At 45.6% G+C, this 140791-nt stretch overlaps 5 protein-coding genes and 2 long non-coding RNA genes across 12 annotated transcripts; 2 read left to right on the top strand and 5 right to left on the bottom strand.

Annotated features, from left to right (window-relative positions):
* Positions 1 to 10817: 10817 nt before the first annotated feature.
* Positions 10818 to 19868, top strand: Ngdn (neuroguidin). Of its 3 annotated transcripts, none has more exons than XM_005338754.4 (11): positions 10818 to 10901; positions 11454 to 11513; positions 12248 to 12319; positions 16324 to 16461; positions 16821 to 16905; positions 16988 to 17040; positions 17281 to 17404; positions 17500 to 17668; positions 18773 to 18929; positions 19069 to 19126; positions 19704 to 19868. In XM_005338754.4, the coding sequence occupies exons 1-11, from the start codon at positions 10842 to 10844 to the stop codon at positions 19721 to 19723; spliced, it is 996 nt and encodes a 331-aa protein (XP_005338811.2). In that variant the 5' UTR covers positions 10818 to 10841; the 3' UTR covers positions 19724 to 19868. The 3 variants fall into 3 exon arrangements, with proteins under 3 accessions (XP_005338811.2, XP_040130613.1, XP_021591254.1); XM_040274679.2 differs by having other exon boundaries at positions 10875 to 10910; XM_021735579.3 differs by lacking the exon at positions 10818 to 10901 and adding an exon at positions 10988 to 11147.
* A 2587-nt stretch (positions 19869 to 22455) lies between these two features.
* LOC144377859 (uncharacterized) lies at positions 22456 to 28594 on the bottom strand. Its single transcript, XR_013439075.1, has 2 exons — positions 27535 to 28594; positions 22456 to 27127 (listed from the first exon to the last, which is right to left on the bottom strand). It is a non-coding gene; the product is annotated as an uncharacterized LOC144377859 (long non-coding RNA).
* Positions 28595 to 45735: 17141 nt separating this feature from the next.
* On the bottom strand, positions 45736 to 48033 carry LOC120886676 (uncharacterized). Its single transcript, XR_005729755.2, has 2 exons — positions 47759 to 48033; positions 45736 to 46241 (listed from the first exon to the last, which is right to left on the bottom strand). It is a non-coding gene; the product is annotated as an uncharacterized LOC120886676 (long non-coding RNA).
* A 486-nt stretch (positions 48034 to 48519) lies between these two features.
* Thtpa (thiamine triphosphatase) lies at positions 48520 to 95713 on the top strand. Of its 3 annotated transcripts, XM_040275853.2 has the most exons (5): positions 48520 to 48892; positions 49068 to 50678; positions 88632 to 88726; positions 88981 to 90105; positions 91671 to 95713. In XM_040275853.2, the coding sequence occupies exons 4-5, from the start codon at positions 89541 to 89543 to the stop codon at positions 91778 to 91780; spliced, it is 675 nt and encodes a 224-aa protein (XP_040131787.1). In that variant the 5' UTR covers positions 48520 to 48892; positions 49068 to 50678; positions 88632 to 88726; positions 88981 to 89540; the 3' UTR covers positions 91781 to 95713. The 3 variants fall into 3 exon arrangements, with proteins under 3 accessions (XP_040131787.1, XP_077906450.1, XP_040131788.1); XM_078050324.1 differs by lacking the exons at positions 48520 to 48892; positions 49068 to 50678 and having other exon boundaries at positions 88981 to 89177; positions 89554 to 90105; XM_040275854.2 differs by lacking the exons at positions 48520 to 48892; positions 49068 to 50678; positions 88632 to 88726 and having other exon boundaries at positions 88788 to 90105.
* On the bottom strand, positions 54654 to 86664 carry Zfhx2 (zinc finger homeobox 2). Of its 2 annotated transcripts, none has more exons than XM_005338753.4 (10): positions 86317 to 86664; positions 67563 to 69643; positions 66851 to 67368; positions 66085 to 66325; positions 64759 to 64833; positions 64307 to 64365; positions 62607 to 62807; positions 61959 to 62085; positions 58316 to 61786; positions 54654 to 58057 (listed from the first exon to the last, which is right to left on the bottom strand). In XM_005338753.4, the coding sequence occupies exons 2-10, from the start codon at positions 69592 to 69594 to the stop codon at positions 57078 to 57080; spliced, it is 7704 nt and encodes a 2567-aa protein (XP_005338810.1). In that variant the 5' UTR covers positions 69595 to 69643; positions 86317 to 86664; the 3' UTR covers positions 54654 to 57077. The 2 variants fall into 2 exon arrangements, with proteins under 2 accessions (XP_005338810.1, XP_077906449.1); XM_078050323.1 differs by lacking the exon at positions 86317 to 86664 and adding an exon at positions 85936 to 86029.
* On the bottom strand, positions 92493 to 100734 carry Ap1g2 (adaptor related protein complex 1 subunit gamma 2). The gene is given in 22 exon segments (XM_040275856.2): positions 92493 to 92780; positions 92869 to 92967; positions 93176 to 93339; positions 93984 to 94146; positions 94203 to 94329; positions 94645 to 94749; positions 94996 to 95123; positions 95214 to 95303; positions 96005 to 96127; positions 96207 to 96261; positions 96348 to 96488; positions 96669 to 96782; positions 96934 to 96989; positions 97158 to 97256; positions 97569 to 97649; positions 98056 to 98151; positions 98275 to 98351; positions 98498 to 98594; positions 98753 to 98894; positions 99034 to 99158; positions 99603 to 99807; positions 100382 to 100734. Coding segments are annotated over 22 exon segments (2742 nt in total). The 3' UTR covers positions 92493 to 92678.
* A 527-nt stretch (positions 100735 to 101261) lies between these two features.
* Jph4 (junctophilin 4) lies at positions 101262 to 110859 on the bottom strand. Its single transcript, XM_005338804.5, has 6 exons — positions 110154 to 110859; positions 109082 to 109631; positions 107596 to 108367; positions 104192 to 104310; positions 103339 to 103871; positions 101262 to 102165 (listed from the first exon to the last, which is right to left on the bottom strand). The coding sequence occupies exons 2-6, from the start codon at positions 109458 to 109460 to the stop codon at positions 102082 to 102084; spliced, it is 1887 nt and encodes a 628-aa protein (XP_005338861.2). The 5' UTR covers positions 109461 to 109631; positions 110154 to 110859; the 3' UTR covers positions 101262 to 102081.
* Between the last annotated feature and the right edge of the window lie 29932 nt (positions 110860 to 140791).

The following is a 140791-nucleotide window of genomic DNA, read 5'->3' as shown; positions in this document are numbered from 1 at the left end:
ATCGCATGGTAATGGAAGGTGATCCTCAGGGTTATACAAAATTACATATAAGAGGAAAGGAGGGGTAAGACAAGATAATACAAGTGGAAGAAATGATTTACAGTAGAGGGGGTAGAGAGAGAAAAGGGGAGGGGAGGGGAGGGGAGGGGAGGGGGATAGTAGAGAATAGGATAGACAGCAGAATACATCAGACACTAGAATGGCAATATGTAAATCAATGGAAGGGTAACTGATGTGATACAGCAATCTGTATACGGGGTAAAATTGGGAGTTCATAACCCACTTGAATCAAACTGTGAAATATGATATATTAAGAACTATGTAATGTTTTGAACGACCAACAATTAAAAAAAAAGAAAAAAAGAAAATTTAACAGGAAAAAAAAAAGAGGGAGAAGTGACATTAACTGATTTTATATGATATGTGCTAAAAACAGTCATTTTTTGAAAAAATAGCATTTAGTTTTATAATACATTTGCATAAGGGATTCTAGATTTGTGGTCACAGGTAAATGAAGAAACCTACCTGCTTAGAGAAATTGGGCATTAGAGAAGAGATGGGGAAAAGGCCCATGGAGAAAGGCATTTCTCATGGTTTCTACTCTACTGTAGATCCACCTTTAAAATATTTTTGTGTTCCTTTCTTTTCCACTCCTAAAAACACTATGCAAGGTCCCCTTTAATGCTTGCATAATTGCAATGGCAACTTAACTTAGTTCTTAACTTAGTCTTCCAACTGCTCATTTTATCAAATGGCCAGCAGACTTAATTTCTTTAAGTGCCTCTTCTTACATATGTCATTCATATGGCTCACTGGGCTCCCAGTTGTCTCCAAGACAAATCCTGGACTCCTATCTGGTGTTTAAAGCCACTTCATGACCTGGCTGATTGCCCCATCTTATTCTGTCACCATCTTCCTCCTCCAAATCTCATTGATCTACAACAGCACCTTCACCCCAGCTTGGGCTTTTCCATTCCTTGACTTTGGTGGGGCTTCTCCTGCCTGCCTCTCCAGGTACAACTCAGTGTCTCTTCCATGAAAGCTGATCTGATACAGAATAAAAACAGACAAAACTTTGTTGAAACTCTATAAGTGCAAAGATGACACCCAAGGCGAGTTCTCCTACACAATCTCTCACTATTCTCATTTCACCCATTCTTTCCAAGGTGTGTGTGAGTGGAATCATATATCCTTCTTTTAATGGCTGATATTTTTAAATTTTTATGTACATAATCTTATATCTTATCAATCCAAATTCTATATTTTTAGAACTTCACAATTTTTATAACTTTAGATATTGCACTAATATATATAAAATGGGGGATAATAAGAAGGGGGTATTGTATGATTTTTGATCAGGATACAGAAAAAAAGCAGAGATTGGGAGACTCTAAACCCTGCTATATGTTATCTACAAGAAACCTATTTTAAATATAGAAAGACAGAGACATTAAAAGTAAAAAGATGCAGAAAGATAAACCATGCTAACACTGATCAAAAGAAAGTTGCAATAACTACATTAATTTTAGACAAGACCTCAGAGAAGCAAAATTATTAGGGACGAAGAGGGGCATTGTGTAATGACAAAGGGGTCAATTCTCCAAGAAGATTTGACAATCCTTAGTGTATAGGCACCTAATAAGAGAGGTCAAAATACATAAGGCAAAGACTGAAAGGAGACGAGAAATAGATAAATCCACTATCATAGTTGAAGACTTCAACATGGCTCTATCAGTAAATGACAGATCTAGCAGGTAGAAAATCAGTGAAGACATAGTTGACCTGAACAGCCATCAATCAATTGGATCTAATGTATAAAATACTTCATCCAGTGACAGCAGAAGAAACATTTTACTCATGCTCACATGAAACATTACTCAAGAGAGTCCACATTCTGGGTCATAAACACACCTGAACAGGGCTGGGGTTGTGGCTCAGTGGTAGAGCACTCACCTGGTTTGTGCGAGGCCCTGGGTTCGATCCTCAGCACCACATAAAAATAAATAAATAAAATAAAGATATTATGCCCAACTACAACTGAAAAAAAATATTTAAAAAAACACACCTGAAAAAATTTAGAATATGTATCATAGAAAGTGTGATCTTGGATCACAGTGGAATTAAACTAGCAATCAATAGCAGAAAAGAGAATGTAAAATTTCAAAAATATTTGTAGATTAAACAACGTACTTCTAAATAACATATAGGTTAAAGAGTAACTCTCAAAGACAAATTAAAAACTATTTTATAATAAATCAAAACAAAAATACAACTTATCAAAATTTGTGAATTCAGTGGAGATTCAGAAGTTAGTATCACCACAGAAATAGTAAAGAAAAAAATAGTAAAGAAAAAGTTTGTTGTTTCACTTTGAGTAACAATAGCCATTTGCTATTTGTTGTGTGACAAAATTTTAAGAAAGTAAAATATCTTAGTAAGACATTTTTAATACATGGTGATCTTGATAACAAGTTTCCACTCAACAGTAAAAAAGAATTGATGGAATTAGTTTTGAAATAAAAATTAAATGTCCAAATTTATGGAAAAAATATGTTTAAACAGAATCTGAGCTTGTAATTTTGTCCAGCGATAAAATGGCTTAGATTATTGAGCTGGGGATATAGGTCACTTAGCAAGCATGGGCCCTGGGGTCAATCCCCAGCACAGCAAAACAAAACAAAACAAAAATCCAAACAAATTCATTTTCTGGATGGTATAAGTAAAATAAACTATTATTTCAGATATGAAAATTTTGTCAGAAAATCATGAGGAAAATGCTAAAAAAGACATACTTTTAAGATGAAATGTTTTAAATTTGAGCTATTAAACTATTGCCCATAGAACACAGGACATTTCTCACAATATAAAGTTCACTTGGTTGGAAATTTCAAAAATTACAAGTGCCCTTTCTTTCTTTTCTCTTTCTTTAGCTTTTGATACTGGGGATTGAACCAAGGGGCTTGTATCCACTGAATCTCATCCCCAGTTCTTTTTAGTTTTTATTTTGAGACCCTGTCTTGCTAAGTTGCTGAGGCTGGCCTGAAATTTGCCATCCTTCTGCCTCACCCTCCAGAGTCACTGGGATTACAGTCTAGCGTTACCACACCCAGCTCTTTCTTTTTTGGTATTGGGGACTGAACCCAGGGGAGCTTTACCATTAAGCTACATTCCCAGGCCTCTTTTGTATTTTTTAAAAAATTTTGAAACGGAATCTTGCTAAGTTGCTGAGGTTGGCCTTGAACTTTCAATCCTCCTGCCTCAGACTCCTTAGACTTTAGCTTTAGATGAGTCCTGCAATTTAAGAGACACTGCCCAATTAATAGATTGCTGTTTCTTTTTTGTGTCAAAGGACTTCTAAATTTATAAAGAAATGCTGTCAGGATGTGAGGGTGAGCTGGCTGCAACATCTGTCATCCATTGATCATCAGGGTTGATTTGGCTGATCTGACTGGCTAGGGGAGTGTCCCCTTCCTCCCTCACTGCTCCATGTGTGTCCCTCCTGAAGACCTGCACTGGGTTGAAGAGGAGGACCTTCCTGTTTAAGGGTATAAAGTAGCTGCACTCCCTTGCTAGAACCTCCAAACAAGTTCTCAAGAAGTGCTCTCAGTTTGTGACTTCCTCCCACTAAAATCAAACTCATGGCATTAAAAAAAATGTAACATAAAAAATTTAGTTTCTATCAAAATGGATGGTGCTCTAGTCATGTTGTAATGGAAAGCTTGATCCCTGTCCTTGAAGCCAATCCAATAATGAAGACAAGGTCTTGATGTTGCCGAAAGCTTGGTTCCTGCTCCAGATGCCACTCCAATAACAAGGACATGATTTTGAGAAAAAGAAAAAAGAAAGTTTATTGCTTTGCTAGTAAAGGAGAAGCACAGGAGACTCCTATCCCCAAGGCTGTGATTCTGCCCATCAGCAGGAATAGGGGGCTTTTATAGAGATGAGAGAAAATGAGATTAGGGAGGCGAGATCAGGAAGGAGAAGATTCGAGAAAAGATCTAGGAGGAGAAATTTAGGGAAAAGAAGATCAGGAAGAGTTTAGGGAGAAGATAAAGAAAAAACAAACAAACAGGGGGCTGGGATATAGCTAAGTTGGTAGAGTCTTGCCTTGCATACACAAGGCCCTGGGTTCAATCCCCAGCACCACCACTTAGGAAAAAAAAAAAAAGATATATTAAAAAAGAAAAAGAAAAAAATGTGTAAATTTCAAAGCCACAAGGGATATAGTCAAAGCATCAAGTGAAACCCTGTTACATTGAGAAAAAGGAGAGAGGTTTATTGCTTTGCTAGCAAAGGAGAAAAGTGGGGGACTCCTGTCCTAAAGACTGTGATTCTGACTATCAGCAGGAACAGAGTTATACAGATGAGTCAGAGAAAAAGAGGTTAGGGAGGGGGAGATAAGAAAGGAGAAGTTTTCCCTAAAAGAAGATTGGGAAAAAGAAAAAAAAAAAAAGTACCTTTCAAAGCTACAAGGGATATAGTCAAACATCAAGTGAACCCCTGCTACAATAGTAGGTTAAAAGTATAAATTTACTGGAATTTTAAAACAAGAAACTGGCTGGGTCTGGTGGCACATGCCTGTAATTCCAGTAATCCCAGAGGCTGAAGCAGGAAAATTGCAAGTTCAAAGCCAGCCTCAGTAAGGTCCTGAGTAAGTAAATGAGAACCTGTCTCTAAATAAAAAAATTGAAAAAGGGCTGGGGATGTGGCTCAGTGGTTTAGTCCCTAATACCAAAAACAACAATAACAAAACAAAGGCAGAGCTGCATGTGGTGATACATGCCCATATTCCCAGAAACTTGAGTGGCTAAGGCAGGAGGAGGATCACATGTTTAAGGCCAGCCTCAGGCAATTTAGAAAGACCTTCTCTCAAAATAAAAAAAATAAAAAGGGCTGGGGGTATAGCTCAGTGGTATAATACCTCTGGATTCAATTCCCAGTAACACAGAAAAACAAAATAACAACAAAAAACACCAGAGGCAGAGATTTGTCAACGCAGAGGAGAAGGCAGTGTTGTTGCCAAAAGCTCGTCCCCTGTTCCTGATGCCAATCCAATAACAAGGACACAGTTTGGAGAAAAAGGAAAAAGACAGTTTATGGCTTTGCAAAGGAGAAACACAGGGGACTCCTGTCCCAAAGGTTGTGATTCTGGCCATCCCCCAGGAACAAGGGGCTTAAAAATAATTAATTTGTTCTAAAACAGGGCGCTTTTAGGGGCTGGGGATGTGGCTCAAGCGGTAGCGCGCTCGCCTGGCATGCGTGCCGCCCGGGTTCGATCCTCAGCACCACATACAAAAAAAAAAAAAAAAACGAAGATGTTATGTCCGCCGAGAACTAAGAAAAAATAAATAAATGTTAAAATTCTCTCTCTCTCTCTGTCCCCCCCTCTCTCTCACTCTCTCTTAAAAAAAAAAAAAAAAAAAAAACAGGGCTCTTTTAAAGAGGTGATTCAAAGGCTACATTCCATGTGTTCTCTGTCTGAGTTGTAATTCACTTGCTAATTTGGGAGAGTCATTTCTGAGATCATCTGGTACCATCTCCAAAGTCTGGATTACTTTGACCCTATGGTGGATGTGTACTTAGGGACAGATAAATCTGCCTAGGATGGGGAAGAAAGGTAATCCTGTTTTCCCTGAGATTAGAGAGGGGGAGAGATTAAGGAGGAACAGGGAGAGAGGAAGAGAAAAAAATATGTCCATTTTAAAAATAAGTTGCAGTGGGCTGGGGATGTGGCTCAAGCGGTAGCGCGCCTAGTGTGTGTGCGGCCCAGGTTCGATCCTCAGCACCACATGCAAACAGGGATGTTGTGTCCACGGAGAACTAAGAAAAAATAAATAAATGTTAAAATTCTCTCTCTCTCTATCCCCCTCTCACTCTCTCTTTAAAAAAAAAAAAAAGAAGAAAGTTAATGATGACTTTAAATAAATAAATAAAAATAAATTTAAAAAAAAATAAGTTGCAGTGGCAGAACAGCAACTTATATTCAAAGTATAAAGTGGACAATTGTTACACTATTTATTTATTTACATATTGGTTGATCTATTTATTTATTTTTTTTGGTACTGGGACTTGAACCCAGGGATGCTCTACTGCTGAACTACATCCACAGCCCTTTTACCTGATTTTTTTCATTTATGATTGTCTTTGTTTTTCATACTAAGGATTGAACCCAGATGTGATTTGCCACTGAGCTCCACCCCCATTCCTTTTTATTTTAATTTTTTATTTTGAGACAGAGTTTTGCTGAGTTGCTCAGGGCCTTGCTAAATTGCTGAGGCTGGCCTTGAACTTGTGATCCTCCTGCCTCAGTCTCCTGAGTCACTGGCATTACTGGTGTGCACCACTAGGCCCAGCTAGTTACAAAGGTACAGAAACTAAGATAGTGTGCTATTGGTATGAGGAAAGAAATATAGATCAATGAAATAGAATATAGAATCCAGATATAAATTTGTACATATACGATCACTTGAGTTTGCGGAGAGGTGCCAAGATAATTTCAACAGGGAAAGAATAGTCTATTTTTTTTTTTTTTAAGAGAGAGTGAGAGAGGAGAGAGAGAGAGAGAGAGAGAGAGAGAGAGAGAGAGAGAGAGAGAGAGAGAGAGAGAATTTTTAATATTTATTTTTTAGTTCTTGGCGGACACAACATCTTTGTTGGTATGTGGTGCTGAGGATCGAACCTGGGCCGCACGCATGCCAGGTGAGCGCGCTACCGCTTGAGCCACATCCCCAGCCCCAAGAATAGTCTATTCAACAACTGGGACAACTGGATATTAACATGCAAAGGAGTGAGGGTGAACTTCTACATCACAAGGTGCATAAAATTTATCTCAAAATGAATCAAATACTAAGTGTAAAACCTCAATTTTTAGAAGAAAACATAAGCACAAATTTTCATGAACTTGTAGTAGGTAACATTCTCTTAGATGTGACATTAAAGCACAAGCAACTCAAAAAATAATAATTTTTCACCAATATGAAAAATGAAAAACTTTTCTGTTTCAAATAACACCATTAAGTACAAAGACAACCCACAAGAAAAATATTTGCAGATCATTTGTTTATGAAGAGATTTGCATCCAGAACATATAAAAACAATGATAAAATAATAAAATTATAAATAACTCAATTAAAAATGGGAAAATGACCTGACTATACATTTTTTTCAAAGACATGCAAGAGGCCCATCAACACATGAAAATATGTTCAGCATTGTTTACCACTGGAGAAATACAAACCAAATCCACAGACTACTTCATACTCATCATGGTAGCTATGATTTAGAAGGCAGATTATAACAAGTATTGGCAAGGGCTAGGGACAGAGCTCAGTTGATAGAGTGCTTGCCTCACATGCACAATGCCCTGGGTTCAATCCCCAGGACCACACAACAAAAACAAGTGTTGGCAAGGAAAATTGGAGTCCATTTATTGCTGGTGAAAGTGTAAAATGGTGCAGTTCTGTTTTAGTCTGTCAGTTCTAAAATGGCTATAGAGTTACCATATGATTTAGCAACTCCACCCCTATTATTTATTTAGAATTTTTAATTTTTTAAAAAACTGTATTTTCTAAGTTATATATGATATTAGAATGTATTTTGACATATCATACATACTCTGAGTAAGTATAACTTCCCATTTTTATGGTTAGTACATGATGTGGAATTTCACTGGTTGTGTATTCATATAAGAACATAGAAAACTTACGTCCAATTCATCTACTCTTTCCTATTCCCATCCTCCCTCCCTTCCCTTCATTTCCCTTTGTCTAATCCAGTGAATTTCTATTTTTTCCTCTCACTCCACTCCTGTCCGCTTATTGTGATTCAGCATCAGCACATCAGAGAGAATATTCAGCCTTTGGTTTTTCTGGGATTTGCTTATTTCACTTAGTATGATAGTCTCCAGTTCCATCCATTTACCAGAAAAAGCCATAATTTCATTCTTCTATATGGCTAAGTCATATTCCATTGTGTATATGTAACACATTTTCTTTAACCATTCATCTGTTGAAGGTTGCCTAGGTTAGTTCATAGTTTAGCTATTGTGAATTGAGCTGCTATAAACACTGATATGGCTGTGTCACTGTAGTATGCTGATTTTAAGTCCTTTGAGTATATGCTGAGGTCTACTCCTATTTATATACTCAAAATATACTCAAAAGAAACATGTCCCTACAAAAACTTATATACAATTGCCATAGCAGAACTAGTCATGATAGTGAAAATATTCATATTCTTCTCTCCAGTACCATCTTGGAAGCAACCAAAATGTCCATCAAGTGATGAATGGATAATCAAATGTGGTATATCCATACAATGAAAAAGTATTCATTAATAAAAAAGGAATAACATTCTGATATGTGCTTCAATATGAGTGAACCTTGAAAATATGCTAAGTGAAAGTAGCCAGTCACAAAGACTTTATATTGCACAATTTCATGTTAAAGAAATATCCAGAAAAGGTAAGTCTATAGGAAAACCAAGTAGATTAGTGGTTGTTCAGAGCTGGCGTGGGAAGGGGTGGGGAAAAAGGAGGGGTGACTACTAGTGGGTACTGGTTTCTTCTGGAGTGGTAAAATACTCTATAATTGATTATGGTAATATCTGCACAACTCTGTGAATATAGGAAAAACCTCTTAACTGTATCCTTTAAATGGTAAATTTTGTGATGTGTGTGTTAAATCTCAAAAAAGCTATTAAACTTGCTCAGGCTGGGATGTGCCTATAGTCCTAGCAGTGGGAAAGTTGAGAGGAGGCTCACTTGAGCCTAAGAGTTTGAGGCCAGTCTGGGTAGTAGTGAGAACCCCATTTAAAAAAAAAAAAAAAAGTGTTTTTTTTTTTTTTTGTCCAGGATATTGATATATGTACTTGTAAATACTATGAATGATGGTCACTTTATGGAACTTTTGAAAGAAATCGAAGACAAATAAAATGATCTCGCATGCATTGCTTGTTGGTTTAATCTGCAGGAGTTTTGCTGAGATTTAGTTTATTCTTGAGAGCTTGTTTGGAGGTTCTAGCAGGGGAGCGCAGCTACTCATATACCCTTGACCAAAGACCGGTCCTCCTCTATCGGGGAAGGTCGTCCTCTTCGACCGAGCGCGCAGCTTCGGGAGGAACGCACATGGAGCGGTGAGGGAGGAAGGGGACACCCGCCTAGCCAGCCAGATCAGCCGAATCAACCCTGGCGATCAATGGGGTGACAGATGTCGCAGCCAGATCGCCCTCACATCCTTAGTTTATTCTTAACTCCAAGATTTTCTTAAAACATTAGGTATGGTTGATAAGCATTTGATAATAGAAAAACAAGGCAGTAGCTGGTGCGGTGGGGCATGCCTGTGCCTGTAATCCCAGCGGCTCAGGAGGCTGAGGCAGGAGGATCTGGAGTTCAAAGCCACCCTCAGCACAAAGCAAGGCGCGGGCTGGGGATGTACCTCAGTAGGTAGGTAGAGTGCTTGCTTCACATGCACAATGCCCTGGGTTCAATCTCCAGCACCCACACACAAAAGCGGGGTGCTAAGCAACTCAGTGAGACCTTGCCTCTAAATAAAATATTAAATGGGGCTGAGAATGTGGCTCTGGGGTGGACTGCCCCGGAGTTCAATCCTCCGTATGCCCCCACCCCAAACAAACAAGAAAACAAGGCAGTGAAATTCGTATTTCTCACTAACACTCATAATGCATGCATATAAACAAAATTTCAAGTTCTAAGGAGAGGAAAAGCTTATTTTTCATTTTGCTAGATGGGATTGAGGAATTGTGGAAATAGAAACTGTTCATAATACAAAAGCTGTTGGTTACTGACTACGCCGTTAGGGCACCCCAAGCTTCTGAGCTGGAGACACAGAGACTATTAACCCCACCATGGCCTTCCGGAGCCCAGCAAGCTCAGAAAACAGAACTTCCCCCACAGGGTTGCCTAGATAGGGGGCTCGTCCTTCCTCAATTCCATAAGACAGCTCCAAGTTAGATCTGATTCTATTGCTAGGTCGGCTACACTGTCGCTATGGGAAAAAACTCAGGGCCATCATCTGCTCTTTTAATGCTTTATTTCCCAATGCAGATGATGGGACTTCACGATCCCGCCAGAAGCGAGTGAGCTGGGAAATACTGAGAAAAGATGAGGGGCATAGGAAATATGCACAACCTAGGTTTGCAGAGAGTTCTGCGGCGTACCCGTAGGACAGGGGGAAATTACGTAGGTATGAACTGTTTCCTTGTTTGTGGAACGTATTCCTCCTCCTGTGGGCCCTGGCATCTTCCCTCTGCGCTCTCGGGCCCGCACGAGGGGAGCAGGCAAGTGTCCTTGCAGTCGGCTTCTCTGGTCCAACTCTCCTATTTACACATGAAAAAGACTCTTAGAGACCGAATGACCTTTCCATTATCACACAAGGACTGTCTCTAGGGAGTGCAGCAGGCAATGGCGGCTCCGCAACGTGAATTCCTCAGAGCAAAGCCGTGCCCCGCCACCTAGCAGCCAGTCCTGGCACTACAAGAAAAATGCCATGAAAAAGACTGGTACTGCGGCAGCGGCGAGCCAATACACTCTCAGTTCGCTCACTTGACTCCTTTATCCTATTGGGAGCTTTAAACTTTCAATCAATCACTAAGGCGGTCTTTATTGGTTTGGTTTCAATTATTCGCCACAATTTACCAATCACATTCTTCTTCCCAAGACCATCTTTACGTCGGTAGATTACCTCCCGAGTCTGACGAATTTAGTCAGTTCCTTTATTCCATTGGCTAGATCAGGCCCTGCCTCTCTCCCATCCTGTTCAGGACGGAAGTGAGAGAACGCCTATTCCTATTGGCTGCGGTTGTCCATCGGGTCTAGGAAGCCGATGTTAGCGCTCAGGAAATACGACGCCGGAAGGGGTGGGCTCTCAAAGATGGCGGCGCCGGTGAGTGTGGTGTGTTCTTTTACTCGAGCGGCTATTGCGGACTTCTCCTTTCTTTTCAATGGCTCAAAACAAACTGTTGGCACCAGGAAAGGGTAGTGATGAAAGTTGCTTCAGGGAAATGGCCTCTCTGGAGCACCTAAGTAATAGTTCGGAGATTTAGGGCCGGAGTTACTGCTCCTTTCCAGCAACATGAAGGATTTGCTTTCAGGCGAGGCTGCCGGTGCACCGGGTGAAAAGGCCCAAAGTGTGAGGTGTTCGAAGGAGAGGGGAAGTTTCTTACCCCAGATGTTCGTTAGTTTTTGTTTTTTTTTTTTTTGGTACCGGGATTGAACTCAGGGGCACACGCTACTGAACCCCAGCCCTAGTCCTATTTTGTATTTTATTTAGAGACAGGGGTCTCACTGAGTTGCTTAGCGCCTCGCCTTTGCTGAGGCTGGCTTTGAACTCGCGGTCCCCCTGTCTCAGCTTCCCAAGGCGCTGGGATTATAGGCGTGCGCCGGCGCCCTGCTTCCTTCCTCTTAAATAAACATGATTTTTTACTCTCTCCTCTAGGAGGTGCTGGAGTCAGACGTGCCAAGTGCCGTGACACTCCTGAAAAATCTCCAGGAACAGGTGAGCAGGTGTTGTCCCTTTGGAATAGATTAGTCACGAATTGGCTTTGGCATTGTGTGCCTCACCTCCAAACTTTGGTGTTTTGGGAGCAGATATTTGGATGCTCCCAAATACCCTAAAGGTAAAATAATTTAACAAAACCCTTTTCAGTCAAAGTAATCGATTTTTGCACCCAAAGAAAGAATGAAACTTCAAAAAGAAGCCATCACAGTCAGTTCCTTTTATTATTAAAGCTAAGAAAACTAGAATGTGACATGATTTGCACATTGGGTGCCCATCTAACATTCATTTATATAGTTCAGTGCTTTATAAGTTCAGTCAGGACATGTAAAGTCATACTACCTCCATTACCACTGTTCCAGTTCTCATCCCCTCCAGCATTGTTTGATAAGGATGCTCCCCCACCCCCCAATTTTAAGAAATATCTACCTGTTTGTTTTTTTAAATTTTTAGTTGTAGATGGACACAGTACCTTTATTTATTAATTTTTATGTGGTGGTGAGTATCGAACCCAGTGCCTTGCGTATTAGTTAGGCAAGCACCCATCCACTGAGCCACAACCCTAACCCTGTTTCTACTTTTGAAGAACTATCAGAATCATCTTTCCTGTTCTTTCCCAGAACTAGGGGAGAAGATAGTACTGTCGTTTAAACAGTGTTTCAGATAATTTTTAGGTGGTTGTTTAGACATAACTTGATGTAGCCTAGTCATCTGTTTTAATGGTATAATTTCAGGTGGTGGCTGTAACTGCACAAGTGCAAGCACTGACCAAAAAAGTTCGAGCTGGAGCTTATCCTACAGAGAAGGTAAGATGTGTTTAAAGAGTAAACATCCCCTGACTTAATGTTCTCAATCATTCATTCATCATACATTTATTGTTTGTTTTATATCCTGAGTGCTAGAGCTTCAAATATGGGTAAAATCCAGTTTCTGTGCTGGAATCTCATGGGGAAGATGAATTAAAGCAATAGATGTGAGAAGTAGCATTTATATTGCAATGTTATGAGAAGTGAGATGCCAGCCAAGGAGTGAGAACTTCCAGAAGAGCAGAGGGAGTCAATCAAGGAAGGCTTCTCAGAGGAGGTATCAGACTTTTGAGAAGTAAATAGGAGTCAAAGAAAACATATACAAAGGCACAGAGGTCTGAAAGCATGGTGATGTTCTGGGGGAGGAGGTAAGTAATTTTTGTGGATGAACATACATTTCATGTGTTGTATGTGTGATGGGGATAAGAAGTAAGCCTGGAAAAGTGGTCATTCTGAAGACCCTTATAGGCCAGTGAAGGGGTTACTGTTTGTTTCATCTGATCAAAGATACTATTAATTAGGGTCAACTGCTTAATTTTATATATGGTAGTCCCCTTGTCTGAATTTCACTCTGCAATTTTAGTTACCTAAGGTCAGTTGTGGTCTTGAAAATATTAAATGAAAAATTTCTGACATGGGGCTAGGGTTGTGACTCAGTGGTAGAGTGCTCACGTAGTGTGGGTAAGGCATTGGGTTTGATCCTCAGCACCACATAAAAATAAATAAAAATAAAGGCATTGTACCCATCCGCAACTAAAAAAATATTTTAAAAAATTTCTGACATAACTTAAACTTTTTAAGTAACTTTTATTATAGTGTGGTTATAATTGTTCCATCTTATTAATTGTTGTTAATTTCTGATCGTGCCAAAGTTATAAATTAAAATTTTTCATTGGTGTGTGTGCATAGGATGAAACCATGTATATAGGATTTAGTATTATCTTCCTCATTGGAGACATCCACTGGGGATTTTGGAATATATCACCTGTGGATAAGGGGAGATTATCTTCTTAAGAAAGAATATTAATCTGTAACAATGCTAAGATACTATTGACTGAAAGATGCATCCAAATTTTAGAGATGTTAAAATATGAAAATGGCGAATCTAAAAATTCAAGTATAATAGTTTTCAAATTAGAGTCTGGTAGAACCTATTTAGATTCTGGTATTAGGTCAGTGTGGGAGGACAACTCTGGAATTCTTGTTTTACATATTGAGCTTTTGACCTAAAATTATATTTAAGCAAAATATTTCATAGATAACTAAAAACATAAGTCATTGTAATAAGTCAGTAAGAATCATTGAAAAAATTTTGAGCATGAGAGTTACAGCAGACTTGTATTTTTAGGAAGATAAAGACTAAAAACAATTTTTCATTGCATATCTTTATTTTCTCTGTTGTGCTCATAACCCCAGTTTGAACTTGACAGTGCCAATGCCCAAGCATTGTCAAAAGAGCCTGTTTCTCAAATTTTACCCATTTATGTCCTGGGTACCTTACTTTGATAATTTTAGTGCTGGGCTGTCAGCATACCTCTTAGATTACTCAGTATTTGTTTATTCATTGAACAAATATTTATTTTCTTTTATGAGCAAAGAGTTTTACAAGGATCAAAGGTGCTTAATAGGGTTCAAATTGCTTTTCTGCTATTTGTGTCTTGTTATGATTATTTGGGCAGGAAATTAGATGAGAAGTCCGAGGTCACCAGGTTAAGTGATTTACCCAATATTTAATTACCAAATGCCTAATTCAGAATTTAAACTTAACTTGTCTTTAAATCCTTTACTCATGCTCCAGTACCATGTTGGGGCTAATAACAAGAATTAGTTGTGTTAATTTAAAGATACCCAAGACCCAGGTAAGTCAAACTGAGTTTGAATTTCACCTGTGATCCTATTTAAATATTTAAGCTGTCTAAAACAGGCTTGCTTTTTAAAAAAAATATACATATTTTTAGTTGTTGATAGACCTTTATTATTATTTATTTATTTATTTGTGATACTGAGAATCAAACCCCATGACTCACATATGCCAGGCAAGTATGCTACTGCTGAGCCCCAGCCCTAAAACAGGCTTTCTTAAGGCTATGGACTTTGTCAGTTTTCATTTTATGCAGTCACAAGACTCATTTGTCTTATTTAATAACCATAACTTAAGTCATGCTCACATATATTGCATTATTTTGTTTAAAGAATAAACATAGCATCTTCTGCCTATATACTTTATTTATTGTTGGTGGTATAGATCTAACCCTCATGTGTGCTGGCAAGCACTCTACCACTGAGCTATACCTCAACCCTATAATACAATTTTAATTTGGATAGTTTGGGAGATACATAAAACCATAAAGAAGAAAATGAAAAGTTAGTTTAATCATACTTTGAAATAACATTCTTTTGAGATTTTTTGTTTGTTTTAATTTTATTGTAAGGGTGATGTATGTACTGGGCATGGTTGTGTGCACCTGTAATCCCAGTGGCTTGGGAGCCTGAGGCAGTGGAATAATGAGTTCAAAGGCAGCCTCAGCTGGACTGGGGTTGTGGCTTAGTGGTAGAGCACTCGCCTAGCATGACACTGGGTTGTAGCCTCAGCACCACATAAAAATAAATAAAGGTATTGTATCCACCTACAACTAAAATATGTGTGTGTGTGTGTGTGTGTGTGTGTGTGTGTGTGTGTGTGTGTATGAAAAAAAAAAGCCAGCCTCAGCAGTTAGTGCAGCCCTAAGCAACTTAGTGAGACTCTGTCTCAAAAATAAAGAATGAAAACAGGCTGAGGATGTGGCTCAGTGATTGAACACCCCTGGATTTAATACTGGCACGGGAAAAAAAAAATCAGGACTTATTTTAATTAAGAATAAGTTAATTTAAAAATTGACAACACATTTGATTTTACAGTTGGCAACATTTTTGATTGTTACTACTTTGGGAAAGGGCATCAATGAGTTGAGGCCAAGGACAGTTTCTGGAAACCTGCAATAACAGCACAGCCTCCATAACAAAGAATTAACTGACTCCAAATATCAATAGCTCTGAGATGAGAAACTTTGTTACAGCCTTTTTAGAGGGATACTGTATTGATTTTCCTGCTTTTGTTCTAGTGGTTCTCTGAGCTTTGCTTCTTTTGTGTTAGCATAATTTTCTCTGTTGGCAATTTTAGGTATAGCTCCTTCTTCAACTATGGTAATCCCTCCATATCCTTCAGGATATGTTTTGAGAACTCCTGGCAGATACTCTAAACTTTGGATAGTACCAAGTCCTGTGTTACTTTTTTTTCCCCTATAGGCCTCACACTGTTGCCACATAGTTACAGAGTTAATCTGTCTTTCCACTTTTTGTGCCTGATGCCCCCTTTTCATCATTATTCTTTCTTTTTTTTTTTAAAGAAAGAGTGAGAGAGGAGAGAGAGAGAGAGAGAGAGAATTTTTAGTATTTATTTTTTAGTTCTCGGGCGGACACAACATCTTTGTTGGTATGTGGTGCTGAGGATCGAACCCAGCCGCACGCATGCCAGGCGAGCGTGCTACCGCTTGAGCCACATCCCCAGACCTCATCATTATTCTTGCATGTGGAGGTTGTAAGAAGGGTTACTTGAACAAAAGCTCTGTGATTATGGCAGTTGATCTGATAACTGAGGTCACTACCAAGTGACTAATAGGCAAGTAGCACAGACATTGTAAATACACTAGACCAAGGAATAACTCAACATCCCAGGTAGGAGGGAATAAGATGGCACAAGATTTCAGTATACTACACACAGTAGTGGACTATTTAAGACATAAATTTTAAAACATGAATTCTACCTTTTTGGAATTTCCACTTAATGTTTTTGGACTGTGATTGGTTGTGAGTAACTGAAACTGTAAAAAGCAAGACCACAGTTAAGGAGGGATTACTGTACTCCAGATACTTTATATGAACTGATGGAGGAAAAACTTGAACTTGGAAATCATTATCTTGCTTGCCCTAAGTGTTCCTCCTGATTCTCTTACTGTTCAACTCAGGGTCTCAGCTTCTTGGAAGTGAAAGATCAGCTGCTGCTCATGTACCTTATGGATTTGAGCCACCTCATCCTGGACAAAGCCTCAGGAGGATCTCTTCAGGGACATGCTGCAGTTTTGAGACTAGTAGAAATTCGCACGGTATGAGGCCTTTGCTTCTTGGAAATGTAGGTTTCTAAATCCTAAATTCTAAAGTTTAACATAGTATCTCTCATTTAAGTGGATGTTCTCTCTTTAAGTAAGGAAACCACATTTTTAAAAAATATATATTTATGGGGCTGGAGCTGGGACTCAGCAGTAGAGAGCTCACCTAGCACATGCGAGGTTCAATCCTCAGCTCCACATAAAAATAAATAAATAAAGATATTGTGTCCAACTACAACTAAAACAAAAATATTTTTTAAAAATAAATAAATAAAAGTATTTTTCTCCCAACACAAGGGATGTATGTGCTTGATTTGGAGAAAAGAATGTAATCCTTTTTAACTATTGCATTATAGGTATTGGAAAAGCTCCGTCCTTTGGACCAAAAACTGAAGTATCAAATTGACAAACTGGTTAAGACTGCAGTGACAGGCAGCCTCAGTAAGTGAGAGGACCAGCATAACATCGTGGAGATCATCATAAAATTCCAAATCTTTTAAATCTCTGGGGTTTTGTATTTCAGGTGAAAATGACCCACTTCGTTTTAAGCCTCATCCTAGCAATATGATAAGCAAGGTAAAGGGTTGCATTATCCTCCTAATTTTTCTGAAGGAGCTATATATACATGAACCTTGTGGTGATCACCTGTGACTTGATTTTCTGGTGTTTACCTTAGAATGTTTCAGTATGAAGTTCCTTTTCCCCCTTGTGTTTGTTGTCATCTCCTAAGGGTACTACTACAGCTTTAGGGGGGAGTGTTTCTTCTCACTTGTCTATGAATTCTTCCTAAATTAGCAGACATTGTTTCTTCTGTAGTTGAGCTCTGAAGATGAAGAGGAGGATGAAACAGAGGATGGCCAGTCTGAGGCTTCAGGAAAGAAATCTACAAAAGGAGTATCCAAGAAATATGTACCACCGCGCTTGGTTCCAGTTCATTATGGTATGAATTGTGACTGCTGCCTTCTTGGAATGAGTTGTGTTTCTCTTCTCCCTTTCTCTGTTCTGGGATAACACCTGTGGATTTTTATCAAATAGACGAAACAGAAGCTGAGCGGGAGAAAAAGCGTCTGGAACGAGCCAAGAGACGGGCATTGAGCAGTTCTGTCATTCGTGAACTTAAGGAGCAGTACTCAGATGCTCCAGAGGAAATCCGAGATGCTCGCCATCCTCATGTCACTCGCCAGAGTCAAGAGGACCAACATAGGTCTGAGCTCTTTAAATTAGAAGTTATTTCCACTGTAGAGACCTGTTCTCAAACTTAGGGTAAATTGTGGTTAATTCTGGTACCAAGACAACCAACATCATATAGAAAGTGGAGTGGAAAATTTGGGATGATAGAAGTTTGAAGTATGGGATAAGAAGTAGGAAATAATTTTTTTTTTTCTCCCCAATTCTGTTTAGGCTCAAGCAAATACTATATGGAGAGGAATAAATGTAGTTCCATGTAGGGCTTTAATAGCCTGTATTTCACTGTCAAAATTCTTACTTTTTCGATGAAGACAGTAAAAGCAGGTTTTTATAGTGGCATTAAGAATGCTATATAAATTCAGGGAAGAAAAGTAGAAAAGCAATTGTAACTTTAATACAGGCTCATCAACTTTGCTCATGTAAGACTCTACATTGAAAGATGTGCATGAAAAGGCCCATTCATGGAACGAATCCTACTTACAGAGCTAAAATAAAGGAATTTTCTTGATTTAGGAGGCTGAGGCAGGATTGCAAGTTTGAATCCAGCCTCAGCAATTTAGTGAAGGCCTCACCAACTTAATGAGACCCCCTTCTCAAAATTAATATTAAAAAAGGGCTGAGAGCTGGGGATTTGACTCAGCGATAGTACACTTGCCTGGCATGTGTGAAGCACTGGGTTCAGTTCTTAGCACTGCAAAAAAAAAAAAAAAAGGTCTGTCAACAACTAAAAAAAAGGGGGTGGGGGCTGAGGATGTAGCTCAGTGGTAAAGGGCCCTTAGGTTCAATCCCCAGTACCAAAATTCTATCAGACAACATTTCATTCGTAATGTATGACTAGTAAATACTGTGTTGATCTGCTATGAAATTTCCTCACTACTCTTAAGCTAGGATTGTTAAATGCTCAGGCCCAGGGTTTTGGTGTGGTTTTTTGGGTTTTTTTTGTTTTGTTTTTTTAAAAATATTTTTTAGTTGTAGTTGATAGAATACCTTTATTTTTATGTGGTGCATGTGCTAGGTGAGTGCTCATACAGCTAAACCACAACCCAGCCACTAGGCTCATAGAGCTTTCCACTACCATGGTTTGAGTCTGTAGGGATCAGTGTCTGATTTTCTGTGACAGGATTAACTACGAAGAAAGCATGATGGTGCGTTTAAGTGTCAGTAAGCGCGAGAGAGGACGGCGAAAACGAGCAAATGTCATGAGCTCCCAGCTTCATTCCCTCACGCACTTCAGTGACATCAGTGCATTGACAGGAGGAACTGCTCATCTTGATGAGGTGAGGTTGAGGTACAGTTGTAGGAGGCAGCTGTCATTCTTTCAGCCAATTATATTTGGAAATTATTACCATGAGGAACTTGGGGAGGGATTCTGGCACTTGGAAATACACTGCCTTTCCTTTGCTTCTCTGTCTGCAGGATCAGAATCCTGTTAAGAAGCGAAAGAAGATACCCAAGAAAGGTCGGAAGAAAAAAGGTCAGTGTAGTACTAGTACTTACGTGATCAAGTACAAGGTAGGGAATGGAAATTGGGATGCCACCCCTCAGGATTTGACATCCTGATCTCACCAACCCCCATAATGTCCCTTCCATAATCTCTTAGTGAGGCTTTTCTTTTTCTTCTTTCCCAAGCTGGAACTCCACATCATTCCAAAAGGGATCTCTGGATTCCATCTCTAAGGTCCCATAGTCCTATTCAATTTCCATACTATAGGGTCATTTGAGGGAACTGATATTGCATTTTAGTTTCATTCTTCTAGTCTTTCTAGTCTTTTGTCCTGGGAAGAAGATACAGAATACTAACCTAAGAACCCCCCACCCCTTTAAAATATTTATTTTTTAGTTGTAGTTGGACACAATACCTTTATTTATTTTTATATGGTGCTGAGGATTGAACCAGGGCCTCGCACATGTAGGCAAGTGTTCTACCTCTGAGCCACAACCCCAGCCCCAAGAACCCACCCCTTTTGAACCCTCTCTAAATGTTCTTTTGTTCCTGTCCTTCAGCTTTTCCAACTGTCCTTTACCTCATTCTTGGTTTCCCTTCCTTTTAGGTTTTCGGAGGCGGCGGTGATTATGGGTGTACATGTTTTATGTATTTTTTGTCATCCTGGGATACTTCTGTTTTCACTGTATGTAGGTCTTTTCCTTGGAATTCATTGTTTGCTTTGGACATGTGGAAAGATCTTTAATAAAATTGATTTTACACCGGAATTAAAGCCCCTTTTGCACATGTATTGAGTGATGGAATTGTTGGGTATGTGGAGTATTTTTGTTGAATGGGTGGTGGAAAGAGAAAGATGAAATTTTTCTTGGAATTTCAAGAAATTTGACTTTATTCATTTTCTTTGATTAGTATTTTTCCCAGAAACTGGAAATTGTCTATTGTTTTTTAAAATTGACAGTATAGAGTAGAATATCAACTGTTTCCAGCCCATGTATGTCTTGTACCGTGGGTACAATATCTGAAATATGTGGATCTTATATTTCTTTAATGTATCTAGCCTGGCCACCAGGTGGCATTAATAGTTCAGGAAACCATTGGTGCTTGACAATAATTGAAAACAAGATAGAACATTTCCACATCAGCAAGAGTTATTTTTGTTTCTGCTGCTCTGTTTCTGAAATAACATGAACATAGAGCTGATTTTTGATCAGTTACTGATAATTCTTAGAGAATAGTGGAGTGAATGAGTTGACTAGAGCAAAGAGTTATGTAATCTTGTTTTTCAGTCTCCTTAACCCACCCTCATCCAAGGCCTCAGTTACCAGAATCAGTAAAGACCAACTGTTTTACAGAGAACTGCCAAAGGGTACCAGAAAGCTGGCAGACAGAAAATTCTTAGCTTGACAGAGCAAAGAATGTAAGTTCCACAGAAATATTAGCCAAGCTCTAGTCAGGAGACCAATGGGTTACATATCTGAGATGTTCTGTTCTATTTGGAGAATACCTCTGTTTGTGAGAGAAAGTGAAAGAAGGGCAAAAAAGAGGAGTTGAGTCTACAGAATTAATTCATTCGATTTATTTTTAAAGGATTTATGTCTCATGAATATCTGGTTTTAGTGTCTGTTTCCCTGTGCAGTATTATGGACAGAAATATAGTTTGGGGCCATTATATCACTAAAACTTTTGTTTTATTCTAAATTCTGTGAATTTGGCTCATATATACTGGTTTGGCTGATTGAAGCAAGAGTTTGTTTTCAGTCAGACATGGCCTGTTAGAAATCAGAAAATGAATTTGCAGTCATCTTCTGCTGATTCTATGATCTTGGACAAATCACTTAACATCTCTGGCCTTTAATTTTCCTCAGCTGAGAATGAATACATTTGAATTTCTGGGATTCCTTCCAAATCAAGGAGCCTAGAGCATATATGGATGATGGCAAGATGAGCCTGCTTCTGTGAACTCTAACTTAGTCTGGTAGATCTGAGGGAATCTGACATGTCCTAGGCTCATACTTCTGTTTCTTCAAGTGAATTGAAACAAAGAGCCCAAGAATAGATTTAGAGATTCTTTTCCTTTCTGAATGAACTAATTGGACAAGTGGCTCAGCTAAAAAATGCTTTGATTAGAATCACCACATTCATTTCTTAGGACTACTGTTGTTTCTAATTTGTTAAGATTTTTTTTAATTTTAAATATTTTTTTAGATGTTGATGAATCTTCATTTATTTATATTTATTTATATGAGAATCAAGCCCAGATTGATTCTGGGCTTGCTTGGCAAGTGTTCCACCACTGAACCACACTCCAGCCCTTATTAAGATTTTTTGATTAGGGAATTTCTTTTTCTTTTTCTGAAAAGATTTAAGTTTTGTTACCTACTTACCTAAGTGCTTTACACTATCTTTACAAAATATATGACACCTCCATTTTGCTGTTGTGGAAACTGAAACCCTTAGGTTGAACAGTCTGTTGAAGATCTCTTGACTAGTAAATTGGAGAACCTGTTTCAGAGAAACATGGGAAATGGAGAACTTCAAGTGCCCTGCAGTTCTTGGAAGTCTTCAGTGTTTGTGTAGGTAATTTGTAATCTCCAACTCCTCCCCATCCCTATTTCTCCATTTCTGTTAGAGGACTGGCCTTCAAATAAACCACAAGTTCCAGACACTATACTGGCCTCTTGGTGGCATAGCAGGGAACAAAACAGATAAAATCCCTGCCTCTGTGAAGAACCTTATGTTAATTTAATTGAGTTTTTAATTCTAAGATATCTTGCTTGCCCTGACCTTTCAACAGGATTCACAATTACAACAGGATTAACAATTATTACAGTAATGGTTATAATTATTATTTCTGGGGAATATTGGCACCCAAATCATCAAACAATATTTAGAGTATATTATTTGATAGAATTTTATGTAGTTTCTTAGTATGTGAAACAGGAATGACTGAGGTTTACTTTGGTTGAAATAGGAATGAAAAGTCTTGGATCGGGCTGGGGATGTGGCTCAAGCGGTAGCGCGCTCGCCTGGCGTGCGTGCGGCCCGGGTTTGATCCTCAGCACCACATACAAACAAAGATGTTGTGTCCGCCAAAAACTGAAAGATAAATATTAAAAAAAAAAAAACCTCTCTATCTAAAAAAAAAAAAAAAAAAAGTCTTGGATCTCCAAGGAACCTTTAGAATTCTATAGAACACAGTTTGAGAACTACTGTTAGTATAGTAAAGCAAGAAAACTAAGAATTTTAGGGTTTAAGGCTCTTCTGTTGTTCACTCTTCTTTCTCTTACTTGGATTCTGTTCTCTGATACTTCAGAACACATGAATATAAAAAAATAACAGATTATTTCTAGTGTTCACTGTAATGTCATTAGTGCACATGAGCACCTGTTTATTGTTACCACATGATGGTGAGAGTCATGGCTTTGTTCTAAGCAAGTAATTTAGCATCTCTGTCTTGGTTTTTCCTCTTAGGCAGTGGGCAAAGAAGATTGACAAAGGCCTGTTTTTGCCTCAAAAACTTTGTTTTGTAGGATGTTATGAGGGCTGGGGGAATGTCTGTCAGAAGTTCACAAGAATCTTCATGAATACCTTGATGACCTGATTGCAGTTAATCAGTTTTTCAGCACCACGGAGAGTTCAATCTCACATCTCATTTCTTATCTTGGGTTTGTGGAAGACACATACTAAACATCCCAATAGAACTTCATGGTATAAATCTGTCCTTGGAACCTAGTTTCTTTCTCAGTCCTGATTGGTACAGATTGAGAATTGGCACAGTCTTCAGTGTCCCTCATCTTCCCTGCTATCAGCTAGCTCTGTAAATACCAGTGCAACCCAAGTATTTGGCCAACTTTTTGAAGGCATATTAATGAAATCTGCCTTCTACTGTTTTGGAAATGCTTCACTCATTGTGATGCACAAGATTTTTACCAGTGCTTGGGAAAAATTTTTATCCCCTTTTCTCTTTGCTTGCAGACCCTAGAGGAGGCATAAATTTCCTTTTTCATTGCTTGGGCCTCTTTTTCTGCCTTTGCAAAGAGAAAGGCATCATTGCTTTGGCTCTCTGCCCAGTCTTGCTTTTGTATTTCTTTGATCTCATTGTTCAGAGGGTCTCAGAGAAGCCCCAAGAGCCATGCCTTTGCATGTTTAAGCTATTGATGCTTTTGAAATAACAGAGCGTCACTGTGTAAGAAGTGTATTAAAGGTCTATCTTGAACAAATTTGGGTCAATAGGTGGCAGTAGTCACTGAGTCCTGAGGTCTTGACACCCCCTAAACACAAGCACATTTGATGGCCATTATATTTAAGGGTGTGAGAGAAGAGGTCACATTGAGATAAAAATGGGAAAGGGGGTCACTTTTAGTGGAATCCAGGAAATGCTGAGATGTGCTGGACTTCTGTGGAGGGTTTTATGTGGGGAGGTTGCCATTCATCTAGTGAAGGTCACTGATGGGAAAGAGTGAGGTCTTAGGAGTGGGGGTCAGACCTAATACAGGGCTTCTTCGAGCTAGGGTAAGGCTGTGTTAAGTGTGGACTACTGCTGATACAGATAGTGTTGGGGGAGTAGAGAGAGAAGTAGGGGAGGGAGGGGCAGAGCTGTGTGAAGGGACCATAGAAAGGGTGGGCTGTGAAGGGGAGGACTGCGGTTAGAGGGGGAGGGGAAGGCTGCTGTGATATTGAGCCTATCTAATGGGGGATGGGAGGGGGAGATATTAGTCTGCACTGCAGCTGCATTGGCTCCCCTCCCCCACCCTTCTCAAGGAGCCTGAGCAGTGCTAGCAAATCTGTCTTCATGTATTTATTATTATTAAAAATGTGACGGATTCTTCCTCCCTGGAAGCACAACAAATACTACTGATCACATTTCCCTCTCCCCCTTGGGCTGTTTGACTGGTGGTGGGGGGGACCCTTTCCTTCCTTTATTTCTCAAGCTTGTTGGCTCCCTGGGGCTTTCTAATGGTGGTTGGGAGTTTCAAGGCTATGCTGGGAGGAAGCAGCTGACTGAGGGGCATCCATTGCCCCAGGGAGGGAGCTGTACTCTCCAACATCGAGTGGGGAAAGGAAATCACTTGGAAATAAAGACAAAATCCTTTCTCCAGCAAATGAAAGAAGAAGCAGACACATTCTTTTCAGTCCCTGGCATTTCTCCCTTTTCATGCCCTTCTCTTTTCTACTCCTGAATTCTGAGGGGGAAACCCCCTTAGAATGGAAAAAGCCAGGAGTCCTCTCTCCTCCCTCCCTTACCTTGTTAAGTCCCTCTCTTCCCAGGAGAGCCATATACAATTTATTCTAGCCTGCATGTTGTATTATTGAGAGGTTTGAAGGGCAGAAGCCATGGCTTCTCCTTCCTTACCTGCGTCCCAGACTCCCATGCCCAAACAGGGGCCTCTTTGTTGCTGTCTGTAACCCTTCACCATACCCATAGGTGGTGCTGATGTTGCTCTGCAGGCTAGGCCCTCCTCCCCAACATCATTCCTTCCCACCCTGTTGCCCTCCCCCTTTCTCCTGCCTGATTGTTATTCCACCAACGTCTCCTCTACTGTTCCCTTCCTCAAATTAATTTTGTGGCGTCCTCCCCTCACTTGCAATGCCATCTTCTTCCCCTCCCCCTGCTCCCACTCTTGCTTTCTCTATTTCTCTTTCTGCATGATCTCTATCCCACTCCTCTACCTAGAATTTATACTGTACCTTAGTACCCACCTCTCCCCTCACTTTTTTTTTTTTTAATCTTTTCCACCCTTGCCATTTTCCAGATGGCTCTCCTACTATAAGAGGGCTGTAGGTGAAAGTGGTTTAGAAGAGAATGGGGTGAGGAAAACTGAAGAGGCCAGTATTGAAGACTGGTTGGGAGAATCACGAGACTGTATGAAAATGGGTGGAAATGTGAAAGGATAGGTATTCTTTGCTATCCATTACCTATTCAGTTCTTGGATTTGGATAGTGAGAGTCTAGCTCACAGGGATTCTGTGTTATGTGAATCTATACAATTTGGTTCCACATACTGGGCAAATGAGAAGAGCAGTAATTCAGATATTAAGGGCATTTTTGAAACTTTTGATTTAGATTGCTAAGGATAGCTGTTCTTATGTTATCCTGTAATTTGAAGACTGGAGGAACACTATGCAATTAAAACCTGTTGGTCCCTTAGGAGATGTCCTATTATTGATCTTTTGAGTCCTCAAAAAGTCCTTGCTGGAGCAACTGTGACACCTGCATGGGCACCCTGGCTGATTGGTCATTGCTGAGAATGATTCTATCTTTAAGACCTTGGCTCACTCTTATAGTCTGCTTTCTCTTTTCTCTTTTTATATCTCTCCTTTGTCTCAGCTGAATTTACATGGTTTTCCCACTCAGCCTATAGTTCTCTTTATTATTTGGCCTTTCCAGAATATAGCCCATCAGATAATTACCTCAATTCTTACTTTACTGTACCTCATAACTTTATCTGGAGACTTCTCAAATTGTATGACCATTAGCCTAGACTCCTCAGCTAATTCAGCAATGTTGTTGATTATAAAGCTATCCAGTTTCTAAGATGGCTTATTCTCTTATCAAATTATTCTTTATAATTAATAGATCCCAGTAACTCCCTGAATAGTAGTGCTGAGTCTTTTCTTTGTGTATGTCCTGGGAATTGTCTATAATGTGGACAGTGTGGCTTCTTGTCTGCTGGTGGGAGGAGATTTTCCTTAACTTTAGTGGCAGTCCCAGAATGTATGACTTACATTGTTCTATCATGTGTGAGACAAAGCTGACTCTCGGACTAAGGAGAGAGTTAAGAGTTTGCCAGAACCCTGGAAAGAGCCAGAGTGAAGAGTATGCTTGAGCACCATGTGCTTTGCTTTACAAGCTGAGACTTGAAGGTGCCAGCGGAAATCTATCTCCTGTCTGCCTGCCTTTCTTGCATTCATAAGGAGTGTTCTTTGGTGGAGTCAGATGGGCCAGTGGTCGTTTCCTCAGCTGATTTTCTTGCTGCCCTTCTTACTCATCTCTCATGTCCTATTTAGGGTACTCTAGTTAGGGTCTTGTTTCTTGTGTAATATAGATCTCTGTTCTCAGTTAAGAACCCTCTCTTAAAGGCTAGGCTCAATAAATATTTGTTGCAATGAATGGTAGTGACGTTTTAGTTTTAGAATCCTTTGGAATAGTAATAAACTATTCTCTAGGTGCTGAATGCATTATAGCTAAAATGGGAAGATTTTTGTTTTCTTCCACTCACAGGTGCTATGGGGAGAAATGGTTTGTCTTAAGACCATACAAATAATTGTTATTGGAGTTGGCATTAGAATCTATGCCCTCTGACATCTATGTCTGACTTTTTCTTTATTACCTCTTGGAAACCAATGTTCCCATTTCATTCCTAGGGTCACAGACAGTCTTAAAGTCAGAAGCATGGTCAGGTTGACGATAGTGTGCAGGCCTGGCAGGCAAGAGGCCTGTCTCACCAGGAAGGGGCTAGAATTTCCTGGGCCTTCTACAACCCAGCCTATCAGAGGGACTTTGAGAGTGCTAAGGCAGGGGATGAATTCCCTTTTCAGATTGAATTTGACCTTCCAGCTGACTGATATGCCCCTTCTTTTAAGCCTTCTTCCCTAAATGCCTAAGAACTAGGTGGAACTTGTTGTGGATACTAGAACTCTGGAAACTCCATTCTCTTTTGTTGTTCATTTAGCAAATTCTTCAGTACCAGGGCCACTTAAATAATGTAAGATTATCTGAACTACCTCCTCCTTCCCACGAGCTAGCCTTAACTTGTAGAATTTCTCTCTTGTGTCAAACCATCATTGTGATTATATTAGTAAATGTTATCATTTTTTATTGTTAATTAAAACCTAGACTAGAAAACAGGCTTAGGAAGCATTTGTATTTTATACATTGAACCTATGGCAACTTACACTGAGAACTGCTTTGTTTCATCTACCAGTCTTGGGTTTAGCCCGACGGGTGGGCTCTGGAGAATATAGAGTCCTTGAGTTTCTACTTCCTCTCTCCCAATTTTGATGTACTTACTGCTGGCTCTTACAGGAAGCCCTAGGTGGTAAAGAGATCAAATCAGAATTCCTAGCCTAGAAAACCCTGTCTCTTAGCTACAGTGACCCTCCTCTGCCACTGCATTCAGCTCTATGGCAGTTAACACCAGAAAACCTTCATCTGGCTTTACACCCTCCTCAGTTTCTTTCAATCAAATCTTAAGTAATCTGTCTCTGATGGCAGGCCTTCTTGCCCTCTTTAGTTAGCCCCTCCCAAGGCTTTAAGCCCCAAAGCTTCCTAGATCTAGCCTCCTACTAGAGGGATACTTTCTAAAATAAAGCCTTTTTACTGTTTCTTATTCCTTAAATCCTCAAATCAGTCCCTTAAAGGATGTATTTCCCCTCAGAGCATCAGATGACACTCTTTAAAGAGCCAGCTGGGTGCTGCTAAAAAATCCCATTCCTCACCCATCTCCCTGCTGGAGCTCCTGGAATCCGATTCTGCAGCCTCCTGTCATTCTAGCCTCCTTTTGTGTTCATTTGGAAGCTTTTCTCCATTGCCTTTGATAAATTCCTGGTTTGGCAGAAATATCCAGTATTTAGGTAGGTCCTGCAGGATGAGTTCCCTGTCTCCCGTAGCTTGGTTGATCCACAGAAGGATCTGTTCCTGCCCTCTCTCTGTAGTTCTGCCCTTCCCACTATCTGGCCTTGACTGGGCGGGATCAATAGATGCAAGTCCTCTGCATGAACATCCCATCCTTCTTTATCCATCTTGGCAAACAAAAAAAGCATGCCTCTATCCCTGACTTTCTTCCTTCTCCTCCATTACTTATTTCTTCTTTGCCTTCCCTCTCTTCTCCCTTCTCATATGTACCCTTCATTCTTCTTCCTTTATATCTCCCTCTTGTCCATCTGCTCAGCATTGCCCATCTGTGCCCACTCCCTCTTCCTGACCTGTCTTTCATTTTAAATAGCTATCTTCCTTCTCGCCTGCTCATGCTGAGGAGACAGCTTGGTATGGGGAGAATGGCAGCAGAGGAACTCCCTGGTTGCCAGAGTGAGCTATCCCTTTTTCTCTAGAGGTTCAGTGGCTATGTTTTTCCATCTTGTCCTCAGTGGTCCTTGGGAGCCAGAGAACCCCATGCTGTCTCTTGGGATGAACAAGCTCTATTCTTGGCTTCTTCCAGAGTGAAGAAGGGAGGAATTACTCGGTTTGTCAGTTCGATGCCCTCTTCTTCAGCTCTTCCTGGGTGTGAGTCTGTCCGAGTCTGTCTCTCTCATTCTCTTGTTTTCTTCTTCTCTGTCTCTCCCAACACAAAGCAGCGGCAGGACTGAAGGAGCCTGTCTAGAGACTCTGCCAGCCTATGCCCCTCACTTTTGCCCCTCCCCTCACTGTGCGTGCAGGGGGAGTTGGGGGCGGTGGCATGGTGCCAGCCAACCCAGAACCATCTGCGATGCCTTCTGCACTGAAGCAGTCTCTGTGTCTCCCGCCCTCCTCCTCTCCCGCTCTTTCTCTCCCATTTTTAATTAGCTGCTGAATTAATTAAATCCTACATGCTAATTAACATTCCTACAGGGAAGAATGCCAGGTCAGAAAAACGGGGGTACTTAAAGCAAGACTCTGTCCATTCAGGCAAGGAGATTTTAGGAATGGGAAGATAGGGGAAGGGAAATAAGGGGCAGATGAGGAAAGAACAGTCAAAGAGTAGAAAGAAACCTGAGAGAAGAGACATGAAGAAGGGAAATTATGGAACCTATTCAAAAGGAAAATAATTAGAATTATTAACACTGGAGAAATGAATGTCTCTTGAAGCCTCGAAAGGGTAGGAGGTAGAGCTGTGAATCTCAAACACTAGCATGCATGAGTAACCTGAGAATTAATGATACAGAGAATGCTAATTTGCTACTTTCACTGTCTTCTAAAGAAATAAATTTTAATTTTAATAGGAGTGCTTTAGGTTAGAAATGAAGGAGAACTTCCTCCTTGCAAGGCAGTGGATGCTTTACTGAGAGAATTCTTTAGGGGATAGATTCTTATCTGTTAGAATTGGTTCAAGTTTGCTCAAAACTAGGGGAGGTGATGAATTTTGAAGGTTTTGTTCCCCTAGATAGAAAAAAATATTAATCCTGTAGTGTGTAGTGTGTCCTAGAGAAAAAAAAAAAATTCAGGGTAGGAAATTCAGGATCTGGATTTGATTCAGTTCTTTCTCTTCATTCTATCCAGGGTGAACTTAGAGTTTGCTCTGTAATTAAATTTTGAGGGATGAACCTTTTCTTCAAATCAGATTATTGCTTCCCTGGTAGGTTTAGAGTACTGGTTCCTAGCATAGAATTCAGAAAGATGACTTTTATGATTAGCATGGCTTCTGTCCTTGACTGAAGGATGGGGAGAAAGGAGAATGGCTGGAGTCCACATGGGGCAGGGAAAGGAAGAGGGGATATGGACTGACAGGGCTGTGGCAGGCACAGAGGACTCCACTATGGTCACTATTGTTGTTCAACCTGAAAAAAGTAGGTACAGCTTACTTGTCCTTGCTTTTCTCCTCTGAGAAGCAAAGAAAACTATATTCAGTACAGAGTTAAGTTTCTCCTCTGCCTGGCCTACCCTCCACCAAGAACTGAAATCTGGAGCCCAAGGCAGTGATGCTCACCTGTAATCCCAGCAGCTAGGGAGGGTGAGGCAAGAGGATCGAAAGTTCAAAGTCAGCCTCAGCAATTTAGCCAAATCTGTCTCAAGAAATAAAAAGGGCTGCAGATGTGGCTCAATGATTAAGTGCCCCTGGTACCAAAAACCAAAATAACTCCCCTCCCCTGAAATCTGGGAGGCCTCTAGCAGGTTAGCAGAGCCTCCCAATGGCTGCCACTCCAAACTGTTTCAGCCCAAAGAACACCAGGGGCAAACTACCTTAACTAATTCTCTAACCACCATTCACTTATACCCCCCCCTCCCATTATCCCTGCTATCATAATTTACTCAAATATTTGCATATTCACTACAGAGCCTAGAGTGTCTTGATTTATTAAGCACCTACTATCTATCATTAGGCATTAGGGTTAAATATAAAAACAAGGAATAAGAGAACTACATCTAATGGGTTTATATTCTAGTTCAAGTGGGGACAATGAAGTACTGAAGCAGGAGTTCACTCTGTATGTATACACATGCATGTGAACTTCCATAGCATTGGTTGCCTATATTTCTTTTGTGTCATCTTATGTTATTATTTATTCTTTCTTATATTCATAAAGTAGGGTGGCTCCTTGAGATCAGAAACCCAGGACTGGGCTTGCTTGGCATCTGTGAGGCAGTGGGTTTGATTTCAGCACACATAAAATAAGAAAATTAATTAGTAGATAGATAGATAAAATAAAGGTATGGTGTCTATCTTCAACTAAAAAATATACTAAGAAAAAAGAAGAAACCTGGGACTTTAGAATGAGGTCCAAGTAGCACTAACTAAAAATCATACGTACATTAGTAGCCATTCAGCAAATATGTTGATTAATATACAACCATGTATCAAGATGGAATCTTTGCTTTCAGGTCTATGGTATACCTACTTGTGGCAATTATTTGTCCTCTGAAGGGAGCTTTTCTCCCCCCACTCTCTAACCCAGGACCTTGTGCATGCGAAGCTGGCTCTCTGCCTCTAAGTTTTATTCTCCCCTAAACCTACCAGTTTTTTTGTGGTGCTCTTACTTTTTACAAATTGGCAAAAGGGGCATGCCTGAGGAGCAGCCATGTGAGAGGGTAGATAAAAGGATAGAAGTGCTGTCTATAGGTGCAGCATTTCCTTTTTGTTGAGATGGGGTCTTACAGTGTTGGCCAGGCTGGTCTACTGGATTTGCTTCAGCCTTCTAAGTAGCTGAGTCTACAAGTATTCCACACCTTGACCACCTTTCCTTTTCCCTTTTTTTTTTTTTTTTTGGTGAGTGAGTGTGTGTGTGTGTTACTGGGGATTGAACCCAGGGGTACTCTACCACTGAGCTACACTTCAATCCCTTTAATTTTTTTATTTTGAGACAGGGCCTTGCTTGTGATCCTCCTGCCTTAGCCTCCTGAGTCACTGAGATTGTAGGCATGTGCCACCACACCAAGTGTTAGGTGAACTTTTGAGAATCATTTTCCAGTGCTAAAATTTAATGACCAAAACTCACAGAATTGGTAATTTAAAAAAGAGAAATGACTAATATAAAGACTAAATAAAAAAAGACTAAATCATAATCCATTATATTGATGATTCTCTTTGAAATGATCTTAGGGATTTAATTTTAACACTGAAATTATTATTTTAACACAAATAGCAGCTATCATTTTTTGAATGCTTATCAATGGTGGGCTTTGCGGAAAGTACTTTGTATATTCTCACTTAAACCTCACAGTACCCCGTGAACCAGGTAGAAAGTTCTTAAATTAGGGTTTTGGAGAGATTAAATAGCGTGCGTATTCACTGGACCTGTGAGTGGCAGGTCGATATCTGAAGTCATGTCTCTTACTCCAAGCTGATACTTATCCATCCATTTCTCCTGCTTCCAACCATGAGGTTGATTATACTATACCTGGTATTGGTAATGTCTTGAACATCTTTCATTTCATATAGAAAGGTGGCCCTTATATTTTAGTTCATTTTAAACTTTGTGATTATTCACTGTACGTGAATACATTTTCTAAATGAATTTCAGATAATATAGGTAGGAGAAGACCGCCCCCCAACCTCACCCTTTGATCTTTATTTCCCTCATTTTTTTAAAACTATTGTTCTCTGATTAGACTATGTCCTGTCTAGACTGTTCAGTGAATTTATGTGTGTAAAGGACAATATGATTTTGTAAGGTGTTTGGTGTTTTAGTTTTACATAAATGGGAGCACCCTATAAATAGAGTTCTATAACTTGCTTTTTAAGAATAATATACATTGAAAATCTTTCTATTTCACTACCTAAAGTTCTTACTTTGTTTTTTAACTGGTATACATTGTCTATAGTTCATGTTTCTATTCCCTAGTGATGGGAATTATAAACATGTTATAATGAATGTTGAGCTGGGCACAGTGGTGCCATACGTATAATCCCTGCTAGCTGGGAGCTCAGTGGTAGACCACCCCTGGGTTCAATCCCCAGTACTACAATGAATAAATAAATATATTTTAAAAAATGTATTTAAAGAAGGCCTGGGGATGTAGCTCAGGGATAAAGCACCCTTTGGTTCAACCCCCAGTACCAAAATAAATAAATAAACAAGCAAATTAATTTTGTTTTTTCAAAATGAAATTTTTAAAAGTGCTGGGGATGTATGTAGTTTAATGTTCAAGTATTTGCCTAGCATATGTGAGTACTTAAAAAAAAAGAGAATGTTGAAGTATTTCTCTATACAATGCCTAGAATTAGAGTTGCTAGATAGAAATTTTAAATGTTAATAGAGATGGAAGTTGTTCTCCAAAAAGTCTAAACCAGTTTATATTTCTACTCGCAGCGTATGAGAGTACTATTTCCCTTGCCAGCATGGGACAAACTGCAGCTCTTACCTGAATTTGCTTTATGTTAATTGCTTCTACTGGATGTCTCTTACAGAAAAAGCCAAATATTGACAGATCTCCTTTGATTAAACTCTAGGGTAACTTTCCCCTATTATTTCTAACCTCTACCTGGACTGTTCTCTGAGTTACATAGTCTTTTTTTTTTTTTTTTTGAGTCTAAGTGTCCAAATCTGTGCTTTTTCTGGAACATCTTCATGCCTATCTGCAACTCCATTTGGATAACCTAGAATGGTTTAGACGTAGCTCTATAGAGTCAGGGCAACTTCTCTCAATAATCTATTTGGTATAGAGAAAGGCAAGTTGAAAAATTATAAAATGCTTTAACAATTTGCTTATTTTCTGTTTTAATACTTTGTTTGCTAACTATTATTTTGCCCCTTTAGAATGTTGAATCACACTACCTTGGAGATGAAGCCATTAAGGGTAGAATCAGTACATTGTGTGCTCATCAGTTTGGCAAAAAGCCTCTTGATTATAGGACAGCACTGGCTAGTGCACAGTGAAAATGGACCTGCTCTAGTGATGAGGGGCACAGATAACTTCAATCCCTGCTAACTTTTGGATTACACATATATGAATAAATAAATAATACTAAAAAGGCTTATATATGAGTTTGAGAAGCCTTCTATTCTCTAAAGTTGTCCTTGATTTATCTCCTGTGAGTAATGACAAGAGTAAATATGAGGAGTTAGAAGCCTCTTCTAGCCCCAGGGATCTAATGGACCCTTGAATGATTTTAAGTGCTTACTTCAGTGACCTAAAAAAGTGCAAGTTGAGCCTGACACTGTGGCACATGCCTGTAATCCCAGCTACTTGGGAAGATGGGGACTAAGAGGCCTGCTTTGGCAAGTTAATGAGAACTTGTCTCAAAAATAAAAAGGATTGGGGATATAGGTCAGTTGTAGAGTGCCCTGGGTTCAATCCCCAGTACTAAAAAAAGTACAATTTAGGCAATTGTGCTTCTAGAACTTGATGATGCTGTAAACAGATCAATGGAGAAAAATTGAAGTTGAGGGATCATTGAAGAAATTCCAGAGTATTCTATCTGAAAGGGAGTTTCTATTTATTTTTTTTGTGGGGAGGGGAGGGAGCTACTTGGGATTTCACCCAGTGAAACTCTACTACTGAGCTACATTTTAGCCCTGTTTATTGTCCACGTTTTTTTTTTTTTTTTTTTTTTTGGTGTTTGGGATTGAACCCAGGGCCTTATACCTGTGAGGCAAGCACTCTACCAACTGAGCTATATCCCCAGCCCCTTTATCTATTTTGAGACAGGAATTTATAAATTACTGAGGCTTACCTTGAACTCAGAATCATCCTGCCTTATCCTCCAGTGTTGCTGGGATTATATTCATGCTCTGCCCCGCTTTTAAAGGGAGTTTGGAGGTCATTTACAATGGCATATGGCTTTAATGGGTTTGGGATCTAAAAAAAAAAAATGACCTTGAAAGTCAGCTACTTAGTAGCTATACAGCTTTTGGCAAGCCATTTGTCATCTCTGAACCTTAGTTTCTTCATTTGCAAAATGAAGGTAGTAACTACTTCATTTGGCTAGGCTTGGTGGCACATACTTGTAATTCCAACTACTCCGGAGGCTGAGGCAGGAAAATCACAAATTCTAGACCAGCCTCAGCAATATGATGAGCCTCTGTCTCAAAACAAAAAATGTTGGGGTGTAGACAGGGTTGGGATGTAGCTCAATGACTCAGCAGTAGCACTTATCTAGCATGTGTTAGTCGCCCTGGCTTCAGTCCCCAATACCATTAAAACAAAACAACCAACCAAAAAGACTTCATAGGATTTTTATGAGTAATAGAAATAAATGTAAAAAGCTTTAACGTATTTCTCAAAGTACCTGGCATATGGAATACAGTGTGTGTGGTTATCATTACATTAGGGTGGGGAAACTGGCTTGAGGGAATGAAGTGGCCAGCCTGAGATCACAGAGCTTTATGAGTAGCTAAGCCAGGCCTGGGATCTATATTTCTTTTAGTCTAATTTCCTTTCTGCTACCCCATGAGGCAGTCTCCCTTTTTTTTTTTTTTTCCCACTCATTTTTTATTTAAAAGGAAAAATATTAAAAACATGCACACAGCACCACTACCCCTCCCACCCATACCCACCTTATCTTTCTTTGTGTATAGGTAAATAATTGGGGCAGGAACCCTTCAAAGGATAGAAGAAAGTATTCCTAGGGAAGACTTGGCTGACCAACTTATCAAAATCTGTTGTCAAGCTGACAGTAAACCAGAGATCCTGGATCCAACTCTGGCTATAAGCAGTGAAATCCCTCATCTGCTCCCCCTTATTTCTTACTGTCCGTACAGGTTCTGGTTGGCTAAGACTTTCAAATGGATAAGGCTGATTTGAATCAGTATCCTATTGACTTCTTCCTCTTCTTCTTTTTTTTTTTTTTTTTGTAGTTGTAGATGGACAGTTGTAGTTGTATTTTATTTGTTTCATTTTTGTGTGGTGCTAAGGATCGAACCTAGTGCCTCACACATGCTAGGCAAGTGCTCTGCCACTGAGCTACAGCATCAGCCCTTCCTATTGACGTCTAACAGGAGCTGCTGAGCGAGAATATAGCAGATTGACTTTGGGTTTTTTGTTTTTTTATTTTTCCCTGTAATCTGGAGGGAAGAAGGAAGAATAAAATAAACTGGAAGGTCCAAGACTGAGCGTCTAACCTCAGTAAAAAAAATGCAAGTGCATCTTGGATCCTTGGCTCCCTTATTGATGAATTCTGTGCACAATTTGTTCTGGATGGATTAAGTTGTCAACACTTAACCATTCTCCTTTCAGAGTCAACTTCAGGGACTGTCAGTCCTGTGCTATCCAGCATGGCTGCCAGATTCCTCTTCACTGTGGCACCTGGTGCATTGGACTTTTACCTCATATTTCTTGATCATATTTTATCTTTTCCCACTCCCATTCCCAAAGGGCTTTTTTTTTTTTTCTGTTCAGAGATGGTGAATAAATGACATCAGCTAATCATTGCTAATGAGTTTGATTGCTTATGGTGTCCTTCCCAGGTGATTTAATGCCTTAACCTAGGTAAGAGGAGCACATCTGTCCGCAGAAGTCCCTAAGGGAATGACTAGGCTGGTGATTTGTATAGCATGGTGTCTGCAACAGGTAGCATTTGCCAGGCATGCATTTTCTGAGAATACTTTTTGTATTAGGTACTATGCTAGTTGCTGAGATAAGGCATGGACCCCCCTCACAAAGGAATTACAATTTGGAAGGGAATTGGGTGTGTTTAAATAGTTATTATGATATAGGTTGTCCTGGGGTGGCCCATTTGTGGAAGGTAATATGTAATATCAACTGAACAGATTTGTTAGACATGTCAGATTTGAGGGTTTCAGTCCAGGCCTAGTGGTAGTGTTGGTGATCCTGGTGGTAGGGGCATACTTTAGCTGTCTGTTGACTCTTGGTACAGTGGTGGAGGAAGAACTCTTGAGGGGAGTTTATTGGAGCAGAAGCCTGCATAGCATTATTCAGTTGCACCTGAGGGTAAGGATACACTTCACATGCTTTTATCTAGTCTGATGTGCTAAATCAGCAGGAACCCTGCTGGGGAATAATAAAACCTAAGTTCAAGTCCCAGTTCTCTTACCTAGAACTGTACTAGTTAATATTGAGTATCTCCCATGTGCAAGAGAGGTATGAGAATCAAATAGAACTCCTTTTCTGACCTCAAGAACCCATGGTCAAAGTCCAGGATAAAGTTTATGGGGGTTAAAAAGGATGAAAGATAAGCAATTTAGTAATTATTAGTAGAAAAACAGTGGCAGGAATTGAGACACCTATAATTATGTCTGTGCATCCCCTACCCCCACCCCAGTAAGTACTTTATAGCTCCTTGCTTAGAACTAGGTACTTAACAAAATCCTTGATAATGTTTGTTGATTGACTAAGATTTGTCCCTGAGAGATAAGCCATTCTGAGGGCCTTGGTGAAATGATGTTGTATCATTAATGAGATAAAACTCCCTCAGCTCTTTTTTTTTTAATATTTATTTTTTAGTTGTAGTTGGACACAATACCTTTATTTATTTATTTTTATGTGGTGCTGAGGATCAAACCCAGGGCCTCATACATGTTGGGCGAGCGCACTACCACTGAGCCACAACCCCAGCCCCTCCCTCAGCTTTTATGTATAGTGTGTTAAAATTCTTGGAAGGAAATATTGAACTAAATGTGGAAATGCCATCATTAGTTTGGCCTATGCCAATGGGAAACCCATGTCCTGTTGTAAGATGTGAGCTGCTTAAGGATTTCGTGCAGGCCACGTAATGTAAAGTACCCCAGATAGTGAATCAGAAGACCTAGGTTTCCTCCTACTTCTGCTGCTTATTGACAGCGTTAAATATTGGGGAGTCGTTCTGTCTACATTCTTGTCTATGCGTGAATCATTCACCCTTCATTGATGTGCGGAAGAGGAAATTTTCAAGCACAGCTTAAAATCTAATGTACTCTCATCTAAACACGCCTTCCTCAAAGGCATTTGTTCCCCTGTCTTTGGGTAGGATCTAAAGTATCTCTACTTCATAGGTAAAGTAATTGAGGCTTACAAAGGCTAAAATGACTCAGACTATGTTTTGAGTTGAATTTGCCTTTATGTCAAGAAAGATCTTTACTTAGTGTTATCTTCTCTATGACCAATCTATTTTAAAATGTCCCTTGACCCTCCCTGTATATATGCCCCTACTCCCTTCCCTGCTTTATTTTTCTCTACAGCATTATATCTAACCTACTGCATATACTTATCTACTGAACACTGCCTTATGGTACATTTTCTGCTGGCAAGTGAGCTTTGGATATTATATGTCTTGTGCCTTGTTTTCTGGGAGAGAAGGAATTCTGCCAAGTTAAAAAATCTTGGAAGGCAACTCAGCTGGCTTTAGCTTCTAGGTCAAGGATAAAGCCAGTAGTAACTAATGTTTGGAGAAGAGATCTGGGAAAAAGGATCTTGAATTTCTATGTTGTGATGCTTGGTTACTGGTTCCATCATGTTGGGGGAGGTTAAGAGGGTTCTGAGGATTCATATTCCCTACAGTGAATCCTCTACAGATTGGTCCAGTTACTAATAAGGCCATTGTATTAAAAATTGAGGTTTATGCAAAATATGGTGATTAATGAAAGAGAGGTTATTTACATATAAAAGGGATTTGTGACATGTATGTGCTTTAAATGACAAAACCCTGCACTAAGATTTTTCAGCTTTGTGTTCCAATCTTGGTTGGTTTTGTAGCTGATTTTCTATGTGATTGTTGATAAGGCACTTAACTTCTCTGAAGCTGGATTTCCTCCATTTCTCTCTGGTTGTAATAATCACATGAGATCATTGGCTTAAAAAGAATGAACATATGTTAGCATTTATTGGGTGACCCGTGAGTGCCAAACATAATAGAAGATATTTTCATCAGCAAAATTAGCTCAGTTAGTCTTCACTTGGACTTTTTTCTTCTTCTTCTTCTTTAAGGTGCCAGGGATCTAACCCAGGGCCTTGTGGGCAAGCCCCCTACTGTTGTGACTCATGACTAAACCGGTCAGGGCCACTCCAAGTGAATTTTGGCCAACCAAAGAAGACACAGACACAGAAAGTACCTTTTTGGGTTCAGTGATTGCCCTCAGCCACAGCTCCCACAAGGGGGGGGGGGCAAAGCAGACAAGAAACCCGGGTTTTATTGGGGAGAAGCCATTCAAATGAGGCAGGTGTAGAGTTACAACAAACAAGTGGGTGTAATCCAATCCCATCAGCTCCTGGAGCTGTACCTTTTTATCTGAGTGGAAGTAAAGTCCAAATTATATTACAGGGTGCAATATCTGTTCAGTACCTCTTTACTCAGGACTTAAAGGCGTGTACGTATCTCCTGTCCAGAGCGGCTCCTGATACTCTACCACTGAGCTATACCCTCAGTCCCACTTGGATCATTTTGCAACTCCCTTACAGATGTGGGAACTGAAGTTTAAGGGATTTGTCTTCAGAAAGTGAATAATTTTTTCAGCATTTTGGGTTTGTTGCATGAACTCCTTCCTCAGTTGTGGGTCAGAAGACATTGCTCCAGTTGTCCTCTTGTGGTGTATTTGTGTGTTTGGCGGAAGTATTATGACATACACACTCTGTTTATCTTTGTATTTCTCTGTTCCTTCTTGGACTCTTTTGCTCAACTACCTTCTCTGTTCCTGGGTGATGTCATTCAAACCATAGTTTTAACAATATCAAGTTCTAATAATTTGTAAATCTGTCATCACCCCAGAATTCTTCCTCAAGCTCCTATATTTACCTGCTTGACAGCTACTTTAAGTATAACTTAAAGTTAACACTTTAACTTAACATTTCTAAAGCCAACTTCATCATTTTCCTGTTAAATTGGCTTTTAGTCACTTTCCCAGTAGGTGGATTTCATTATCTTTCTAATCCCCTGAGCATTTCTCTGGATTTTTTTTTTTTTAATTTTTTATTTAGAGACAGAGTCTCACTGAGTTGCTTAGGGCCTTGCCATTGCTGAAGCTGGCTTTGAACTCGTGATCCTCCTATCTCAGCCTCCTGAGCTGCTGGGATTATAGGTGTGTGTCACTGTGCCCGGCTAGATTTTTTTTTTCTACTTATCCCTATATACCATCAGTTAAGGAAGGCTGATAATAGTTCATGTTATCTATTACCATTGTTTTTGTTTACTTCAGAACTTCAGCTAGCTACAACCTCCTCTTATTTCTGCCTCTGATTTTGTCCCTATTCAAATCTTTTCTTCAAGTATCCACCAAAGTCATCTGTCTGCATAAATCTTACAGTACCGGACTGGAGATGCGGCTCAAGTGGTAGCGTGCCCGCCTGGCATGCGTGCGGCCCTGGTTCGATCCTCAGCACCACATACAAATAAAGATGTTATGTGCGCCGAAAACTAAAAAAATAAATAAATATTTAAAAATAAATAAATAAATAAATCTTACAGTACCATTACCCTCTTGCTCAAAATCTTTCACTTGCTTTCAGTAGCCTCTGAGTAACATTTAAGTATCTTAATGTGGCCTATGCATAAGGCCCATTCTGACTTGTCTTATATACCTTTGCATTGGATTTCCTACTGCATAGCAATGTCTGTTTCTAGTTCCTTGTGCTCACCATTACTCTTGCAGACCTAGCACAATCACTGGGATCAAGGTACTCATTAGTTGTATGTTGAATGAGAATGAAATGTACAAATGTGAGACTCACTGGATTACAAGTATTCCAGGTTCAGAGCTTTAAGCATAGGCTCTTAAGAGTACCACCTTACCTAGACAGCTTAATATTTCCCTGAGGGGGGGATGTGAACCCTAGTGGCTTTATCTATAAAGATCATTTTTGTTCTTGATTTGACGGTCTGGGACTCAAGTCTCAGCACTGTCCTGGAATTAGGAAGACTTAGAGCTAGTCTTGGATCTGTTACTTGGAGCAACTAAGATCCTATCTCTAGACTCAGAATCAGTTAAGTCTGAATGTACTTGATATAGTGGGCTTGAGCTCAAGTAGCCTGCTTAGAATCCCAGCAGTTTTTCTCACTAGTGAACTTCTTGCCTCAATTTTTCCATTTTTCAAGTGGGTGTAATAATAGCCCCTGTTTCACAGAGCTGTGAAATTAGATGGTTTAATGTAGCACATGATATAAAGGAAATGCTGTGATAAAGTTGCTCGTTCCTATGATTGTTATCATTGAAGGAAATAAAGCTGGTTTTTGGAGACTTCCAGGTGACAGACCGTTAGGAGCTTAAAGTAGTAGCATGAAAGAGAACCCAGGACTCCTTTTCAATCTCTAGCCCTGGGGTCTAATCTTGCTGTTTTACATCTGAGTGATTTAATCCCTGTCTGTGGAATGTGCAGGAATAATGCTTGCCTCTAATAAATTCCTGAAGAATGGAGGAGCTAAAGAATTAAGGAAAGACCTGACAAGGTGTTTCCATCCCTGTCTGCATCCTCCTTCTAGATGCTTTCCCCCTCTAGGTTCCCAGAGCCCTCATGCTGCACCTTGGACCCTAGGACAGCCATGATTACCCTCTTGCCTCTGGCTTGTTTTCATCCTCTTAAGCCTCTTAGAGAATCCAGGAGCCTCTGTTACTGTCTGATTGATGCTCATTGTATAACCCTTTAAGGACATCTGCTTCCTGGAAAGGAACAGTTGCTTTAAAGAATAGTGCCCTCTGGGCTGGGGATGTGGCTCAAACAGTAGCGGGCCCTGGCATGCGAGCGGCCTGGGTTCAATCCTCAGCACCACATACAAAAACAAAGATGTTGTGTCCGCTGAAAACTAAAAATAAATAAATAAATAAATATTTAAAAATTCTCTCTCTCTTTAAAAAAAAAAAAAAAAGAATAGTGCCCTTATTGTTGAGAATGTTGGGTCCTTTTCAGTTTGGTCCATTACAGCCTAATTGGGCAAGAGTCACTGTTGTCCCTGATACGTGGAGATACTCCAGCAGAGCACAGACCCAGGCCACTCCCCTGATTTATGCTGGATTTTTTCATATTAAATGGACAGAAGGAGCTAACTCCCATCGACCCAGACATGCTCATTTTATCTGCTTACTTTCCAAGATGATATATTTAGACTTAGTACCTAACTACTGAAAGAAGGCTGTGAAAAATATTTTATAGTATAGAGTTAAGATTCTTTAGCAACACATCCTCAATTGGCCTTGATTGGCATTTTTTTAAAAAAAAATTTGTTGTAGTTGGAGAGAATGCCTTTATTTATTTTTATGTGGTGCTAAGGATCAAACCCAGTGCCTCACACATGCCAGGCAAGCGCTCTGCCACTGAGCTACAGACTTAGCCCGATTGGCGTATTCTTGAGGCTGTGATGGAGACAGAAGCGGCTATGGGGTATTCACCAGCCATCTTGCCAGAAGATAAAGAACCCCAAAATGATGACACTTCACTTTGTGCCCCCACGCCCAAATGGTAAAATTAATCAGATGGATCTGACCAAAGCATGAACACATGAACATGCTTTGTTCATTTAGTGAATATTTATTGAGTACCTCCTCTGTATCGGGCACTGTGTTAGTGTTGGGATACATTATTGAACAAAAAGATCCTTGCCCTTGTGAAGCTATATAAACAATAAACACAATAAGTAAATTATATAGTATTTTAGAAGGTGATAAATAAATGCAACGTGAAAAAGCAAGAGTAGCTGGGGGTGGTGGAGCACTCCTGTAATCCCAGCGGCTTAGGAGGCTGAGGCAGCCAGCTTCAGCAATGGCAAGGCGCTAAGCAACTCAGTAAGACCCTGTCTCTAAATAAAATACAAAATAGGGCTGGGGATGTGGCTAAGTAGTTGAGTGCCCCTGAGTTCAATCCCTAGTACCCTCCCTCCCCCAAAAAAGCAAGAGTAGAGTAGGATAAAAGATATAGGTAGAGGGCAAATTGTATTAAATGGTGTGGTCAGGATAGGCTTCACTAAACAAAGAGCAGAGCAGGTAGCAGCTTTGCAGTTACCTGGGGCATTGCACTCTGAGTTCCAAAATAGCTAGTGCAAAAGCCCAAAGGTAAGGAGCACACCTGGGTCAAAGATCAAATTTGGCTAGTTCATCTGGGGAGACTGTAGAAATGGTGGGCCCTGAGTCCTTTTTACTTGTCTGCATAGCTTCCCCTCTCCCCTCAGGGCCATCACTAACCAGTCTTTCCCCTTATTTGCTGCTAATAGCAGGAAGCTTAGAGAGTGGCTGTCAGAAAGAGTGATGATTCCAGAAGACAATATACAGTTTATCAATATTGAATTTTGTAGTTTGCCTCTGCCACCAATGTTGTAGGGAGCTGGCCAGGCTTGCAATGTTATTTGATAATACAGTAATCATTATTTATATCGCAGCTCTATAGTGCCTCTACTACTGATAATGGCTCAGTGCCTAGGTGTTAGAGAGAGGAAACAGGCTCTAGAAGAGAAAGTGAACCATGTTGAAATGCATGACTCTGGCAAGTTGGATTTTGGCCTCTCTCTCTCTCTCACTGAAAGAGGACAGTTTAGCAAAGATGCCAATCAAGAATAAAAGTAGCTCTGAAATGCTTTCTTTAAAAATATCTTGGTTTTGTCTCTTGCTATTTCTGATTGGGAAATTGACTCTTCTTTGTCCCCTTTATCCTGTGGTCCTTCAGCTAAACAGTGATTAGCAGATGGACAGTGGGTCAAACTCTGAAGTTTGTCTGTCAGTCCAGTGCCAAGGGGAAAGAGGGAAGGAGGGAAGGAGACAGTGTCAGTGGTGCATTCCTAGACTTTTAGAGCTTGAAGGGACCTCATCACCTGGAAATGTGATGAAGATTTCTGGCAAATCAAATTGATTTAAAAGCTATTCTCTCTTTAAAATGGTGTGGTGATCCAGGTACTATGGTATAAATCTGTAATCCCAGCAACTTGGGAGACTGTGGCCTCAAGTTTGAGGCCAGCCTGGGCAACTTAGGTAGACCCTGTTTCATAATAAAAAAGGAAAAAGGCTGGGGATGTAGCTTAGTGATAAAATGCCCCTGGGTTCAATACCCAGTACCAAAATGATGATGATGATGATGATGATGATGAAGAAGAAGAAGAAGAATACCCAGTACCAAAATAATGATGATGATGATGATGATATAGTATGATGTATGTGATGATATCTTATGAAGAAATATATTCCCACTTGTTAAAGAATGTATGAAATAGAGCAGGCTCATACCATAGGATCCAAAAAGAAAAAGCAATTGGTTAAAAAGCAAATGAGTAGCGCCTTGTGTTTGCTAGCTCTTTTTAAAATTTTATTATGAGACAGGGTCTCACTAAGTTGCTAAGTCTTGAACTTGCTGCCTTTCTGCCCCATCCTCCTTAGTAACTTGGATTACAGGTACATGCAACCACACCCAGTGCAAAAATAATTTAATAATGTTCTGCAGCCTTTACAATGAGCCCAGTCTGTACCTATCACAAGTTTTCTCCAGCTCCACAAAGTGCCATGCAAGAAAAAATGGGCAGACGTTGTGGCAAGAAGGAAGGGTGATGTTCAAAAGTTCAGCAGCGCCTACTGGGGGTGTGGGGTTGGTCTCCTCATCCTAGTGAGTCAAGTGTCCCTGTGGGTTTAGGACAACCTATCTTCTTGAGGATTCTGAAGAAGTTAAATGACCTCAAGGACCCCAGATACCAAAGTAAGAATAAAAACGGGAAAAATTGGGGCTGGGGATGTGGCTCAAGTGGTAGCATGCTCACCTGGCATGCGTGGGGCGCTGGGTTTAATCCTCAGCACCACATAAAAATAAAATAAAGATGTTGTGTCCACCGAAAACTAAAAAATAAATATTAAAAAATTCTCTCTCTCTCTCTCTCTCTCTCTCTTAAAAAAACAAAGAAAGAAAGAAAAGGGGAAAATTGCTAGAAATATAGCAGATGTCCCAGGAGACATTTGGAGTTTCCAGACCAGAGTAGTATTTAGGTTGTGATGGAAGTAGAAGCTTTGGGTTGATGTCAGTGGTATATAATTGGGGGAATCCTAGAAGAGAGGACAGAGATGGCTTAGAACTGAAGTTCTGACTTGAGGCTATCAAGAACACTTGGGACAATTTTGTACAACATAGATTTCTAGGCTTCTGCCCTCACATTCCCCCGTCTCACAGGGATACAGAATAGTCTCTAGGGGCAGGTAGATGCTTCAGGGTTCCAAAGGCAGGGGTGAAGGTAAAGGGCAGGGGTGAAAAAAGACCAGGCCCAAGCCTCAGTAAATGAAAGAGCGGGGCTGGGGTTGTAACTCAGTGGTAGAGTGCTTGCCTAGCACATGTGAGGCACTGGGTTCAATCCGCAGCACCACATAAAAAACAAATATATCAAATAAAGGTATTGTGTCCATCTACAACTAAAAAAATATATATTTAAAAAAATAATAAAAGGAAAGGGGGGTTCTGTGTGAGATTTTTTAAGAACTATATACAACTGATAAATCCCATGCTGGCCTGTTTTTTTGTTTTTTGTTTTCCAATAAGAAATGGGGAAACAGTGCTAGGCTAGAGGTCAAGAGATCTTTCTCTTAATGTCAGTGCTGTTATTCAGTGGTTTTGTGACCTTGGACAAATCACTTTACCTTTCTGAATTTCAGTTGCTTCTACTTTAACACTAAGAAGTTAGAATTGATGATTGCTAAGGCCTTTTTCCAGCTCTGAAAATATGGGTCTGAGATTCAAAAGAGTGATTGGATTAATCCACCATGAGCTGTTTTGATACCTTCCTGCATTACATTTAGAAGACAGCCTTTCTACTGGCCTTTTATTTAGGGCTAATCCATTTCCAGCTTCCAGGTCAGCACCTCCCCTGCTTACTTGAGTGTGTTTTCCCTAGAGCAGAATACTTCCTCTGTGGGAGTAGAATTAAAAATTAAGGGCTGGTGTGCATTTCAGTGGTAGAGCACTTATCTCTTATGCATTAGGCCCTGCGTTCAATCTCTAGAATGGGGTGGGGGAATTCAATTAAAAAGTAGGGGTCCCATGATCAGATGATCTTGGGAATCAGTGGGTTAAATGCTGTCAAGTTTCTTTTTTTTTTTTCCTTTCCTTTTTTACAGACTTCTCAGAGCCTCTAACAGGGTGCAATGGTGAATCCCCTAGGGGAATATACAGTATTTCCCAAACAAAAAAAAAAAAAATTTTTTTTTTTTTTTTTTTTTTTTTTGGTTCTAGAGATCAAATTTGGCCTCACACTTGCACAGCAAGTATTTTCCACTGAGTTATATCCCAGACTCTCAAACTAATTTGATTGGGGGTCTGGACCTTTGCTTTTTTTGAGAGCATCTCATCAGATTAGTGCTTCATAGAGTAGCCCTAGAAAGAAGTTTCATTGTCTTTCTTTTTCTCTCTCCTTTTTTTTTTTTCAGTGTGGGGATTGAACCCAGGTCCTCACAAATGCTATGCAAACACTCTACCACTGAACTACATCCCCAGTCCTCTTTCTTTAAAAATAACAACTCAAGAGGCTGGAGATGTGGCTCAAGCGGTAGCGCACTCGCCTGGCATGCGTGTGGCCCGAGTTCGATCCTCAGCACCACATACAAACAAAGATGTTATGTCCGCCGAAAACTAAAAAAAAAAAATAAATATTAAAAAAAAAATTCAAAAAAATCCCACAACAACTCAAAGTCAGATGGCCTTTTATTTGTTTTTTTCCAAAATTCTTTTTTGATGTATTTGGCACTGGGGATTGAACCCGACAGCATTTCATCACATCCTCAGCACTTTTTAAACTTTTTTATTTTAAGACAGACTCTCACTAAGTTGTCCAGGCTGGCCTCCAACTTGCTATCTTCCTGCCACAGCCTCCCAAGTTGCTGTGTTCATTGTGCCTGGCTCTTTTCCCCAAATTCTTGACCTTCCAGATGGGTAGGGGTGACCACTTTTCCCCAAAGACAGGCTCTGTTTTGTCAGTCTTCCCAAGGCATCCTTGCAGAGAATCCTAGCCATTCTCTGCTAATTGCTGGGGAATTCCCATTGAATTGATACCCTTGACAGGTAGAAAAGAGCAAGTAAATGAGCCCATTTGAGCCCAGAATCTTCTCTTGGTGCCCAGAATCTTCTCTTGGTGACCTGGACTGGGGGTCAGTATTGACAGATATTATCTGTTGTCTCTCTGGTTTGTGTTGGTTTTCTGTAAAGTGAAAGAAAAGCTGTCATCAGAGTCTCTCAGAACTAGGCTAGGCTGGGACAAAGGTAAGCTTGCAGACAAGGAGTTGGTTGTGTCTTATTTGGATGAGAAAGGCTGGATTGTACTCACTTGGACCTCAAGGCAGTTTTTATACCCCATTTTCCATGTTCAGTCTCCTCCACCCCATGCGCTGGCCTGTCCATTGCCACTCTGCCTTCTTTCTCTTTTATCCCTCTTTTGGGTTCCTTCTATCTCCCTGTGTTCTGTCCTTCCTTCTTCCCTCCCTCCCAATCTCCACTTATCTTCTCATCCCCTCTGCCCCCAAGCCTGGCAGCCTGCCCTGTAGGAATGTTAATTAGCATTCACGATTTAATTAATTCAGTAGCTAATTAATGATTAGGGTCTGGGGTGGGGAGCTGGGGTACAGGGGGGTTGGGGGTTGAAGGTGGCAAGGAGAAATAGCGGAGGCTGCAGAAGGCATTGCAGATGGCTGTGCACTGGCTGGCACGGTGCCCACCGCCATGGATGCAAACACACTCGCATACATACACACGTACACACACAGAGACACACAAAAACCGGAAAGGGTGATCGAGGAATAAAATCAAAAGCATGGAGAGAAGGGCACAGGGGCCCTGGGAACTGGGGCTGTGGGACTGGGGGTGGGGAAGGCTCTAGATCTATTTGAATCTGCTCCGGAAGTAGAAGAGCAGGGGAAAAAAAGAACCACAGGCGCAGAGAAAAGAGAGCTCTCCCGGTACCCCACCCTACCCCCACCCCATCCCAGCCACCCCTCCTCCCTGGCATGGGATTCATGGGCACCAGCTGAGGACAGGGTCCCCTCCTTCTGCCTGTCATAAATACTGGCACCGAAGACCCAGACTCCAAAAGACAGGACATTCCAAAGAAAATAGTTTTTAAGTTGTTTTTTAAAAAATATATATGTATACTCCCTCTCTCTCTTTCTCTCTTACACACACACACACACATACACACACACGTATATTTTAAAATTGCACCCATTTTGGTGTGAGGGCGAAGGCGAGTGAAAGAAGGTGACCGAGCCAGGAGGAGAGCACAGATGGCTTGGTGGTGGTTTGGTATGGTGAGTTGTGGGGAGGAAGAGAGGGGGGTCTGCAGAGGTTGGGGGTGGATGGAATGAGGACCCTGTTTTCCTCTTTTCGTTTTGCTGTGGATGAAGGAGAGAGAGAGAAAGAGAGAAAGGGGGTGGGGAGAGAAGCGAGACAGATGGCAGAGTGGAGAGGCGGCAGCCAGTGCCGGCACTGCCCAGCCTGGGCGGACCCAGCCTCCCCCACCCCCCTGACTGCCAGCTCTCCAAATGCCACCCTTCCCCCATCCTCCCCTCTCCCCATCCCCCCAGCTTGGCACTGATCTCAGGGAGGGAGAGGGAGGGAGGCTGGGCAAAGAGCATCTGTTCCCTCCATTCTCCCAGCTCCATCGGCTGCCAACCTAGGGCCATCGTCTGCCTCCATCACCCCTCCGCCCGCCCGCCTACCCACCCAATCCCAAACGGGTGCTGGATCAGGTGCCGAATCCGGCTGCCTCCTCGGGTACCAGTCACTGTGCATTGCTGTGTGTCTGCCACCGCTGCCTGGCACTCATGGGGCCGTGTGTGTGTATGTGTGTGTGTGTGTGCGCGCGCGCATGTACATGTACTCATAAGTGTGTACTGTATGTGAGCCTCCTGGGCATGGGTGGGGGTGGCATTGCGGTTGCCAATCTAGTGTCCAACCAGAAGGACAGAGGGTTGGAGTAGAAGAAGGTGGGGAAGGGTGTAGGGCCTGGGAGGGGAGAAGAGGGTGCATGAGTTGTTTCATGCTGTCTGCTTACGGGCATTGGCACTGCAGCTGCCACCCTAGTGCCCACAGAGATGGGAGGAGGCGGATGGAGGGAGACAGCGGCAGGAGTCCCCATGCTCTGAGAGGAAGGCGCGGCACACAGGAGCTATTGGCATCACATCTGTCAGGCCGGTGCCCAGTGCTGGGGCAATAGGGAATGGGGGACCCAGAAGGCAGGGAGGAGGAATGGGAATGTGTTGCTCATGTTGCTGTCCTGCTAGATGCTCAGCTCTGAAAAATGGGTGGACTCTGAAGTGGTTGGTTATCTTCCAGCCTGGGGAAGTGAAGTGGTGGACAGAGTAGTCAGGGAAGTGCCATGAATGTGTTCAAGAGCCATGGAGAAGGGTTTGTGCCACCACTATGCAGGGAGAACAACTTTGGGATAGCAATATAACCTCTGGTCAGAGCAACCTAAGGGACTGGGGCATGAGATGGGGCAATGGGGATATTGTCACTGTCTATGGAGCCTGGCACAGGCTCTGACATTGTGTGCTATAGGGGAGGGTGATAGTTCCTCCTGCCAATCTGGTTTAGAGGGTTGTGCCAGGTGTGAGAAGGAAGGAGGTAGATGTGGAGGACTTTATTTGGGAAAACAGACTTTTTTTCTGCCAGGAACTCCTTCTATTCCCTCTTAGGCATAGGGAGTGGAACTACAGATGGAGAGCAGTGTGAGACACAAAGGAGGAAGCGCGCCATTCCTAAAACCCTAAGGAAGATGGGTGGAGAGAGGCTAGCAGTTCTGCCTGGCCTCCAGCCAGTTCCCGCTGAAGATGGTCATATCCTCTATCCTGGTCTGTATGTGTCACCATTGCAGACGTAGGAGGGGAGGGAAGGACTTGATTGCTGAGGCGGGCTCTGGGATGGGAAGGGCACGTTTCTGCAGATCCCAGTTTGACTCTCCACTCTAACAAGTGAGGTGTCTCATTTTTCTCTTTGGTGTTTTTCTTTTCTTCCCCTCCCTTTGCCTCAGCCCTCTTTCATCTTTCCATCACCACCTGGGTCCTACTGCTTGGCATCCAACCAACTAGATGTCGCCACGCTTGGCAGTGCTGTATTGGCATGTGTACAGTGTCTCAGATCCTGGCACTGCGGCAAACCCAAAGCCGCCAAATGTGCTCACGACGCCACTTGGCGGCAGTGAGAGAGAGAGAGGGGGCCATGCACAATGGAGTGCCAGGCATTGGGTGGAGCTCTGTGCTGGGAAGTTGCACAAGAGGATGCCCTTAACAACTTGGCTGAGCCAGCACTTCCTAGACAACTCCAACTCTGCTGTCTCCCAACTGGACACTCACCTAGCTCCTGCCCTCACTGCTCCCAAGAAAAGGATTTAGATGGTACTATACTCTGTTTGAATGGCTATGCAAAGTGAAACTAGAGCACAGAGGAGCAAGGATGCCAGGCCAGTGAACTTTCTGGGCAGCAAGGACAGAAAAAAATCCTAGGAGAGTGAAAAGAGAGCCTGGAGAAAAGCATGCCAGCTATATTGTCACCAAGATGGTACCAGAAGAGATTTGGAAGGATGAAATGCGACTCAGTGTAGAACACTTGCCCAGCGTGCATGAGACCGTCCCTGGGTTTGATCTCCAATACCACAAAAAAAAAAAAAAAAGAAAAGAAAATAAATACTCTTCAGGAGAGATTGGAGAGGACAAAGTAGGTAGGCCTTGCTGCTGTTGGGTAGTGGAGTGGGTTGCACCAATGTGTTGCCTAGTGCCGTATGATCAGTTGAGCTGTGGCTGAACCAAACCAGTTCTTTTTCCTTGGTTAAAATGTTCATATTTAAACTGGGTTTCGTGGCATATGCCTATAATCCTGGTGACTGGGGGGAGGGGTGGGCAAGGTAGGAGGATTGCAAGGTTGAAGCTAGCCTCAGCAAGTTCGCAAGCCCTGTACATCTTAGCAAGACCCTGTCTGGGGATGGAGCTGATTGGTTAAGCACCTCTGAGTTCAATCCCAGGAGCCTGCCCTACAAAAAAGTTCATATTCAATAACTCTCCTTAGAAGGATGGAGAGGTTCTTTAGACTTAGAGAGGAAGGCAGGTGTTCGGAAAACAAAGCCACCTGGGACTTGTTCTTCCAGAAGCATTGCAAGATTTTGTATTTAGGAATTTCTCAAAGGTACCCCAAATGGAATTGGATAAATTTTGTATCTTTGAAATGTACTCCTGAAAATCAACAATGAACCCTGGTAGAGGGTAAAGCCCCTGGAGAAGAACACCTAGCATCTCTGGTAACACATACCAGCCCCTACAAACCTTAATCTTGAGCCACCCTCTATAAGAATATCCAGTAGAAATGGCTTTCTTTGCTTCTTGGGTAACTGGAGGTCGGCTATAGGTCAGTGACTTGGAAGATGTATTAGAAAATTTGCTTCTGGGTGACTTCAAGGAGGAGGGTGGGTGGCTCTGGGAGATAAGATTGCCCAGAGGGAAATATAGTCATCTGTTACCCATGCATGCAGGCCTGGGCTGCTCAGGGCACGGGAGTTCTGATTTCAGCATCTCCAGAAGTGGATGAAAGCTTCATAAGAAGCAAGGTGATTTCCACAGAAGAGCAGAAAACAGGAGGCACTCAGCAAGGGGTGAGTGGACACTGTTTCTATCTTCTCCCCTGTTCAAGTGCAGTTATCATAAATAGAAAATACTATCAAACTTCTAGTCTATTGGAAGGTAAGAGGACGGGTGGGGGTTGATGTCAGGGTAATGTCAGACAGTTCTGAGGTAGGGGAAAAAAGGAGGGGGTGTATCTCAGTGGTAGAGTACTTGCCTAGCATGTGTGAGGTCATGGGTTTCATCCTTAGCACAGGGTGCTGCTAGCCCCCTGTGTGGGAGATTCTGGTGTAGCAGGAGTGGTGCTAGGTGCTAGGCACTGGGACAACAGATATATATTGAGCTGGACTCTAGTCCAGAGAACATAGATCACTTCAGCAGGAGTTTCTGGTTCAATCACCCAAGGTGTGGTCCAGGAATGTGCATTTTAAACACACACTCAGGTGATGATGATATAGATGGATGAACTTTGAAAAACACTGTATTAAGAGATGGCAGTCACTTTATAGGACAGTTGATCTAGTCTAGGTTCCCTTGCCTTTGTGTTTCTCTTCTTCCTCAGCCATATTTGTGTCTTTATGCTGTCATGGTCCATATATATATATACACATATATGTGTTGTAGGATGTATGAATGTATGTGTTGGGTGAGGGCAGTAGGCAGAAAAGGAGGGATTGTGAAGTTTAATCAGGGACATAACTTATTCAAACTTATTCATTGGCATTAGTATAGCAGAAGAATCCCTTTGAAAACACTTTCAAATTCACTCTTCTCTTTACCCCCAGATGCTGATTGACTGGCTTCCCAGGTGTTTCTGAAATCTTATCTCTGAGAACCACTAGTTTAAGAGCATTGCCACAAGATAGTTCATGGTTCAGTGAGATTTGTATGTGATTTGTATAGGTCCTATTCCCACATCTGGATCCTGGTTAGTAAAAGTAGGGTAGGCAGAGTACAGGGCCAAGCCTACTGCAAACACCTTTCAAATTGCAGATGCTGTTGCTGCTTGAGCATTTGGTGGAGATACCCAGACATGAGCATAATCTGGGCATTCTTAAATCCAATTGAGAAGACAAGGTAATATGGGAGAGGGGAGGATTGTAGATGTGGAACAGTGCTGAGCCCCTGCTAATTATTCATTTGAGAATTTTAGCCATTGTTTAGTCATTGTATAAGAATGTGATATAGCTGGGTCAGCCTGTGTTGCCTTTCCCCCTTTCCTTGGATAGGTTCAGTTTCTTTCTGGTTCACCTGTAAACACTCATCCTACTTCTACTAGCTTCTAGTCAGGAATTTCTCTGTGGCTGGGGAACTGCAAGAAATACCAGGCTCAAACTGCAAATAGGGAATGACATTTATTCCATGTCTGTGCTTTGTATGGAAGGCTGGCTGGGTCCTCTATGTCAGGGAGAGTCACTAGGTGGTCATGCAATTGAGTCATGTAGTTTTTTTGCCCGGTGTTACATTCTTTCTGTAGTCTCCCAGGCAGGGCTTTTCCTCAGTGCTACTTCCTACCTTTCCTCAAACTTTATAGACTGTGATCTAGGTCTTTTACAAATGTTCTCTCTTGAATTTTATTTTGTCTGATCTTTTCATGTTATATTCAAACTGTAATCCTGTGGACCTGGTGCTGGGTCTTCTGTTTTTCTTGTAGCAAGCACTTCTTATTGGAACATTTTTTCCTAATTCAGTCCTCTAGACATGACACCCGCATGCCTATAAATTTCTGACTAATTTTTGAGAGAAATGCCTCCCTATTATGGGGCTTTTTCAGTTTTCCCTCTTTCAGGATGATATAAATGTTTTCCCAAAACCTTCTTCCTACCTGGGTGTGGTGGTGTACACCTATAATCCCAGTGACTTGAAAGGCTAAGGCAGGATCACAAGTTGGAGGCTAGTTTGGGCAACTTAGTGAGACCCTGTCTCAAAATAAAGAATAAAAAGGTACCAGGGGTTTAGCAGAATGGTAGAGTGTCCCTGGCTTCAATCTCCAATACCACAAAACAAAAATAAAAACCCCAAAAGTTTACTTTTTTTTTTTTTCTGGTACCAGGGATTGAATTACTCAGGGGCAGTCAACCACTGAGCTATATCCCCAGCCCTTTTTGTATTTTACTTACAGACATGGTCTCACTGAGTTGCTTAGCGCCTCACTGTTGCTCACAATCTTCCTGCCTCAACTTCCTGAGCTGCTGGTATTACAGGTTGTGAGACACCGCACCTGGCTTAAAGTTTACTCTTGATTTTTCCCTTAGCTCTCCCTTCTCTAGAGTTCAGTTATTTAAGGTCCTTTCCCATGGGTTAAAGTTCAACATTTGGTCTTTCTTCTTGCTAATGGTTACATTTTCCTCTTTCTGTTCATAAGATTTCCCTACCTACTTTTGTGTGAGGAAAATTAGCATATATTGAAGAGTGTTTACACTTATAGGAGTGTGGTTATGATCTGGAGGCATGTTCCTTGTGCCTATGCATATTCCTAGGGTACGATCTTTCTTGCATTCGTGTGTATACCCATAGATATCTTGGCTGGGGTTTGCTTCTCTTTTGGAGGCTGGACTTTCTTGTTTTAGCAGTACCATTATATACAGAAAGATCTCTGTTTCAGATGTGTGAATATCTTGTGTGCATGTGTGTAGTACTGGGGATTGAACCCAGTAGTGTTCTGCCTCTAAGCTATATCCCCAGCCTTTTTTAAAAATTTTACTTTGAAACAGGGTTTCACTAAGTTGCCATGTTGGCCTCAAACTTGTGATCTCCTGCCTCCATAGTAGCTGGAACTAGAGGCATGTATCATCATGCCTGGCTCAGATGTGGAACTGTATAGGGATGAATGATTGGATGAGTGAACATCTTAAAATAGATGAGGGTGGTGGAGATTTGGGGAATCAATGATCTATTCTATACGCCTTGAAAGTGGATAAGGAATAAATAGAAGGGGGGTGTTATTACTCCAGGAAAAATTGGCTTTCTTGGTTTGTATATATGCTTCTGTAAGTACACTCCAGGGCTGGGGGGGTGGGTAAGAACAGTTTTCTTTTTGCAGTCCTGTTGTAGACACTGCCCCATTTGGCCACTTCATATGTTTTTTTATATTCTTTCAGAAAACTTTGGTTTTTGTTCCTAGTTGATAAGTGGGCACCTTAAGCCATCTTCATATAGATTCTGGTTTAGAGCAAGGACAGCCAAGATCATTTATAGGTCCTTTCACCTCCTGCCTCCTAGTAATGATCCTGGTAGTAAGAAAAAACCTGAATTTGGGTACTTCCTTAGGACCTGTGTATGTTAGAAACTCCAAGCTGTGGAAGACCAGTCTTGATCCATCCATTCAGGCTTAACTTTATGGATTGCTGGGGTGATGCTATAGAATAGATGTTGCTGTGTCAGATGTTTTGAGTTTGTCACTCCACAGGATCCTGGTGACTTAATGGTCACCTCTAGTATTCTGCATAGGACTTGGCCTTCTGTCTACCAGAATGGCCACCATTCATTTCTCTCTGGAGCAGAAGGGCTTCTACTAAGAATATCAGGTCTGAGACAGGGGTTAGGGAGGAATGCTTCCAGCCACTGGAAATGTCAAATATGTACCCTCAAGAAGCATGTTGATTGATGTGTCAGTAGAGTTAGCCAGGCTATTTTGCCCCATAAATTCCAGGGTTCCAGGTAAGTACAGCTGCTCAGTCAGTTTCTGTTATCACTGTGAAGGACCTGAATGTCTCCCAGCCTGGGGTTGGTTGGGTTTCAGGGGTGTTTGGTGTTGGAGGGCAAGAAGGGAAATTTATGGCTACATCAAGTCTTAGTGAAAACATTCATAGTTCAAACTAAAGCCAACCTTTCCCAGCCCTAAAATGCATGACACCATACCTTGAATTCCATGTCAGGTGTTTGCTAAGGTTTTCTTTTAAAATGTTTCATTTTCTCATTTTTTTGGTCATTGTTTTCAGATTTTATATACAAGTCACATTCCCAGAAAGCACAGAGTGAAAAAGCTTCTTTTCTCATACACATGCTGCTAAGAAAATAGTTTTATACACAGAATTTCAACAGGAGAAAAAGATAGGGAGAGAGGAGTGTGAGAGGGATGTTGAAAAGAAGGAAAGGAAGGGTTGAAGCAAGCGCTAGACTTCAGTGGGTTAGTTGTCTTCCCTTCTAGTGCCTACATTTATGACTGGCATTTTTGGTATCATCTGAATAACTAGTTCAGCCAATTGTAGCTTACCTGTAATTGGCTGAAGTTGGAGTTCTGGATTTTAAAACTGAATGGGACAGGATGTGAAATTCACAGAATACATGGGGACTAAGGACTAAGCTGGATTTTCTCTTTCTCACTCGCCTCCCATGTTTTCTGCACTGCTACTACTACTGCTTCAGTATAAACATGTTCAGAGAGCACAGTGTTTGAGAGACTGAAAAACTAAGTCCCAGAACTGGCTGACTTGTGAATATTAAATGGATAATGGTGGTGGAAGCAGTGTGAGGGAAGAGATCTTGGGGATAAGGGAGCAGGAGACATATCTGGAGGACATGGGAAATTTTGCAGGCTTTTCTTGCTAAAATAAAACATTTCATTTTCTACCCTGTGCCACTTTAGCTGGGTTTTGGGGTTGTCAGAATTACCCCCTGGTGGTTACAGAGGAAATGAGGTTGGGGTGAGGAAGCTTCTCCTAGGTCATTACTCTTCTGTTGTTTCTCCTGGTGATAGTATCCATCAACTAACATCAGCTCTAGATCTTGAGATCTAGATCACAGATCTTGATTTCTTTGGAATTGTCTCCAGCAGCTGCTGCTTAATGGAGGAGGTGTGCTCTTCTAGGTCAGATGGAGCAGGAGCAAGGGCAGAGGACAAAGGGGAGGAAGGAACATGGGGAGCAAAGAACCATGCAGAGGCAAAGGAGGTTCAAGAAATGTCTAAAAATATGATGGCACCACAAAAGGAAGGAAACTATGTTTATGGAAAAAAGGAAATGAGAGGAAATGGAGGTAAGTGAAAGGGATTCATACCTCGATTTCAGAAACCAAACTGCCCCATCTACCCCTATTTTCCTGGGACTGCCAGGATAACTTCTGGCAATATTGACTTTCTGACAGCTAAAAATGAGGATATTACCTGTTCTGATAAATACTCAGTTCAGGGCACAGGTACATGTCTCCTCAGGGTCCAGGCCCTTTCCCCGTTACCAGACCTCCCTCTGCACCTGGGCACTCACTTTAAGGGGAAGGCTGCACTGCTTCCAGTCCTGTGAGGATTGCCAGCCCCCAGAAAGGAATTAAAGCCATCTGGTCTTCCAGAGATGAGGTGGTCTAAAGAAACCCTTATGGGGGAGGGGGACACAAACAGGAAAAAAACACTTGTTTGATGGGAGAGTTTTCTTTTTTTTTTTTTTTTCTCTGTATTTTCCAAGTTTGTTTTTCTTTAGTTCATTCCACTGGTCTCTCCATCTCTCTTTTGTGCGCACGTGCACGCACCCTCGCTCTCATTTTTTGGTTGTGTGTGTTTCAGTTTTTAAAAGAACTTTGGATTTGCCGTTGGTGGGCAGCGCCGGTCCCTGGAGGCTGGACCACCCCATGGCAGGGCTAGGACAAGGGGCAGGTCCACGGCTGCTGAGAGGATCTCTGTGTTTAAAGCCTTTGAGAATAAGTTACTGCAGTTCCCAGGGTGTGGGGTGGGGGTTGGCAGAGGGGTTCCTGTCGGCGGCTTCCCCTAGAGTCCAGGCCGCAGTAGACCCCATCAGGTGAGGAGAGGGTTTTGAGGGATGGGTTTGGGGAGAGTGAACTGGAAGCACTTCTCCCCCTGCCAACCTCCAGTTTGGTTTAGAGTTTTGTGGGCTCCCTGCCCATCCCAGGCTCCAACTTTGGGAGCCAATTGGGTTTTTGGAAAGAGTTTGAGAACAGTATGTCGCTCTAGACAAGGAGGGTAGGAAGAAGGGGGAGTGGCAGTTTATTTTCCATCCCCCTTCTTTGTCTTGGGTTTTCTTTTTCCTTCTTTCTTCTTCTTCGTCTTTTTTTTTTTTTTTTCCTTTTTTGGTGTTTTCTCTGTTAGTGGAATATTATGGGATAGTGTGTTTATAGAAGTGGGAGGGGGGCTGGGAATTCATTGGGGAAATGGAAGGTGGAACCAAGAGAAGGTTTATGTATGATACACAGACAGGTATGAATAATCAAGATGCCAAGGGGTATGTGTGTGTCTGTCTATGAAAACATATGGGCAAGGGCTACATCTGCCAGGAGCTGAGGAAGAGGATCAAAGTGTGTCTGTGGGTGAGGGAGGAGGCAGGACTCTGCTGGAGGTGGGGTGTGTGAAGCCCACTGAGGGTGGGAATTGAAAGATCCCCATGAGGTGGGCAGAGCCAAAGGTTGGGGTGAGGGATTTGAGTTCCCACCAAACACCCTTTGGGGTAGAAGAGGGAGACCTCTCCCCATCTTGGTTAATCTGTTTATAAAGCTAGAAGTGTAGAGGTAGTAGTAGTTTTTGGGTTGGAGTCCGTGTGAGGTAATCTTGCTTCCTCTTTGGCAAAAGCCACAGCAGCTGGAGCAGCAGTGGCGGTGTTGGTGACTGTGATGGGTGGGCCCCCCGGGGGTGGGGCCGCCTTGCGCCTGTGGGCCGAGGAGCGCAGGTGGGAGGCCAGGGCTTCACGCCCACTCAGCAGCACCTCACACGCCAGGCAATGGTAGGTGCAGATGGGCACTCGCAGTGGGGGGGGCATGGGACCCCCAGAACCCCGTCCAAAGAAGCAGAAGGATCTCTGGTGGGCAGTAGCTGGGGCCTCCCCTTCAAATGCCATCTTGCATTGGCGGCACAGGTAGCGATGAGTCACATCCACAGTGGAGATGCCAGTACTGCCTGTCAGCAGCTCATCAGCCTCCCCAGCTTCCCCCTCCCCAGGAGCAGGCAATTCAGGAGGCTTTGGAGGTGCTGTGGCTGTGGGCTCAGGGGGCTGGGGTGGTGGCTGGAGGAGGGCATTGGGGAGCAGCCCAATGAGGGTCTGAGGTATCACAGGGTTCATAGGAAATAGCCCCTTCTTCATGCCATAGAGCTGTTGAAAGTAGGCCCCCTGTAACTGGGGGCCAAAGACGGCTGGCGGTGATGTCCCTGCTGTGGGGGGTAATGGGAAGGGCAGGAATTGGCCCCCCAACAGGGCTGGGACAGTGGCCTTCAATGCTTTGAGGTTCTTGAGGGCATCAGTGGAGGGGTTGGTAGGGGCCACAACTGGCTTTCGCTCACCAGAGACCTTGTCCCCGGAGGGCTCGGTAAGTGGGCCCGGGACAGAGTCCGTGGTGCTTGCTGTTGAGGTGTCAGTTTGGTCGGGCACAGATCTCTGAGGTAAGGGGCGTCCGGGGCCAGCAGTCTGGACCACTGTGGTAGCAGGCAGGACTGAAGTGGCAAGGCCAAGGAGGCCTGAGGAGGCTGCAGGGCCTAGGAAGATGAAAAGAGGGATGAAGGGTTCATCACCTCTGCCCCCATTGACCTCTCTTCTCTCAACCATGTCCTTCTTTACTCACATTCCCACCACCCAGCTTCCCGCCCCCCTTCCCTCCTTTCTCCTAATAGCTGGAAGCAAAGGGGGACCATAGGGAAAGACTGGACCTGGGAAAAGTAAAAAAGGCAATGAAGTGCATGGCATTAAAGGGAGATGTTCTCAGAAGTCCAACTCCTCCCAGCCTTCCCACTCACCTGAGCTGAAAGGAGCTAAGCTGCTGAGTGGTGGCTGGGCCAGAGCTGGGCTGGACAAGAGCACTGGGGCCAGGCGAGGCAGGGCTGGGGCAGCTCCAATGGGCACTGAAGCAGGTGTGGTGACAGATGGGGCCTTGGGAGTTGGGGGGACCTCAGGTGCTGGGGCCAAGTCGTAGCACTTGCTTTCATTCTTCAGCTGGGCTCGGACTGCCTCTTTAAGTTTGGCCAGGTGCTGACGGGAAAAAAGATGGCCTCGGCAGGAAACATAGAAATCATACTTGACATCACAGTAAGGGCAGTCAGTGCGCTGGGCTGCCAAGGGGCCCTCGCTGTTGCCCCCACTACTTCCCACAACCACCCCCTGCAATTTGGCCTTCTTTTCCTTGGCTCGAGCATTCTGGAACCAGACCTGAATGACTCTCTTGGGCAGCCCAATCTCTTCCCCTAGCACCTCACACTCCTGCATGGTTGGGGTGCGGTAGGCTTCATAGCAAGCTTTCATGATCTTCAGCTGCAGGCTGCTCATCTGGGTCCTGTAGCGCCGCTGCCCCATTCCATCTGGAATCCCACTCCCACCTCCCAGCCCCCCACTGGTCCCTCCACTGGGGGACTCTGGTTCAGCTAGGCTGGAAGCAGATGAATCACTTAGGTCTCCTGCAGATGGACTGCAAGCCTCACTTTCTGGAGAAGCTTTAGATGGTTCCTCTGGTATCTCATCTTCACTTGGTGGAGCGGGTAGTGGGAGAGGTAACGGTGTTTCTGTTGATGTGATGGCCTCTTTCCCAGGTGGCAGGAAAGGCAGAGGTCCTGCAGTAGGGGTGACTGTAGGATAGGGAAAAGCAGGTGCTTCCCTCTTTGAGGCTTCTCTCCCAGTCCCATCATCCATCTTGCCCAATAGGAGGTTAAATTTGGGGAAAGGTGCAGGGGTGGGTGTGACAGTGGGTTTGGCTGCTGGACTAGGCACCCCTCCAGGAGTGCTTCGAAACTGGCCTTTCCTCTCCCGGGCCCTGGTATTCTGGAACCAGACCTGTACCACTCTCTTTTTGAGCCCCACCTCTTCAGAGATGCAGTCAAGCATCTTGCGTGTTGGATTGGAGTCCTGCATGTACCACCGATACAGGATCTCCAGCTGCTCAGGCAGGATGGTAGTACGCAGGCGCTTGTCCCTGGGGGGCTCACCCTCCCCTCCACCCCCTACTTCACTGCCTGTGGGGGATAAGCTGCCCTCTTCATGCTTCCGTTTGAGGGGTGGGCCTGGCACTGGTGGGGTCCCTGCCACCAGAGGGTTTCGCTCCCCAAACACTAGCAAGGGTAGATCTAAGAGCTGAGGGGGAGCACTGGGTTGCACAGATGGCAGGATATGTAGTCGGCGGTGACTTGTCAGGAGGTCCTGGCTGGGGAAAGTGATGCCACATTGGTCACAGCTGTGAGCTGGGGAAGGTGAGGGAGGATCTTTCCCTTCTGGCTCTTTGCCTCCTGGCTTTGTTGCCTCTGCCTGGCTCAGCTCCTCCATTTCTAGAGGTTCCGGTGATGGACCCACAGGCCCTGCTGGGGGCTCCAGACTCTGCTCCTCTTCTACTTCTTCTTCTTCTAACTCTTCCTCCTCTTCCCCTCTCTCTGCCTCTTCTTCCTCCTCTTCAGGGGTCTGGTCGTCATAGCATTTCTTGAGGTGCCGCACCAACTCAAAAACACAGGAAAAAGTGGTGTGGCAGCGCCTGCAGCCAGAAGCTCCCCCTGTGCCTCCTCCCGTGGGCACAGGCCCACCCTCGCAGGCATTTTTGCGTGCTTTTTGACGGGCATTCTGGAACCACACTACCACCACACGGCTAGCTAGACCCAAGAGACTTGCGAGCCGCTCCACCTCTCCGTCCTTGGGGTAGGCACTGGTCTCAAAGAAAGACTGCAGGGCCTGGGTCTGGAACTCTGTGAACTTGGTTCTGGAAAAGCGGCGGCCTGGAGGAACTAGGGGAGGAAGATTCCCTCTGGAGCTTTCTTCCTCCTCTAGGGGCCAGCGTCCTCCTGGCCGGCTTCGTTCTTCAGGAGCACGGGACCCTCCTGCTTCAGGCTCTGGGACCAGGAAAGGTGGGCCCAGCTGGGGAGCAGGTGGCTCTAGAGACCCATCAGGAGGCTTGGGAGGCTCCACAGGGGGTGGGTAAAGGCTATCATAGCTCTTTCGAAACTGAGCTGCATACCGGCTCAGAGCCTCAAAAGGCAGAAAGCGGCGATGGACATGCTCCTCGTGTGTCTTGAGGATGAGCATATTGGAGAAGAGCTTTCCACAAGCTCCACAGGCCAGCTTGTCTCCACCTGCTAGGGCCTCTGGGGGAGGAGGCGTTGGGGGAGGGGGCACAGCCTGCTTTCCTTCATTGTACTGAATCACCAGCTCAAAGCCAAAGTTTTCTAGAAGGGCTTTGGCCGCAGTACGGGCAGCCTCATTGGGTGATGGGTGGGGTGGTGAGGAGGGCCCTGCCTCACTCCCCTCCTCTGCCAGGGGGCGCCGCTCCCATTCCTGCTCAGCTAGCTCAGCCTTGGGGGGTGGGGGTGGGGGAGGTGGAGTGGTAGCTGGCAGGGAAAGCATAGGTGCAGGCCCAGCCAGTGCCAGCTTGGGCCCCACCTTGAGGTCATGGAGGTAGAAGGGCAGGAGCAGCTGCTGCTGTTGGAGTTTAAGCAGTGATTCGGGCACTAGAGGGAAGTGGGGTAGGACTGGTGGAGTGAAGAGAGGGGCTGGAAATCGGTGCAGGTCCAAGGGAGGGGGAGGTGGGGTTAGGAAGGGCAGTCCAGATATGAAACCACTGGGGTCAGGCCCCTTCTTTTCAGTGCCCACCTCCCCCTCTGTCTCTCCTTCCTTGGGCTCTTCTTGACTACGCTCTGGCCCCTCAGTCTTGGCATCAGTCTTGGCCCCCCGTGAGCGAGTCTGATGCAGAACTGATCGCATGTGGATCTCCAGGGTGGAGCTCTGGTTGTAGGAAACTCGGCAGACTGTGCATTTAAAGGGCTTGTCTGTGGTGGCAGCAGTGGTGGGTGGGGCACCAGCTTCTCCCCGACTAGGGCCAGAGGGGTCAATGGCCGCCTTCTTCATCTTATGAAGATGGGAGACAGAATTATAGTGAACCAAGAGGATATTCTTCTGGGTAAAGGACTCTTTACACACAGTACACTTATAGGGCCGGGCAGGATCAAGAAACTTGTCAAGGGCAAAGTTGGTGGTCTTCCGATAGGTCAGAGGGTGGCGAGAGTCAGCTGGGGCTAGCTCTGCAGAGCGGGGCTCCCCCACAGTCCCCTCTTCCTCCTCAGCCATTGTGGATGGAGGAGCCACTTCTTCAGCTTGGGTATCAGGCCGAAGGACAGGAGATGGGGCTGAAGAAGAGGGATGATCAGGGCTCCCCGAGGGCTTGTCTGGGACCTCAACCTGAGTCTGGGGAGGCTCAGGAAGAGGATCTGGGCTGGCTTCTGGGGTCAAGTTAGGGCCTTCTACAAGAAAGAAAACAGGATACGGTGAAAAGGCTACTTTGGTCATCCCTCCATCCCACCTCCCAGATCCAGGGTGACAGACCTAGCCTCAGTCATCTAGGACCTTCCTGGTGCATGAAGACCAGGTCCCCTTTCCTGTCAATTGGAGATGTCCTGCTGTCCCCCTCCTTACCTGCTGCCTGATCTCTGCTGGGTGTGGGCTCTGGCCCAGGAGTGGGGGGTGCTGGGTCGTCCTCCAGAGGGCTTAGTATGGGCCCAGGCAGCACTTTGGTCATAAAGGTCATCTCTACAGTTGTGGCCTATAATGTGAGAAACCTGAGTAGCTTCATCACCATAACCTACCACCCCCTATACTACTCAAGAACCCTCTACGCTGTATCTATACCTGAACTGTGCCAAGCTCTTTCCCCAGAGATCCAACCTCATCTCTGCATAAAATGTCAACCTAATTGCTGCCTTTTCCACAGATGAGGATGTGGCCTCCTGCCTCTCTTCTCTGGTTATCTCCTTCCCCAGGCTGAAAATCATCTTTTCTTGAAGCCACTTGGCCCTTGCAAGTCAGTGCCTGCTGTCACATAACTGTTCTCAGGACTTAATGGAAGTGAGGGAAAAGCTGTTTTCTCATGCAGAAGCAGAGGCAGCTAGATAAGCTCAATGCTGAGCATCCCCCAACTCCAGAATCCCACTTAAAACCTATGAAATTCTACTTTCTTCAATGCCAACACAAAGGCTTGCCTGAATACGCCTGCCTCTTCCTCTCCTCCTGAACAGCCCTGATAGGCTCTACTATACCACCTTCACCCAGCCCATCCATACTCACCACAAGAAGCAGCTTTTCCACACACTCAGGCACCACATTGTGAAGGTGGCTGAGGTGGAAGTGCAAGGCAGGCCGGCCTACCAGCTGCTCCTGGCACAGTGGGCACCTGTATTTAGGCTGCACTGCATGCTGAGAGAGAGTATGAGCCTTGACCTGGTCAGACTCTGGGCTCAGGAAGCTGCAATATGGACAGCAGTATACCTGGAGAGCACAGATGGGCAGAAGAGGAGGTGTCAGGCAAGGGGGAATTCACCATGACACAGTGCTTCAGGTTTTTCAATGTAGCACTGCCCCCAACTCCTTACGTAGCCGGGTAGGAAGGCATAGCAGCCACCCAGCCTCTGCTGAAAGTCCTGAAAGCTGTCTCCTCCCTTGTCTCCCTGGGCCTAACCAAGGCTCCTATCTTGCCTTCCTTTTTTCTCTGGCCCTTTCCCACCATTCTGGCTTCTATCGTTATTTTAATGTTTTTTTTTTTAAATTTGTGTGTTTGTGTGTTTGTGTCTTTCCCTTACTCTGAAGCCCTATTACAATTCTCCAGCTTATAGATAACCCTGTACCTGCCTCTACCTTGGACTTAAGTTTTCTTTCACACATCCATCTTGTTTCTTCTCTGTGAGATGCCTCCATTTCTTCTGGGTACTTTCAGGACCCAGGGGTCCCTTGTTCCTTCCTGCTTTGCCTCTCCATATTCCCTGACTTTCTCCTGTAGAGGGGCCCTACCTGTCTGCTAGGAAGCAGCTTTCTCCCTCTTGCTCAGCAGGCCACCCACACAAGTACCTTTCTTAAGATAAACAAACACCACAGCTCCCCTAGTGGCCAAGGGAAATTCTGGCCTGGCCTTGTCAGCACAGTCTCACTCCACACCTCAGAGGGTGGAGCCCTGAGAGGCTGATGTCGCCTGACTGCCTGAACATCCTGCATTTTGCATGCCACCTCAGATCAGGCTTGTCTCTGGCTCACTTACTTTCCTGTCATCTGTCATTGGTCTAGGCCTGCGTGTCAGGAAGGGGTGGTTACAAAGGAAGGGGATCCATGTGCTCATCTAAGTGCACCTGCTAGCTCTGCAAGTGGGAACAAGAGTTGGGAAGAGGCAGAGCAGAGGACCCAGGCATCTGCATGCTTCCCTCCAATTTGGAAATGGCAGGGTGCAGGTTGGCTTCCTGAGACCAGAGGCTGGGAATCCCCTCAGAATCAACATTTACAGACCAAGAGCTCAGCTACTCCTCAGTCTTGCCTAAGCCCAAATCCTGGGAATTTATAGGTCTGTGGGACTTGCTATGAGGGTGAATCATTTGGCTGGTGCCTGTACCATCAAGGGAGTGCCAGGACAGTTCTGTCTGGGCTCAGGGATTCTTTTCTATGCAGCATGAATATCGATGTCTAGTTCCTTCTGCAGCAGGTCTTTTATTTTTGCCTCTCTCTTCCATCTACTTTCAATTTTTTCTACCCTCAATTTCATTCCTCTCTTCACTTTTCCCTCAAATTCCTGTTGTCCCTTCCTATCATCTCCTACCCTGTTTCATCCCTTGGGACCAGCTCTGCCTGGCATGTGCTGAACATATGAATTTCTGGCTGGAATTTCTCACATGTTGTATTCTGAATGAAATTAGTGATAAGCATGATAAAAGCCTTTAGAATATGAGCAGATCTCAGTAAAGGTAGACCCCTCCCCCACTTGTCCTAGTTACCCCAGTTCTGACCGTGGTCTGGTTGGCACTGTCTCTGGAAGGCCCAGTCCTATTCTCTGCCTCTTCAGAAGCTGAAGATGAAAAGAAAAGAGATTAAGCCCTTCCTCTTCCTTTCACAGATCCCCCCAGCCCTCAAGATGATTTATAGCAAAGAGCTTTCAGGGTAGGGAGTGGACTCTAGAGAAAGGGAGAAAGGGCAAGAGTAGCCAGTAGCCAGGTGAGGCCTTCTAGGAGCAATTCCAGATTAGCACAATGGTCAGTTTTGTGTCTTCAGAAAGGGTGGAAGCACCTACACCTCTATGGCTCAGTCTCCCTTCCCTCTGATGAGCACTTTCTTTGATCAGTTTTGCTCCTTAATGCAGGAGACCTTGCTGGATGCTTGAATTTCTATAAGGTCCCATGAGCTTCTCAGGATGTATGAGGATGGGGAAAGGGAAGGAAAGTGGATCACAGGAGTAACTCACCCAACTGCTCTGTCTTGTTCTGGGCATCTTTCTCAGGAGTGGGTGGCTCAGCTAAGGAGGTGACAGGAGCCTTCCCTGTGTAAGATAGGGAGAGTCAGCTTAAAGAAGTGAAGCATCAGGGAAGGGAGGGCAGAAGCAGGATAAGCAGCCACTCAAGGAAGAAGAAAAGGATGATGAATCTACCAAAAAGAAACACTCATACAGAGGGTCAAGGGAAAAATTACAGAGTCAGAACTAGTAGGGCCTAAGAAATCATCTTGTGTGAGTCCAGCCCACTGTGCTTTTATAGAAACAAGCCTAACAGTAGGCAACAGAAACTGGACTGAACTTGGCTCCACACCTTGACTGACCCTGGAAGCAGGGAGCCCCAAGACTGTAATGGGAGGGGAACTCAAAAAGGAAGCTGAGGTTGAATGGCAGCAGCGGCTATGGTGAGCCGGAGGCCGCAGGTCTAGCTGGGAGAGGAGATTACCACTCAAGTAAGAATTGACAGATGTGTAGGAATTTATTTTCGGTGGCAGCCTAATTAAAGTGTTAAAAGTTCCTTAACTCCATTCAGCCCTGCGCCAGGATCGTTAGCTATTGATCTGGGCCCCTCCAGCACTTAACTCCAGCCAGCATATTGGCAATTCAATTAGCACCAGTCAATGCTGCCTGTTCCTGGTTCCTTCTGCCCGTGCCCTCACCCTCGCCCACCACTGGCCTCTCCAAATCCCAGAAACGCATGCCCACCTCTGACAGCTCCTCCAGACTCGTCTCCTGTACCCTCTGGATCAATGGCACCTGGCTGGTTGTTACCAGCCTCTGCTGGTACCACCTCAGCTGCCTAAGGGGGACTCTAAGCCCAGCTTTAGAGCTGAAGACTTCCTAGGAAACAGGAAGAGTCTAGGAAGCTTGTCAGGACCTCTTCCCATCCCTGCTGCCTTTGGACCATGCCTACAGCTCCCATCTCTTTCCAAATCTTGGCCCAGCACAAGTCAGGTTCTATCCTTTTCTTTTTTCTATCTTTTGTTACCCTCTTGACCAGCTCCAGCCTCTTATACTCAGTGGTGCTAGGATGCTAGTCACTGCTCAGAATCACGGGGTGATTCCTCCTCACCTCCCTTTCTATTCTTTTCTCTACCCAGCAAAGTCCCTGTCCTTCTCTGCTCTCCTACAACAGCCTGTCATTCCTTCTCACTGCTGGGCAGCCCCATGTTCCTGAAGCCCACATCACCTATTTTCATCCTCTCACAGCTCCTTTCTACTTCTACTGGTGGCCCACAGACCCATTATGTGTCTGTCAGGTCCCTATACCCTGATGCCCTCCAGCCCCCACTTTCTCACCAGGAGTTTGGAGTGGCCCATGGCTGAAGCTTAGGATGCTTTGAAGACCTGAGAGTCCTTCCTCTGCTGTCGGGCCATTCTGTAGCAGCTGTAGACGCCTCTGGGCCTGGGCATCACGGTGGGCAGGGGCACGCAGGTGTTGCAGCACAGCCAAGCGGGAGGGTGTCTCCCAGGCACAGAGCAGGCAGCGGTAAAGCCCTGGCTCTGTGCCCACCTCTGCTCCCTCCATTTCCAGCAGAAACTAGAAACATGGGAAGATGCTGGCATAGGCCCAGAAGGGACACCTCCAGACCTCAGGGGACTTGTTTGCCTCCCCTAATGGAGCCTGACTAGCAGGACCTCCCCACCCCATTCAACCTTCCATCCTCTGGGCCCTTTTTCCTTTTTATGGCCACTGAATACTACTGTTTTTTTTCTCCAAATTTCTTTCTCTTCCTCCTACCAATCTTGGACTCCTTCCTAGTATGTGAATGGAAACTTATTCCATCCTCTTGAATTTCTGGTGATGTGAAGGACTGAGCTAACATGGATCCCTCCCTCCAGGCCCAGATATCAGAAGAGCTGAATAAAGTCTATTTCACTTCATCATGATCTACTACTCTTTGGTGTCTCTCTTCAGGTCTGCCCAAACGGTTTATAACTCTGGTGTATACTTCTTCATTTCTGTCACCCTGAGTTTTTCCATCACTTCCCTACTCTGTAACTCTCCCCTCCACCCCCACCCTTTTTCCCTTATCTTTCCTGCCTCCTCCTGCCCCAGCCTCACCTTATAGATCTGGCTGTTTTCTTCATGGGCTGACCCCCGGGCATGCAGCTGCATCTTCTCCTTGCTGTTGGACTCAAAGTCACAGATGTTGCAGCGCAAGTGCAGTGGGGAGACAGACCCATAAGGGGTCCCATCCCCCAGGGGGACTGGGGAAGGGGTGCCCATGGCCCCACCCCCCTCCCGAAGGTGGGCTGCCAGCTGGTACTTCTGAGCATGTTTGTCAGTCTTGAGGTGGAGCTGGAAGTTGGCCTTGAGCTGGGTGCCATAGCAGCAGAGCTTGCAGCGGTGGGTGTCACCTGCCACCTCCTTCCATTCAGCTTCTGGGAGGCTCCGGCCTACACTGCAGTGGTAGAGCAGCAGCTCCAGGCTGTCTGTGCTAAAGGCCTGGCACACTAGGCAGCGGAACACCTTTGGGGACGGGCTATCATCTGGGGGTGGTGAGGTGGGTAGGCCGTCTGATGAGGAGCTCAGGAGCTGACTTGGAGGCAGATGGGTCTCTGGGGAAAGGTTGCCAGGAGCTAGAAGACAAAGATAAGATTAGTGCCCAAGGAAGAGATGGTGCAGGTTCAGTTTGTTAGGCAGGGAGGCCAATTAATGAGTAGGAGAGTGCTCAGAGGGAGTTGTGGTTACCTAAGTGGGGAGCTGGCCTTGGAAGAAAGCAGAGAATAATTTGGCTTGGGTAGGGGAGAATAGTAGAGTTCAGGGAGCTTACCAGGTGTTGGAAACTTGCGGGCAGGTGCTCCAAGGTGGTGGAAACCATTGAGAAGTAGCTGGGCTTCCAAGGGCTTATCTGGCCTCAGCCCAGGGCCAGGCATGGAAGTCTGAGGCTGCCCTAGGACCTGGGGCCCAAAGTACTGGAAGAGTTCAGGGGGGTTGTTTGGGGCAGCTCCTGGTGGGGGAGGAGGTCCTGGCCCTACCAGCCCAGGTGGCAGGCCCAGCGGCAGTCCCTGGTGCAGCATTAATACATTCTGCATGTGCTTCTCAGAGGTCATATGGATGCGTAGGTTGCGGGAGATGTTTGTCTCATAGCTGCACACCTTGCACTGCCAGGATGATTTGGTCTTGGGCTCTTTGTCACCCGTGGAGGGTGGGAGTGATGCCTCTGGGGGACTTCCCTGTCCTCCCGGCCCTGCCTGGAAGCCCTGCAGGTTGGCAAGGTGCTTGTCAGACTGCATGTGGATGCTGAGGTTGCCTTTGGTGGTGGTAGAGTAGTTGCAGACATCACAGCGATAGGGCTTATAGCCGCAGTTGTAGCTCTCTCCACGAGCAAGGCGGGGGTGGGCTCCCCCGGCGCTGCAATAGCTACAGTGACTATTGCTCTCAGGGTGCTTTTCTCTCATGTGCACATCCAGAGTCTGCTGGTACTTGTAGTGCCAGTTGCACTTGGGACACTTGAGTGTCTTGCAGGAGTTGCGTGAATGTAGCAGGGACATGTGGCTGGATAGGCTGAGGCCCTGGAAGGCCGCAGGGGCTGGGGTGTAGTCATCAGCCAGGCGGTAGGGCTGGGGTGGGTCGTTGGGGTCTTCAGGGGAGCCCACTGGAGCAGGAAGAGTTGCCCCCTCCTTGGAGGTGGGTGAGCTTTGGTTGAGTGGGGGACAGAGCCCTACATCCTCTTCTTGCCCCTCAGGGAACCAATCTGGCCCTGCCTCGCCTGCTGCTACTGGCGATTCTTTGGCTTGGGTTGGGCTGGGGTCCCAGGTGGTTAGGGTTGCAGGTGGGGAGGGTGGGCTGAGAGCCATGACTTCTTCAGCAGGGAGGACAAGGCCCTGGACTTCTGCCTCAGGAGGGCCATCCTTGGTCTGGGCTACATTCTCCTCCATGTTTGCTGTGCTACTGTTGTCAAGGGGCTTTTCAAGAGAGGAGCAAGTGAGGGATTTTGGTTCCAAAAAGCTTATGAGGGCCATGCAGCCTTCTTCCCCCTCCTGGAGCACAGCTGGGCTACACAGCAGGCCCTGGTGTTGGGCAAGAGTTAGCTTCACCCCATGAGACTGTGTATGCCCCATAAAGGACTGGGGCCTGCTGAAACCCAGGCGGCACAGAAGGCAGAGCCAGAAAAATGCCCTGTGGTCTTCCCCTTTGCTCCCTATGGGGCCATCTTTGGGATCTCCGGGTGGGTTTGGAGCCAGCTGGTAGCTCCAGAAGGCTCCATCCCTTTCCTCACAGGCAGCCGGAGATGGCGCTGAGGTATCATGGGACAGAATTTGGTCAGAAGAGCTAAAGCCTTGGATTGGGTCAAAGCCATGTTGAATGTGAAGGGCAGTAAGATGTGCAGGGGGTGGATTGGCAAGGAGAGGCAGGCTGGGCTCTTTCTTGATGCCTGCCTCACCCCAGGGGAAGCCCTTTGGTAACAGGAATTCACTGCTGCCTGCCAGGGATAACGTGGCTACTAGGTAGGCCTCGCCACCAGCTGTGAAGAATAAGTGGTTTTTCAGGTCCATGGGAGGGAGCCCTTCCTCCTCCTGCTCCTTGTCTTTTCCCACCCCCACATCCTTTGGTGGGAAGTGACCATAGCCAGGCTCTTCTTGGGGCTCCTTTGGTGGGACAAGGCCACAGCCTGACTCCAGAGGCTGTCCCCTTGGCTCTGAGGGCCTCATGCTCTCAGAGGTGGAGGGGGCAGCAAGGGGATCTTTGGTGACAGGATCAGAGGGGGTGCTGGAAGAGGAGGTGTCCGGAGGTGGGGATAGGGCATTGTGCCCAGGGGAGGGGGTGGTGCCAGTGGTCGAGGCTGAATTAAGGGTGGCCATGGTAGACGGAGATGTGCTGGGGGTTCATTTCAGCGTGCCAGCCAGTACCCTGCAGGAAACATGGAGAGACAGAGCTGTGAGGCCACTGGGACCCCAGCCAGGCTAAATCTCTGGATACTTTAGCCTCATCCTCTTCCGTAAACACCATACTCAGACACCTGCCTGCCAACTTCGAAGCTTTACTCAGTGTCTAACAGACTTTAGACTAAACATGTCCAAAGTCAGAATTCATTATTTCTCCCTCAACCTGCTTCTCTTGCCTATCTCAAAATGGTACCTTTTATCTAGTTGCTTAGACTAATAGCGTAAAGTTTTTTTCTTTTTTTCTCACTTGCCTTTCCCTGTGTCCATTTCTATGGCAACCTCTAGAATGTGTCAAACCCTGCACTGATCATCTTTGCTACTAGCACTAGCCTGGTCCAGGCCATTATCATTTCTGAACTAAAGCAACAGACACATCCACATTAACCTTCCATTTCTACTACTGCCCCTTCCCATGTAGTCTTCCTCCACCCAGCAGCCAGAATGATCTTTTATTTAATTCTCAATTATGAAAAGTGCCAAACATTTATAATACACCAAATTATATGAAACAGCCTTTTTTTTTTTTAAACCCATCATTCAGCTTCATCAACCCTCCACTCATGACCTGCCTATTTTCTCTGTGTCCCCACCCACTTCCTACCTTTTCATGTATCATTTTTATTTTTTGGTACCAGGGATTAAACCCAGAGGTACTTAACTACTGAGCCATGTCCTCAGCCCTTTTTATTTTTTATTTTGAGACAGGATCTTGCTGAATTGCTGAGGCAATTTAAACTTGTGATCCTCCTGCTTCAGCTTCCCAAACTGCTAAGATTACAGGTGTGTGCCAATCATGCCCAGCTCATAATTCGTAATTGTCTTTTCTAACATGTAAATTATACTATATTCTTAAATGCTTAGAACCCATCAAGGTTTATCATTGCATTGTGATTAAAATCCAGACTCCTGTACCTGACCTATAGAAGGGCCTGCCTGCAAAGGTACATTTTTTTTTTCCCCCCTAGTACTGGGGATTGAACCTGGGATGCTTATCCATTGAGCCACATCACCAGCCCTTTTTATTTATTTATTTAAATTTTGAGTGAGGGTTTCACTAAGTTGTTTAGGGGCTTGCTAAATTGCCTAGGCTACCCTCAAACTTGTGATCCTCCAGCCTTAGCACCAGGTCACTCCAAGGTGAATTTTAACATACTCCATGCTGCCTTGCTCTAGCCCACTGGCCTTTTCTTTTTGGCCTTTTTGTTACTCAAACATGCCAAGTTCATTCCCACTTGGGGCTCTTGCCCAAGTGTTTAGTCCCCCTGGAAAACTCTCCCCGTACAGCTTGCACAGTTTAACACCTTGACATTCAGTTCTCTGCTTAATATCCTCCAGCAGGCCTGCCCTCTCTACAAAGCTAAAACAGCCCCCAGGGTTACTTTCTTCAGAGTTTTTTTGCCACCTGACATTTCCTGGCTTACTAATCTCCTCCCACTAGAAGGTAAGTTGCATGACAGCAGGGTCTCCCTTGTTCTAACTGTTCTATTACTAGTACAGAGAATGGTGCCTGTCATAGACTATGTCTGTTTTTTTTTTTCCTCCAGTACTGGAGATTGAATCCAGGGGGCATTTTACCACTGCATTTTACCTCCCTTTAATTTTTTTTTTTTTTTTTTGAGACAGGTTCTCACTAAATTACTTAGGGCCTCACTAAGTTGCCAAGGCTGGCTTTGAACTTGTGATCCTCCTGCCTCAGCCTCCAGGTAGTTGTGCATCACCACACCCAGCTAGCCAGTGTCTTTTGAATGAATGAACTTTGGAGAAGACCCTTAGATTTTTCCAAGCCCTGAAGAGATAAATTTCCTAAATCAAGGTTTTCTTGCCAGAAACAGGCTGTAATTGATCCCCCTTGCACACAGGCATTGTGCTGCTCTCTGATGATTTCAGATCCATCTCTGGTCAGGAATAGGTGGGAGTTTCCCTGACCAACTGAAGGACAACTCCTATATTACTCCCTCTCTGAAGAGATGAAAAATAATACGTCATAGAAATGTTACTAAAAGCTATTAAAGTACATGCACCATGGTCCTGGCACTATGCTAAATGCTTTTCAGTAGCCTATTTAATCTCATAGCAGCTTGATGGTCACCAGGCTCCAAGGTGGTAAAACTAGAAAAGGATACAAGACAGGCAAAATGTGCCTCCAAAGAACTAGAAATCAGGAATCCTCAGCTGCCTTTAGCTTACTAGGTCCATCAAGGCTCCCAACATTTAAACCATGATCTTCCCCTCAAATTGACTAACCTTTCATGCCTCTTCCATCCCTTACTCACCGTGTCCCAAGCACCCATCTACATCTGGCCCCACTATCCCTATCAGCAGATCTCTAATTATTAAATTTCTAACACTCAGGCCATATGCTTCAGGGAGGGCTTAAGAAGGATGATCTTTTTCCTTGGGCCACCTCTAACCCTCACCTCCAGATTCCTAGATTTGAAATATCTTTGGTCTGGCCCCATCCAGCTAGCAAACCCCAATTCTCACTTCATTCCTCCTCCAAAGGGGGTCCAGCCAGGCGTGAAGTCAGAGCCATTAAGGAACTAGAGAGGGACTAGATTAGCATGATAATGAAAATGCAAATCAGTACCTGGGAAAGGGATGAAGGGGAAGGGAGGGGGCCAGTGTTAGAGAACCAAAACACAAGTGAAGGGATTGGACTGAAGAGAGTAGATTCCTATATAAGCCAAAAGTTGTTGGAGGTTCTTTCTACATATCCTTGATGGGGGTGGGGTGGGGGATAGTGTGCTGGCTTGTAAGGATCTGACATGCCCATCAACCCCAACTGCTGGGCTCTACCACCCTTTATTACTCCACCAGGTAAGAAGAGCCAAGCCCCCTGCTGCTGAGGGCAGAGTGTGGTGGGTGCTATCTTCCAGCTGGTCCAACCAAAGAACCTTTTTGCCCACTCTGATGGCTCCTTCCTGGCCCAGTCTTACAATTCTGCATCACAGCTCAGAGGAGACCTAAGTAGACCAAAACCCCAGATCCCATGGGTATTCCAAGCCTCATTCTCCTAAGAGTCTAGTTCCCAGGCCTGGAAAAAGTGCTGATTCTTGGCTGCAACCAAGGGAGCTAAGCTTCCAGCTAGCTTATGGGTGATACCCAGATCTACCCAGGGTAGGTAGACAGCTGTTTAAAATTGCAAATCCCTTCCCCACCTCCCAATCTACCCCTCCTCCTCGTCAGGAAAGAATTTCAATTGCAAATTTGTCTCTGCCTCAGTGCATCACCCGCACCCCCCCACTGCCACCAACTCCCCCTCTCCCTTTCTTCTCAGTGCTTCTCTCATCACCCACTATTTATTACAAACCTCTAGCTGCAGGGTTTTTTTTTTTTTTTCACTTTTCTTCCTTCTTCTATTTACCTTCTCCTCCATCTTTTCTTCCTTCCCTCTCTGAATCTCCATGTCCCTTCCTTTGCCTTTCCTACCTGGACTTGGAGCTGACACAGAAAGACAGGCCTAAAAGTCATCTCTACCAGCCTACCATCTCCAGGCTGAGATTCTTGTTCACCCTCGGACCTTCCTTTAGGTCCTGCCTTGCATAAGTGCATCTTTTCTCCCCTGGGACATGTCTCAGATGTTAGTAAAAGACAACTGGCACAGGTCCTGGCATTCCTGCCTTGGAAGGAGGAAGCAGGCAGGTTTGGAAGAGTGGAAGTAGGGGACAGCCCAAAGGAAGGACCTGGGTAGAGGAGAGGGCTGGGGGCCTCTGTGGAAGAAAGGGGTTAGGGGAGCTGAGCAGGCAGTGGCAGCAGTGTGATTAGAGTGGAGATTGATGTGAAGGGGCGCCACAGCCGGCAGAGAGAGTCAATAAAACGAGAGGATCACATTAGAGGCGACAGAGAGAGCTTTAAATTACATGGCTGCTGCCACCGAGGGGGATGGGAGGAGTGAGGCCTGAAGCCTGGGGAGGGTGGAGAGTTCTGAGGGTGTAGTTGTCCCCAGAGATGAATCTGCTAGCTCCAAAATGGCCCTGGTCTCCAATGCTCCCTTGCATTCCATCCTCCCTCTCTAATACTTCATTTCCTCAGAGGGTGAGGTGGGGAGGGAGGGGGAGATGAGAGAAACACGAGAGAATTTTTTCTTTTTCTTTCTTGGTGTTGCCTTCTTTCTCCTTCCACACCTGAATTATTGGTTATTCCTCAGAGTAGGGAAGGATGGAAGTTACTTTCATAGCTCAGAAGGAGTTAATGCTCTACAAACAAACGGAGTCGTAATTACTGAACTGCAAGAGGTGGATGGAGGGAGATACAGTACTTAGAAAAAGGAAGACACCAGGGAGTCGGAGGCAGCAAGACATAACACAGGTCAGAGAGCGACAGACATCTTGACACTGAAACTGAAAAGAGAAGGCAGGCTTGGACGTGAAATTGCAGAAACAAGTTGAAAGCTTATAAGGCAGGCTCTGAGCCCCAGCAAGATGAGAAAACAAGTGCTATTTAACCAGAATCATGGGGGCAAAGGAAGGACCAACAAATAGTCTGAAAAAGGAGAGAATCTACTCCTCACTGACAAGGAGCCCCTGGGCAGGTGCTGTGGCTGGCTGGTTAAAGTGAAGGGAAGTGGACCAGGGGCACTTCCATGAATGTGCAGCAAGACCAGAACTCCCTGCCCTACCTAACACCCACCAGGAGAAGGAAAAAAACACTACTGCTCCCTGGTGGTTATAGAGAGAACATAACTGGGAAGAGGGTAAGCCAGTTGGAGGCCATACTGGCTTTCTCCTGTCCAATTCCTCTCCAAAAAACACAAAGCAAAATCCATCTCTCCTTTCCTCCAAACCAACTAACTACAGGGCAAAAGGTTTTGCATACAAGTCTATTAGAAGGCAGCAACACATTTGCTTAAAATTTGCATATGATGATTTCTACTTCATAACCTTCCAAAGGTTTTTTGCATTCCATTTTTCTTTCCTTTTTAAGAAAATACCTTTATTTTATTTATTTATTTTTATGTGGTGCTGAGGGGCAAACCCACTGCCTCACTCGTGCTAGTTGAGCATTCTACCACTGAGCCACAACCTCAGCCCCCGCCTTCCACTTTTCTAATGGTTTGACCAACTTGTCCCTACTCCGAGCCAGTTTGTAGGACTTTTTCTTTCTTTTTTCCTTCTGCAAGCTTGCCTAACATTGCTGTCTTCACTTTCACTTTGCCCTTACCTTTCTGCCCTTTTTATCTCAACCTGTTGCTTTCAAGAGGAAGCCACCATAGAGAGAAAAGAGAGAGAGAGACGGAATAAATGTGCCTATCTAATGGGGTTTAATGGAATAAACAGCAAATAAACTAGTGGAGCTTTCTTTTTCTTTCTTTTTTTGATGGTAGTGGGAAATACAACTCAGGGCCACATGCATGCTAGGCAAGCACTCTCCCACTGAGCTATATCTCTAGCTCCCAGTTTCATTTATTTATTTATTTGCAGTACTGGGGATTTAACCCAGGGTTAACTCATCTTTTTTTTTTTTTAATTTTAATATTTATTTTTTGGTTATCGGCGGACACAACATCTTTGTATGTGGTGCTGAGGATCGAACCCGGGCCTCACGCATGCCAGGCAAGAACGCTACCGCTTTAGCCACATCCCAGCCCAATCTTTTTTAAATTTTTAAACAGAGTCTAAGTTGCCCAGGCTGGTCTTGAATTTGGGATCCTCCTACCTTTGTCTCCTGCTTAATCTCCAGAGTGGCTGGGATTACAGGCATGTGCCACCATACCTGCTCCCGAGAATCAAGCCCAGTGCCTCACACATGCTAGGCAAGCACTCTACCACTGAGCTACAGCCCCAGCCCCATGAGCTTTCTTTCTTTTTTTTTTTTTTTTTAATATTTATTTTTTTAGTTGTAGTTGGACACAATACCTTTATTTCACTTATTTATTTTTATGTGGTGCTGAGGATCAAACCCAGGGTCCCGCACATGCGAGGCGAGCGCTCTACCGCTGAGCCATAACCAAAGCCCCAGCTTTATTTCTTAAGAAGTAGAAGAGGGGCTGGGGTTGTGGTAGAGTGCTTGCCCAGCATGTGTGAGACACTGGGTTTGATTCTCAGAACCACATACAAATAAATAAAAATAAAGGTCCACTGATAACCAAAAAATATATATTTAAAAAAAGATAGTAGAAGAATATGGACCTTAGATCCACCATCCCAGCTCTACCATTCACTAACTATCAACTTTGGAAGTTACCTCAGTTACCTATCTAGAAAAATGGGAATAATAATACCTTTCTTCCTCAGTTGTCCATACCAGAATAAGTAACATGTGAAAAGTGCATATATTGGACATCAGTGAAGTGGGTTATTTTCCTCTTCTCCTAGCTGGCTGGCTTATTCTCTGGAGTGGGGCAAGGTATTTGCACAGAGGCTGTTGCCCACCCCCCACCTTTTCTGGGTACTAGGAAATGAACTTAGAGGTGCTATACCATTGAGCTACATCCCCAGCCCTTTTTATTTTTTATTTTCACACAGAGTCATGCTAAGTTGCTTGGAGCCTCACTAAGTAGCCAAGGCTGGTCTCGAACTTGAGAGCCTCCAAGTCACTGGGATTACAGGCATGTGCCACTTTGTCCATTTCTTGATGAACCAAACCATCCTCTGATCTCTGCCCTTTTCAACTGAGGGCAGAATAATAGGTACACAGGATTTAAATCTAGTCTTTCCAGCAGCAGAATTCATGTAATTATTGGTTCCTGGGCTGAAAGACACCCAAAAGAATGGAAGCTTTGTTCAGGCTCACACTTGAACTGGGTGCAGCAGCAGCTAATGCCTGGATCAAAACTATCATGAGCTGGGTGTGGTGGCCCATGCCTGTAATCCCAGCACCCTGGTAGGCTGAGGCAGGAGGATTGTGAGTTTAAAGCCAGCCTCAGCAATTTAGTGAGGCCCTAAGCAATGTAGTGAGACCCTGTCTCAAAATAAAAAAATAAAAAGGGCTGAGGATATAGCTCAGGGGTAGAAAGCCCCAGGTTTTGATCCCCAGTACAAAAACAAATAAAAAAACTATTGTGGCCTCTCCTTGCATTTAAAACTATCATTTTTTTTTTTTTTTGGTCTCTAAATCTTACCTTCTCTATTGAAAACAAAACAGTAATCCTACTTCTTGTACTTAAGATAATAGGAGAACATGAAAAAGGCTGAGTCAATTCTCTGACTCTTCTTTTCCCCCTATCCTCCATAAATATTAAAGAATGCTTACTTTGTATAAGATTGGTTTTGTCCAAAAGAGAGAGAGTTTGAGTATGGCAGGAAATGAAGTAGACAAGCAGGAGAGGTATCACAGAAGGTAAAGAGACAGTTAAAGCAGATACCAGAAGGGAAGGAGAGATGGGAAGTAAGGGGAGTAGAGCTGGATCCTCGTCTGAATATGTAAACATTGGATCTCTTCCAGGCCTCCCAACACAGGCACCAGATTGGAAGGTAGACTATCTCCAGTGGAGGGAGACAGCAAGGAGGCTGTGTTATACTTTGCAAATGCTTAAGGTGCACATGAGGGAATCCAGTAAGATGCGAGAAAGAGAGGCTCAGAAGAAGACAGTGGTGGGTAGGGAGTAGACAGGTAGAAGGGAAGCAGTGGGCTGAAACCACACACAACCACTTGTGCATAGATTTGTTGAGGTATGCTGTACCAGGTGCTACTGGTAGGAGTGGGTGTGTCCAGAAAAGGAATCTCTTGCCCAGGCATCTACCTCTGGGACTTGATGTGTTAGATGTTTTAGGACAGCAGTGTGGAGCTGCTATGTTGCACAGACCTGTGTGATCTCATAGTAAATACATTGGAGGGACTGATGTTCTACATGCCTCAGGCTTAGACAACCACATGAAGCCAGCTTGGAACCCTTCTTCTGCACGAGCACCACAGGAGAGAAGGGGTAGGGGGTTGTGTGTGCCCTTGAATTTGGACTTTTGGATCAGCCCCAGGGTTTCATGCATGCTAGGCAGGTGATAAGAGTTTACACACTCTACCACTGAATTATATCTCTAGCACTTCTTAAAATTTACTTTGAGACAGGCTCTCATTAAATTGCCCAGCCTGGTTTAAATTTGTGATCCTCCTGCCTCAGCCTCGCAAGTAGCTAGGATTATGGATGTGTGCCACTGTGCTTAGTCAAAATCTGCAACTTTTTTAGTATGAACATGGTGCCAGGGTCATAAGTAGAAAATTCCACATCTGTCTACAGTTGTAGACAAAACACAGTTGCTTCTGAAAATACATATAAAATTACTTTCAGGCCATATATATAAGGTGTATATGAAATATAAATGAATTTCACAGTGGGAATGGGGTCCCCTCCCAAAGATATCTCATTATATAATGTATACATATTACAAAATCCCAAAACCCCCAAATCCAAAACACATCTGATCTCAAGTATTTAGGATAAGGGCTACTGAACCTCCAGTTAGTTGTCATAATAAAATAATAGACAATTCTTTTAAATGTTTACCATGTATCATTGTGCTAAGCCCTTGACAAGCATCACATCAATAATTCTCTATTATAATCTGATGCAATACATACAGTTATTCATTTCCAGTTTACAAATGTGGAAAAAGACTAAGTGGATTACATGATTTTTAAGGTCTCCCAATTAGAAAGCAGAAGTGACTTCAGAGGCTGAGGCAGGAGGATCACAAGTTGGAGGCCAGTCTTAGCAACTAAATGAAGCCCTAAGCAACTTAGTGAGACCATGTCTCAAAATTAAAAGGGCTGGGGCTGTGATTCAATGATTAAGTGTCCCTGGTTTCAATCCCTAGTACAAAAGAAAAGGAAAGTAGAAATGAAACTGGAACTTATGGGGGGGGGGGAGCTGGGGTTGTGGCTCAGGGGTAGAACGCTCGCCCAGCATGCGTGAGGCACTGGGTTCGATCCTCAGCACCACACAGAAATAAAATAAAGATACTGTGTCCACCAATATCTAAAAAATAAAATATTTATTAAAAAAAAGAAAAAAAAAAGAAACTGGAACTCAGGTAGGCTGAATGAACGGCCTCTGTTCTTGGGTTAATTTGAAAACTTCTGAACTCTGGCTGGTATGCATTTTGAGTGAGATTTTTGAGTATGTTACCCTGTCCTGTGTTTCTCACCTTGAGCATATATGCTGTCATCCTCTCTCAGCTTAAAGGTGCTGGATGTGCCATCTTCAAATTCCTTTGTTTCTTAATATAAGGGCAGAACAAAACTAGTGCTCTGTGCAACTCCAGGGGCACCCATTCCTTTTGCAGTCTATAGAGGGCTATTGGCCCCTGGGTGGGCATGTATTTGTGGGGAGAGAGAAGAGAGACAGAGAAAGAGGGAGGAAGACCAGGTAGGGTTATTTGGATGATCAGTGTGCATCATTTGTGATAATGTCTTAAAAGCTGAAAGTCTATATGTGTACCTCATATTAGCATATGAACTTCATCAGATAAACAGTCTGGTATTATTTAAAGACAGACTTGGGCTACAGGTGGTGGTGCAGGCCTAAAATCCCAGCTACTCAGGAGGTTGAGCAGGAGGATCACAAGTTAGAAGACAGCCTCAGCAATGTAGCAAGACCCTACAAGACAAAAAGGTGTGGGGATGTTGCTCATTGGTAAGGACCACTGTTTTCAAGTTCCAGTACTGCAAAACACAACAAAACAAAACACAGCCTTAGCTGGGAAGGTAGCCCTGTGATAAAATCTGTGCATAGCACTGCATTTAGGAGGCCACTTGGGTTCAATTCCTAGCACCAAAACAAACCAAAAAAATCCGTAACATTTAGAGACAGACCTGGAATCAGATTTTAGTTCTATTCCTTAATATGTAAATGACCTCAGCTCATTAACCACATCCCCAGCCTCAGCCTTTTTCATTTTAATTTTTATTTTGGGACAGGGCCTCACTAAGTTGCTGAGGTTGGCCTCCAACTTGTGATTCTCCTGCCTCAGCCTTCCAAGTCACTCCGGAGTCATTAAAGCTTCAAATCAGTTTTCCATAGAGAATGGGAAATAGTACCTGCTAGGGTTGTGTCCACTGAAACAATCATTTTGGGGAATGGCACTTTGGATGTGATCAATACATGAAAATAATTATCCATCCACATGCCTTATCTCCTCAGTTGGCAGGTATGTGTATATTTATTGCTCTTTGTGTGTTGGGGGGTGCTGATATCCAGGGTGTACCTCTATCCAAACATCTCTTTGGGGTTAGTGAAGGTGCTTGCTCTATTTAGCCACCAGGGGCTGGTTTCCCCCAGGCTTTCTGGTCACACCTGTATGGGCTCTGTGCTTTACATTCAGCATCAGGGTGTCCTGTGCTGTGTGTTGCTATATGCCTATATGTGCTTGGTGGCCGGCTGGCACAGGCGTGTTTGGGGTGGTGGTAATTACTGGGATGGCCCGGCCCTAATGAGTGTGATCTCGTTACACTCTCACCGCCTCTAATGGAGCTAACCTCATTTCACAGCCATTAGAGATGGAGATGAGGCCCCGCCCACAGGCCCCACCAGCTGCAGCTTTCACAGCCTTGGCTACGTTCTCTCCCTCTGGCTCCCCACTGCTCCATTCCAGCTCTCCATCTCCCTCCAGGTTTCCCTGTTCCCCATTGTTCTTTCCCTTATCTTGTCTTTCTGCTTTTCTTTTTACCTTCTCTTTTCATGTCTCCCTCTGTCTCCTCTCTCTTCCATTCTTGGGTTCCTTTTCCCTCATTTAGCCCCTTCCCCTTTCTCCCCCCACTGATTTGTCCTCCACATTTCCATTTCTCCATCCTCTTTTCCACTCCCCCTTCCCTGCCCTTCACTGCTGCTATCCCTCCCTTCCCCCACATTGCCCTGTCTGGCCAAAGGACAAATCTCAAGGGGAAACCAGCAAAGACAAACAAGGAGCAGTGACTTCATTATCATCATTAATTTGCCACTTCAGTTCCTCCCACAAGGGTCAAAGCCTGTACAGCTTGAACTCAGGACTGTCAGGGAGGCTGAGGCAGCAGCTTGGCTATTCAGCTCTGTCTCACCAACCACTCCCTGCCCCTACTCCTCCTTAGCAGTCTTCATATCCCTGTGGAGGGGTCAGGCTCCCTGCTTTCTTGCCAAGTTCTTTCCTAGTCCTTACAGCCTCCTGCCCTCCTTCATTTAATTGTGGCCATCTCTTGGGCTTCCTCCCATCTCCAAGTCACATTTCCCTCTTCTCCCTACTCCTCCCTGCCCAGTCTATTCTGAACCTTCCTTGTCCTTCCTTCCCTGCTCTTCTCTCTTCCTAACCCCTAGTGCATTTCTTTCTCTAAAGCACCAGGATGTATCTCTAGGTTTTGGAAACTATGCAGCCTGAAGAAAGTGAAGCTGTGGAGGCAGAAGAAAGGCATTTGTGGTCCAAGCAGGCCAGTGATATTAAACACAGGATGGAACCAACCATGAAAGAGGCAGGAGAGGTTGGAGGCGGCAGTGGCAGAAAAACCTAGACTCACACCCAAGGCCCAAGAAAATGGAATGGAAGACAGAGGCAGGGGGCTTGGGCTTCTTCCTCCCTCAAAACAAGTACTGAAAAAATTAAGGAGGGAAATGGCTCTACTCCATCAGTTCCTCTAGGGAAACAATCCAACAATCCTGTCCCACCCTCTGCCCTCCTTCTATGAGAAGCCAAATAACTGGTAATTGATTCTTGACCTTTAGCCCAAGCCCAGCCCCAAAGGGAGAGGTGGAGGTATTTGGCTGTGACTGCAAGAGGCACTGGGGAAAGGCCTACACATGAAGTAAAAATTTCCTGCCCCACCAACTTTGCACTTTAACATGCTACACAGGACGAGACCGTACATTCTATGCCTTCTTCTCACTACAAAAGGCTATTGCATACCCTGAGCTAGTCATGTCCTGAATGCACAGGTCACCATGCACACACCATTTCAGTGGATGGCCCTCCTGTGAATTCCAAGGCCTGAACTTTAGCTTTGATATAATCCCATATTGCTGCCCAAACACAGGAAGGCTCTCATTCTCGCATTTAACTTTTGGGGGGAAAATGTTGAGGGGTGCAGAACTGTCTTGGTAGGAATTAGAAAAAATTGTCTTCCTCCAGGTATACGTAGCCCTCATACCACTGGTATAGTCTGGCTACCACAGCATGGGCAGATCTCAGCCCCCTGAAAGTTACCTCCAAATCTTTCACCCCTGCCTCACTGGCCTGGGGTGGAGGAGGCATGCATAAACAGTTAGTTCCTTGGGGCTTTCCCCAGAGAGGCAAGGGGCTCTGGGAAAATGGGTGGTGGGATGACTGAGCTGTATGAGAAGCCTGAAAAGAAAGATGGAAAAATCAATGAAATGAGTTTCTAACGGTGAGGTAAAGGACCGCTGTGTCGACAGCCTGTCGCCTGCTGCAAAATATGAGCTGCCCAAGTCTATGGCGCTGCTGACAGTGCATGTAGCCACCACTGTCCTCCCTTCAGGCACCTGCCTCTAGCCTCTTCTGCTGCCCTGGTCTTTCTTATTATAGCCAGACTCTCCCCTCTGTCTTCTTTCCCCTATTTCTTAATCTCTTCAGGGTCTTTCTTGGCTCTTTACTGAAACAACAGGACAGGTGGGCTATAATCCCTGATGGGGTACACCTTTCTCTTATAAGGCTTTTGTGTGTTTGGCTCTGATTTTGTTTTGCGAGCTGTGGTAAGTTCTGTATCTTGCCTCCTCCTCTTCTAGATGCTTCTAGAAGCATCAACAATGGCAGTCAGATGTCAAGGTGATCCTTCTTCTTCTCAGCTTTAGTAACCCCTCCCTCCTCCTGCCTTTTGGTCCACGTGGCCAATGCTGACTTCCTTGTAAACACCTGGGTTTACAAGTTGAACAGGTGTTCAGAAAGGGTCTGGTATTGATTTGTGAATTCTTTGTGACCACTGTGCATTTGTGTATATGATGCAATTATTTCATGATTGAGAATGGGGTGGGGATACTACTTTCAATTCAAATTTGTCTAAGGAAAAAACTCTGAACCTTTTCTGGATACCATCTTTTCTCTATCTTCTTCCATATTTTTGTCTTGGAATCATTTTTCTGCCCATTATCTCTATATAGAATTCCCAGGTCAAACCTCCAAGAGTGTTTCTAACCCAGTTTCTCCTTTCTGCCTCATATTTCACTATTGCTAGTTAATATTCTTCCAGTTTCTGATTTCCCAATTTGCCCATTTATGCAGACTCAGGTTTAGGAGTTTGAGAGAGAACTGGGAGGGCAACTTTTAAGTTCCTATGAACATTTGCTGGATAAATATTTATTAAGCCTGTTCTGAGTAACAGACACAGCCCCTGCTCAGAACGACATTGTATCTCCCACCTGATGCTTAGTTTTTTGGCTTAAAGGGACCTTCTTTCCTTCCTCTAGCCAAATTCCACTCTGCTCTCTAGCATTTCAGAACCCTCCCTTTTCTCTATTCAGGCATCAGTTTGTACTCTACCACAGCTTTGATCCCCTCTCTTGTGCATTTCCAGCTTTAGCTTCCATTCCTAAACCCAAAGTCAGATTCATCTGACATTTTCAACTATCCACCCTCCTCCATTTCCTTTCCTGTTCTGGAATTGCCATTTCCAGTTATCCTCCTTCTTAGCCTGCATTTCAGTATCACCACCCTAACCTCAATGCCCCCTGTCTCCGAAGGTCCCTTGTCTTGCTTCAGTAGGCTCTAGGAAACCTCAGACACTCAAACAATAGTGGTTTGTGACAACTGTTGTTCTGAGCTACAAACAACTCCAAGGATGCAAGATCAAATACCAGTGCCAGGAATCCTACAGATTTGCCTCTACCCAGGGCCCCGGCCCACATATCATACAGCTCCCCAGCAAAGCAGCAAGTTGTTCCTGCATGGTTCTCAAGGTAACACAGCTGCCTCTGACATCATGGAGGGAGGAATCCTGTAAGGTTGCCAAGGCAACACCAACAATTTATGACATCAGAGGTTTGAGGTCTTTGGTTCTCAGGGGACTAGGAAGATTCAAGTTCCTGTCAGTTGAAATAAATGGGAATTCTACTTTTTCATCTCATTGCTTGTGTTCTCCTGGCTTGGGAATGAAATGTAAAGGCCTTTGGTAGGGTAGTGAGTGATGAGGCCAATGGAATGAATGCTCACGAGGTTTTCTCTTCCTCTCTCTCCACTAGATCTCTCTGTTCTTTCAATTCCTGCCTGGGCAGCTCTCTGTTTTAGGGCCTGTGGTATTTCTGCTATCCATTTTTTCCAAATCAACCCCTCCCCCGAAGTGAACTGTTTGCATCCTTCATGCTGTGTCCTCCTTACACCAGAGGTATTTGTTTCCTTTGAGACCTCATCATCTCTTCCTTTCCCCCCACCAAGCTCTGTGCAGCTCTGATCTGCTTCAGCACTCCTGCATTTGCCATCCATTTACTTTCTTTGTACCATATATTCTTTTCCCACCTCCTCCTATTCATCAATTCCTCCCTTACGCCACTTTGCCATTGTATCCATTTCATATAGCTTTTTTGTTGATCTCCTTTTTTAGGAATATTCTAAAAAGGAGATATTTTCTTCCCTCTGTGTAATTATTAACTATTTATTTTATTCTCTCAATTTGTCATTAATCACCCTTCGGTTCCTCCTCTTCTCCCCATTCCGCATAGATTTTCCTCACTTCCTTTGCACATCCCCATGTCATAACATTTTTCTACCCCATGTGTTTACTGCACCAGGCCTCCCCTTCCCTTCTATAATTCTGTTCACCTCTGAAATCTTCCATTATCTGCCCATATCTGCCTCCTCTTTTTACCCTCCCAAGCTCCTGAGTTCTGGAAAAACAATGATGGGCTTAAAACCAAGATAAACTACATATCTTTTATCCACCTTTACCATTCTTTAGGTTGGATAAATCTGGTCCTTTGCATCAGATAGCTTCTCCCACAATAATAAAAACTGCCTCAAAAAATGGTGCTGAATCCAAATAAAATAATAGTAGCGGTACAGGAGGAAAATGAATTAAAAAGTGAAGAAAAAGCCACTAATATCTAGAATGAACTGAGGATGGAGGCTAACCAGGCAGGGTGGAGCTTAGAGTCCTAGAGAACGTCCCCTTATGAAATCAAAGTTGACAGTTAACTGACATAATGGCACTGATTGATGAAGGGGTTATATGCCCCTGGAAGCCCATTAAATTGATTTCTTGGCCTATTTATGTGCCTTCACAAACCATATCCCCCACCTCTCCCAGCCCCTTGCTTGTGGTTTCTTCTGCTGCTGAGGTTAAATGTTGGATAAGGGGAAAAGGGATAAAAGAAACAGTGACTAAGAGAAAAGGTAGAAAGAAGGCAGATTACTGGAACAAAGATGGTGAATAAATAAGGGAGATCATGGCATTCAAGGATAGAAAAAAAAGGTATGAAATAAAATGGGGAAATGAAAAAATATATACAATGGTAAAGTGGGGGAAGGGAGGAAAATGAAGTCAGCAGGGAAGAGGTTTGTGGTGGAAAGCTCCTGGAAAGACAGATGATACACAGTGAAGACCAGATCGTGAGATCCTGATGGGGGAGACAGGCACATGGCAAAGGAGACAGTCAACAATGCTAGGAAGTTCCAAAGCTTCCCTGGTGAAGGTGGAACTGAAGGCTCTCCTAGCAATGCTGAAAGGGCACATGAGTCTGGGGGAAGACATATCTGCTCCATCCCCCTACTTTTCAGACCCCTGACCAATGACTATCATAATCCTGGTCAATAAGCTAACTCCAAAGTAGTATGAAAAGGCCACAGACATTGAGATGGACCCTGAAGGAGAGGGCATGGAGTCCTAGACGGCAGAACAGTCAGGCAGCCAAGGCGTGACACATAGTGAAAGGGACACATAGGGAGATCACTCAGATGGGAAGGGTCACAGCAGAGACAGTGACACACAGAACTGGAGACGAATGAAGTGGGGAGACATGGTGAAGAATGGCAAAACCAAGAGGAAGGGACATATGGACAGAGATCAGGGGAACTACAGGCACAGCTGAAGCATGGCCCAGTGCTCCAAAATGATAGGGCTACTCAGACAGGGGTAGACAAGAGCTGATGTGGGACAGGGGTAACAAGACAGACACGCTTCATCTTCAATGGGGCAGTAAGGCTTCCCCTCACCTACTCACACCTTTTCAAAAAGAAGAGTGGTGGGGGGTGCTCAACTTCAGGCAAAACGGAGACGTCCCTCCCATCTTGCACCCTAGCGCGCTAACCCATCCATCAGCCCTCCCGCCGCGGTTCCTCCCCCATCCCTCAGCCGGCGGGGGGCCGCCGAGACCCAGGCCCCTCCAGGCTGACAGCTCTGAGCCCTCGAACTCACCCGGCCTCCCCTTCCCTCCGGGAACCCTGCTCCCCGTACAGCTCGGCGCGGTCCGTCTAGGCTTTCGTTACCCTCCGTCTGTCCCGCTGGCCCCTGCTTCTCCCTCCCCAGTCTCTCCCTCCACCCCCTACATATTTCTCTCCCTACATACGCCCTCTCTCCCACACCCCGGCTCCCCTTCTCCCCGGGCTCTGGCTGTCAGTCCGTCCGTGTCCCCTCCCCCAGCCCCTTCCCATCCCTCTCCGTCCCTCCAGCGGCAGTCTCCGAACGCCTCCTCTCCCCTCGTCTCGAGCTTCCAAAGAGCAAGGAAGGGAAGAAGAGCGAGAGGGAGAGGAGAAAAAAAAAAACCAACCCAGCAGCATCGGAAATCGATGCACTTACACCTCAGCTGGAAGCAGGGACGGGAGTCGAACCACGGCCGCCGAGCAGCGCGAGGCGGGGAGGGGAGGGGGCGGCTCTTGGAAGGGACTTCTCCGATGTGTTGATTCCTTTTTTTTTTCCCCTCCTCCTCCCTCCCTCCAGCGCTCGCTCCGGGGCGTCGGGGACGGAGATGGAAAAAATAAATAAATAAATTCACGGCGGTGAGGGAAGTGAAGGAAAATAATCAATGCTATTTGGCTGCGGCTGAAGTGTTTTCCCGGCTTCGTGAGGGGGTTTCCATTGATTCACCCTGGGCACTCGCTCGCTCCCTGCCTCCTCCTCCTCCTCGCCCTCCTCCTCCTCCTCCTCCTCCTCGCCCTCCTCCTCCTCCTCGCCCTCACTCCTCCGCCTCATTCACTGGCTGGAGCCGAAGCGTCCCACACAATGGAATAATCAATACCCAGGCGCCCGGGGCGGCCCCACTGAGCAGGTGCAGCGGCCCGCCCGCCGCGGCGCATGCCGGGACTTGTAGTCCGTCGCCTCCGCCCTCCAACCCGCAAGCGCAGTGTCCGCACTCCTCCTTAGACGCTGGAACCCTACCCTGCCCAGGGGCGGGCTCCATGGGGCCAGCGAGTCTATCCTGTCGCCTCCTTGACTCTGACGCCAGGTCCTCCCGGTGCCTGCAAGAGGGCATGTCCCTAAACTCTTTCCCGTCCTGTCCTCTTCCTTTTGCCTACAGAAAACATGCATGCGTTTTGTTGTTTTGTTTCAGATCAGCTCTAGAACAAGCTCTGGCGTTTACCAGCTTGCCAGAGCTGCCCGGAAGTCTTTCTTTTTCACTCCCTTCTTCTTGCTTCCTTATCTCCCCTTCTTTCCGATTGAAAACCTTCTCTCAGCAATTACTCTGAAGTCTCTGAGTTTCTGCTTCCTCCCTGCGGTCACACAGTCCTTTGAATTGGAGAGGGGAGTTTCGGTTTTATCTGCTCATCAGCCCACTATATTGTAGTAACAATAATTTATAACATTTATTGAGTATATAGGGACAGTTCCAATCACTTTCACATATATTAGTTTATTTAGTACAACTGTATAAGTCAGATACTTTAATTCCTTTTACAGGTGACAAAATTAAGGCACGATTAAACCAGCCCACGGTTGCATGGTCAAAAAGCAACGGCCTCAGAGTTAAACCTCAGTAGTCTTGTTCCAGAGATCACACTGGATGCTAAAACCTAGTTTTAAATAACAACAACAACAAAGTAAAACCTCCTGAAGTTCTGGGTTTCTACCAAATGACAGTTTGTTACTGAATCCTCATATAATTGTGAGGCAGTTCACAATTTATCAATAAAAAAGCTGAGTCTTAGGTACAGTAGCCTGTCCAAGGCCAACCATCTAGAAAGTGAAACTCAGTCAACCCCAGGTCTGTCGCTGAAATCTAGGCTTTCCATTCCATTAAGCTGCTGCCTCTACCCCATTGGGGTGGACATTAAACATAAAAATACTAGGACTTCTTCCTGGGTCAACAAAACTTTGGGGGAGGGGGGGACTGCAAAGGATGAAGGAAATGCAGGCCCTACTAGTCCAGTGGTGCTTGACATGGGGTAGGAGTAAGGATACATCCAAGACATCCTAAGTTTTGCCACCGTTTTACTTCACTTTTGTTTCCAGACACATACAAGGGATAGACTGGTGTGGAGAACCTGGCACTTTTTTCACTAATTTCAGAAGCAAGCCTAGGAGTTGACAATATCCTCACCCAGAGAGTAAGATACAAAGTTTATAGATAATATAAACTCTCAGAGGGAGTAAGGAGGCATTTTCTCTAAAGAGTCTTCTAAAGCAGCCAGAGGGTCATTTCTCTTCCATATGTCTTGTATTTTAAATGAACATTGAATTATTTTTCCTACTCCTAACAAAACTTGCTCAAGATCTGCTGGAATTGACAGACTCGTCAGTCTGGCACTCACTCAAGGGCTTTTCCAACTTGCCCCTCAATTGTATTTCCAGCCCCATCTTTATTCTCATACAGGCTAGGTACTTTTCAGTATCTGGGTCTTTGCTCATGTTAGGTCTCCACCTAGGTTTTACCTGTTGAAATCCCACATCTGTAGTTCATTCAAAATTTCACTTTCTCCTCTAACAGAAAGTCTTTTGCTCACTCGTACTCTTAACATTCTTACCAGAATGTGTTTGATCCCCTCCAAAACTCCTACATTGGACTTAATTGCCTTTCCTTCTTCCCAGCCCATTGCCACTGGCCTGCAGTAAATAGGCCACCATAATAGTTTTAAATATGTGCCAGACAGCGTCTGAGTGAGTGACTTGTGTTTCAGGCCCACTGCCTAGATCGGGAGGGGTTGGAGAGTGCAGTCTCAAGTTCGTTGCCCACGACTCTCCCCACAGAGCTGCAACCTCAGTTCAGCTTTAGGTAAGTCCCCAGAGCACTAATTGCAGCTTTCAGGTCACCATAGCAATGGGTGGGGCGAAATGGCGAAGATCCCCCCTTTTCCGAACTACATCTCCCATCATCCACCGGGCTCAGGAAGCCACGCTCAACCAGAGGCCTGGGACCCCTGTCGACCCCCCGGACGCCAGGAGGCATAGGGGTTACGCTGCAGGGTGCCTGGGGACGGTCTCGCTCCTCTGCCCTAACGGAAGTCGCGATCGCCCTTAACCTAACAGGTCTCTCGGGCCGGTCTGCCCTCGGCACTACTACCATGGGCCTAAAATGGCCGCTGGTGCTCGTACTCTCCTGTCACGCAGTTGAGCTGGGCTGAGATCCGAGACCTGGGACTCCTCCCGGCATTCCTCGCGGGTGTGGCGTGGACTCCTTCTCCCCCATCTTCTGGTCCTGCGAGAGGGAGACCCTTGGGTTTGAGGTGAGACCCGAGGCAAAGCCGGCGGGTGCTGTGGCTGCGAATGGCAGGTCATCCCAGGTAGCAGCTCCTGGTCTCCTGGGGTAGCAAGTTGTAGTGTGGGGTGTTGAGACGAAATTTGTTGCATGACCTGCTTTCTAGGGACATCTTTGGGTTGAGAACGTCATCAATAGTGGAATGGATTTAACTGGAGACCAATCACTGTAGGAGAACGTTTAAAATCTCGCAGACAGAGCCCTGTATCGCTGAGGCAAAGATCTGCAAGTCTGTATGCGTCTCAGTAAATTCATCCAGAGTTAGAGTCTCTGCTTAGCCGTTGCCCAGCACGCTGAACACCTTTGGGCGCTAAGAAAATGTTTGTTGCAAATGATCCTTGCAGATAGCATGGCCCAGGGCTTGATTGAGGTGGAGCGAAAGTTCATTCCAGGGCCTGGCATAGAGGAACGACTGCAGGAGTTGGGGGGCATCCTAGAGCACCGGATCACCTTCCGAGACACCTACTATGACACCCCTGAGCTGAGCCTGATGCGGTCTAACCACTGGCTGCGACACCGAGAGGGTAGTGGATGGGAGCTCAAATGCCCTGGAGCATCAGGTATCTCAGGACCCCACACCGAGTACAAGGAACTTACATCTGAACCTGCAGTTGTGGCCCAGCTCTGTGAGGTGCTGGGAGCTAAGGGTCTGGGGGATGGAAGTGTGGCTGCTGTGCTGGGTCCACTAGGGCTGCAGGAAGTAGCTAGTTTTGTGACTAAACGGAGTTCCTGGAAGCTGGTATTCCCTGGAGTCAATGAAGAGGAGCCAATGCTTAAGGTGGACCTGGATACAGCGGACTTTGGCTACGCTGTGGGTGAAGTAGAGGCCCTGGTACAGAAGGAGGCTGAAGTACCAACTGCTCTAAAGAAGATCAATAGCCTCAGCAGCATGCTAGGTGAGGGGGACAGGACCTTCTGTGTTTTCCTGATCCCCACTTTCCTTTCCTGGCTTTTTAATCTTTTTGCAATGCTGGGATTGAGCCTAGGGCCTCCTCCTAATTATGTTAGGCAAGCACTCACCACTAAGCCACACTTTCCTTTTCTGGAGCACTGGCTGTGACCAAGAGTAGTTGGTGGGAGTTGGACTATATAATGGGGGAGGGTCTCTGGATTATTTCTTTAACAGTAATTATTTTAGCAATTTTTTAGAGGACCCAGTTTTGCCCACAGTTCTATCAAGTTTTCTCTTTTACAGTTGCTGTCTGATTTGGATTTAAGCCTTTCATAAATCTCTATTCTTCATCCCAGCCATTCTGTCTCATTTAATTCTCATTCCTCTGGCCAAATTTCTTTCAGTTCTATTTGTCAGTTCTCTGCTTTAACCCTTCCTTCCCCTAATCTTTTTTTTTTTTTGCCCATGCTGGGGATCAGATATCCTTTTGTTTTTATGGTTTCTTAGAGTTCATTTAATTCAATGTCTTGGCTTTTAGTGAAAGGCAAGAACATTGCATTTATGAGAGGTGGTTGGGAGAGCATTGGCAAATTTGGTTTCTTTTTTTTTTTTAATATTTTATTTAGAGACAGGGTCTCACTGAGTTGCTTAGGGCCTCGCTAAGTTGCTGAGGCTGGCTTTGAACTCACTGAAGCTGGCTTTGAACTTGTGATCCTTCTGCCTCAGCCTCTGGAGCTGCTGGGATTATAGGCATGCACCACTGTGTCTGGCTCAGATTTGGTTTTCTGTTCCCATGCTCAGTTTCCTAGTATACAGCCCATCCACTAGTTTGGGGTTGTGCACGCCATGGGGTCTGACAGCCCTGGGATGCTGTTTCAGCCTCCTTAGCAACTATACATCCTGTTTCCTGCTGTATGCTCAGTATGCTGCTGGGTACTAACAATGGAAACTGGCAGTGGCAGTTCTAGAGAGAATTCTTGCTTTTTGGGGTGGGGACAGGGAGGGAGTTTGTTTGCTGGAGATTGAACCCAGGGCCTTGAGCATGCTAAGGAAGCACTCCAGTATTGAGCTATATCCCCAGCTCCAGAGGGGAGAATTCTATGTGAATCCCACCCCATAGCTAAAACTTCTTTTCCTTTTCTTTCCACAGCCTTTGGTTTCTCTCCTATGTGTAAATCTCTGTATGTGCTTCATTACCAAGCTAATGAGCTTTTGCCTGCCTAGATGGGTTTTCATCTTGATTGGGGGACAAGGGTAATAACTAGAGTGAGTCCATATTGAAGGATCCTCTGTCTTCATGGCACCTGGGTGCTTCTTCACCATTTCCCCTGGTTGGAGAAGAGGCTCATGTGTGGCTTCCCAGCTTTCCTGAGTCTGAAGTGGCTCTTGGGTCCCACTTCTGGAGTCCAGGAGGTAGAGGGTAGATTACAGAAGCTAGTTGGATGACAATCAGAATCTCAGTGCTACCTTCAAAACAACTTGGGGGTCCTGGCTGGGTGGTCAGGGAGGAAAGTTAAAGCATGTATGGCAGTTCTGTCTGCTTCTTTTCTCACTATCCTTTGTCTATAGGTGTGCCAGCACAGGAGAGGGCACCTGGCAAGCTCATCGTGTACCTACAGCATTTCCGTCCTCAGGACTATCGGCGCCTGCTAGAAGTAAACAGCTCCACAGAGGACTAAACATCCCGACAGCAGCCTGGGCTAGGGGTGTCACTTCCTAGAAGAGAAAGGGAACTCTTGGTCCAGCAGGGGCCACAACTGGCCTCACTGTGCCTCTTCCCTCCCACCTCCTCTCCCTATACCTCTGCCTGTTCTTTCGTCCTATTCTCAACAACCCGTTCCTTGAGCCCTCCCTGGTTGCCTCCTCTCTCTCATCAGTCAGATGCAATCTGTGGGCTGCCCCTCTCCCCTGGCCGCTAAGCAGCCTCCATTGATTTCCGCTCGTGTTTATAGGATTTCCACTTAGCCGTGATCAGTAGTTAAGCACAGGAAAATCCCTTGCCACCCCCCTCCCTTGGTCGATGCCATTGATTCTGCCAGCGGCTCCGAAACCGCCTTACAGCTGAGTTAGAGATGAGGGGAGGCAGCAGGGATTTCCCTGCTTTGGGGTGTGGGGAATAGCAGGGTGGGGAAGTGGTTGGGAATTCCTGTTAGAAATCAGATCTTGCTTTGATTTTGCCACTGTGTCCATCTCTGGCCCAGAGAGTAGAGTGCTTCCTGTGACAGCTTAGGGGCAAATTTGCTCCCTAACCTTGAGGGGCAGAGGAAAACCCTGGTGTGCTTGAGGTTGATTCTCAAGGTTCCCAGAAAGATTCTTGGGACCCTGCCTATGTGAGAAGCCTCTTCCCTTGCTGTTATTTATACATATTTTTCTACCTCAAACATACCCAGATTATGGCTTTATGCCCCCCTCGGGCTTTATTTGGCTGCCATTATTTGTGGGGGAGGGGAGCAGACCCACAGTTTTGCAGTGATTAATGCAGAACCAGGGTGCCATCTGCTGGTAGCCCTCAGAGTTGGTTCCCCACTGCTAGGATCACAGGCTTTGGGATGCAGGAGGATTTCAGGCAGAGAAGAGTTATTGCCACGTTTCCACAGGCAAGTTGTTCACCTCAAAGATCTCTTGTACCGATTGGCCCAAGTGGTTGTAGGTCAGGCGCAGCTTTAGCCGCAAGGGGGCCTAGAAATGGGAGAGTGGAGACCAGAGTTAGTGCCTGTGACTTCTCCCTTCCCTAGGTCTTTCTTACCCATGGGGCCCTGGAACTGACCTTGTTAGGATTGAGGATTCTGAAGAGCTGGGTGATGGGGAGGCCGCCCCAAGCTGGAACTGTGTTCCCACTGGGGGCCTGCAGCTGCAGCTGGAAACTCTGAACATGGGATTTGGGCAGAACACAGTAAGGCAGCTGGCCGGGCTCAGGCAACCCCTCCACACTCAGTGGTGCCAAACCCTCTTCCCATTAACTCCCCAGGTACCTGTCTCTGCTGTCACTCCCTTCCCATCTCATCCTGTCTCCCACCCACCTCTACTCCTTCCTGGAGAACCTAGGCCACCTCTGAATCCTGGTATTTACAAACCTTGGGCACAGCTGCCTGGCAGATGAAGTGGGTGACATCACCCTCTGAGGAGTTGGTGGTGGTGACGGTTACTAAAAGCAAAGCAGGGGATCCAGGTGGTCGAGTGAAAGACAGATTGAGCTGTACTCCCTCACGCTCAAACACTTTGAGATTTGGAATGGGAGCTATATAGCAGGGAAAGAGAGGCAGCTCAGTGTGCAGGCTCGAGATAACACGTTCATTCAACAACAAAAAAAAACAGTGAGCACCTTTTATCCCTATACTGCCCAAGATGCTTGACAAGTAGACGACTGACAGTATAGTGCAGGGAGAGGAGCAATAACAGAGAAAATAAGCAAGATAATTAGGCTGGAATGGGTACTATGAGGGAAATAAATTAGCCGGAGTAACTGGGAAGGACTAATTTAAATGGGAGTGGCAGGGAAAGGCATATGACATTTCAGGCTGGAGTGCCTTCCCCAACCAAGCCAGTCACTTGATGTGCCAAGGAAATAACATTTTGTGTAAAAAGAGCATGAAATGCCAAGGCTTAAGATGGGAGGGTTTGAGGGGGCCAGTGGGGAAGTGGGATGAGATGGGGTGGGGAGGAAGCAGGGCCCTGCTGGCCAGGGCTAGAAGTCTAGAACAAAGAAGACACTGCAGCCAGGAGAGGACTGGCATGACTAAGTGAACCCTTTTACCTACGAAAAAGAGGATGGGATACGGGCACACAGGAGGGAAAGGGTTTATGAGCTTCACTCGGCACAGAAGCAGAGATGGCACATTCTCACCTACCTTCTCTAAGACTAGACTCTTTCCTGAGGCTTACCTGGAGGTGGCAATGCACAGGGAAGGTCAAGGAGGTGTACTAAGGTACCTCCTGGGGATGGATCCAGAGGGGGAGGATGCTGGGCATCCTCAGGAGTGTCATCCAGGAGATCTAACAGGTCCAAGAGCTTTGAGGCCCATGGGAAAGGGCAGAAGGGTCAGAACTTGGCATGGAAGCCCAAGCCAGTCCTTCTCATCCCAAGGCTTCCAGTCTCCTCACCTGGGGCTCTGTGGGGACAGGGGCTGCTGCCTTTGAAACCTGGACTGCTTCTTTGCTTTCCTTTGCCTCCTCATCAACCTGAGGGCCACCTCGCTCCACAAGAGGCATCTTCTCAAGGATGGCAGCCCTGAGAGGATGGAATGTAGGTGTCTCTCTAGGTAGACCCTTTGCCTCTCACAAGAGACATCTACAAAGAGTGCTCAGAACATGGAGATGCTGGGCACATAGTAGATCAGAAGTGTCCTTCTGATAAGATGGCATACTGTTGCTGGTTTTCAGATGAGCAGGGAGGGTTAGGAGGCAGCTTGCTTCAATGAACTGTGTGGAAAGCTCTTGCAGTGGACAACAACACAGGAGAGGATGAGACCCTTGAGGCTACAAGGGGGTATTTGGGAGAGGGCAGGGATCTGGGTCCCACACCGGAGCCGATGTTTTGACATACCTCATGTGGTCATACTTCCGGAAGAGTGTGTTATATTCTACAGCCCGCTGCTGCAGCTCTACATCTAAGCAGCTCCCGTAGATAGACACCACCTGGCGGATGCGGCTGGGCCACAGAGTTGTGTGAGTTGCAATGGCAGTTTGTCCTGCCCGTCTGCTTCAGTATATGGCAGAGAAGGGAGCGGTCCCACAGAGTGAGGAGACACTAAAGCAAGTCCCAAGATATGTAGCTCTAAAGCAAGTCCCAAGATTGGGGGATAAGAGTGGCGAGGGATAGTGCAGCTATCTGGAGAGCTTAGAAATGGTATGCAAGTGAGGAGACGTTTTTCTCTGGGCTGAGACCTCTTCTTACTTGTTGTCCCCTCGAAGCCGGGTGCTGAGCTTCATGAGGGCTGTGAGTGCATATCCTCTGGTGGCTGGCAGGGACATTTGGGACTGCAGCACCTTTTCTAGGAGTGCCAACACCTCCTCTTCTTCCACCTTCAGGTGTGGGTACAAGTAGTGACCTAGGATCTAACCCTATCTCCCTTGACAAGTCCACCCTTAGTGTGTCCACTATGTAGGCCTTACCTGAAGGGGTTCTACTTCTTCACAGCTCCCCTCCAGCAGGAGGTCCCCATACTCTCCAATGCACCAGGCTGCCACTTGCACCAGTGGCTGCTGTATGGGAGAATCACATCTAGGTCAGTGTTTGGGGTTCCCTCCTCTCTTCCACACTCTGAAACATCCCCTTATGCAGCACAAATATGGTGGGGCAGGGAAGGAAATTTGTGAGCAGTTTCTGTCCTGATGTCTGGGCTCCCACTGCCCTCTGGTGGCCTAGATTCAGAAGTACATGGCCTGGCCACTTGATGGAACTGTGAGAGGGTCCCACCCTTGAGGAAGAGCAGGGTGATGGTTTCTGCTCATCCTACTTAAGAGGAAAATGGAAAGTATGCCGTGAATATATAAAAATACATTCTACTGTCATGTATAACTAAAAAAAAATTTAAAAGGGGCAGTTTAGTATTGGGTGGCACCTTTGGCATTCAGCATTTGAAATAATAATAAAGTATAATATATGCATAAAACTTGTATCTATCTCGTTTGATTATAAAAACATCCCTGGGAGATAGGGTAGAAAACTGAGTACATGGAGCCTAAAGGAAGTTAAATTAGTCATCTGGGATTACATAGCCAGTAGGTACCAGGGCCAGAACAGCAGCTCAAGTGTTCTAAAAGGCAAGCTCTGTTCTTAAGGATCTCCTGCGCTAAGTAGATAGCTGTGAGCCTAAGAGGAAAACGGTTCAGAGTCCAGTGAAGAAGGGAAGCCCAGAAAGAGATAGGAGGCAGCCCTGGGCTTGGGGAGGTGGGAATGGCACCTGGGAGATGTCTTCTGCCAGGGCACTATAGAGTCGGCACACAGAGTAGGCATGTAGCTCCTGGGCACCCCCAATCAACTGCGTCAGGTTGGCCACTGCATCATCCCGCACATGGGCTCCTGCCTGGAAAGGGTGGACATTGTCAAGTCAGTGTGATTAACTCTGTCCACTACTGCCCAACTCTCCAACTAGCCCATCTCACCGTTATCAGCACGTGAAGGATGGTGTCTATGTGCCATCGCTTGGTTGGAGCAAACCTAGGGACATGGCTTATCAGTCCTGGCACTGTCCCTGTCCCTCCCCAGACTGTACCCTCTCCATTTCTGAGAACCTGTCCCCTCACCTCTCTGCAGCCAGCAGGATGCCTGAGGCACAATCAGCCCGTAAATCGAGGGGGCTGGACTCCAGAAAGGCCTGCAACTCCTGTGTCATGGCTCGCACATTGGAGCTATTCACCAGAGCCAGGCTCAGTTCCAGGGCTCTCCTGGCAGGAGAAAAGTGTCCATGCAGGTGGCCCAGATCACCCAACTCCATGCCTCTGGCCTGCCCCATCCCTAGGATCTGCTCCTACAGTCCTCTTACTCCAGCTGCTCTGAGCTGGTTTGGGTCTTAGCCACTAGTCATTGTATCCTCTACCCTGTCCTCTTGTTCCCTTTATGCTCACCGGCTGAGGGAGGCATCAGTTTCTCGCAGACATTCCACCACAGTGGGCCGATGCCGCTGCACAGCATTGTGATCAGACTGCACCAGGCGTAGTAAGGACGTCAGGGCTACATACCTGGTCAGGGTGGGAAAGGCCCTATCATGCTGTGGCCATTAGCCTTGCCCTGGGTACAGGGGTTAGAGGTAAGTGGATCAGGAGGTTCTGGAGGGAAGAGTACAGAGGGTCAGGGCTCAGTGGCAGAGTATAGCTACACACAAGTCATTACCTAATGTTCTTATCACTGTTGAGCAGGAAGCGGCCAAGAATGTTGACAGCTAGAACCTGTGGGAGAAAGAGGGTGGGCACTCAGGCAGTAGCAGTCTATTCACTCAAGAGTGGGGACCATATGACACAGGATGACAGGTGTTGGGGAAAGGCCAGTGAACAGAGCCCTGCTGGCTGGCTGGGAGTGGAGGGTAGGCCACAGTGGGAGAGCATATGGGAAAATACCCGTAGGCCGGCTGCAGAGCGGATGTCCATGATGGTAAGCACTGTCTCAAATAGGACCGCGTTGCCTGCATTTCGACTGGTGTCTGTGTTGGTGGCTACCTGAGTGAATGGGAGAGGAGATACATCCACAAAGGCCTCTCTCCTCACTAGGATCTCTGGAAGCTCTCCACTATCCATCCATTCCTCAACCAGCCAACAAAGTTTCCCAAACCCCACTATGTGCCTGGACCAGCTTGGGCACTGGGACATTAATACTGCAACATATTGTGTCCCTCCTTCGTGTAGTTCATTGGCTAGAGGGGATAGAGGAGTGATTACATAGCTGCTACATGGTGAGTAATCCTGTAACGGATGCCCAGGACTGGTAGATCCCAGAGCAACATACCTAAGCAATGTCCCCCCAACCCACACCTGTGCTAGCAAGTCATTCATGGTCTCACTGCTTTCCTCATGGTTCCGGCCCAGGATCCGAAGCAGACGAAGGATCTGGACCTGTGGTTGGGTTAAAGATTGAAAGATGGAGAGATTCACAGGATAAGGACTTGTGGGGCTAAGGAGAAAAATCCAACACTGAGGACAGCATTCATTGTAAGGCATCTGGTTAGACCCTAGAGCCTCCCATCCTTCATCACCTCCATAGGTCCTGGTGGCCCTGGGAGGGGATCAGAGGTGTATGAAGCCAAGGGAGTTCAGGACAGGCTTTTTGTTGTTGTTATTACCAAACTGGATTTCTGACCTTCAGTTATATCCTCTCCCTGTCTTTGTCCTGGAATGACCAGGGCAATCAGTCTACTACCCTCTTGCCCAAGGCAGTGACTAAGCCAGAGTATACTAAGCCAGGAATCTCACTGCTAAGCCTTCTTTCCTCTAGGGATACATGAAGGAAAGGTCAGCCCACCTGCAGGAAGGGGTCACTGACTCCAGATATGCTGTGCTCTGTGGAGTATCCTGTTGTCACCAGCATCCGGAGGATCTGCACCAGCTGGGGTACTACCTGGAGGGAGGGCACAATGTTGTCTGTGCATTTCGTCCTTATCCTTGTACTCTCAGCTTTAGCCCCATTCTGCCCCCACTGCCCCTCTTTGCCAGGGCCAGGGCCTACCCCTTCACAGCCCACCTTACGAAAATGCCTGAGGGCTGCAGGGTTTCGTTCGCAGAGCTCCATGATCAGCGTGATGGTGCCCAGCAGGATGCCTGGGGTCAGGGCATGAGAGAATCTACTGTGAGCATGTCTGTGTGTATGCACGACTATTGCTCTATGAACTGGTGTTTCTCTCCTGTTTTTCATTTCCATTCATAGCCAGACCAGACACAGAGGATGGGGAGCCTTTTGGCCTTACCATGGTGGCGCTCATGAAGCAGTTTGGCACAAGGTGGGAGGAAGATGTCAGAGAGCTCAGGGACCTTCCGGATCATGTGTACCGCAGTCAGAATAGCCTGTGGAGGTCAGGGGCCTCAGATAGGCAAGTATCTACAAGGATGGAATCTACACACAAACACACACACACACACACACACACACACACACACACTTCTACTGCATGGCAGATGAGGGACAGTTTCTGAAGGGGCAAGTGCTAAATTCTTCATCTCACCTTCTTGCGCACATAGGGGCTGGGCTGCAGGAGCAGCTTCTCCACCTCGGTGGCCAGGTCCCGGCACATCTCAGCAGAACCCATGGTGCTCAGAGTGCACAAAGCCAGGCCTTGTACCGGCTGAATCCCCTGACTCAAGTCACTGCAGGGTTGGGAGGATGATTAGTCAAGCCTCTGAGGAAACCAGTTCTTCGCAGTAACTACATCAGGCAGCACCCTGGAATTTACCAGTTCCCCACTCTCCCATCTCCCTGATTTGCAGTTCCCCCAGAACTTCTCACTTCTTGATGCTGTTGGTAATGAGCAGGTGGGCATCGTGCCTCTCATCCAATAGAAGCATGGCCCCCAGGTAGCCTACCCTCTTGTCTGTGAATCTGGGGGATGCAATCAGTTTCAGGCATTCCATCTATAGGGAAGAGGGCAGATCCGAAGGGCAGGGGTGAAACAAGAGGGTTCCATGCTACTCTTTCACCTCTCTGCCAGTGGCACACATATCTATATGTTCAGCTGGGCTTTTCTTATCATTAGATTAACTTTTGGGGCATCATATCCCATCATCCTCTCTTCAACCAAAGAGGCTTAGGAGGGTCAGGCATTAGTGTGCAGATTAAAGAACTTAGGAGTGGAGGAGGCTGGAAGAAAAGAAGAGGAGGTGCCCTGAATGGGTTGGCCAGAGAATGAAGGGTTCACCCCAGCTGAGGACTAGTGGGGTAATGGGAAAAGTTTTTTCCAGTGCATGGTGAGATGATTCAGAAACCAGAGAATGAAAACAGTCGGGGCACAAATAAATGAAGAGATCCACGACCCTGTCCCAACAGCTTTCCTCTTCAAACTCTGGAGGCAGATATACCTGTCCAAAGTGGGCAGGGTAGCCCAACATGTGGACATAGAGCAGTTTGGCCAGCTGGCGGTGCCTCTGCAGAGGGTCCCCATCTCGGAAGGAGGCCCGGATGTGGGCGCATTCCTTTTGGATCACCTCCCGCTCCTGGGCCTGAGTCTTGGCTCTGCGAATCTCCTCGATTAGGTCCTGAAGCTTCAGCAAGGGCACCACCATCCTGGGGGGCAGAGCCCGGGAGTGGGGAAGTCTTTAATATTTTCTAGCCGGCAGCCAGGTTTGCCCTGCTCCAAGATCCTAATGGCCTGGGTTTTACATCTATCCTAAACCTTACTCCTGTTACCTTTCCCCACCTGGGTCCCTAAAGTCCACCCCCATCGCGCCGCCTAAGGAGATTCCCCACTACGCATGCGTCCCTGCCCCACCCCGCACCTGTTCCTACGGAGCATGCGCCAGAGCCCCGCCCATCTCCCCTTTTTCTAGTCCATCTGGTATGCCATTCCTAGCTTGGCCATTTCTTTCCATTCAGGGTCCTGCACTGTTGTTTTTTTCGCGAGATTCCTCCCTGCATTCCCATCTCTGGCGGCTTCAGCTTCCCCGCCCCAGGACGCCAGCCTCACCTGCCTTCAGTCAATTGTCCTCCTCTCCCCCCTAGACGCTTCCTGGTATAGGGCTGAACCGGGGTTGGTGCCTGGTCGGGTCCTTCCCTCTCCCCGCCTCCACCACAGGACCCCGCCCTCCTGGGCCGCCCGAGAGCCTTGTGGAGTGCTCTGACCTGGGCGTGTAGGTCTTACCAGCTAGGACAGCTAGGCAATAAGCTGGGCCGCGGTTCCCCAAGAGGCTTCCTTCTACCTCTCACCACCCTGAGAGCCTCGGAGTGTTTGGGTTTGCAGCCATCGCACCCCAAAGGAGATGACAATCCCCCCCCTTTTTTGAACTTTTTTATTAATATATTTTTTTTTGTTAAATTTCTTTGTATTTTTTTCCTGCAAGACTTGGTGTTGGCGGCACTGTTGTATAACTTCAATCCCAAATTCCATGAAATAGAAATCAGAAGTAAAGGTTGAGAGGGGAGGAAGGAGGGAGGCAGGCCAAGGAGTAAACAGAGTTTGACTAGAAAAAAGAAGAGGGTATATGTGGTGGGCATTCCCGGGCAAGGCCATTTCTCAAGGGAGGGGGTTGGCAGGCAGCTTGTCTCTGCCTCATGCAGGGGAGGGAGGAAAAATCCCCTGGGGACCCCATATTCCCCTCTTCCTAGGGCTTCCTACCCCCAGGGGGAAAGCTAGTACCAGGGATCAGCCACAACCTCAAACAGGTCTCTCCACCCACCTCTCACCCTGGATTTGACTCCCACCTCTGCCCTGCCTGGGAAGTGTGGGAGAGATCAGCTTCCTTGGATCCCCTCCTTCTGTTGTTTTCTCATTTCAGGAGATTCTGATGTGATGGGGGAAGGGACAAAACCCACGGGGCCTACTAGACTGTCACAGCTTCTACTGCCCTGTGAGCTCTTGTTTCCATCCCCCAGAAGTGCCTCCCCCCCACCACAACTGTCAGAGTTGGGGAGTGGTATCCTTGCTCAAATGCCTCTAGCACTCTGCAGTAGAAGTGTCTTCTTTTAGGCCCCTTAGGAATTTAATCAAAGGCCACAAGTGAGTCCAGACCAACCAAATAAACTTTTAGGGGAACACATAAGGGTAGAGAGGGTAGTGGTAAGGTCTGAGGGGGTGGGCTTGGCTGCATTGGATAGTTTTTGTTCCTTTACACATTGTTCTTGGCATGGCATGGCATGGCATGGCATGCCATTACAGGGGGTTGGAAGATAGACTGGCTGTTGAGGAAAGAAAGAGGGAGATCTAGGGAGTTATTCTATTGTTCACTTTCCTTTTTCTCCCTCTGGGAAGGATCAGTGAGCCAAGAACCTAACTGGGTGCTGGGAGGGGAGACACTGTCCTCCAAGGTGACAAGTGGAGGTGGCACCTCCTTCAGCCTTTTCAGCTTGGGCCAGGAAGCCACAGTGGCTCAGCCAGCACCCTGTCCAGCATTTAATCACTCCCTTCTCCATTGCTTTCCTCCTATGCGCTCAGCTTTTGGGAGACTCCTCAGGACACCAAACCCCCACCCTTGGTGAAATTTAGGTTTAAAGAAAAGGTGGAAAGGGTGTAGGGGCAATGGTCTGACTTAGATTTATGTGTCTCAGAGAAGACGGCAACTCTGAGAGAGAAAAGCCCTTCATATGTAAACAATCTAGAGAAAGAGGAGGTTGAGGTGGGGAAGGGAGTGAGGAAGACAGACACAGATCTAGAGTAAATGAGATACGCTGAAAGAAGAGAGGGAAGGAAAAAGTAAGAAACAAAAATAAAGTAGGACAGAAGAGAAAGGAAAAGGAGAAGGAAATATAGGAACAAAAACAACTAGGGGGAGGAAAAGAGAAAAAGGCAGGTCAAAGGGGTGAAGAGGCAGGCAACCAAAGCCAGAGCTTGGCCAGGAAGTAGCCTCAGGTGAGGAGCTGGGAGAACAGGAACGCCAGGCTGAGGTCCAGGAGGGCTATGGCTCCCACCACCAGGGGGTTGGCAGCTCCCTAGAGAGACAGAGCAGGAAGCAAGCTCAGTCCCTGAATACCAAGTCCAGTGTTGATCCCACCTCCCTGCCCTCCCTTCAGGTGGCAAAGCCAAGGGTCCCAGCCACCTCCCTACACAGGGCGGAGCATGGGGATGTCTAGCCTTTGTGTCTTGTGTTGCAAAACACCCTTCTTCTCCCAGGCAGGGCCCCACCTTTGCTCTGGCACTCTTGAGACAGGAACAGCCCCGCCCCCTCCTCCCTCTCCTCCCCTCCCCTCCCACCAGTATATCATATGGCCCAGGCAGAAGGTGCCTGGCCTTAGTAGCAGAAATTGGCAGTAGCAGCCAGTACTGCAGTAGGGCAAAGGGATGAAGGGGTGAGGATGTGGTTGCTAGGAAACAGGAGAAGGCCTGGAATCCAATCAGAGCAGAGGGTTCTGGGGAAACTCCACCTCTCCCAGTTTTTTGCTTTTTTTTTTTTTTTTTCCTATTTCCCTTCTTCCCAGGAGAGGGAGGGAGAATGAGGGTAGGGAGGGAACAATTTTTTCTTTTTTTATTTCTGGGCACCAAAGAGAGAAAGTGCGGAGGTGGGGCTGGGGGTGGAGTAGGAAACTGGGAGCTGGAAATGATATGGAAGGAGAACAGGAAAAAATGTTCTGGTTCTACCATTAATTATTAGTTTGTAACCCTTGGAAGTTACTTTAAGTGTTCTGGGCCTCAGTTCCCCCAATTGTCAAATGAGGGAGTTCGACTTAAAGGTCTCTGAGGCTCTTATCTGCTTGAAAGTTACCATTTTTTTTTTTTTTTTTGTTACCCGGGACTGAACTCAGGACACTCGACCATTGAGCCACATCCCCAGCCCTATTTTGTATTTTATTTAGAGACAGGGTCTCACTGAATTGCTAAGCACCTTGCCATTGCTGAGGCTGGCTTTGAACTCGAGATCCTTGAGAGCCTGGCTCAGCCTCCTGAGCTACTGGGATTACAAGTGTGTCGCCCCACCTGACTGAAAGTTACCTATTTTTTTTTTTTTTTTGAGGTGAGATATGGTCCAAGACTGGCTAGGCAGAAAGAAAGGCGAGTTGAAATCAAAACCCCTCAGGGAATCAGACAGAGGTCTGGAAAGGGGTGGGACAAGACAAAGCTTTAAAAAGAAGAGGGCATTAAGTGGGTGGGAACAGAGGATGTCTCACCCGCTGGGCAGGCCTGTCAGTCGCAGCAGGCTCTTCAAACTCTTCCATCAGGCACCCGGCATCAGGACCCCTCGAAGATGGGCCCCTCAGGACCGGCATGGTAACAGGGTCAGGCTCCGAGCCTCCTGGGGCCCTCAGCTGGGGCATGGGCTCTTCATCTTCCCCCTCTTCCTCTCGAAGGCTTCCTGAACTGTCACTGCAGCCTCCAAGGAGCGGTGAACCGTCTCTGGGCCCTGGGCCCTGCATCCCAGCCTCATCCTCAGCCTCATAACCAGCCAGTTCCTCTGCCTGCTCACCTGGCCCCCCCCATTCCTCAGGCCAAGCTTTGGGGCTGGAGAAGGGACCCCAGTCCCCTCTAGGAGGCAGTGGGCTCTGGCAGGCAGGGTGTCGCCAGGGTTGGCGGGAGGAGGCAGGACTGCTGGGCAGCTCAGGAGAGCCTTCTGAAGGGGTCAGTCCATTCTCACACACCCCAGGGCTGTCCTCATCCAAGGGCTCTGTGTCGGAACCTTCCGAATCCTGCCTGGGTCTGCGACCTGGGCAGGGATAGCTGAGAATCAGTGGAGTCTAACTGGCTATTGGTTGGAGCCCCTGGCTGGCACTTCCTGGGACATTGATATCCCCAGGCTCTTAGCTTCTCACCACTGGATCCCAAACCTCTCGTTACTGTACCTCATAAATTCCCAATCCCACTCCCCATCAAATGGGCCTGGTCCCTATCATCTATGCCCCTGGCTTGTACTTTGGCTTTCCCATTCCCAGATCCTGTGGGCTTCCCACCCCCTTTTCCCATATCTGAGCCTCTCTAGCTCCCCCAAAGGGCTCTTTCCCCTCCTTGAGGATGCGCACTTCTCACCTGGGGCCTCCAGCATGGGTTGAAGGTCCTGGGCTATCAGTTTCGCCATCCGCGCTGCCTCCACAGCCTTCTCTGCGACACTGCTGGCTGCCACTGCCTTTAGGAGGGCATCTGCTGCCCTGTCGGGTCCCAGGGATGGGGACTTAGCAGGCCTTTTCCACTTCAAATTAGCCCCTGCTCAGATTCTCCACCCACCTCATCATGTCCCCACCATATCACATCCTCATCCGACCTCCCCTCGGGAGTTTCACCCTTCCTCTTACTGCCAGCTGCTCCCCTTCTTGGGCAGGTCAGGGCAGCTTCCTGCTTTGGTTTCCTCTCCTGGCCCTGTGGTGTTTGCTGTTATCACACTCTCCTGCTCCTCTCACACCCTTCTATCCTTGTGTCCTGTAGTAACACTTCCTCCTTCCAGCTGCAGGGGCCTGGCCCTCCCCAAACTCTGTTATCCCATCTCTCTCTTGCTCCCTACCCCAGTGACAATTGAGCCTTCCCTTTCTTACACATCCTCTGCAGTCCTGTTTGGTGCTTACCAACTAGCCTAATGCCCTCTTGGCAGTTTGTACCTCCTGTTGTTATCAACTCCTCTCATACCTCCTGGTGTGTGACAATTTGTTCCCAGCCACCCCTTCCCTTTGCCTTGAATCCCCTTCCCACCGTCAGACCTCCTTATTATTTCATCCTCTTCCAGTGCAGAGTTCCTGGCATGAGAATTTTCCATCTTGCTTTTCTTTAGCCTCTTTTTTTTTTTTTTTTTAAATCACAATGTCTTCCCTTTCTGTCAATGCCACTCTCCCCCTGCCCTGCCTCTCAGCTTTGGAACCAGAATAAGGGTGTGTCTCCCCTTTCTGCTATGATCACATTCCTTCTCCTGCCAATATGCATATTTTTTCACAATGGCAATTATACTTTCTGGGTAAGCTTAGTCTCCCTTCCATACTCCATCCCAGCCTGGTCCCTAGGTACTGGCCACCTTGAAGCATTATTAATCCTTGCCCCACTGTTGTTTCTCAGTTTTCCCTCTAGTGTAGATGTTTCTTCAAGTTCCCCTTCCTTTTCACTGTCTGCTATTAATTGTAGATGCCTTGTAATCACAAAATTAGTTTGGTAATCTTAAGGCGAGGCACAAAGGGGCAGAGATGGAGGTAATCAGCTGTACTTGCCATGGGCTCAAACAGATCAAGACCATGACTCTTGTTTACGATAGGCCTATTTTCTCTGGCTTAGAAAGGCAACCTGGGTATGGGGGATGGTGACATCCACTGTAGTCTTAGTCTTTACCTCTTATTTATCTACTTTGGGATATATGGCCAGTCTCCTTCCTTTAAACCTGGCAAATCAAGGATCTTTGCAGTCTACTTGGAGGGATTCAGACAACCCTGTCTTTTGTGTTAGGGCTTTTAGACTGTATATGACTAAATTTGTCCTGAAGCTGAGCTTGTCTCGGGGTTTGGAATAAGGTATGAGGAGCATAGTCTTGGGTTGCACTGAGTTCTATTGATGGCCACAAAACTGACAAGGACCTGTGTTTTTGTATATGGAGGGCATGGATAATCAAGTCTAAGTGTCTACTGAGGCATCAGGTTGGGCTCAGGCTACCTGTCAGAGGCACCTGCTGCTGAGGCTCTGATGTTTCCATGGCAGCCAGCAGCCAATCAGGGATGCTAGGCCTGTTGCTGGGGAGACCAACCAGCCTCCTCCCACTGCCTAATCCTGTAGTTACTGAGATCAGTTTTTTTTTCCCCTGCACATGCCTCCACCCTATCTAGCCCAAAATGTTCCCTGGTGCTCTGCCCTCCCCCTTTTCTGGCTTCAGGCCCTGAATTCTAACATCTAGACACTCAGATACATCTACAGATGCACATTCTCTGGCTCAGGCATCTGTTCGGTATTTGACATGTTTCTACTCAAGCATGCGCGCGCACGCGCTCATACACGCACACACACACACACACACAACCTGTCACCCATTATACAAATTCACTGAAGCATATTTGGAGATATCCTGATTGTTGACCTTCTGAAATAGTTTCAAATTTCAACAAAATCCCTCTCTATATCCCCACCCATTTAAAAGAAAATTCAATATATAAAAATTCAACTATGTAAGTTCTATAAATCAGAAGCCTGTATATTTTGCTACAAAATGATTTTTGGCTTTATTTTTAAAATATATTTTTTTTTTGTGGTACTAGAGATTGAACTCAGGGGTACTCTATCACTGAGCTACACCTCCAGTCCTTTCTATTTTTTGAGACAAGGTCTCATTAAGTTGTCTGGGTGGTCTTAAACTTGTGGTTCTTTTGCCTTAGCCTCCCCAGTTGCTGGGATTATCATCGTGGACCACCCAGCCCAGCTGCTTTTTGGCTTTCTTCATATCTTTGCTAAGTCACTAGTCATAAATGACTATTGGATACTTGATATGTGGCTAATCTGAATCAAAATGTTGTGCTACAAGTATAAAATACACTCTAGATTTCAAAGACTAAGTCCAATATCTCAGTAAGTTTATATTGATTATGATTTGAAATTATATTTTGGCTATATTGATTTAGATTCAAATATATTATTAAAATTCTTTTCACCTGTTTCTTTTTATTTTTAATGTATCTGCTAAAAGATTTTAAGTGGCTTGCATTATATTCTTATTGGACTGTGCTGCTTTACATAGCAAGGTTCCTGATGTATGGAAATGTAATCTGATTTACAGAAAGAAAATTTCCCCCCAAACCTTTACCAGTTGGGTAAGAGGAGGTGGAGGAGGCTAAGCTGGGAGAGACTAGCTTTTCAGCTGATAGACCAGCTGTACAAACTAGACCTATCCAAGGCCCAAAGGTAAAATGGTGTCTAGCTAGGACCAGTCAGGAAGGGACTACTCCCTGTTCTGCCTATGGCTCATGCTCCCAGCCTGAGGCCTGAAGGCTGGAAGGGCTGCTAGAGGAAGATTAGGGAGTATCTGAGTTCCAAGAGGCTTGTGGGCCTGCACAAAGCTGCGCTTATCCTACTCCCACACACAGCAATGGATTCCATAGATACACATCTCCACACAAAAGACACCAAGACACACTTACAGTCTTACACCACCTCCCTCAAATACCCAGCCACCTACAGTTACACCCACATCCACCTGTAGCCTCAAATACAAACACCCCAAATCCCAGACCTACAGCTGCCTAACCTTTAGCTTGCTTTTTCCAACAGGTTCTAGGCCTTGGGTCTTGGCCCTCCTATAGGCGTCTCTTCCCTTCTCCCTGAGCTCACAGCACCCTCTTCTTCTCTTTGTGGTGCTGAGGATTGAACCCAGGGCCTTGTCCATGTGAGGCAAGCACTCTAACAACTGAGCTATATCCCCAGCCCTAGAAACCTCTTCTTTTAGCCCAGCATTGGTTTCTGCACTGGACACCCACCTGGCAGCGGCGATCTCCTGACGCTGGCGGGCAGCACTCACGGCTCGACGGGCGCCCTCAACAGCCCTGTCCACCTTCTCCTTGACTTTGCCCCGCCGCAGGGCCAGAGGCAGGAGGCTGCGAACACGGCCCCCGTGCACCAGCCGATTGCGCTTGTACTTGCCCTCCTCACGGGAGCCGTCGGGGCGGGTGGTACGCCCGTAGCCGTGCCGCCGGTTACCCAGCCACTCGCCCTCGTAGCGCAGCCCGTTGGAGCGTTGGCTCACGCCATAGCCGCTGCGCCGGTCAGCACGCCACTCGCCTGCGTACACTTCAGTGGCCGAGCCCTCGATGAGGGCAGGAGGTGCTGGGACTGGGGGCCCACTGGCCTCGGAGCCTGGGGGTCCTGTGCTGCCCACCTCGCTGCTCACTTCGCTTCGTAGGGAACCCCGCTTGCTGCCCAGGGAGCTGCGCCGCCCGCCCGCCCGGAGCCCACTGAGCAGCAGTGATCGGCGGAAGAATCCACCAGTCGCAGGTGTGCGCTTTCGGGAGGACGCGCCGTCGGTGTCCCCTGGCCCGGCCAGCACGAAGCCACCCCGGGAGCCCGAGGCTGGGCTGCCTCCCTCGTCGCCTGGTAGGGGCAGGGGTGGGGGCGGCGTCGGGGGGTCGCTGTGGCCGGAGTCCAGGGAGGTGCGGCGGGGCGAGCGCAGCAGCGCCGCCTGATGGTAGGGCACACTCTGTCGTACCCCGTAGCCGTGGCGCTTCCCAGACTGCCACTGGCCCTGGTAGGTGCCTGCGGGCGGAGTAAGTTTGGGAGAAAGTCAGAACCCGCCGCTACGCTCCTTCCACCCCACGCCCCGAAAAGTCCCTGAATGTCCAAGTGTCAGGTGGGAGAGGTGGAGGCAGATGGCATGGAGGCCTGGGAAGAGCATTAAGGGCTACGGGTGTGGAAGGCAGAAGGAAAACTGGCAGAAGCAGGAGATAATGTGAATTTTGGTATTGTGGGTAGACAGGGCGAAAGGAGAGGGACAGGCAAGCTGAGAGTGTGTGAAAGACTGGCGGGCGACCCAAGCTCAGAGGGTGAGGGACAGGTTGATGGGGGGTGGGGTATAAAATAGGCATTTGACAGGCAAACAGGACTGCCAGGGATGAAAACGTGAGCAAACTGGCAGCGATTTTAGAGACCGTCAGGTAGAGGGAAGGTGTGAGGGATAGACCAATTGCTGAAGGTGAAGCAGGCAGGAGAAAAATGAGAAAGATATGATTTTGGTTGGTGGTGAACGAGGCAATAAGATGGGGTTGGGGTCATAGGACCGGGCATGGTATGAGGGACAGACGGGAACATGAGGAACAGAAGGATGGGCACAGGGGGCGCATATGGCTAGGGAAGGCGTATGGGGAATAGCAGGGCGTGGAGGGCATATGGCTGGGGAAGGCACACGCAGGGCAGACCGGCGGGAGGCGCAAGCGGATGAGCAGACAGACAGTAGTGGGCCGGGCCCCGCACCTCCGTCGGAGTAGGTCTCGGTGCCGTAGCCGTCCTGGAAGCCGTCCTTCCAGAGCCCGGCGTAGCGCAGGCCGGACACGCTCTCCCACACGCCGCTGCGCCCCTTCAGCCCGCCCAGCCACTCGCCGCGGTACGTCCAGCGGCTCTTGCGCTCCACGCCCAGCCCTTCGCGCTTGCCCTGTTGCCAGTGGCCCTGGTAGCTGTGTCCGCCGGGCCCGGTGAAGACGCCCAATGATTCGAAGCCGTGCGCCCAGCAGCCGCTGTACTCGCCCTGGGCGCCAGGCCCGGTGCACACGCCGTAGCCATGTGCCCGCCCCGCCTCCCAGCCCCCCACGTAGCAGCCCCCGTCGTCAAAGTCGAACTTGCCCCCGGGGGACATGCATGTAGTTGGCGCGGCCTCAGCCCCCCAGCGGCTCAGCGCATCCTGGGGCTGGAGAACCGGCTGGGGGCTTGGGGGCCGGGCGAGGCCTGGGGGCGGGGGCAGTTAGACCGGGGCTGGGCGGAGGGGCCCCAGCGCGGGCAGGCAGGGCCGGACCCTCATCCTGAGTGGCTGCGGAGAAAGAGGGGGCAAATGGAGAGCGAGGCCCCTCCTCCTTTGCCCGCCGCTCCCTGGCCCGGTGGCTCCCGGGCATCAGCACCGCCCCCCGCCCCCCTCCCTTCAGCAGCATCTTCCAGCAACTCCCAAGCTTTGGGGGCACGGGGGCTTCTCTGTTCCTTCCAACTTGTAGAGGAAGCCTCCCAGTGCTTGTGCCCCCCACCCTAAGCGGGAGTCCCACTTCTCCAACCTATAACCCTAAAGCGCCTAATATGGGTGGCAATTTGGGGGTCCTGGGAGGGGCCTGGGCAGAGTGGTAGGCCACTAGCTTTCCTGGCTGCTATCAGGACCCTTCTGCCCTCGTTCTTTAGCTTCCCCAGTAAACCCGGGGGAGGGAGGTAAAAATAAAACGGGGGACGGGATCCAGGTGGGCAAATGGTTTGTCGGGGGAAAGGATGGGGATGGGGGAAGCTCTGTAGGGGAAAGATGAGGTTGGGGATGGGCAGATGGACGAAAGGGAGGGGGCAGGTTACTCACCATGTGAGCTGGGGCTCAGGCTGCCTCCCAGGCACAGCATCCATGGCAGGATACCTCCACTCCCACCTCACCCGGACAAGCCAAGCCCCCTCCTCTTCCGGAGAGACTGCTCCAACCCAGAGAAGGAAAGTGGAGGAGCTGTGGGAGAGTCCCCTCTCTCCCCAGCTGGAAGAGCAGGCTAGTGGGGTGGGGACTGAGGTAGTGGCAGGGGTGGGGGGAGATTAGAATAGTGTAAGGGGAAAAAATCCTGCCTTGGATGGAGATAGAGAAGAGGAGCTGGGAGCTGGATGAGAAGGGGGAGGGGGCTATCAAGAGGAGGTGTTTTTATTATTTTTTTCTTCTTATGGTTGGGAGAGGAAAAAAAAATCAAAATTCCGATTCCATCCCAGCACAAATCAATGTTTGCTCCATCCCAGCATCACGGGGGAGGCTGGGCCAGGCAGATTTAAAGGGGCAGAGAGAAGAGAGAGGAGAGGGTGGGGAGAGGAGGGGACAGATAAGAAGAATAAGTGGTGAAGATGGGGGTGGTGGTGGGGATGCCCGAGCGGAAAAGGATGGGTACCCGCTAACTCTGCGGTGAGGGAGGAGGCAGGTGGAGAGAAATGAGAGGTACAGAGACCCCCAGGGTGGAAAGAAACCCCAGCCTGCAGGCGGGGAGTGGGGTGAGGCGAAGGGGAGGGGAGAGGAGCTAGGGGGAGGAGACTGAGCTGAAGATGGGGAGGCAGGGGGAGGCCGGAGCCAGGCGGGGGAGGAGAGATGCTCGCGAGGCCGAGAGAGGGCGTGAGGAATACAAAGAAAGAGGCGCAGGGGTGAGAGCTAAGGAGGTGGGGAGATGTAGCTGGTGAGGGAGGAAGCGGGGGACACCCATTCTGGGGCTGGTGAGGTATAGCAAGGAGGGGAGAAACAGGGGAGGAGAAAAAAAGGGGAAATTCAGAAACAGATATGGAGATCGAGAGTGAAATAAGGGTTGTGATGGGAGGGAGAAAGCTCTGCAGAGAGAAGGGCTGGCGTGGGTATAGAAATCCAGGCAGGAAGAACCCAAATTGAGGCAAGAGAGCCGGAAGTGGTGTTTGTGGAGGCCATGGGGAGAGAGATGAACCTGCCAGCTGCTTGAACTGTAGCCAGGAAGCATTTGGGCATGGATGCTTGTGTGTCATTGAATCCTCTGTCCTCCCTGGGAAAGTGCAGAGGGGGACCAGGAGGCTCACCCACTGGCACTTTCTGAGGAAGCTCGAAATTGGTCCCTGCCAGGAAGCCTGGTTCCACTAATGCTTTTCCAGGACTCGCTCTCCACCTCACTTTTTCTGCCTGGATCGACCCTCTGAAGGAGCTGGGAGGATGTCAGGCCTGGTGAGGCCATGAAGATGTGGGACTTTGGAGTCTTGTCTTGCAAACCTACAAGCAAAGACACATAGGTAGGGCTGGGATGTAGCTCAATGGTAGAACACTTGTCTAGCATGCATGAGGCCCTGGGTTTGATCCCCAGTACTGCAAAGCAACAAAGACACAAACCAAAAATACATAGGCTCTCCCCAACTTGCCACCCCTCTGTCCTTGTCCACTAGCCAGAGGTACAGCACCTGTGGGCCTTAACTTCTTACAGACATAAGAAGGCACATTACTTCTTCCCTCCCTCCTCAGTTTACAACATCTAGTTGTACCTTGCCTCTAAGCATCTGGGAAGGAGGACACTGTCCACTTACACACTAAAAGAGTCAATAGTCAAATGCATTTGATTGCTTTTATTTTCATACGAGATACCTGTTTTGAGCCTCTGCCCTAATTAAGGTCAGAAGGGGAAGTCACAGGGCCTGGGGCTGTAGCTCAGTGGTAAAGCACTTGCCTTGCATGTGTGAGGCACTGGGTTCAATCCTTAGCACCCCATAAAATAAATAAGGATACTGTGTGTTCATCTACAACTAAATAAATATTTTTAAAAAAGTAGAGGAAGTCACCTAGGGGATTAGAACACAAGATTTTGGACTTTTTTTCCCCTCTTTTTGGTGCTGGGGATCAAACCCAGAGCCTTGAGAATGCTAAACACATATTCTACCACTAACCTATACCCACCCACAGAGGACTTCAGACCTTCTGACCCCTGTAATTCCTCCCATGGTTTCATGTGTTTGGAAAACTTCCTTTGGACTCAAAGATTCCATTTTGAGTACTTTTGTGGGAAAAAACAAACATGAAGTTTGAAATAAACAGAAATTTCCCTTTTATTGTGTTTTTTTTTTTCTAAAAGTTTACATGAGGAGAAATCTGTAAATTTTAAGCCTCTAGGAAAGGGACCATATATTTTAAGTGCTAGTACAGAACAAGACAGCTATGGGTCTACTTGGGACATGTCTATTGTTGGAGAGTTCATTCATGCATTCATTTCTCTGTTCATCAAATGTGTACATAGTTTACTGTGTACCAGGTATGTTGCCAGGAGCTAGAGACCTAGTGATGAACACCCAGTGCTTCCCTCATGGAGTTTCCTATCTAGTAGAGAAAACAGACAACTATCTTCAAGAAATTCTACTGTGGTCAGTACCATAACAACTTTATAGGGTAAGAATAGTAAATACCAATGGAACTTAAACTGGCTACCTAGGGAAAGAGGCATAAAATAAATCCACAAGAGACTTCTGGGTCAGGTCCAGCTGCATCATCCACACCTAGCCTTTCTTTCTTGCAGTGTCTTGTCCCTAAGATTTCCATTTTCTTCAAGAAATTGGGAAAACAATAAAAGAAAAAAAACAATTTATGGATATGGGAGAATTACTGTGCCCTGTTCTTAAGGGAGAAAGGATGACTGGGGTAAGAGGCAGTGGGAATGGATGACTCTTAACTGTATATTGATTTGCAAATTAAGGTGCAGGGTCTGATGAAGTCCCGAGGAAATCTTGGATAGGAGTACCCTGAAATATATGGAACAAGTGTATCTCCCTGAGAGACCAGCTTTCCAGCCTCTTTTTTGGTCTATCCCTAACAGGTCCTGCAGACCCTTCTTTTAGAGCATGAAGACTTTTTTTTTTTTTTTTTTTTTTTAGTGCACTGTTACATTTTGCCACAATTCCTCTGCCTTTGGTATCACAGAGAAAGAGCTAGCATCAAGGGGAACAGCAGCTCTGCTTGGAGACAGGTACTGTGCTTGGCACTCCATCTGTATTGCCTCATTCAAGCCTTGCACCAAAACTGTAATTGTGAGCAGTCCACGCTGGAGGCCAATAGCTGGACTTCCAAAGATGGACCAACCTGAGCACATTACCTAATTTTTCTGAGATGCAGTTGATGAACCTCTAAAATGGGAATATTATAACTTACTCTATAGCTTGTTGTGGGATTAAAATGGTCATGTATGAATTATATGTTTGATAATGTATGGAAGGAAAACCACTTTGGGCACAGTGCCAACTACATAATAGATATCAAGTAAATGGTGGCTTGAAAAATAGCTTGGCATTATTCCAATTTTATAGGTGCCGAATCTGGGACTCAGAAGTTAATTAATCTGCTCAGTGTTGCACAGCTAATATATAGCAGCCCTTGGAGCTCAATATACATCACTTCTGTTTGTATGCTCTAACAAATGTATTTTGGGGGGACATTTATAGAAGTAAAGCATACTCATTGTAGAATTAGGAAAATACAACACAATATCAAAAAGAAAAACAAATCACCATAGTCTCACTGTATAACAGACACTTTAGTGTATTTTCATGTCTCTTTTCTGCATTTTTTATGTAACACAATTAGTTAAATATTGCACATATAATTTTGTATCCTACTTATTCACTTAGCTTTACATTGTAAGCATTTTTCTTTTTCATTAAAACATCCTTGAATCTTTGATGGCTGTATAATATTCAGCTGTTTGGATGCACCATAATTTGTTGAACTATTCTAGCATAGCATTTTTATACTGTTTGCACGTTTTTGCCATTAAAATTAATGTTTGTAATAAATCTTTGCTTCTCTGAGGTTTTCTTTAAAAAATATTTTATCATGGAAAATTTCAAACATATATCAAAGTAGAAATATATCAAAATAGAATAGAATAAAAGAAGCTCCATGTACCCTTACCCAGCTTCAGAAAATTTTGCTCTTGTCTAATCTTATTTTCTGCTCCCCATTTGTTTCAAATTCTAGGTATTCTCTCTCCTTCCTTCCTTCCTTCCTTCCTTCCTTCCTTCCTTCCTTCCTTCCTTCCTTCCTTCCTTCCTTCCTTCCTTCCTTCCTTCCTTCCTTCCTTCCTTCCCATACTGGTGATTGAGCCAAGGGGCGTCCTACCACTGAGCTACACGCCCAGCCCTTTTTACTTTTTTAGAATTTTGGGACAGGATCTTCCTAAGTTGCCCAAGCTGGCCTCAAACTTTTGGTCCTCCACCCTCAGCCTCTGGAATCTCTGAGATTTGCAGGCTTATAACACTATGGCCAGCTAGCCTATTGATTTTTCAAAGTTGAATTCATAACTGTAGAATTACTGGGTCCCAAGATAAAAACACTATTTTTTAAAGATTTTCACTTTATTTTGCCATTGTCATTTCTAGAAAGATCATACAAATTTATACTCTCAACAATTGTGTATAAGTGCAGGTCTTATTGCACCCTGACCTGACCCGTACTGATCTTTAGTTGTAATACACACACACACACACACACACACACACACACACACACACACACTGCCAACATTACAGGTGAAAAGGACTTTCTTTATATTTTGTTGGAGTGATTTTCAGGCTTATATAGAGAGGGTATCTGGTAACTCCAGTGGAGCAAACCCTCCTGAAGAAGACTTAGGAAACACGCTATCACTGGGAGTCCTGACTAAGGTTCTTGGGGTGGAATAGTGGTCTGTCTTTCCTGCAGAACTGAGCCCAGCTGGCTACGCCCTGTCCCTAGAGCATGGAGGTGCTTGGAAAGCTCTTTTGCTTCATCTAATGGGCTGCCACCAGGGGTCAGGATGAGGCCAGTGATCCTGCTTTAGTGGGAGAGGGTAGGAATGGCCAGCAGCCAGACACTGCATTTCCTCTGTCTGGCCACTGCTGGCTGGACGCACAGCTTCCCTCTGCTCAGCAGATCACAGATCTAGAATGTTCTACAAGGCTGTCCTTCCCTGCCTGACTTTCCCCGCCTCTCACTGATTGCTGCTAAGGGAAACAGGCTGGCAGAAACCACACTAGATGTACCAGTACTGGGTTTTCTTCTTTTCTCCACATGTCTCTGTGGGACTGGGTTAACTAAGAAACACACACACACACACACACACACACACACACACACACACACACACACACACACTCTGAGGATTGAACTTGACCACTGAGCTCCCATCCCCAATCCTAGGCTCCTCCTTTTAAATTTTGAGTCAGGGTCTCTCTAAATTGCTCTGTTTGGCTTCAAACTCGCCATCCTCCCGCCTCAGCATCCTGAGTAGCTAGGATTACAGGTGTGCATCACCATATCCAGCCTTGGAATAGAAATGTTTAACCCAAGGACAGTCCTTAGGACTGACTATGAACCCTCTGTAATTGGGCAATGGGGCATACATATTCTTTTTTTTTTTTTTTTAACCTCTGGGAGAAAGAATAATAGTTTTTGTGTTTTGCCCCTAAGTCCAACATCTTTTGGTACCCCATCCTCCTTCCTAAATCCACTTGCTTCCTTGGATAGTTGCGAAGAGAACAGGTATAATAAATAGAGGTATTCCTGGGGGTCAGGCTAAGGGGTTGGATCTTCACCATCTAATGGAACTGAGAGCAGAGGCTGGATGTTCTCTGGGATGGGATGGAGAGAAGGGGAGGTGGGCAATACTCTAATGACCACTAGGACACTCTATGGGAACTATGCTGAATTTGAGTACCCTGTGCACATCTTTGTGTACTTTAAATGACTGTGCGGGCAGCAGAGGATCAGGGAAGGAGGGTTAATCCCAGGCTAGTGGTGTTAGAGCCCATGCTTTTGAGCCCTGGGTGGTGGCATGGATAAGATGCCCAAGAAGTAGCAACCAGCTGGGTTGCTTATTCCTAGGGCACAGCTTTAGGTCTTATTTCATTATTATTTGCTCTAAGCACTACTACTTGTGTAAGCATTGGTAGAAGGTAAGACTAGGACCCATGAGATTCTCAGAGTAATTCAGGCTTGTGGTGCAGCGGAAAGAGGATCTGGGGACCCAGAGAGGCTGAGGGCCAAGGCAAGAGTTCAGCACAACTGATATGAAGAAAAAAGCCTCCAGCATTTCTAAGTTCCTTACCCATGCTTCTTTTTATCTAATAATAGTGGTTTGTATTTGTACAGAATGATAAACTAAAGATACATCAAATTATGATCATTACTCAAATTCCTGTTTGGCAGCTGTATGAAGAGGAGGAGGCAGCCAGAAGAGGCTTGGTGGTTAAACTCCAATTGTACATGTGTGGAACAGGAAATCCAGCTTCAGACTTTCGCATTCTGAGTTTTCGATGCTTCTTGTAGGCTCATAGTTCCTCTGTGTTACTTCGCAGGGTGGAATTTCACCTTCTACAGCTGTAACTGCTGCTTCTCACAGAACTTCCTTATTAAATAGGAAATAAGCAGGTGTTAAGACTGATTAACATCTTGTTGACGCTCTCTGATGAAAATAGAAAAATTGAAAAAAAAATATTTTAAAGGTGACATCTTCGAAGAAAAATGGGAACAACCATTTGAAGTGATATGCCATGAATAATTACAGGAGATTTCAGTATTTGTGAAATCCATTTCCAGGAATAGAAGCTTCCCCTTCTGTTCCTGGGGTCCAGTGGGTACCCCACTCTCTTCTTCCCCTTGCCCTTGTGTGATGCTTTCTTTCGGACATGGTGACCACAGACTCAGCTCCTGCTGTTTATACTCTAGGTCCTCTTGGGAAAGGCTGCCCTTGACCAGAATTGCACTTGCACAAGTGTAAGGGCATTCGCACTGTGAGGTTAGCCACTGTCCCCACATTTCCTTAATGAATTCTCTGCATAAGCACATGGACCCTTCCTGTTCTTTGATCATATAGCTTTCTAACAACCCTGGAATGGGTAGTGGTGCATGCTGACCATTATGAGGTACATGGAGAAGTTGGGGTCAATCTCATCCTTTGGTGAGGACTGAGAAGCCAGCATCCCTTCTGTTCTGTGGTGTAGGAGATACAGGAGGCTTTATACCTAACAGTTATTGCTTCATACAGCTATCAGCTCCAGGGCCTCCACCAGGGGCACCTTACAGTAGCTCAGTAATCCCTCCCTCCACAGTGAATGCCTGCTTTGTGAGGGGGAGGTACACCTGGCATCTTTCTATCAGTGCCATGGATTCTTGACAGATGACATTGACCAGGTGTTCCAAGAATAGGCCACCATGAGGCCTTGGATTCTTTCTGTTTTTCAGATTAGGTAGGAGATAAAAATAATTGCCACTCACTGAAGTTTTCCCATGAACCAACCCATGTGCCAAGTTCCAAACTTGTATCTAATTTAACCACCCGAGATAGGCATTATTATCAATTCCCATGTTACAGGAGAGAACATTAGATTCACCTGCAGAGCTGGTTATAACAGTGCCAGGATGAGATTCAGTGGTCAAGGATGGAACCCAAGAATCTGCAGTCCTAATAGGTTCCCAGAGGAGGCAATTGCTCCTGGACCAAGGACCACATTTCCCCACTCACAGCCACGGTGCTGGGGATCGAATCCACGGGCTGGTGCATGCTAGGTAAACACTCTTCCACTGAGCTACTTCCCTAGGCCCCAAGGACCACACTTGGAGAACCTCCGAGTCATTTTTGTGATGCTAGGAATTGGATCCAAAGCCCCACACATGCTAGGAAAACACTTTGCCACTGATCAACATTCTTGGCCCTCGTTCCTTTTTTCTCTAAAGTCTGTGCTTTTAAAACCACTGCATACACTGCCTTGTTGGGGACTTTTCCATGAGATACTCCCAAACCTGATCTTTGGGTGATGAACTGGGTGGAGCAGGCAGCAAGCCTCATCCACTTACTCTGCTCACACCCATAGCTGCCTCCCCATCTAGAAAAACCTGTCCCAGCTTCTCAGTGCTTTCTCCTTGTAGCTCTGTGCTATGGTCTCAATGTTTGTGTCCCCCCCAAATTCATGTTGAAACCTAATCCCCAATGTGAGGGCATTAGTAGGTGAGCTGGTGGGAAGTAATTAGGTCAAAAAGGTAGAGCCATCATGAATGGGATTAGTGTCCTCTTAAAAGGGAGAGAGCTGCCCTGCCTCTTGGAGCCTCTTGAAGCCACCATGTGAGGATACAAGTAACTAGGTGCTATCTATGAACCAGAAAGTGGGTCCTCACCAGATCTCGAGGTTGCCAGCATCCTGATCTTAAACTTCCAGTCTTCAGAACTGTGAGAAATAAATTTCTGTTGTTCCAAGCCACCCGGCCCACAGTACTTTGTTACAACAGTCTGAACAGACAAAATGCACTGGTACCCTGTCAGGGATGTTTTCCTAATGGCATATTTCACCCTCTCCTCCATCCTTGATTCTGGGAACCATTCTGGTTCTGACCAGCATATGGGAGTAGCCCATGGCAGTAGCTTGGCTTCAGACCATGTGGCTGCTGGCATTCATACCTCTAGGTTGACCTTGTGGCTTCATGCTATAGACCATATAGTGGCTGAGGCTCTTTTCCCTGGTCCCTGACATTGATAGCTTGACCTCTATTGCATTGACCTCTTCTCACTGACATTTGATAGATCTCGTCCTGCTGGTCGACACCCAGATTATGCTGGGGCAGAAGTTATCCTGAATATGTTCAGAATGACCATGGGCATCTACCCCTTGGGGTACATGTCTAATGTCACTGTCCTATCTTTGGAGTTGGGCTTCTCTTCACCTCCAACCACCACCAGGTTCTCTTGCCAAAAAGCTATAGAAAAAAAGAGAGTGATGTCACTTAGATTGCACTAACAATTAATGGTGATTCCACTGTTTTTCCCTTGCCAGAGAAAAATCTCAGGGCTTCATGGAGGGGTACCATGACCCTGTTTTCTAGCAGAAAACACTGTGCAGGCATAACATGAAGGTTGGGACCCTGACAGCACATCCAGCAGCTCCAGTGTCTAGTGAGGCTCCCACCGCAAAGGCCACTGTTTCATCTTTAATAAATTAAGCATTAGATTAAGCATATTAGAAAGCCAAGTGACTCATTTCTATTTCAGGCCTTCAGACTTCAGTGACAGCAGTGACCTCAGACTCTGGACGGGAAGGATGAGAGTTGACAGCAGTGGAATGGGCCCCAACCCCTCTCAGGAGACCCCTGAACAACTTCAGAAGGACTTCTGGCAGTTTCCCCCTTGACTGATGACTCATCAGGCCCTCTTTTTTTTTTTTTTTTAAAGAGAGAGTGAGAGAGGAGAGAGAGAGAGAGAATTTTTAATATTTATTTTTTTAGTTTTTGGCGGACACAACATCGTTGTTTGTATGTGGTGCTGAGGATCGAACCCGGGCCGCACGCATGCCAGGCGAGCGCGCTACCGCTTGAGCCACATCCCCAGCCCACATCAGGCCCTCTTGCCCTTGGTTCACTTTGGCTTCTAGGCTTTGTCTCCATGAACTTACCCTTGAACACTACCTTTTCCCATCACAGCTCACTAATTTATTTTTTTCTTTTATTTATTTATTTATTTATTTTAAACTGGGGATTGAACCCAGGGCCTTGCACATGCCAGGCAAGCATTCTGCCACTGAGCTACATCCCCAGCCACCTCTCACAGATTTCTGGATTACATTCCAAGCAGAACAAGTGGCTCTCCCCTCTGATATCCTGTAAAATGGAGTTCCTACTGCAGTTCAGAAGTTTTGAACATTGTATAATTGGGGTCAGGCTGCCCCACTCCCACCCATAGTCCCTAGAGGGCAGGGTACCAATTTCCAGAGCTAACCCAATGCTGACAACAATGAATCAAAGGCTGAAGGCTCTCACACAACCCCGAGGGACTTAAGCTCCTCCCCAGCCCCACTGGGTTGCCAGAGACCAGGTGTAGTAGCCTTGGTGTTCTTGATTTTTTTCTGAAATTCAAAGCCCAAGCAACTCTAACTAAATCATCACACTGGGAGGCAGGCAGGCAGAGGGGAAATGGGTGTGTGAGGGCTCTGCAGAACTGTGATGGGAGCTTGGTTCTGGCACAGGGAACCTGGGTAGAAAGGAAGGAAAATGTTGAAGGGAGGTGGGCGGTGGAGGGAGGAAGTGGGAGGGGGCATAAAGAGCCCTGGATGCACCCAGGGCTTGGACAAGCCTTTGGAGGAGACAGGCTCTGTAAGTTAGAAGCTGTATGGGCTGGAGCCATCCTCCTTTGGGAATGCATTTGTGCTAAGTAGATACCAATGTCAGGTGAGCTGGGCACCTGCAGGAGGGGGAAGCAATAATGCAGTTGGTGGTGTGGTAGGCCAGCGATTCATCTTCTGACGGCAGCTTCCTCTCTGTAGATACAACTTGGGTATTAGGTTATCCCACAGGCTCTTCACGGGCCACTGAACCCCTAATGAGGGGCAGGAGTTTCTTCCCAGCACAGCTGAGCAGTTTCAAGCATTGTTAGGTTGTAACTGGTGTGTCCTTGGGAAAGCTGTGTAACTTCTTTGAGACAAGACTCAGTTTTCTTACCTTTGAAAATGGGTATAATCATACTTCTGGGTTGTTAAGAGAATTAACAACCCGAGAGTATGTGCCACCAGGACTGGTTCAGTAAGTAGATCTTGGGCCTGGCCTCGCCTTCCTCTAGCTCCATGTATTTAGAGTCTGTGGAGCTGCCATGCTGTTCTCTGTCAAAGTTTCCAGGCCAGAGTGTCAGTGCCCAGGCTTTGGCTGGTTACTTTTAGTCCCTAGGACTCTGCCTGAGGTCCCAGACCAGAAAGTTGGATATAAGGCCAAAGACCAAACTGGGGAGCGGGGAGGGAAAGAGCTCCTGTTCCCCTTCTCTGCAGGGTAGCAATTGGCTGAAGTCCTCCACCCTGACTCAGCCATCTGTCTCCTGCTTCATGGTGGCATTCTTTTTGGATGCAAGGTCCTACAGAGATTCCATTCTCCATGATCTGCCAGGAAAAAGGACAGGATTAGTGGTGGGTACTTCAAGCTCTGGCCTTGAACTTATTCCTGCAGGGCCTTAACTTGCCAGGAAAGAGGGCCTTGCTTAGAAGTGAGGGTGCCACCTTGTGCGCTTCTGCCAACCCTTGTCCTGACTGTCTTCACTTGAGTATGGAGGAAGGCTAGGCTGTCAGTCTTGCCCCAGACTGAGTCTAGTGATTCTTGATGATAGAGAAGTCTTGTCTGGCAGGGCATCCATTCCACAGAGCTTCATGAACAGGGAAATCTACCAAGGGTGCAGTTGTGAGAGGGATAAAGCTTACAGTTAGAGGATAAACCAGAAGGGGCTAACAAGAGAGATTTGTGCCAACAGCAGACAGCTCTCTAGACACAATTAACAAAGGATTTGAGCTTCAAGTACTTTCCAGAGACTCTCCCATGGCACTCTTCATTAAGTTTTATACATGGTAGTTGCTGAATGAATGACAGCATACGAAGCACAGCCAGAAGAGAGGGAAAGCTCTTTGAGAAAGCTCTTGTGGAGGGAAATAGGCCTGTGTGCAGCCAGGGCTGCAGAATGAGTGGCAAACGTTGCAAACACAGGCACGGCACAGATGCCAAACATGGCACAAAGCCAGCGTCCCAGACTATTCAAATATCTACATCAACATATTCCAGGACTGTCTGGCTTTTGGGGTTTCCCCTGAGCATGGCACTAATCCATGCTTAGGTTGTGTCTACTCTTCTCTCCTGCACTGATAAGGGGTCCAAGCAGCACATCAGATGCTGACTTCAAGCTGGTTCCCTCTGCAGACTCTCACAAGAAGAGGCCACCTGCCTCCAGCTCACTCCTCGGCTCTCCACCAGTCCCCCAAGGCTGGAAGTGTCCATACAGTCTCCGGGTCCTGAAGTCTCATCCTCTTCTCAGGCATCCTCCCCACCTCTTGGCAGCCATGGCTACTGGTCACCATGCCCATCATCCTGAGTCGTTTTTTCCTTCAGTGCCAGGACACTTCTGGTTTGTCCCCTACTTCTCTGACTCCTCCTTTTTGGCTCCCTTTTCCTCTTTCCACCTCAAAAATGAAAAGATTTCTGTGTCAGTCTGGGTCCATACAGGAACACAAATTCCATGTCAGGCATTTCAAACAGAGAGGACGTTTATAGGGAATGGGCTACTGCAGTGTTGGAGGGTTGGAGGAGTAAACGGACACGTTGTGGTAACCAGCTCTGGTAACTCTAGGAAGTGGCTGCTGCCCACTACAGGGCTGGAGGAACAGAAGGGAAGAGGTGGCTTTCCAGGCTCAGAGGAGCAGCCTGCACAGGGCTCATGTTAGACCATGAATGGGGACGCATTGTGACTGCGCATGGACCTCTGGGGGCACTGGTGTCTTCAGGAGGTACACTTTAGCTGGGGCCAGGTGTGCCTAAGAGTTAGGATGCCAACACAGGGTGAACTATAGCCCACAGGTCACATTCATATGCCCTCTGTTTCTCTATGGCCTGTTTTTCACATATTTTAAATGATTGGGAATAAAAAGAAGAAGAAATACCTCTTCAGATGCATGAAGATTATAAAAAATTCAAACTCCAGGGTCCATAAATAAAGTTTTATTGCAACATAGTCATGCTTGTTCATTTGTATTCTGTCTGTAGCTGCTGTTTTGCACTACCATGACAGAGTTGAGAAATTGTGACAGATCATGTGGCTTGCAAACCTAAACTATTTAATATCCAGCTCTTTATAGAAAAAGTTTGCTGACCTGGAAAGGCATTCTTCCAGAGGCTGGACAGAGGATGAAGTCTCTTCTCTCACCCGACATCCTTCCATCATGTTCCAGTGCCTCTTATTAGCAGAACCTAATAGGAAGCCAGCTGGCAAGAGAGGGTCTGGGGAAAGCTGTTCCCAGACCTTCAACCCAGCACCACAGAGTAGGGTGGCTGTGGTGCCAAGAAAGCCAGTAAATGACAGCACGATTTTCATCTTGCCTTGGCTTTTTCCTTTTTGGTCTGTGCTCTGTTAGCAATCCTGCTCACATGCACAGCATCAATAATCACATTTCTAAAGACAGAGCCCAAACCCACAGCTCCATGCCTGACTTCTTACAATTTTAACTGCCTGCTTGGCCACTCAATTAAGGCTTTCCTTCCTCTCAAAAATCACTATGTCCAATAAGTGGAATTCATGTTTCCTTTCAAGCACGTTCCTTCTCCTCTGTACTGGCACAGCTTGTTGTGACTACAGCCACCTTGATGTAACTGCCATTTTCCTGCCAGGTGACTCTGGCATGAATTCCAAACCCTATAGGACAAGTTGTCAAGCTAGTCAGCTGAGTGTGGTGTGCAGCCACTGAGGTTCCAGCAGTTCCTTAACGGATGTTCATGTTGATTGTTTTTGAGAAAGAACAGGGACACTTGGGTTGGTTGTGGCCCATCTTTGTCTAGTTTGACATATAACCCCTGCTTCCACCTTCCAGGTGTGGGGACCCATGTTTCTTGCTGCCCCCCTGGACGTGCTTCTGTATGGAAATAATAAATAAACAAATCACACTTTGTGCAATCCTGGATCTGTCCACTTCTTTTCTGGTCTCACCGCACCTTCCACTGTTGGTGGCTGCTTCTCCTGGGTTTTCCAAGATGTTCTCTGTTGCCCATTTCTGCTGGTGATGCCACTGTTCTCCCAGTCACACAGAAAAAGAAACCAGCCCTGGCTTTATGTTTAAATCTTCTTTGTCTCTTGCCTCCCACATAAAAGCAATCAGAAAGAACTCGTCTTTCTCTGCAAGACTTTGCAACTCCTCTCTACCTTCCCTTCCCAGCACCACCACCTGCGGTCATACCACTGTGACCTGTTGACTAGATCATAGAGACAACCTTTTAACAGGCGTTACCCTACACAAGCCTTATTCTAGTTCATCCCACACATAGTTGCCTGAGTCATCTTCTGAACCACTGTGTCCCAAAGTCCTGGCTCCCTTTTGTCTATGGATTAGCTAGGTATTTAATAGAGTTCCAATGACTGCAATTTGGTCTTCCAACTTAGTTTCTCAGTTCATTCTTTCTTATACTCTTCCTTTCCAAAACTTCCACCTACCTTCTTGTTCCCCAAGGTTCTGTGCGCTTTATTTACACTCTCTCCACTGCCAGGAATGTCTCTGGCACTTGTTAGATTTAGGTTTAGTTAAGCTCCTCATGGTCCTTTACTGGTTTCTTCTAGGAAGGAGCATTTGTTTAATTTATAACTTGCACTTGAAGCTTTGTTTCAGGATTGGCTTCTGGTAACCCAATTTAAGACAGTTATATGTAACAGTGGCTTAAATAAGATCATGGCAGACCTCATATGGCATTCTTCATAGTCATCAGGGATCCAGAGATTTTCAGTATTATAGTCTCCCCTCTTTGATATGTGGCTTCCTCTTAAGGTCAAAGATAGCTGCTGCAGTGTCAGTCATTAGATTCACATTCCAGTCAGCAAAAAGGAGAGAAAGAAAAGAAGGGGGCATGCTCCTTCCATTTAAGAAGTTGCATACTCTAGTTCTCCATATTCTTTTATCCAGAACTTGATCAGGTGGCCATGCCTGGTGGCAAAGGAGGCTGGGAAATGTAGCTTTTATTCTGGGTGCTTAATTGCACAGCTAAAATTTCAGGTATGATTACTAAGGAAGAAGAGGAGAACAGATACTAGGAAAGAATTGATAACCTGAGTTATACCCTCCTTATCGCTGCCTGTCCAAATTCTTCAAAACACAGTGCAAATGCCATTTCTTCCTCAGATCCTTGACTTCCTAGGTAAAAGTTTTCAATCCCTGATCAGAAATCCCATGGTACTTTGTGTGTTGGGGCACTGAGATTTTTCTGCCTTTTAGTTATTTACGTATGTATTCCCCCAAGGACTATAAGCATCTTTAGAGTAGAGGACAAATTTCTAGGAATTTATGATTTGAAACTTGAAGCCCTCCAATCCCCATACTCTGGAAGGGATGTGATGGACTTTGATCAGGTAGGTCTACAGACAAGCTTTATCTTTAAACTAGTTAAGCAACATTAGTTTAGTGTATACATACTTATTGGTACTTCCCATCTGTTAGGCACTGTTTAAAATGCTAGAAACACAACAGAGAACAATACAAATAAAAGCCCACTTCCATGAGGACCACAAAGCATGAGGGTTAAGAGCACAGACTTCAGATTGGGAGTGTAGCTCAGTGGTAGAGGGCTTCCCCAGTGCAAAATTAGAGCATTAGTTGTTAGTTTATGAAGCTTACATTCTATTAGGGGAATATGTTAGCTTTTTTGCTACTGTTATCAAAATACCTGACCAGCCAGGTGCAGTGGTGCATACCTGTAATCTCAGTGGCCAGGGAGTCTGAAGCAGGAGGATCGTCCATTCAAAGCCCAGCCTCAGTAATGGTGAGGCGCTTAGCAACTCAGTGAGACCCTGTCTCTAAGTGAAATACAAAATAGGGCTGGGGATGTGGCTCAGTGTTGTGTGCCCCTGAGTTCAATCCCTGGTACCTCCCCCCCCCCCAAAAAAAAATCTGACCAGAGTAACTTAGAGGAGGAAAAGTTTATTTTGACTCATGGTTTCATTGGTCTCAGTTTGTAGTTTGCTGATTCCATTTCTTTAGGTCCAAGTGAGGTGGAGCATCATGGCAGAAAAATATGGCAAAGGAAAACTGCTCAGTTCCCAGCAGCCAGGAAGAAGGGGGCAGGGTGGGGGAGGAGCCAGGGGCACAAGGTATAATTCCCAAGGGTGCACTCCCAGTGACCTACGTCCTCCACTTGGATCCCCAGTACCAGAGGGAAAAAAAAAATTGGTCCCTGTAATTTAACCCATAAATAAGCTGGGGAGTCTCCTGTCTTCCTCCAAATACTCCAAATATCTTATAGTTTTAAGTTTGTGCTTCATTTTTAATTAGTTTTTGTGTAATATGTGAGGTTCGGGGAGAGGTGGTTTGATAACACACCTGGTGCTGGGAACGCAGGAGGGAGCAGTGGGGAGTGGGAGAGTGGGAGGGGCACAGAGGACAGAGCAGGGTCCTGGGGATGTTCTGTGTATTAGGAAATGAACTCCTTACTGATTGTTAGTAAAATAGCATGACTGGGCAACGGTTTGTGGAATCCATAGCTTGCACTGGCAGGGGAATATATTCTCAGGAAAGAGAGATATGGGGCAAAGGCTCTTGAAGGTCCTTGGTATGCAGCTCCAGAGGATGTGCTATTAGTCTTTCCATTAACTGGCCTGTCATTTCCAGGAGCCTGAGCTGTACTCACCTAGTGAGGCTTATGTGTGCAGTGGGGTGTGGGAGGGGGTAGATAGGAGTTGGAAGACTTTAGTTAGGATTGAGTTATCTAGAGGAGGAAGTTTGAGCTTTTTACTGATGGGAGATGGCAGGGAGTAGATGATTGTATGGGAAACTGTTCTCTGATTTTTTTTTTTTCCCCTGGGGCAGGAAGTGGGCATTGGAAATATGAGAGAAGGACTGTCCATGGATCTGCTATCCGTCCTTCTGTGCATGAGGTGGTCTAGCCAGCCTGGCTGCTCCCGGGTGATCATGAGCCTGCTGCTCTGTCCTCAGGTGCCGAGGGACTCTCAGGGAAGAGTAGGTTCAGAAAGTCTCAGGCAAGTACAGGCTAGGGAGTAGGTTAAAAGGTCAGATTCCCTTCTCTGATCTTTTATGGGAAAATAGACAGCATCATCCCATCATCCCTTGCAGCCTGTGGTATGAGGGTTGGGTGGGTGGGGCATTAGTGAGCCTGGGACTGGGCCTTCTCTGAGCTTTGTCATCAGGTGGCCACAGGTGATGGCCAGCCATGTAATAGGGGAAGAGACGGGGAAGGGAGTTACCATCTGACCTGTGCTTGGTGTGCTCCTGGCATGCCGTGAGGTGCTCCACAGGTCCTCCCCAAGTGGGATCATCTCCACCATCTGACAGAGGAGCAAGCCCCTGTGCGGAGAGGGCCTGTGTTATCATTCTGTGACGTCATCGCTGGTCTGATTTGGCAGGCCTTGTCACTGTGGGTCCAACTTGCCCTTTCCAATGATGCTTTGACAACAATAACCCAGAAACTTCCTGCATTATCTGTGCCCAGACTCAGGCACTTTTACCCCACCCTTTCCCCCTTATCCACCTGGTTATTTCCCTATTTTGGAATGTTTTTTCCTTAATAAAAAAGATTTTCTTAGAGGCTAGGGATGTGTTGCTCAGTGGTAGAGCACTTGCCTACCATGCCTGAAGCCTTGGGTTCAATTGCCAGAAACACACAAACACACACACACACACACACACACACACACAAAGAGATATATATATATATATGACTATTCATTTATTTTATGGTGCTAGGGATGGAATCCAGGGCCTCATGCATGCTAGATAAGTGCTCTAACACTGAGCCACACTCCCAGCTCTTTTTATTTTGAAACAGCTCTCCCTAAGTTGCCCAGGCAGCCCTTGAACTTGTGATCCTACTGCCTCAACCTCCTGAGCAGCTGGAATTACAGGTGTGCACCATCACACCTGGTCCTTCTTCTGCATTTAATCTGTTATAATATGCTGTTTTGATGGGAAAACAGTTTATTGATAGTATATGGCTCACACAGACATGCAGTTTGAAAAGAGTGTTAACTTTCTCAGACAATCATGAATGCTCTTTGATACTACACCCAAACTTGACAAATGGTAGTTTTTTAAAGATTAGTTGAATTTTTTTTTTTTTTTTGTATTCTGTTATCTTACAATTCAATTGGTTAGGGCTGGGGTTGTAACTCAGTGGTAGAGTGCTTGCCTAGCATTTGTGAGGCACTGGGTTCGATCCTTAGCACCACATAAAAATAAATAAAATAAAGGTATTGAGTCTATCTACAAACTTAAAAAAATTAAAAATTCAATTGGTCTCCTCTTGCATTTTGAGTGGATCTTTCATGTACATATGATTTTATAACATCATGCATTGACCATCTGGGAAATTTTGGTTCAAGGTTATACAGATCTTATAACATGTTGTCATATTCCACTGTGCAATGTTGAAAAAAATCACACTTATTAACATCAACATTGATCTTTTCTTTTTTTAAATTTTTTTTTAGTTATAGATGGGCACAATACTTTTATTTTATTTATTTATTTTTATGTGATGCTGAGGATCAAACCCAGTGCCTCACACATGCCAGGCAAGAGCTCTGCCACTGAGCCGCAACACCAGCCCCTCAACATTCATCTTACTGGTAAATCTCTTAGTGTCAAGAAGGTGTCAAGCTCAGGATGGCAATTACAAATTTTTCACGATTTAAAGTTTTGTTAAAAGCTTCATATTTTATCATGGGCTGCTAATATCACAACTATTTTTCTTACGGTGACATTCTTTTCGTTTCTGAGAAAATATTTTCCAAATATCCAAATCTGAATAATCATAGTTTGTCTGGCAGTCATTTTTCCAGTAAAACTGTTATTCTACGAACAAACAGAATAATTCAGCTCACATCTCAATTGCACAAGAGCCTTTTCTTGAGAGAACCATTGTTCTTCAGTAGGCAACAGAAGTGTTTTATGTATACTTCGGATTTCTTTGCAGAGAATGTTTAAAAGATATGTTCTCATGGATCAGGCCTAAGGAAATGATCTGAAGGGCTATTTCTATCTGACTACAAGGGCATGGTAGTGAAGAATATGGTGACCATGGGGATGGTTTGCTGCCACTGTCCCATTTATTCTACATGTCAGTAAGTTTACCCACTGTTGCTTTGTGTCATGGGTAGAAATATCAAAAACATTCTTGATATGTAAACATTTGTCCATGAGACCTGAAAAAGTTAGTCATTGCTGAAAACTTCACCACCACTTGTGTTTGTTGCTAAGTATTCACATCAAAAGACTTTTTAGGGGCTGGGGTTATGGCTCGGTGGTAGAGTACTAGCCTAGCATGCATAAGGCACTGGGTTCAATCCTCAGCACGACATAAAAATAAAATAAAGATATAGTGTCCACCTAAAACTAAAAAATACGAATTAAAAAAAGGTTTTAATGATTGGTTGGTTCCAACTGGATGAGTACAAGAAAACATCAAGCCCCCAGTTCTTCAGACAAGCTAGTAATGCCGTCTTCATGTTTGCATGAAATGCAAACAAGATCAGTTTAATTTGATGAATGATTACATTGCTGTAAAATGTCAGCGCTCAGGATTTCTTTCACAGACTATTTTTCTTTTCTTTTTTCAGTGCTGGGGATAAAACCCAGGGCCTTGCACATGCTAGGCAAGCGCTCCATCCCCAGCCCTTTTTACTTTGTTTTGAGACGAGGCCTTGGTAATTTGCCCAGACTGCCTCAGCCTCCTAAATAGCTGGATAACAGGCAAGCACCAGTACGCCTGGCTTCCTTTCACTCCGTTTTCATCCAGCAGACATCGAGAGGTGCCAGTGTACAGGGCTTCATTATCCCAGCCATTGCGGGCTTCTCTACCTAATGCACTGTGAAAACTTACCCAGTAAGATGTGGCAATAACTTCCTCATTTCTACTTTGAGTGCATCATATCTACATTTCAAGTAGTCAATTTATTTTTCTCTAAACTAGCCCTAGCAATTACCTGGTATTATGGTACTGGTTAATGTGATCTGATGCATAAAGTCTGGTAATCTATACTTAACATCTGCATAGAGGAGGGAAACAGATTTCACATCCTTCTCTTCTGCTAGTCAGAGAAATAATCTGATATGTCAGCTTCATCTTTTTTTCCCTAGTATGTTTAGACAAAGATGATGTGATTGTGTGTTGACAAAGCAAATCTTCTAATCTGTCTTTATTAAGCCGGTGATAGATCCTTGAATATAAGGATAAATATATTGTGACTTTGCAGTGGTGCATGTATAATCCCATTATTTGGGAGGCTGAGGCAGAAGATCAAAAATTTGAGGCCAGTCTGGGCAATTTAGGGAGAACTGATCTCAAAATAAGAGATAGGAAGGGCTGGGGATATAGTTTAGTGGTAGAGTGCCCCTGGGATCAATTCCCCGTACTCCTTAAATTAAAAAAAGAAAACAAGAGTGACTGTATTGTAATGATCATATTGTTATGTGTTAGAATACAATATTAAATTAAAAAATAATTTTAGATAAAATTACAAAGTTTATAAGGGTTAATAAAAACATTTAAAGATGTCACAAAATAAAATGAAGTGTACTTACTTCCTGTAATAATGAGGGTAGATAAAATAAATAAGGAGAGGTAGAGAGAAGACTTATAGGAAAGGGAAAAGAAGCTGTAACTTTAAATCTAAGAAGCTACACGAATACCTTGTCCTTTACTTCCCAAATCCATTTTCCACCAGGCCTGAAATCTTACCAAAAAAAAAAAAAAAAAAAAAAAGAAGAGAAAAAGGCCCTCGAACCTTTTAGAGTAATATGAGCCTAGATGATTAATGCCTACATATATTGCTAGCCTATACAACATTATTTTCTTTAGACTACATAAATCAAAGGGAAGATATTGTTAGAGACTTATGATATGGGTATATTCCAAATGTTATTGACTGGATGATGTCACTCTAGAGATCCTGAAATGACCAGACTACTGTGACCCACCCTGTGCTCCATGATTGACGGAATTGAGCTCACCAGGCTGATGTCACCCCTATACACTTCTCATGTTCACTATTTACAAAATTTCCTTTAAAAAGAAGGGCCCACGATCCCAAAGTGTGTCTCACCCTCAGATAACTGCACTCCTTTCCCTTTGAGTGTGCATCTGTAGTATTACTTGTTTTCCTAAATAAATCTTTGTTTGTGTCTCTTTTGATATATCCTAAAATTCTTTTCTATGGTGCAAGTCACCTCTGCCAGGGCTGAGTTGAGGTCCCTTTCTCTCTTCGAGACCTCCTTGGATTCCTATTTAGTGACATTTACAGATAGGTGTAAGGAAAATTTCAGAATTTCAAAGTAATAATTTATTGGATTATATAACTCAAGGGAGAATACACCTGTGTATTACTGGTGTCATTTAAATATATATATGTATGTGTGTGTATACACACACACATATGTATATATATATATCCTTTTAAAAATATTTATTTTTTAGTTTTAGGTGGACACAATATCTTTATTTTTACATTTATGTGGTTCTGAGGATCGAACCCAGTGCCTCACCAATGCTAGGTGAGCACTCTACCATGGAGCCATAGCCCCAGCCCCTAAATATATTTTATAAAGACTATTTTGTCTTTACTTTTCTTCTGGATGATGTGTAAACCATATACCACTTTGGTATTTTTTTTCAGATCAATTAATAAGCTTGTCACTGTTCCTTTGGAGAATTATTATCACTAGGGCAAAGAAGTATTGTTGCTAGATAAAATATAGGATACCCAGTTAAGTTTTGTAATTTCAAATAAACCCCAAATAAGGTTTTTTTGTTTTTTTTTTGGTATAAATATGTCCCTTGCAATATTTGGGATAGACTTATATCTTTTGATATACAACCTATATCTTTTGATATAGGTATATTTGAACTTCCAATTTAACTGGGCATCTTGTGTTTTTCTTTGCAAGGTCTGGCAACCTTGTATCCCTTCATAGGGGATGCAAGGGAGGACCCCTTGATGTCAAGCTCTGGAGTAGACCTCAGATCTATTGGTGATTTGCTGACCATTGGAACATATGGTGTGCCACATTGTGAGTCAGAGCTCATCAGAGGATAAGAGGAGAAGCTCTAAAAAGAGGACAGTAGGGGCAAAATCATGTTGGCAAACTAACTTCTCTCCTGATAAATGCCTTTACAGCTTTTCAAGTTTGTGAGGTGTTATCCTAATGCGTATATGTGGAGCTGTGGGTCAGGTATAAAGTGTCCCCCAAAGGCTCATGTGTTGAAGGCTTGTTCAGAGGTGGGGCTTTTGAGAAGCGATTGGATCTTGAGAGCTCTAACCTCCTCAGTGAATTAATTCATTGATTAATTCAGAAGACTCTGAACGGACTACTGGGAGGTGGTGGAAACTGTGGGAGGTGGAAGCTCGTTGGAGGCGTGGTCCTTCAGTGTATGCCCCTGGGGACTTGATCTTGACCTTGGTCCTTGACCCTGCTGCCCCTGCTTCCCAGCTGTCATGATCTGAGCAGCTTCCCTTTGCCATGCCCTTCTGCCATGGTGTTCTGCCTCACCTCAGGCTCGAAGCAATGAAGCCAGCTGACCATGGACTGAAACCTCTGAAACCACAAGCCAAAATAAACCTTTCCTCCTTTAAGTTGTTCATGTCATGTATTTTGGTCACAGCGACGAAAGTTGACTAGCACAGGTGGGAATGAGTTGGAGGGAGGTTGAAAATTGTTGCAGTTGGAGATTTTGTTTTTATTCATTAATTTGTGGCACTGGGGATTGAACCTTTAGGTGCTGTACCACTGAGCTACATCCTGAGCCCCTTTTATTTTTCATTTCAAGATAGGGTCTCACTAAATTGCCCAGGCTGGCCTTGAACTTGCCATCCTCCTGCCTCAGCTTCCTGAGCCATTGGATTACAGGAGTGCACCACCGTGGCGCCTGGCTCCAGTTTCAGTTTCGGGGCTCTTCTCTTTTCACTTTACTCACACTCTTGGCAGCTCTCATCCACTTTATGAGGTTGTTTCTACCTATGGGCAGTAATTCCCAAATCATTCTCCTGAACACCAGTTTGCTTTCCTGAGCTTCAGAACTATTTGTCCAGCTGCATGGTACATCCTCCATCAAATTTTCAACATGCCTTTTTTTTTCTCTCTCTCTGTACTGGGGACTAAACCCAGGGCCTCACACATGCTAGGCAAATGCCTACTGATGAATTACATTCCCAGCCTTAAAAATTAAAAAAAAAAAAAAAAAAAAAAAAAGGACTGGGGTTGAAGCTCACAGGCAGAACACTTGCCTAGCATGCGTGAGGCCCTGGGTTTGATCCTCAGTACCACATAAAGTAAAATAAAGACATTGTGTCCACCTATAACTAAAAAATTTCTTTTTTAATTAAAAAAAATTTTTTTGAGATAGGGTCTTGATAAGTTGCCCAAGCTCCTTCAAACTTACGATCCTGCCTCAGCCTCTCAAGCAGATGGGACTCCAGGTATGCACCACCACGCCTGGCTCAACGTGACTTTTACTATGCTTTCTCAGGTGCCCTGAACCCTAAGACTACTTCCATTTTGATATGCATCACTCTGCATTGCATTGTCTTCTATTAGACTGTGAGCTTTTTATTTAATTTTGTAAGTTTATTGAGGGTAGGGGCTATGCCATCATTATTTTGGTGTTTGCAGTACTTGACACAACCCCTAGCATGAAATAGTTACTTATGAATTATTTGGGTCAGGGTGACAGCCTGGATGGTATGTGGATACCAGAAGCTCTACAGCCATTGATTCTAGGTAGTTCTAGGGACCTGACCTGGGGAGGAGGAGCTACTTCAGTGGTTTTGGGACTGAGGCTTGGGTTTGTTTCTATTGCTGGTAAAATGTGTATCCAGTTCTGCCTCCACAGCCAGGTGAGCCTATAGCTGCCTGGCCTGCCCATCCCAGATTCCCTAAGATGGGGTCTGCAGCCTGTTTGAGTACAGGTTTTAGATCCATGGATCTGTCTGTATCTGTTGTTTGAGAGCATCTTTGGGGAAAGTGGGACGCTGACAGCAATGGGTCCTTGGTAAGTGTCATGTGCAGCATTCTGCAGAAATGTATACAGACAAGTCCTGTACTTTCCCCCAGGTTTTCCCTCCTAGGCTATGGGGAGTCCTTTTCTCATCCTCATCCTGAATTCTGGGACTGTAAATTCTGCTCACACTTTAGTTTTTGAGATATAATCAGCAGGGTCTGAAGCCCAGCCTGCATCCTACTCACATCCTCACACTTGCAGACTTCATGACAGCCGGATAAACTGAGCCTGCATCACCACAGCCCAGGGCAGGAATGGTGTGGTCCAAGTTGAGGCCTAATGGCCATGCAGGGGTCCATGATGGGTGGAACTGCCCATCCTCACTCCTTTTTACCTTTTATTTTGATGTTTATTTCTCCCTAACTCTATGCCTGCAACTCCGTGTATTTCTCCTCTGATTCTCAGAATAAAGCTCTTGGGGCTATTGGAGCCCTTAGGACCACCCAAGTCAGCTTCTCATTTTACCAAGTTACAGACTGAGGCCAGAGAGGGGCACATACTTTTCCAAGGTCATATAGCTTCTGTTGACTTCTCTTTAGTCTCTCTCTTTTCCGATTTTCAATGTTTCTAAGTATTTGTGTCTCTTCCTTACTCCTTGTTTTTTTTTTTAATTTTTAATATTTATTTTTTAGTTTTCGGCAGACACAACATCTTTGTTTGCATGTGGTGCTGAGGATTGAACCCGGGCCGCACCCATGCCAGGCGAGCGTGCTACCGCTTGAGCCACATCCCCAGCCCTACTCCTTGTTTTCTTTCCTTTTTCTTTGCTTTTGCTTTTCTCTTTTTGGAGTGAATGTTGAAGGCCATTCACCTCAAGATGGGGCTAGGTTAATGGTGTGTCCATTTGGCTTCCCCATTCCCAACTTTGGGCATCTGAATTGACACGCATGGAAAGGGGTATCAGAACAGGCAATGCCAGTCTCCAGGGCTACTCCAAGGACCTGCTGTCAACTCTGCTCAAGTGGGCCTAGCTGATCGCTTGGGAACGAAGTGTTAATGAGTGCTCCCTCTCCACCTGGAAGAGAGGGGCTCTGTGTGGAAGGGGAAGCAAGGAGACAGGTGAGGCCTCACCTCATCTCTTTACCTGCATCGGGCTGTAGTAGCTTTTCTGTACTTTAGGTCACCTTTCCTGCAAATTGCCCTGAGGCAAATTCAGACAAGCAGTGCTCAGTGAGAACTGCTGCAGGCCAGAAAGGGGACAGTCTCAGACTTGCTGAGACAGGAATGCTTCTCAGTAGTGCTGTAACTAGAAATATCCAGCAGGGGGAACCCTGTCCCGACGAAATGCCGTTCTCTTTTTTTCCTGCACCGCTCCAGGCCAAGGAGACCGGCTTCCCCTTCCTCTCATCATCTGTAGGGGGTTAAATGCTTGAAGATGGGGTGAGAGGAGTCCCAGGGGTGGGGAGAAGAGGTTTAGAATCTGGTGTCCTGTCTAGGGAAGATAGACCAATCAGGAGATGAGACCCCCCCCCTCTCCCGCTTGAAATGTAACGCTGTAAATGTGACCTTGCAGAAAGGAGAGAGTGCCTGTGTGAGAGAGCAAGCAGAGTGAAAGCAGCTGGGAGGAAAAAAAAAAAAAAAAAGGGAGGAGGTCTAGCACCTGCAAAGAATGCTTTTGGAAATATGATACCAGAAGGGACATAAATTGGAAAGCAAGGTTGTCCCTCCCAAAGCAGAGCATTTGGTCACCTTCATTATGAGCTGAGTACAGACTGATATTTAATCTAAAATTTCTCTACAATTCCTGAGCAGCACCCATTCATTTATATTTTATAGATACAGACCCCAAACTCAAGGGAATTGGGTTACGCAAGGGTTGCTAAGGAACAAGGGCAGATGAAGTAGGTAAGGCAGAGGTTGCTTAGTAACCAGGAGTCCCTGGGTGATGGAGTGGCCAGAGCAGATCTGAAGTGATGATGAGGGTCTGCGGACAGTTATACACACTGAAAGTTCATGTCTGCTGACCCAAAGCTGCCAGAGCCTGCCTCTCTTTGTGTCTCTGGCTCAGTCCTGCATGAAAAGCAGACCCCTAAGTCTCTGAGTGCCTTCTCTAACTCTTTGCTCCAGCCACTCCCTTCCTACTTCCCTCAGCAGGAAACTAATCAGATTCCTAGATTAGGGTAGGGAATAAGGAGCTAATGGGAATCTCACACTAGGGGATGCAGGAGCCTCTGGCCTGATTTAGGGCTGGGATATTGGGGGTTTGGGTGAAAGAGGCTTCCCACTACAAGACTCCAGTATTTTTCCAATTTACAGAGACAGCATACCTGAGTCTCCTAAGCCAGATCTTACTCTGCCTTCATCTGTGCATGCCTCTGCCCTTCTGAGGACCTCCTGAGGGCTTGGGTCTCCATGCTGCACTTGGCTGGGGCTGCTGGGACTGGCCTAGCTTCAGAGAGCTGCACTTCAGTGTAAGCCTGGCCAGCCATTCAGATCCGTATCCTGGTTTTTCTGAGTCCTGGACTCTCTACATTCCAGGCACACAGAATTCCTACTCTCTTCTGATTCCTTGGACATTCATTTCCTCTCAGCTGTTCCCTGACACTGGAACATTTATTCTGCTTTCCCTATCAAAACCTTCCTCTACCTTATAGACCCTTATAGACCCTATTTATCTCCAGTTTCCCTCACTTTCCACACCTCCAGTATGAGATGCATCCCACAGATTTTCCTGAGCATTCGCTGAATTTCAAACCGTGGACAGGGCTCTGAGGCTCAGAGGGTGGGAGAGGAGCCACCTCAAGGACCTCAGGCTGATCCCGGGTCCTTCTTTATTTTCCGATATTTCCCAAGTCTCTGCTTCCTGGTTAGGATATCTCAGAAACTATTCCCCTCTTTCTTTCTCTCTCTCTCTCTTTTGGTGGTGCTGGGGATTGAAGAACCAGGCACTGAACTGATATAGTCAGTTCTCAGCTGTTCCCTGACACTGGAACATTATCCCTGGACTTTTTTGTTTTTATTTAGAGTATGGGGTTTCACTAATTTGTCCAGGCTGGCTTCAAATTTGCTATCTTCCTGACTCAGCCTCTGAAGTAACTGGTTTACAGGTGACATCACCTTGCTCAACTGTGAACCAAATATTTATAAATGGAAAACTTGTCTAAAACAAAGCCCTTTTGCAAAGAACACCCCTGAGAGAGTATTTGAGATGCTGGTAAGTTTGCTTCTGAGAAGGGGCTTGGGAAATTTAGTTTCTGACTAGCTCTAACATGCTTGAATTTTAAAATTTATCACAAGCATGTAAACTTTGCTTTTTAAACATTTTTATTGTGAAATACAACATACATTAAAAGTATGTATATTTATGTGTGTCTGTGTGGTTTTATAAACCATTCACATATGCCACATGACCATCACTTGCTTATAAAATGCACCCCGGAGCTCTTTGTTTTGCCTCTCCCTAATTACAGCCCCTACACTTTACCCCAGAAACACCCACTCTCCTGACTTGTGTGGCAATTATGGCTTTGCGTTTCTCTGTAGTTTTATCATCAGTTGCATTCTTAAATGATAGAGTTGTTTTGCCTCTTTGGGAAACTTGCGGAATCACACGATGCATATTTTCTGCCTGTTTCTTTCACTTGATATCTTTTTTTCAAATTCATTTATGTTTTTCAGTGTAACTTCAATTCATTAATTGTCATTGCTGTGTATACTATTCCATTATCTAAATGCAACAAGATTTACTTATCTCTTCTACCACTACTGGGCATATGGATTTGTTTCCAGTTAGGGACTCTGACATCAAATACTGCAGTGAACACATGTGCACCATCCCTTGGTACACACAAGCTGCCCTTTTGCAGGAGGTTGGGGGAGGTCCCTTGCAGAATCAGAAGGCTGTATTTTCAACTTCTCCATACAAAGCCAAATCATTTTCCAAAATGATCATACTTACCCTCCATTCAGCCACGAATGAGTTTCTGTTGATTTTACTCTTCTAAAATAAGTTAATTACTAATTGACATAATTATTTGTTTGGTATTTAGCATCCTCACTCAATATGGGGCACTTCATGGGTGTGGGACTGGGTCTGGGACTAGGTCTGTCATTCACCAAGATGTCCCCCAGTGCCTGACACCTTAAGAGCTCGGTGCTTGCTTATGGAATGAATAGAAAAATAATTTTTGTCTATGGAATTTGGGTCTTACAATCTTATATGTCATTTTTATAACTAGGAAATTTTCTGGGGCTGGTTGCCTAACCTGACACTCTGGTGTTTGAAGTTTACTGTTATTAGCCTGACTCTCGCCACTCTGGGATGCTGGCCTTGACATTCTGGAGGAGTGGGGGCTAGATTGCTTTCATGCTCACTAATGCCATCAGTGATAGGTGAAATGGAGTCTTTCCCACCAGGGTTGACTGAGCAGGAAGCAGTCTGGGTTTGGTTACCATGCTCCTACAGTGACTTGGGTCCACTAGGACTTGTTTTATCCCTGCACTGGCTCTCTGTGAGGATGCACAGCAGTGGAACAGGGCATCCTGGCCAACTAGGTAGCTGTGGTTACAGGGTCCACTGAGGGTACGTGTCCTGATTTCTTCTTGGGTCTACACCTCACAGGGACCCAGTTTTCCATGGAAGGACTTGAGGTTGTAGAATATATTACTCCCTTCTTCACTGAGTTCTGGGGATGATAGAGGAAGAATGGTGGGGAGGAGTGAGGCTGACTTGTGCCCTCCACCTTCTACATAGGACTGGCTTCACCAACAACTGGGGAAGGATAGTGCCCAGGACAGGTCGTCAGCAGCAGGAAGCAGCAGAACAGCCCTGGCAGCAGCTGAATGTGAATGGCACTGTGTGCCCTGTGGGGAAGGCCAAGGACCTGGAGCAGCTGGTGGCTATGAGAGACCAAGGAGACTCAAAGAGAGCACATGGAATTTCTGCTTTACTGCTCAGCCCTGGTAGGGGCAGGGTGGGAATGGTGGCAGGAAGCTTTCTGGCAAGTGGCTTGTTCATGAGAGGACACCACCTTTGAGAACTATGGTTAAGGAGGTGTCTAAAGGGATTGAAAAGGCATTTAGGGTGCCCCTGTACCTTGGAGCCAGCCCCTGGGCCCATCCATGATACTTGCTTTTGCAAGAGTCTGGTTTTCACAGGGACCTGGTAACCATTCTTGATTGGGGTGGCATTTGATTAGCAAGTTTTGCCTCAATGCTTCCGGCTCCTAGGCTGCTCTGGGAGGGTGAGGTGTCTTTAGGTCACTTCCACACTCTCTCACACTCCTCCCCCATAGGCCTTGGAGTACCGAGGAGGTGTGGACTTCCTGTTTTGCAGTGCCCCTGGTCAATCCTCTGGTGGGGAGATGCTAGGGGCTATTGAGCAGGTGTAGGACAAGATAAGGGGCTGCCTCAGGAGCTGGCTGAGAGTCTGACACCAGTTCTGCACTGGGCTCCAGCAGTGCCCACTTCCAACAGGACTTTCTTCTCTTCTCCTGAGGCACTGACTATGAAAGCAGGCCGTGGATGGCAGGCCTGACTGCTTATTGGCTAGAATATGTCCTATGCTGCTTTATGGCTTGTTTTAAAATTTGGCTGCTACATTCTTTCTGCTTTCTTTTCTCTTTCTGTAACTTTTGCATTTATTTATTCAGCAAGTATTTATTGTGTACTTGCTGTGTGCTAGGTGCTATTCCAGGCCCTGGGGGTGTAGCTGTGACCATATAGGAAGAGTGTTTCCGTAAAAGCCAAGAATTTATATCTTCACATCCTCTTGTGGGGGCATACTTTGGTCACTGTGCTCCTCCCTGGTGACTGGATCTTGCTGCTGAGTCTCTTTCCTAGATTAGGTGTCCCCACTGTCCTCAGATGTTGCTGTCAGGACTGGCTCTGGCCATCAGCATTCCCTGAGCTCAGGCATTCCAGTCCACCATGAGGCCACTTCATGATTCTGCCACCTTGCTGGACAAGGGACCAGGTCCATCTTGGGCCTTGTTATTCTCCTGCTTCCTGCTGCATTCACTCTCATGCTGTGCTCCCAATTCCCTCTGACAGATCAGATGGACAAGGATGGAGTCTCATTCTTTCTGCCATTAGCATTCTCTGCTCTGTCACAAACACTCGGTCAGTTCCCACCTGCTGGCCTTGTGTGTTGTGCCTCCCCAGCCTCCGGACTCTATAGTTTGCCAACATCATCCTCAGACCCGCCCCTCTTCTCTCTGCCCTTGGCTGAATGCCCTCGCTCCATCCTTAGAGATGACCTGAAATCTGAGCTCCCTGCAACCACTGCGCAGCTGCCTCCCTAGTCTCCTGAGCTTTGTTCCAATGTCTCTGAGAGATTGTTTGTGATAATGTATCCAGGATTTCATTGCTGACATTCTCCTAACTCTCCCGAGTCACTTTCCTTTCTGGTGTCTCGGTTCATGGGATCATGACTCTTTCTCTGAACTGTTAGAAATCTTGCCTCCTGAAGCTGGGGGCTCATGCTGGCAATCCACCTGATTTTGTCTGATGGTCTCCTTTTCTCCAAGGACTTGGTATTCAACAAGCAATTCTGCGCCACTGGACAGAAATCGTTGATGGAGTAATTGTCCCCTGATCACATCTGCTGCCACCTTGCAGGTGAAATTGTCACAAAATGGGTTTAGAATTTACCCGTTGCTCTGCTTTTAACTGAATGCAATTTTCAGTAGGTGTCTTGTGAGGAGAATTCCTTATCACTCATATTATCCCTGGGCCAGGTTCAGGGATCTCCCCTGGACAGACCCACATTCTCTCCAGCTGATTGGGAAACTTCCAACCCTTCTGCTATACCCACATCTCCTCCATCCCTCTTCTGACTAAGGATTTTCCAGGATGTGCCTTCTTCCAGGCTCACAGGTCTCCACCCAGGACCTCTTGGCACACAGAGCCCTTCTTTTCTAGTGAGGCAGTTTTCTTCAGCCAGAGAGGGAATCTCACCTTTTCCTTGGTTCAGGTTTGGCTCCTGAGTTTAGGAAAAGCCTTGTCTC

Source organism: Ictidomys tridecemlineatus, chromosome 5 (genome assembly GCF_052094955.1).
Source record: "Ictidomys tridecemlineatus isolate mIctTri1 chromosome 5, mIctTri1.hap1, whole genome shotgun sequence".
Classification (NCBI taxonomy): Eukaryota; Metazoa; Chordata; class Mammalia; order Rodentia; family Sciuridae; genus Ictidomys; species Ictidomys tridecemlineatus.
The sequence above is the reverse complement of the archived record's forward strand: the minus strand, read 5'-3'. Positions and strand labels throughout refer to the sequence as shown.

Excerpts from the sequence above, each read along its gene's own strand:
- Ngdn (XM_005338754.4), top strand. The coding sequence starts at position 10,842 with ATGTTAGCGCTCAGGAAATACGACGCCGGAAGGGGTGGGCTCTCAAAG. Across the intron at positions 16,906-16,987 it reads TGCAGTGACAGGCAGCCTCA|GTGAAAATGACCCACTTCGT; the intron begins GTAAGTGAGAGG and ends TTTGTATTTCAG. Across the intron at positions 17,041-17,280 it reads CTAGCAATATGATAAGCAAG|TTGAGCTCTGAAGATGAAGA; the intron begins GTAAAGGGTTGC and ends TTTCTTCTGTAG.
- Zfhx2 (XM_005338753.4), bottom strand. The coding sequence starts at position 69,594 with ATGGCCACCCTTAATTCAGCCTCGACCACTGGCACCACCCCCTCCCCT. Across the intron at positions 64,834-66,084 it reads TGGGCCACTCCAAACTCCTG|GGAAGGCTCCTGTCACCTCC; the intron begins GTGAGAAAGTGG and ends TATCTTACACAG. Across the intron at positions 62,808-64,306 it reads ACAGTGCCAACCAGACCACG|GTATACTGCTGTCCATATTG; the intron begins GTCAGAACTGGG and ends TGTGCTCTCCAG.
- Thtpa (XM_040275853.2), top strand. The coding sequence starts at position 89,541 with ATGATCCTTGCAGATAGCATGGCCCAGGGCTTGATTGAGGTGGAGCGA. Across the intron at positions 90,106-91,670 it reads TAGCCTCAGCAGCATGCTAG|GTGTGCCAGCACAGGAGAGG; the intron begins GTGAGGGGGACA and ends CTTTGTCTATAG.
- Jph4 (XM_005338804.5), bottom strand. The coding sequence starts at position 109,460 with ATGTCCCCCGGGGGCAAGTTCGACTTTGACGACGGGGGCTGCTACGTG. Across the intron at positions 108,368-109,081 it reads CGAGACCTACTCCGACGGAG|GCACCTACCAGGGCCAGTGG; the intron begins GTGCGGGGCCCG and ends CTCCGCCCGCAG. Across the intron at positions 102,166-103,338 it reads CTGACAGGCCTGCCCAGCGG|GGAGCTGCCAACCCCCTGGT; the intron begins GTGAGACATCCT and ends CTGTCTCTCTAG.